Here is a 137,672-nt window from a genome sequence, read left to right on the forward strand (position 1 = left end):
TCCTTCCTCATCATCCCAAAGCAGAGGTTCCCCATCTCCAGCCACTGAGGAGCTCAAAGCCATGTAGCCTGGATAGGAGGTAACTGGGAAAAGCCTGAAGGACTGCAGGAGAGGAGAAGGACATGATACAGGGAGAGCATCCCAGAAAATCCTTTTTCCCAGAGCCCTCAGCAATGGAAACAGCTTGTCCTGGTCCCCACGTGCTCCCAGCACTCTTCCCAACATCTCAGCCCAACAGAGTGCCCTCCCCAACAGAGGTTCCTGGGCCCAACCATCACCCCCCTAAAGGCAGAGAGACCATGGAGGCACTGGGACATGTCAGGAGGGGCGTGTGACAGGGCCCCATCCCACTGAGCAGAGATGTGCAGCCACAGCAACTGTCTGAGCACAGTGGGACCAAAAATCACTCCAGAAACCTGCCAGGGGTGTCTGCAGCACCTGGAGAAGCCCCTTCCCAGACCCTCAGAGGTCACTTCCAGCTCCTGTGTGAGAGGGAAACACCAGGAAGAGGGGCTGCAGGGCTTGCCTTCAATGCAGCTGAATTTTCCCTGACATATTTAGACATATTTCTTGACATTCCCAGAGACGGCAGCCTGACAAATGCTAGTACTCCAAGGGTTAAGCGCTTTAAAATGTCTTGGGAGTTATTTGTAAAGCTATTACTTCTGAGTTTGTTAATAAATCAGGATTTAATACACCTGAGTTACATTATCTCCCTGTTCTAATGTATAAATCCTGTCACTAAACCTTCAGGCCCAAGTGCTGTGTGCTTTTAGTCTTAGCTTTAGCTACCTGGTTTCTAAAACACTGGATTGTTTCACAAGTCAAGAGATGGGTTTTTAAATCCTTCACATCTCACAGCAAGTATACAAATCTGTGTCTGGAGTTACAAATCCGATCAGAAGGCTTGTAAATCCCACAAAAGATTTATTTGAAAAAGTTTTCATTTACAAATTCTTGCTTTGCCTCTGGGACGTGTAAAGTGACTTATTTGCCAAGGAGGATTCGGCAGACCTGGGTTAGATTGAGAAATCCTTCCCCTCACTCGTCACACACACAGCACTGGATAAATCCCCATCCAGCCAGGCTGTATCTGTCTCCCAAATGAAGTTTGGGGTTAGCAGTGAGCTCCAGAAAAGTCAGTGGAGGGGAATGGATGCTCTGGAGGGGTGTCAGCCTCCTGCTTCAGGATTCCTGGGCTCTGGAGACTCCTCCTCTCCCCACTGACCACAGAGGGAGAGGGACACACAGCTCAGAGGAAAGGCTTCACAGTGAGAGAGCTTGGGTGTGATGCACCTGCCCTAGTTGTGAACCTGAGGGCCACCAACTCCCTCAGGAATTTGCCCAGAGGAGGTCAGGGAGGGGTAGGAGTGCTGAAGCCAGGTGGTGCCATCCTCGTTGTCCCAGACTTTTGCTGCCCTTCCACATGGAGATGGGTCCTGTGGGGTCCCAGCAGCCATGGGAACACCTGGCACTGCTCAACAGAAGGTGATACCCACCAGGGATGACCCTGGGTGCTTCAGTGTGGGGAGCTGTGGCAGCAGGAACCAGCCACAGCCAACACTGGATCCCATTCCAGGCCTTCCTCACAGCCAGCTGGGGCTGGGCAAAGCCAGGGCAAGGCTGGGCACAGTCACCCCACCACACACTCAGGGTTTCCCTCAGGAGCTCAAACTGCCAGCACAGTTTGTGTTTTCCCAGGAAGAGGCCATGCTGGTAAAGAAGGATGGGTATAGATGTGCAGGGAAAGCAGCTGAGCTGAGCATGGACCTGGTGATGCCTTATGAGCCCACCTCAAGTGCAGAGTGAGACCTTCAGCACATCTCACTTTGCATCTGAGCCAGGTCCCGTGGCTCTGTCATCTCCACAGGTGCTTCAATAACCAGCATGAAACAGGGTAGTTAAAGAAATCAGGAAGATCACTTTGGGTTACCTCAAATACTAGAGGGTTTTTTAATATTTTCTCTTTAATTTATTTTCTCTTTGCTGCCTCACTTTCTGGTTTCAGGCCCTTCCATTCATCTTAGAAAATTTGACTGAGACGTGGACCTCTGAGGACATGGAGGCAAATACAAAATGAGAGGGGAAAAAAAATCAGGAAGGTTTTATCAAAAGTAGATCACATAAGACTAATTTAATATCGTTTTAATAGGAAAATAGAGATGAGCAGAGGAGCTAATCTGTCTAAGTTTAAACAAAATATTGCATACAGAGCCTGGTGGGAAATTAGTCTTTCAAGAGAGACTCTCCCCAGAATGTCTGTGGAAGGAGTTACAGGAATTACAGAGGGGATGTGGGTCCAGTTGAAGGCAAGGCTGTGCAGAATGAAGTTATCAGCCAGGAGGGCAGACCCAAACAGAGCTGCTCAGCAACCAGCCTTGGGGTCTTCATGCAAAATCAGGTTTGTGCTTAGAAAATGAGGGATATTATGAAGTTAGTGCTGAAGGAGTCTGGATTTCCATACTGGAAATGCTGAAATGGATCTCAAAACAAAACAGGGTCTGGCCACAACATCTTCCATCTTGTTTACTTGTTCTGGAGTAAATCTATGAGTAGGTTGGGGCTCAGGAATGACATTTTTCCCAGGAAGAGACTGACCAGGGGGGTTTTCTCTGTAGGATGGGAAATGGTTTGGTCTCTGGACTGTGGGGCTGTGAGGGGAGAAGACACCAGATATGCCAAGAGCAGCCAGTGCCTGGGATTCCTCTGTCTCTCTCCCACAGTGTTTGGACTGATCTGGGAGGTGGCCAGGACTGGGTCTGGGGGGCTGGTGTTCAGCTTCACAGCAAGACTGTGTGGAGATCATAAAATCATAGAATCATAGAATCCCAGAATGGTTTGTGTTGGAAGGGACCTTGAAGACTATCCTGTCCCACCCCCTGCCATGGGCAGGGACACCTTCCACTAGCCCAGGTTGCTCCAAGCCCCATCCAACCTGGCCTTGGGCACTTCCAGGGATCCAGGGGCAGCCACAGCTTCTCTGGACAACCTGTGTCAGGGCCTCCCCACCCTCACAGGGAAGGATTTCTTACCAATGTCCAATCTAAGCCTAATCTCTGTCAGTTTGAAGCCCGTCCTGTCACTCCAAGCCCTTGTAAACAGTCTCTCTCCATCTTTCTTGCAGGCTCCTTTCAGGTACTGGAGGTGGTTGCAAGCAGATGGACTTGATGATCTTTGTGGGTCCCTTCCAACTCAGAATATTCTCTGATTACCCACTATCATCGTGAGTTCCACCACCCTCCAGACCCATGGGTTCTGAGCCATAGGGGACTGGATCCAGCCATCCCAGGGATCCTGGAGGTGCAGCTTCCCTGGAGTGCCAGATCCCCGTGCCCTGGGCTGGGAGTGTGTTTGGACAGAGCAGCAACAAACCAGCCCTGCATCCCATCCTTTAGTTCACAGCAACAAGGGTGGGCTAATATATGTCACTTTTTTAATTATTAGATCACTGACATCAAATAAAAGACATATTAAACCTTCCAGGAACGGATGCAGCTTTAAACTTTGGCTTTAAATTAAAATAAAAACCCCCCAGAGCTGGTTCAGCGCTGCTTCTCTGCGCGCCTGAAAATCAGAAACGGCTTTGCCATCTCATACTGCTTCTGTTTGTCCATTCTTCCTGTCTCTGTTTTCATGTTTTCATTTTTCTATGGCTATGTGGAACACATTTCTCAGTTAAGTACTTGCTTTTGAGAGTTGTTGCCATAACAACCGTTTCATTCCATGATATGCACACTATCTCTGAAATACAGAATTTCTCCTTAAAGGAGCATGTGCCACACACATCAAAGAGGAATATGGACTCATTATTTTTACATTATTTTGTGGGCAAATAGATGTTTTGCAATACTGTGTTGTTTTTTTTCTAACTGGATTTTCTTGTTCAGTGAAACTATGGGGGTTTTTTTTAAGCATTCCTATCTTATAGTATAATTTTTTTGCCTGAAACCCAGAATATTAAGAGACAAGAATCTTTATTGTAGTTTCTTTTCTCCAAAGGTCTGAGAGAACTATGCTGCAGTTAATACATTTAAAACCCATCTTATTAGACAGAAAAATTATGTAAATAAAATCCATTAAAAATGTATAGTTCTTGAAGTAGAACCTCAATTTTCCCATACAAATTGGTGGTGGAAGGAGGGAGAGGGCCAAGAACAGTCAGATTGCTTCACTTTTTCGTATCTTGCTTTTGGTGTTTTCTACAAGGGGCATAATGTGTGCAACCAAAGAGCAACTCCTTCCCTCCTTCCTTCCTAAAGTTTTCTGTGTCTGAAAGGTCAGAAAAACAGAGTTTGGAATGAGATGATCTTTAAGGTCCCTCCCAACCCAAACCATTCTGTGATTCTCTGTGCTGCTCAGACACGAGTCCTTGGTGTGTGGTTTGCTCACCGCAGAGGTGTGAAGCCATGAGCACCAGAGTGAATATTAATTTGTTCATTAATTTCTAGGATCCTTAGGAAAGTCAAGCTTTTGGCTACAAACTCAGGGAGAGCTGTAAGGGCTCTGCAGGGCCTGCATCCTCTGCCCTATGCTGGAGAGCTGCTGGTGGGTGGCTCAAGCTCCTTCAAGCAAGCTCAGCATGGCTGTGGTCCTGTGGCTGAGCACTGGAGCCATGCCCATGGTCACTGATGGCACTGGCACAGGTTGCCCAGAGAAGCTGTGGCTGCCCCTGGATCCCTGGAAGTGTCCAAGGCCAGGTTGGATGGGGCTTGGAGCAACCCGGGCTAGTGGAAGGTGTGGAAAGGTAGAATAAGACAAGCTTTAAGGTCCCTTCCAACTCAAACCATTCCATGGCTCTGTGATTCTCTGCTGGAAGAGGCTGATCCTCACAACCCAACACACCTATCACACTCATCCCCTCACCCAACACAGGTGGCAGACACCCCTTGGCCCCACAGTGCCACCCCGCTCCTCAGAGCTCTCTGCTCTCTGCTGCCAGCCCCTGCCAAGGAGCCGTCACAGCCCATCCCTGTCTCACCACAGCGACCCCGTGTCCTGCAGCATCAGTGTCACCAGGCAGTGACACCCCTGCACACCCATGGCACGGTCACACCCCAGGGCCACGTCACAGTCAGCGGCGTCACAGCCTCTCGCCGTGACAGGGCCATCAGCCTGCATTACCGTCAGGAGGGGCACAGCCTGGGCTCAGCTCATGCCACACGACCCAACAGCCTGGAGACAGCAATACTCCCCAAGATCCCAAAGCTATTTAGCTTGCTGCTGCACCAAAACCTCTCCCGAGCCACCAGCACAGCCCGTTCCCAGCCCTGCAGCAGCCAGGCAGGCACAGGAACAGGGAGCTGCAGTTCACACCAATGCGTATTTTAACTCACATTTACAGGCTGAAAATCCCAGGAGTGGAGGGATGTAGTAGCTAAAAATGACTCCAGGACAGGAGTTCCTCAGCAGCTCAGAGAAGTGCTCAAAATGTGCCTTGCTTTGCAAGCAGTGGGTGCTGGGGATGGAGGCCAGCCAGAAAACACCTTTATTTCTGACCTTGGTTGGTCCTGCTTCCAGCTTTGGCATGAAAGGATCCATGCACTTGTGCCCTCTGGGGAAGAAGCTGGTCCCATTACTTGTTCTTGGCCTCTCCCTGCAAAACCTGCTCTGGATAGAGATGTTGGATTTTATACAAATCACATGGTGAGAAAGAGACCACATGGGGAAACCAGACCTCGAGGCCAGCTCAGAAGGCACCTCGTTGGTCTGGGGAAGGATAAAAGTCAAGCTCCAGGGACAAGAAAACGCAGAATAGCTGTAGCAGGAGCACTCCCTATCCAAAAGATTTCATGTGGGGTGTGCATCCCACACATTACTTGGGACAGACCCAGCTTGCCAGTGGTGTGGTGAAACCTTGCAGGGGTTTTGTGCAGACCCAGCACAAAGAGGGAGAGAGGAAGGGGTCCTGCCTGTCCTCCAGGACTTGTTTAGTGAAAGGAGTCCCTGCCCATGGCACAGAGATTGGACCAAGGTGATGGTTAAGGTCCCTTCCAACCCAAACCACTCGGTTATTCTATGACCTCACTTGGTCCTCGGGATGCACAGAAGGTACTCATAGACAGAAATGGGTCCATCAGATAACCAGCAGCAGAAGTGTTGAGGGGCCAGTGGGTAGAGGCACCAACAGGAGGTAAAGAAAGTCCAAAGGGCCACATAAGTCTCCCTGGCATGCGAGTTCTACGAGAACCTTCTACATTTCTGTCTCACATGACCCACAGCATCTCTCTGACTATCTGAAACCTGCCAGGAGACCTCTGTAAGAGCCACTGGAGATCTCCTTTGCAATGTATACAGCATGAGAGTGAGGGGTTTACTCTCAGAAACCAAACTTCCTTTGCTCTGGAGGGGTGCAGGGATTTCAGCCCCAGATCCAACAGCACAGCAGGACAGGCTGCTGGTCCTGAGCGAGCCCTGGTGCTGCAGGCAGATCCCTCACTCTGCAATTAGGGCTTTGAGGCATCTTGTCCCTGACAGATCCCAGGATAACCATCCTCTGTGACTGCTGGTCACTCACCAGTGGAGACCTTGGTGTCCCTGAGCACACTGGATACTCAAAGGGAGCATCACCCCTTTGGAGGCACAGCCCCCTCCTCCCACAGCCTGAGACAGACCCCCCTCCTCCAGCAGCTCACCCAGAGCTGCTTTGAACCCTCTGCCAACATGAACATTTCATTGATTTATTAATGAAGGGTGCTCAAAAACACATGCTGGTGAGCTCCATGAAATAGCCTTTAGCTTCTGCTGATTACTCATGTTTTACATCAGGCTGATGTTTTCTAGATGCTTTTCAATCAATACAATAGCCTTTTTAGCACACATTACCGCTCGCCTTTGGCTAACCAACCATCACATTTCTTTTCAAGTGCCCATTTGCATCAAACTAACCCCAAGGATGCATCATCTCTCCTTTGACTGTCACCTGAGCTTACGCAAACATTCCCATTTAGGTTTCAGAATGCCTTGCACACTCCAGCTTCCTCGCTGAGTGCTTCAGACAAGATGTTGGATGTGTTGTGTCATTCGTGTCAGAGTTATTCTCTGCACAACTTTCCTTGCATGAATATTCAACTCACTCTTTTCCCCAGACTCAACGTTGGGCTGCACTACAATTTTAGGGTCAAGGCAGCTCAAAGAGGGAAACACAAGCAGTGAGCTGAAAGCAGGGGAAATATTTCGACTGAGCACGTGTGGAGCTGTGCACTGATGTGGTTTCATCACTCCTGGTAGCCACGGTGGCTGTTTCCAGGTCAGCTCAAATTTGGCCCCAAGAACTGCTTTCGTCTCCTTCGCTCGGCACAGGCACGATAACCTCTGCTCATGGATTGCATCCAAGGTTTTCATTGTGAAGCGACTGTTCCAGTATCTGAATGACCTTTAGAAAAATAGTAGCAACAGAGAAACGTTTGGTTTTTTTACTTTGGATCACTTTGAATATCCCGCAATCCTTAAGGTTTGCCATTACAGTAATATGTGGCAAATGGCTCCGCTCCTAAAGCAGCATAATTGTCCTTTTGATCATCACTCCGGTGACTCCAGCCAAACCCAACCATCCTTGCCACCAACTATGTTTTTAATGCTCCAGCTGCACTTTTATTGTTTGGGTCATCCTGGCCAAACCTGCAATTCCACGTTTTCCCTGGAAGGGCACACAGCATTTTGCCTGTTTTAAAGGACCATTCTTTGTTGGTAGTAAAATGCACACTGTTAAACAACACAGCTGTTGTCTTCATTTGTTCGGGAGTAAAGCGAAAGCAATCGCTAATGCAGTGAAGGGAGGGGGAAGGGACCTTCTTCTGCTGACGTTGCTTCCACACACACACACACACACACTACAGATCAGCTTTCCAAGTCCAGTGTTTCCTTTTTTAGATGCTGACTTGGGTGAATTCCTCTGGGCCTACCCCAGCCACAGCTTTGGAGCCTGTCGGCGTTTATTTAAACACCAACTGTGACGGAGCGATGACAGCCCAAGGACAGTGGCATTCCTCCCTCTCCCTCCTGCCTCACACACATCCTTTCCCACTGGTCACACAGGCCATGCAAGCCCACCCTGATTTCCCCACCAAGCAGCTTTGCTGCATCCCCTGTGGAACACATGGACCCTCCACATCCAGGTGCCTTTGAACCTTGCTGAGCAGAGCCATGGAAAAGACTGGGAAGGAGACGGAAGGATGCTTTGCCAGCAGGATCTCTGGCAGCCCCAATGAGATGTGGTGCTTTCAGGAAGTACCTGTGCCACCAGATCTGAAGAGGAGGAGCAGGTTCAGAATGTGCAGCCCTTGAAACCACTTAAGACACGCACCAGCAAGTACCAGAGCATGTGAGTGAGCTCAGCTTCCATGGGCACCAACTGGTGAGTGCTTTCTTCCCTAATTCATGGGAAACCCCAGCCCACTGGCTGTTGGACAGTGATCACTGCATTTGTCTCCCCTGCACAATGTTCCCTGGAATAGCAGGGGATGTGTGAGCCAGAGCCAGCCACGCTCCGGTGCTGCCCTGCTGTGGAGGTGTTTACCTCTTTTCCTGGAGTGCTTTGTTCTTCCTCATGTTCAACATTCACTCTGGACATGAAAATATGATTCACACCAAGCAACCCAGAAAATTCCTCCTGCCAGCCACCAGTTTTTCCCGGTATCAGCATTCCCATCATTGATATTCTCTGTAAAACTCAGAGCCACTCTATCTTTGAGGGCTGTATAAACACACACCACTACAGCTCCCAATGAGCCCTGGAGCTCCAGAAGCTAAGGGAGAGACTGGATATCTAAACATAGATGTGTTGTATCCCAGAACTGACATGGGGTAGCTGAAACTTCCTCATGGGACCTACAGGAAAACCACACCTTAACATTCTGAGGCACCTTAGATATGTGTCCTAAAGCATTTTATTCACACACCCCTGTTTTTTCTTTGGCTTCCAGTGAGAGTGTTGAAATGGGTGGTACAGGATCTGCTGCACATCTGCACCCCACATGTGGTGGATGCTGTATAAGAGGTATAGGAGTGTGGTCAAAAACTGGCCTAAGCTATGAGTGGTTTGAAAGAACATCATAGAAAACTTCAGCAACAGAAATATTCCTGTGAGTAACCTGCACTGACATGATGAGAGTGTATTAGGAGGCTGTTGGCTGACCCACAAGTGTCTCTGCTCTTTGCCATGAGCACAGGGAGATCTTTGCTTCTGGCACAGCTGTTCCCAAAGTCCAGTTTAACAGTGGGCTAATGAGAAACTTGGTGGCTTCATATACTGTAAAGGTTGAAACTGCAACAAGAAAGAGAAAGGGGAAGGTGGTGAGAAAGGCCACCATTAGTGTCACTGTGTGGGACTGGGCAGCGGACTTGACTGCTACATTTAGCAGGAGTTATCAGCTCATCTAACATTTCTCAGCCAAAAGTAACTTGCTGGAGGAAACAAAAGTGGATCTAGTTCATCCCCTTGCCTCCAGTCTGTTGCTCTTCCCTAAGAAGAGGGAAGAGACCTTCACCTTTGCACGGAATGGGGACAATAGAGACTTTTACCTCATGAAGACAGTGAAAAGCAAATCCAAGTCCATTGCTGCGAGGTGGGCTCTCAGCTTGGGCAAAACTCTCTCACTCTGCTGCACCAGTCCAGAGAAGAGCTGCTGGATTTGCTCTGGTCTCTACTTGGGCTCTGGTTTCATTTCCTTGGTCAGGGCTGTAGGATGGTCCTTGCTGTGACAGTAATAGCTGTGCATTAGCAGCTCCTTCCTGCTGCCCTCAGCTCTGTTCAGCCGGGGAGAAGGTCTGGGGGGGGGCTCAGGAGGAGAGAGGAGAGGGTCAGAGTTACTGTGTGTGCTGCAGAGCCAGCAATGCGAGACATCTCTTCTTTCTAGAGGCAACATGTCAAGCTAAATTGAAGATACTAAATGTAATTGCAGTTTGCTTTAGCAAAACGCACTCTCAGCCGTCTGCGAGAGACATTTGAGCACTGAGTGCTCCTGATCCAAATATTAGCACATTTGTGGGATTACAGCTTCATCCCACCCCCGAGGTGAGTTTGTGCATTGATTTCAATGGGCACTCCAGGGCTGGGAAGTGGATCAGCAACCTGGAGTTCCCAGGTGGGGTTAAGCCCTTTCTGGATGCACCGGGTGAACAGGATCGCCCCTCCAAGGGGAACAGGATGGTCAGCAAGGCCACTCCAAGCCAGAAGCACTTTCCATTAGCCTGTGCACCACAGAAACCAGTGGGAAGGACCTGGTCAGTAAACCAGGAGCTCCTGCAAATCCAACCAGAGGCTTTGTCTGAGGATGAAAAGTGAGAATGTAAGGTGGGCGGCAGGAAGGTAGAAGATTTCCCAGAGTGAGATCTATCAGATGCTGAAATAATTCCCCCAGGGAAATGGTGCTGAGTCCAACCCTTTAGAAATTTAAACTAAATAAAGCACAAGACAATAGAGAGTAAGGTATTTGCAGTGTCTTTTCCAGTGTGAGGAATAAAGGGCGCCTAGAGGAGGACACTCCTCCTGAAATGCCTTCTGCAGCAGTGAAGGAAACCTGTAGCTCTGATTTGCACTAAACTGCCAGAAGTCAGGAGGGAAGAGGAGAGGGACAGCTGATGGATGGCAGTGTTGGGATGCAACTCTGCCTCCCAAGGGCAAGGGCAGATGGGTGGGACACAGCAACTGGGGCCACTGCCAGTGCTGAGCTGCTGACCTGCAGGATGTGGACCCACAAGGGAGACTAATAAACACAGGAGAGATCCTGACAGGCCTGATGGCGTGAAGTGGGATGGGGAGAGAGAAAGCAAATGATTTTTAAATACAGGAGCACAAGGTGCTGAGGGAGCAAAGGTGGTGGTGGCATGAACAGAACCAGGGTCACGAGCATGTCCCAGCCATGGTGACCCACAGACTGGCATTGCAGGCACCAGGCACAGGCCCAAAGGAGCTGGAAACTGCCTGGATTCTGCCTAGACATGCCATCCTGGGAAAAGGAGGGTCCAGGCATGAGGCCCCTTGTCTCACCATCCAGTAAAACCCTCTCCTTGCACTGCTCTGGGGCTCTGTGCCTGGGAGGGACTGGCCATGGCTGGTGCTGCTTCTTCATGTTTTCCTCTTTTCTTCCCATTCTTCTTGGAGAGGGAGAGTGAAAAGCCATCAAGATGAGCACTGCTGAACTTTCAAACTCTTAGGGGGCTTAACACAACCTGTTTCACCTGCTGAACGTGTAGCCTGAATCTATGTTTCCAATTATTGTGACGAATTTACTTTGACATTGTTTTTTTTTTGTTGAAAATAAAGCTGAACTGAGGGCAGGATGTTGTCTTTAACTAGTTTGAGATGACTAATTATTAAACTCATTTTCTAAAGGTTACCATATACAGAAAAGCAATTATACAGAGATTAAAACAAGTTCGGAAACCTGATTCATTCTGAAACTATGGTAAACCCAAATCTTGTACTATTTCTGATTTTTAATGACCTCAGGAACATTTTATTTAACTTAGATGTCAAATGCAATTCTGAAATGAGAGATTAAATACATTTCATGCTTTTCTTTTTTTTTTTTTTCCTTTTTTTTTTTCCCCCCCTACATAGTACAGTGCACAAATTTCCAGTGCTAATTCTGTTAGTGGATTTTAGCAGTCTGGGAGGAGAGCTGTGTGTGGAGAGAGGATCCTGGTTAACCCCTGGGTGGCTGTGCTCCTTCGAGACACCCAGCTGGGTCCAGCCCCTGGGGCTGGGGAATCCACCAGACCCCCCTCAGCCACAAGAGGAGCTTTGGGATTTGAGGGGACAGAGCAAGGTGGGTCTAATAAAGCTGTTTATTCTCAGGGCTGCTCCCCACTTGTTCTGCCCTGACACAGCAACCCTGAATCCCCCTCTGGGAGGCTCTTTCTCTTGTGGATTTTCTGTAAAAAGCAGTAAGGGGTTAGAACTCCATGGGGCTCCTGTGTTTGTCCCAGGCTCCCAGGCTGGGATCCTGGTGGTCCACAGATCCCACACGGTGCCATGGGGCATTTTTCCCTGGCAGATCTCCAGAGGAGGAAGAAGTGGCACTTGCCTGTGATGGTGCAGCTCTGTGCTCCATCCCTGTGACACACTGGGGTGATCAGGAGCTCCTTGCTCCCAGAAGCATCACCATGGCAGGTCCTGCAAGGGGATGGACAGTGAGGGAGGAGGGACAAGCACACTTCATAAGCTCCTCGGGCTCCTGCCCTACTGCCAGGTACCAACAGCCCTTTCTGCATTGGAGAAGAGCAGGGTGGCAGGGCCAGCCCAGCAGAGTGTGCCAGTGACACCCTCACAGAGTGTACAGCAGAGAGAGAGATCTGCACATCTCCCTGGGACCCAGTGGATCTCCACCAAAGCTGTGCTGGTCAGCACATGGAGCCCTACAAAGCATCCCTGGGAGATGCAGCCCAGAGGGCAGCTCCAGAAAGTGATGGGAGATGCTGCATCCCAGCCATGGGGATGCCAGGATGGCTGTGCTGGGCACTGAGAGCTGCCCAGAGCAAAGGGCAAGGGCTTTTCTCCCTCCTCCCTTCTCCTCTCACTGCGCTGGAGCTGAGCCATGGGGAGTGAAGTCCCTCAGGAAATAGCAGCTCATTCAGCCTGACACTCCCCAGCTGAGGTGTCCCAGGTTAAACAAACCATCTGCTCCCATGAGGCCTCTGACCAGCAAACCTGCAGGCAGCAGTGACCCCTAGCCCAGCACAGGGTTTATCCCATCCCAGCCAAAACCAGACTTTAACTAATTCAGAGTTTCAGCCAGCTCAGAGGCAGCCATCCCTGGCAAGGGCTGTGAGTGCTCCAGGGTCTCTCTCCCAGGGACTCCAAGGAGACAGCCCTCATGGATGGCTCTTCTTCTGATGTTTGGCAGTTCCTCTGATCCCAGTCCCAAGGGGTGTTGGCAGTGGGCTGGATCAAATCCCTGGTTTTCTCTGCTAGTAGCTGCTCTGGGGCACAGGACAAGGGAAAATGCTCATTTTTAAGCAAGCAGGAGAATTCCCCTGTTCTCGAGAACAGAAGGAAAGTAGACATGAGGTATGATGTACACTTGTACCATTCTTGCTTTTTTAGTGCCTGAATCTCATCACTGGAATGACCCTCTTTCTCAACCTTTGGGGTAATTCCTGGGTCCTTAACCTGGGTTATGTCATGTTGAAGTAAATCTCAGCTCATCCAGGTTGTGAATGAGAGTGCAAATACATACCTAGAGGCAGAAAGAATAGATTTTGGAAGGATTCTGGGGGAAAAATATCACCTTGCTTTCATTTCTTGTCTTTATTTCTGCTCCATACGGAAAAAAAAAAAATTAAAAACTACTTAGCATTAAGTATTTGGTTTTGGGCTTCAAACAGAACATGGAGTTGTACTCTTGAACATCCCTGTTTCCCTCAGGCTCACCAAAGACAGAAGCTGTTACCCACAGGACCAACACTCTGGTCTCATTTTCCATCTCCCAAAGACAAAGGCAGCCAAGCAATAAGCAAGGTTTTAAAAAACATCAACTGCCAACGAAGAGTTCCCAAAATACAGCTGCATTATTGAGGAGCTCACACAGCAAAGCACTCCCCCATCACTGTCCTTCAGCCCCATTTATCCCACTGCCACCCTCCCTGGCTCTCCCCCATCTCTCCCTTCATCTCCCCATGGCTAAAGAGGCACCCACAGATGGATCTGGGGCTGGGAAATAATTCAGGCTAAAATGTAGCCATTTCAGAACAGAGTTTAAAAGCTGCCTGTTTCTTTTTGTCGTGCAGTAAACAAAGGTTCTGCTGTTATGGTGTTGAGACCATCCCACATGGAGAAAGGAGTCTCAATTTGCTGCAGCTGCTGCCCACGAGGAGGTGAAAACTTCAGTGAAATGGAGCCTTGCAGTGGCCTTCCATCTGTCCTCAGGAATTGATTTTACTTCTCAGGGCCATCCAGAACTCGCTGTTTGTAGCCCAGTCAGAGAAGGGGTGGTTTGCCCAGCTCTGAGCTGGAGCTTGGCTGCTGCACCAGCCGGGTGTCCGGGTGGCAGTGGCACAGAGAGGGGAAGCTGTGGGACCTGCTCTGCCACCACGGTGTCCCCGTGGTCCCCAAGGAGCGCTGAGGACAGGGCTGGCTCCCGGCGGGTGTGTCTGCCCGGCTGTGCAGGGCTGGGGAAGAGGATCTTGTCTGTGTTCCACCCTGGGCAAGGCAGCAGGTCCCGGGCAGGACCACGCTGGAGCCAGCACAATGCAGCAGGATTTTCCAGTTTCCAGTCCCGGCTCCAGGTGAAAGGGTTTACCCATCCCTCGGGGTGCATCTGCCTGCCTTGACCTGGCCACCGTCCCCTGTGCAACAGGACCTCATCCCACGCTCAACGCTGTCCTCCCAACAGGAGGTGATTAATTAGTGCCTTGACATCTTAATTCAAGGTGCACACTGGCCTCTAGTGGGCACAGAGGAATCCTGTGTGATGCTAACTGTGGCTGTCACAGGAATGGGTGACAGCACAAATTACATGGGTAACGTTTATATATATATTCATATATATGTCCGTTTGTTCATGTATTTATATATACACACATATCTATGTCTGTTTTTTTCATGTACTTATATATACACATATATATGACCTGTTATTCTATGTATGTCAGTGCTCCACATGATTTCTCTCTCATCCCTTGAACTCCATGAGTTTCCATGTTTCCCCTTTCTGGCAGAACCGAACCAGCTCCCTGCAAAGTTGAGCCGTGGAATTAAAAACCAGCAGAGCTCTGGGGCTTGGTGATGCTTTGGGGAATCCACAGCCCCTACATGTTCACTGATGGCTCCTACTGGGTTCAAATGGGCTGGAATCTGGAAAGAAGACTAACAAAACTTAGAAAAAAAAATTTGGCTTGGGATTTCAAAGTGAAAAATGTCTCTCCTCTGAAAATTTGGGACAGAGGAAAGTTGGGTTGGGCACAGAGAACATGTGGGGCCACTTGGCCCATCAGAGGTGTCTGACTGTGACAGAAGCAGTGCTGTGACCTGGCAGATCCCAAAAGCCAGGCTCACTGGGAAGAAACTTCTGAGGTACAGTCCTGGGGAGCCTGATTGCCCAGCAGCTGAGAGAGCCCCAGCTCATGGACTGGGAGGATAATTTGGGTAGGAAGGTCTGCTGAAGGTCTTCTAATCTAGCCTCCACAGACCTCCCTCTGCCCATGGATCCAGCACTGATATCAATTGTATTTGTTATGGAGATGATCCTTTAGGGGATTTCATCCCCAGGACCAGGACCCAGGGCCTCCTGGAGAGGCAGGACAAGGGCAGAGCCTCCCAGCACTGCCCTCTGCCCTGCTGAGCTCCTTCACCAGCTTCTTCCCTCCCTCTCAGCCCAAGGGGATCACCCAAGGGGACTGGATCCTTCATTCCTCTTCCTTTCCCGATGCTGGTGAGTAAAAAATGTGGCCACACTTTCAAATATGGTTTTTGCCACCCTTTCTCTCTCACTGGGCAGCTGCCACCTTCAGCACCCCTCTGAGCAGCCCCAGTTACTGCACTGGGAAGTCTCCAGCTGGGACAGGTCTCCTGGAAGAGCCCACCTGGAGCTGCTGGGCAGCTCTGCAGCATCAGGGCAGAAACACTGGTCCCATCATCCTGGAGAGAGTGAGGAAATGGTCACAGGCAGCCCCAAAACCCTACTGGTCCTCACATCTCCCTGCTCTCCCCCTCTTCCAGGCTGCTCCAGGCGTAAGGACATTTATGCCATGTGATCCACAGGCAGCTTTACATAGGGTGGCTCTCACAGAGAGAAAATAAGCCACTCATGAACTAAGGAATCACAATTTTAGGAGCTAATCAAACAGCCATTTGGTCTGCTAGACAGTGGGATAAAGGGTATTTACTGACTTCAGGATAACAGAAAGGAGAGCAGAGGAGAGGAGAGGAGAGGAGAGGACAGGACAGGACAGGACAGGACAAGAGAATGGAGTATTTTTTTTCCAACTATATATGAAATGTTTGTACAACTGGAGCTCCAGGAGCTTTGGCTTTAAGAAAAAAAATGGGTATTATGAAGACTTGCTGGACAATCCTGAAAATTCAAGAATTCAAAGCACTGAATGCAGAGAGAGATGGGAAAGATGGGGCTGCCTGCCTGGGAATCCACCCTCAAAACTGCAGTCACATCTCTGTGGTCCCAGGGCAAGCTGGGATACATAGGATGGGTTGGGGTTTTTTGCAGTTCACTGCAAAAAAAGCCCACAAGAGACAGCAGATAAATATCTTTGGGTGTCTATAATCTGGCAGCTAATAAATATTGATCAAAATGTTTGTAATCCTAACAGTGGAAATATGCTCCAGACATCAACAAAAGGTCTCCTTCCAACCACCCCACCAGGGTGCTGTGGAAGGAAGGCCATGGGATTTACTGGAAGGATTGGATTGTCGTGGACTCATGGAATAATTTAGGTTGGAAAAGGCCTCTAAGATCATCGAGTCCAACCACTAACCCAGCACTGCCAAGGCCACCAATAAACCATGTTCCCAAGTGCCACATCCACAGATCTTTCTGTCCCCTCCTGTCAGAGAGTTGTGGAGAGTGAGAAGGTCCCCCATGAGCCTCCTTTTCTCCAGGCTGAGCCCCCCCAGCTCCCTCAGCTGCTCCTCATAAGTTTGTTTAACAAAAAATGTTCGTATTTGAATAATTTGAATAGTTTGGTTCCGTCTGTGCGTTTTATCTGACAGCTCACACAGAGCTTTGGAGGTGCCACCAGGAGGCCATGAGATCACCCATTCCCACTTGGTCCCCACAGCCCCATTCCCAGCTGTCACTGGGCTTGTAGGAAATTCCCACCTTCAAGTCTTTGGGCAAGTTTACTTGAGATTAGTCATCAGCTGTAAAAGCTGTGGGGGAGACTCACAGGCAGATGGCAGAGAGACAAACAGGCAGCTGGAATGGCAAACCAGGCAGGAGTTGGGATGTGTGTCATCTGAAGGCTTTTCAGCAGGGGCTCAGTGCAGCTCAGACTGGGTGGGAGGAGATGGCCCATGGCCCTGGGCTTCCCTCCCGCCAGTGGAGAGGAGAGGACAGGAGGACAAGAACCAGACAAACAGATCCATCAGGAAATGTGTCTGGTTGCCCAGAGAAGCTGTGGATGACCCATCCCTGAGAACATTCAAGGCCAGGTTGGATGGGGCTCTGAGCAACCTGGTCTGGTGGAAGGTGCCCCTGCTCCTTGCAGAGGGGTTGGAGTAGATGAGGTCCCTTCCAACCCACACCATGATGTGGTTCTATGAATAAGAAAGGCTCTGAAAAACACAAAGGAATTGAAGCCTCACTTGGGAAACAGCTCCAGGATCTCCAGGGCACAGCAAACAGACATGGAGAACAGAGATTTTTCTCTGGTTCCTTTATCCTACAGTCTGAGAAGCCAAAGTAGAGGGACAGAGAGAGAGGGTCACCACGGAGGGACTGATCCCAGCATTAATTCCCTCTCCAACACAAGAAGTAGACCTGAGCTCCCTGTCAAGTCACACGTGTCGTCATAAATATTTCTACTTCGCAGCCAACACTAAAACAAACAGCAGCCCTTGATTCAGGCCCAGCAAGGACAGGTTGTTTTTTTTCCCACCCAAGTGAAATAGGGAAAAAAAAAAATCAAAAAAATGTTTTGACTCCCTCTGAAACATTTTGACTTCCACTGAAGAAACTCCCTTGGGTGCCTGGAAATTATTTACCATTGAAAATGGCTTTTGTGCCTTTGTAGTTCAAATTCTCCCAGGCAGGTGCCATTTCAAAACAGAAGTGGGAAGGTTTTGCTTTGGAGATTTTGGACTGATTTTTTTCCTTATTCTTTTCTTCTTCTTTTTTTTTTTTTTCGTCAACTACTAAGTGAAACATTTTGTTCAAAAAATGCCTAAACAAAATATTTTGACATTTTCAAAATGTTCTCCTGTTCCCTTTAGCCAAAACACGTTGCTATGTTCAAAGCAAATTCACAGATCCCTCCAGCCTTTCCAAAAGGCCCCGGGTTTGCTGAATTGCAACAGAGAGATTGTTAACGGAGAGATGCTCCTGCAGCCACGGGGGCTGAGCGAGGGGCAGGGAGGATGGGGGGAACTGAGGGGGGGCTTGAGGAGTCAGAGAGGGAAAAATAAGGGGGGCAGCAGCTTGTGGAGTGCCAGGAGGATGGTGAGGAGGAGATGGGAAGAAAATGGGAGAGCATGAGGGGCTCACAGGAGGGCTGGAGTAGAGTCAGAGAGCTGAGCAGCTTCATGGGTGAGGGTGGTGGGGCTTACAAGGTGGCATAGAGGTTATGGGCAGAGGAACCTGATTAAAATATGGCCAGACTTGATTTCTATGCCCACCGCCTGTGGTCCAGCTGCTGGGTGGAAAAGGAAGACCCATCCCTGCTGGCTCCCAGGCCGTGCAGACCCTTGGACGTGCACCCTGGGCTGTGAGCACCTTTCTCCTGACACCCCAAACCTGGTGGTGAGCTCTGCTCACAGCTTTCCCTTGTGGAGAAACGGGAGGAAAAACAAAATAACCACATCTGAGAGGCTCTGGTGGTGCTATTTACTGGCAGCCCTGCCCTGATGCTGCACAGAAACTGTGTCAGCAGCAGCAAAGCTGTGCTGGGAAGGGACCCGGCCGCCGGCCCTGCGGGAGCTGCTCCCATCTCTCCCATCCTGGAGCTGGGCCAGGGTGGGATGGGGCCCTGGAATGGGAGGTAGAAGGATGAACACCATGCATTGGCCAGCATGCAGAGCCCAGCTCCTGCTCTCTGGGGTGACCATGGCTCTGGGGGTGTCACTGGGGCTGGATGGGTGTTTTCTGCAGACGTCCTCTCCGCTCAGGGCCAGCAGAGCTCTTGTGAGCTCAGCTATCCCTGCAAGCCCAGCAAACCTGCTGCCTGGATTCAGGAGAGAGGCAGCTGCAGAGCATTCACCCTTCTGGGTCGCATCCAAAGCTGTTTCCATGGCAAAGGCAGGAGCGTGGTGCGCGCTATCGGCAGGATCAGCGATGGGCGATCTCGTTGTGCCCGTATTTCCTGTTGTTTTACCGGAGTTACACACGGATTCAAAGGTGAATCACGGGGTTCACGACCTTCTCACATACTCCACTACTGGGGATGCTGTGGGAGGCTGCTATAATTAGTGACTAATTTCTAGAGTTTGGTAGCACGAGCATCTCGTCACCCTGGCAAAGCAGGTGCCAGCCAGCCCCAAGCAGGTCCCACCAGCACGTTGGCTGCAGGAAAAGAGGCACCTTCCACATTCCCCACACGTGTCCCTGATTTTGCAAAGACACATGATGGGAGGGTGCTGCAGGACCCCTGAAGGATCCATGTTCAATCCCACAACAGCCATTCCAAGCTCTAACCCCATCATGTGGAGCGGTCCTGCCCCAACACACGTGATGACCTACACGTGGCCAGCATCCCTCCCAAAAAACAGCCCCCAGAGTCCTGTGATGGAGAGACTCCTGTGTCTGCAACAGCAGAAAAAAAGAGGATGTTGAGAGGAAGGCAAAAAAAATGGGAGTTTGGGGCAGATACTGATAGGTGGGGTTGGTTTGATGATTTCAGCATCACCAGTGGAAGACGATTTGGAAGCCCAGCATGGGGGCCTGACCTCATCCCAGGATGGCTAATGAAGGTGATCCAAACTGGTAGCAGCAAAGAAGAGATTTGGAGAATTCTGGTGAAATGTCTCAGGATAAGGACAATTACTATCCCTTGGAACACAGGGCAAGTTCCAAGTTGGCCAAGCTGAATGAGGGCCCTGCTCTTAACCTTCCTCTGGTACTGATCAGAAGTCAAGACACAACCAGTTGGGACATCCTCAGAAGCTTTAAAGGGACCTATATTTAAAAAAAAGAAAAAGCACACCAGGCCTCCATCCCTGCCCTCCACCTCCTCCCTGGATCTACCTGGCACCATCGGTGCCTTCCACAGAGCCCAACATGTTGTGGGGTCTTCTGGGGAGGACTCAGCAGCTGACTGTGCTTCTACACAACCAGTTTCCCCAGCAGAAGTTCTGGCCCAACAGTTTTTCCTCACATCAGCTGCACAGATGGTGGATTTCAAAGGGAAATTATTTAGATAAGAGATTATCAGGTATACTTCGATGTCAGCTGAGCTTATGGGCTTAATGCAGAATGATGAATCACCCATCCAAACACATATTATTTTCCCTGGAGGCATTGTCCTGAGAAATTTATTTCCCTCTGAAGGGCCTTGTAAATCATTTGGAACAAATAATCCACAGTATTGCCAACCCCACATGTTCTAAAATCTGGAGTCATGTGGCCAGAGTGGCCTAAAACTCATGAGATCTTCCCCTTCAGCAGTTTCAGGAGGTGGATCTTTTTAGTATTTCTGATCTTTTTTTTGCTCACTCACTCATTTTTCAAGCTTCCCTCTCCACTGCCCACTCCTGGCTGTGTGTTATATATTAACTTCTCCTGTTCTCATGGTGCTGGAGGACACAACTTGCCCAAAAGCATTTGCCATCCAAACCCAGGCATCTACTCACCCTTGCCACCAGTGCCCAGCAAGGAGTTGATTGTGGGATTTGGGATTTTGGGATTTTCCCTGATTGGGGAACTATGCTCAGATGTACATGCCCTGTGGCATCTCTCTGTCACTGGCTTTTTCCAATCAGCAGTGGATTTTTTGGGGGTTATCCAGGACAGGCTGTGTTGTCTCTTTGGCTTAAGTCATTTTTTGAGGCTCTGAGGGGTGATTCTGGCAATGACTTCCATTCTCCATTCTCCTCTCCAGGGAATGGATGCAGAGAGACTCACATTGCAAGCGTGGCTGAAGCCAGGACAGCAGACAGTTTCCTTCCAGGGGGTTTTGTCCATCCCCTACCTGGGGATATCCCAGCCCTGGCTCAGTGCTCCTTTCCCACTGCTCCCTCTCACCCCAGCATGATGTTCTCCTCTCTTTCTGCCTCCCACAGTTTCATTCGGAGTTGGACATTCATCGAGTTGGGCTTGATGATCTTTGTGGGTCCTTTCCAACTCAGGATACTCTGTGATTCCACGATTTCTGGGCAGCCCTTGGTGCTCTGCCCAGCAGCCCTTCGCAGCAGAAGCATCTTCACTCCCACCTGAGAGACAACCATGAACCTGATGGCCAGAGATCAGACTGACAGTGACCACAAGTGCCTTTGACCACCTCTGTGGCCAGCCTGTGTTTCTGGGGCATCAGCATCCATCTCTCCTTGAAATGAGGTTGGTGGAGACCCTCTCCAGGGGCTCTCTGTGGAGCAAGACAAGCTGAAGCAACAGCTGTGACAGGAAGGGTTGTGGGAAGTGTTTCACAGCAGCACCAGGGCTCCTCAACCAGCCTTAGGGCCTGAAGGCTCAGTTCTCTGAAGTACTGGAGATCACGGGTGCTGCAACAGCAGATTTTCACCTTTCAGTGGACATTAGTGGGGAATAATTTGTGCAGAGCAGAGCCTGCAGCACTTGCTGCCCCATATCTGATCATCTCCCCTGATAGATGCCCAGCCCTATCTGATCCAGCAGTTATTGAAAACTCAGCTGAGTGTGACCAGGGTCATTTTTCAGGGTTTTCGTGTTGCTCTTTAACCACGGTGAAAATTAAAAGAGCCAACTGTGGAACAGGAGAAAGCGCTGTACTTTCACTATGACACTTTCTGGTAATGAGATATTTATTAATGTTCATTTCTTCTGAAAGGAAACAAACCAAACCCAATCCCTTATCTCTCTCTCGGTGTTTAAGTTATGAGTAACACGGGAAGCTTTTGGGCCATGAGACAGCAAATACACCCTGCTCAGGAGCCTGTGGGTGTAGGAGATACAGTGATAAAGCCAAGACAGATCAAATCACTCCCATTTACCTAGAGCTTTCTGCAACTCTTGAAATGATGTAGGGATTGAAAGATGCTTTGTCTTTTTTATGAGAAAAGCAGCTGTGATTTAGCAGTTTAATCACTTTTGTCACAAAGAAATGCAAAACAAAGCCCACCACCAGGAGAGGTTTTTTTCAAAGATGTGTTTAACACCCGTCAGCAAGGAATGATTTTAAATTCCAGTGGTGGGCTGAGATAGACATGTAGGAAATAAAGTCATTGCTTATACAGTGGCCAGGCACTGCAAAACATCCCCAAAATGGGGATACACTTTGGATAGCAAAATAGCCATCCCTTCCCAGGCTCCAAAGCCTCCCTAAGCCTCCCCAAAGAAAGACCCAATGGCTCATAATGATTTTGTAATTCATCTTTTTCTCCTGTGTCTTAAAAATGACGGTCAAAGGATCCGAAAGCTCTCTGAAGCTGCTGTCCCACTAAAGGCTTAGCAATGGTGTTCACGGCCAGAACCTGCTGAGTGTGGGTGCTCAAACAGGCAGGTGGCTCACTTGAGGGTGATTTGGGATTAGCTACATAACACAGAGTTGCCTTAGCACCTTATAGAGTTTGGCCCCTAGGTTTTTTGCCCTATGGTGACTTCTGAATAACCTTGTTGAACCCGCAGGACTCCAGCCCTGGCTGCTGCAGGTCTCCTGCACTCACCCCTGGCACAGATGAGTTCTGGCAGCCTGAACTCCCTCCCACACTCTGGACCTGCAAACCCTCACTGCTCCACTCACAGGCCCTGGGGTGTGGTGGGATGAGTTTCTTAAGAAGAAAACACAATGAAGTAATTATTTCCTTTGTCATCATGATCACACGCACGTGAATTATTAGGAAGGACAGAAACTTCACAGACCTCTGCCAAAGAAGCTGCCCTTCTCACCAAACCATGCCAGCACTGCTCCCATCCCAACCACAGCTCCCTTAGCCAGGGATTTCCCAGCTTCCCAGCCCCAGCTCCTCAAAACAATCATGATATGGTTTGGGTTGGAAAGGACCTTCCAGATCATCTCATTCCAACCCCGTTGCCATGGGCAGGGACACCTTCCACTAGCCCAGGTTGCTCCAAGCCCCGTCCAACCTGACCTTGGACACTTCCAGGGATGGGAAGTGTTTTGGGATCTTTGTCTTAGACTCCTGCCTAGTCCCTCTTCTTTGCTGCAACTCAGTTCTCCTGCTCAGTACTTGGCAAAGGCTATGAAATACCCAGGAGAATTCAACCTCCCAGCCCTGGCTGCTGTAGGTGGGAGATGCAAAATAATCCCTGACCCCCACATGGAGTGTTTGCTAGATGAGATTTCTCCAAAGGTTTGTGGCACAGCCACTGGGGCACATGTGCATAGGAAAAGCAAAACATGCCCATAGCAAAATAGCCATCCCTTCCCAGGCTTCAAAGCCTCCCCAAACCTCCCCAAAGAAAGGGCCACCAGTTCATGATGATTTTGTAATGCATCTTTTTCTCCTATGCCTTAAAACTGATGGACAAAGGATCCACAGCTCACACGTTACTGTCAGCCTGGACAAGAGAGGTTATACAAGATTTGGAAGGTGGTTTTTCCCTCAGGAGCCTTTTTCAAAACCCATTTTTAATTTCATATTTTCTGGTTCTGATGTATGACTGCATTTCCCAGTGTCAGGCCATGGCAGGGAAGGAAAACATCTTGCTGTGCTGGTTGCTGGATATAACAAGGGGTGATGGCTTCAAAGTGCCAGAGGGCAGGGTTAGATGGGATATTAGGAAGAATTCTTCCCTGTGAGGGTGGGGAGGCCCTGGCACAGGTTGCCCAGAGAAGCTGTGGCTGCCCCTGGATCCCTGGAAGTGTCTAAGGCCAGGTTGGATGGGGCTTGGAGCAACCTGGGCTAGTGGAAGGTGTCCCTGCCCATGGCAGGGGGGTAGAATGAGAGGATCTTTAAGGTCCCTTCCAACCCAAACCATTCTGTGATTCTAAGACAAGGACTGGAAGGGCAAAAGTCCTTATGGGGTTTTGAGAAGCCACTGTCCCCAGTGAGCAGTAGGGGTTTTCCACCTGGACACCTGGTTGGGTTGGTTAACAGTCTCCAGATTACTCAGGCAGAGGGACTGCATGTCCCTTCCTATGGAGAAAGGCCTTTCCACAGGGCCTGCACCAGCCAGCCTTCACCAGGAGACATGTGGGTACAGTGTTCCCATGGCTGCACGTTATTCCTGCCCCTGAGGTGGGGAAAAATGCAGGCAGGAACCAGTAAAATGAGCATTCACCCTCTCTAGTTATTCAAATGGGAACAGTGAGTGGAGAGACTGGGAGACTGGCAGACTCTCACCACGGCGTGGGCTGGATGGGAGTGGGTGGTGTCCCAGTGGATGTGGGGAAGGACCACACGAGGAGCACCTGCTCCCAGGTGGGTCTGGAGGCAGGAGACACGAGAAGGCAAGAGCCAGCCTGGCTATACCAGCTGAGGGCTGGAAGGGACAAGCCTTTCTTCTCATGAGAAATGTCAGAAAGCCCCGTTTCCACCGCAGCCCCAGCGGGCCCGTGTTTGTGCTCAGCCGGCGCTGCAGAGCGGAGCGGCTGCTCCTCACCCGCCTCTCACCCGGAGCACAGGCTCCTCTGATCTCTATCGTTTCCAGCAGCAGGGTGATGACAGCAGTTGTGAGATGAGCTGGCCACTTCAGCTCCACAGCACCCGCAGCACCGCTGCTGGAAGCGCGGCTGGAGAGCCACGGGGCGGGGCGGGTGACACCAGCAGGGCCCAAAAAGTCACGACCTCAGCCCCGGCGAGGTGGTCAGTGCCATGGGACACAGCAAACCTACAAAGGTTGGGCTGCTGCAGCACTCAGCTGGTGCTCCACGTGCACCCCAGCAAGCCCCAGCCCAGGCAGCACAGGCAGCACAGGAACTCCTGCCAGTGGTGCTCAGGGGCCAACCCAGACACAGCCAAGCTGGGCCAAAACCTCCACACGAGCCAAGTGCCACGTGTGGCAGTGCCTGGGGGAGGCACTGGCATACCCTGAACTTCCACTGCTTCAGCCAAGCACCAGCAGCTCCCAGGAGTTGTTTTGTTTCCTAAACCCAGTGACAGGACCTGAGGGAATGGCTGGAGCTGTGTCAGGGAGGGTTGGGGGGGTCTCAGGGAAAGGTTCTTCCCCCAGAGGGTGGTTGGCCCTGACCAGGCTCCCCAGGGCAGTGGGCACAGCCCCAAGGCTGCCAGAGCTCCAGGAGGGTTTGGACAATGCTCTGAGGGACAGGGTGGGATTGTTGGAGTGTCTGTGCAGGGCAAGGAGTTGGACTGGATGGTCCTGGTGAGTCCCTTCCAATCAGGATATTCCATGATTCTATAATTCTATCTCAGCCCAAGCCTTGCAGTTCAGTTAAAGATCTCAGCTGTCAGCAAGAAAAATGTTATGTTTCTAACACCAAGGGTAGCAGGATGGAAATTTGAGATCTTAGACCCTTTAAGTCTCTGAAACAAGAAGACAAACAGGTGAAGCTCATAGGCTTTAAAACCTCATAATTTTGCACCCCATACCCTGATCACTATGTCCTGCTGAGCCCTCAAACATAACACAGGGATCATTGATAAAAGATCCCTCCCTGATCTGCAAAAGAAATATCTCAGAGTTTTTTTGTTGGAATTTTTTTTTTTCAGAGAGCAGGGGGAAGTTCCACAATTTCAGAAAGGTCATATTTTCCCCTTCCAGCTACGTAAACAGCTCTTTTACCTGTATACATGTACACAAATTCAGAAAGTATGTGTTGGTATAAGGTATTACCCACAAAGATTTGTTAGATTAATACCTAGATAAGCATAATCATCTGAATTTTAACTACTTTTCACCTGGTTCATTCCTGTTTTGAGTGAATGATACAAGAAGATATTCTCCAAAACGCTTTTAAACATCCAAGTTCAGCAAAGTCCTACCCCATTTCTATTGTTAACCTTCACAGAGTTTTGTTACACAACAAAAAAACAATAAGGGGGAAAAAATACAGGAAACAAGCCCCAACAACCAGGTCTCAAAATGAGCAAAATTCAACTCAGATTCGTTGGCAGGAATCCTATCAGACCTGGTCCCAAAATTGCAGTGCATTGTTGTGGCAGGGTGGTACCTTGTTGTCGTTATTTGCTTGTTGGTGCTCAGCCAACTTTTGAGAAACCACAGCTGAAAACTTGAAATGTAGAAGCCACAGCACTGAAATGCTTGACAGGGCAAAGCAGGTGTGACACAGGCAATGAAAAATGCCTCAATACCTGCATTTTGTCTGACCTGAAAGCAGAGCCAGCACTTGCCTTTGAGGCTCTCTAGAAGGCTCTAAATATTAACAGAGGAGAAATAAATATCATCTTCAAATAAAAGAGGAAGGAGCCCTCCAGGCCACTGACATTTGAGAAGGAGAACTGTCAGGAAAACTGTCCTCTCATGACACAGACACTATTGGACCACTCACAGTAATTTTTAGTAAAAAAGACACATGGATTTCTTCAAAAATAATTTCCCTGTTGGCAGTTTTGTCAGTGGCCAGACTTCTCTGCAGCACAGTGGTCACTCCTCTGCCCACAGCCAGCAGGAGAACTGGGAGAAGAGGAATCCAGAGCATCACAGAATCCCAGAATGGGTCAGGTTGGAAGGGACCACAGTGGGGTATCTGGTCCCTCCTCCCTGCTCCAGCAGGGTCACCCCAGAGCACATGGCACAGGATTGTGTCCAGAGGGTTCTGGAATATCTCCACACCCTCTCTGGTCTCTGTTCAGAGCTCAGTCACTGCCCAGCAAAGAGGTTCTTCCTCATGTCCAGCTGGAGCTTCCTGGGCATCAGTTCCTGCCCGTTCCTCCTGTGCCATTGCTGGGCCCCCCCAGCAGAGCCTGCTCCATCCTCTGCCCCCTCCTGCAGCCCCTGACACACCCTGGGGAGGGCCCCTCTCAGTGTCTGCTCTGGAGGCTGAACAGCCCCAGCTCCCTCAGCCTTCCCTGCTCCCAAAGATGCTCCATCCCTTGGGCATCTCCACAGCCTGTGCTGGACCCGCTCCAGGAGCTCCGTGTGTCTCCCGTGCTGAGGAGCCAGAGCTGGACACAACATCCCAGCTGTGCCTCCCAGGGCTGAGCAGAGGGGCCCAACCACCTCCCTAAAGGGCACAGCAAAATCAGTGGCCCTCCCAGGGGCTCCCATGGTCCCAGGAGCTTTCCCAGAGGCCCAGCACAGAGGGACACAGGGAGCACTGGGGTGGGGGTCTAAACCTGGTTTGGACAGAAAGGTGTTTTCCTGAGTGCTGCCACAGGGACTCCAGGGAAAAGCTCCATGCTCTTTCTTGATAGAAAGGGGCAGCAGAGCAGATGAGAAGCTGAGGAATGAAACAGGTGAGGCTTTGGAAACCCAAAGTGGGTTTCTGGGGACTGAGCTGGAAGCCCCATCACTGAAGAGGTTGAGAGCAGCAGCAAACAGAAAGTCATGGGCTCCCTTCCCACGCTGGATACGGATGGACATCTGTGATGCCATCCCAGTGGTGGAGTTGTGTCTCACAGCACTGACCAGAGGGGCAGGAGCTCTCTGGGGACACAGACCAGGGACTCAAGGGTGCAAAACTGCCTTCGAAAGAGTTCTGGTTGACCGCAGAAGGAGCAGGTGGTTAGCCACCAAATCCTGCTCTGAAAAGTCACTGCCAGTGAGATAATATGCTTGATTTTTATCAATAATCCCAAACTAACAACTGAAAACTGAAAGTTTTGTTTCTAAAGCAAAGTTTTCATTCTTTCAGTTCTCTGCAAACCACCGAATGTTTGCCAGGGAGGTTTCAACGCCAATGTCTTGGCCACGACCTCGTTCTGTGTCTGGAATCTCTGTCCAGGCTGCCCCAGAAGTGGTCACTTTGGGGTTGGTTGTCCCCATAGAAAGCTGTCCTTGTCCACAGTTTTGTCAGGAAGAAAAAGGGGACGTCAAAATGTCCCTGTGGTTCTGCTGGTTGCTGCACAGCTGAGGTCTTAGAGGAGTCCTTCAGGTGACAGCCCATGGATGTGGAAGAAGGACCCAGATGCCACAGAGTGGTGGGAAGGCAGATGTGTCACACCAAGCCTAGGAGAGCAGACAGCCACAGCCCTGCCTTACTGCAGAACTCTGAGCAAGTTTTGGGCACTGGGTTGCTTTCTTCCTTAAAAGACAAATCCTTGGATTTATGTGTCTCCAAGGATCTCAGCTTGTTTATAAGCACATTGCAACTCCTGAGCTTATGGGGCTGCACAGAAAAGCCAAGAGATGCAATGTGAGCAGGACCAGAAGCACTAAGGAAACTCACCCTGTCCATATCCCTCTCCCATCCCTGTCTGGGGCAGGGACAGTGGAGTGGACATGGCTTGGTGGGTGAATCTGTGGAGGGAGACCACAATGTGCTGGTTCATCAGCTTGGAGTCAAGGTGGGGGTCCCACTGCAAGACCCATAACCATCAGGCCATCACAGTCCCAGCAGGAGCCTCATAAGTGGGATGTGGAGAGGAGAGGAAGGAGGTTCCCCCCACCTCCTTCCACGCTGAGAGAGGGGGAAATGGCTCTGGGGGGATGAGTGTCAGGAAGGACAGGGTCAGGAGCCACCTCCTCACCTGCAGAGCGCAGCTTTTGAGGAAATCAGTTGGCTGCTGGAATCCTCCTCATCAAACATGGATGAGACACTGAAAATGCCATTATGCAGATCCCCAGGAAGGGAGGCCAGGACCTTATCAGGAGGGGGTTACTCAGTGTGGGAGTGCAGAACAGAGGACATAAGTTTTGAAGGCATCGAGTGCCAACAGCATGGATAAAAAAGCCAGGTGTTTATTCCAGAAACCCCAGCTGGGAATTCTCTCACAGCCAGGTGATGGATCCCTGAAGGACAGACAGCAAGGTCACAGAGCCTGAGCTGTGTTTGGATTTCATTGCCCAGATCATCACACCTCTTGCAGGGAGGAGTGAGGTGTGGCCAGCACATGGGGCTCACCCAAACCCTGCCAGGACAAGGCACCAGAGCTCTTTGGCTGGCTCTGGCTCCAGTGCAGAGCTCCTGTGAGCCAGCCCTGCTGAGCAGGCAACTGCATGGGAGATGTCACTGAAACCTGGGCTGGGGGTTCCCTCTGCTCTGCCTTCCCACTCCAAACCATCCCCTTCCCAAGCACCAACAGTCACTTGCATTGATGACTGTTTGCAGAGGTCAGTTGTGCTGTTTTCATGGTCATTTCTACGTCACTAAATTGGCAATTGTCAAATATCAAAGTAATTTTCACAGAGCACAATGTCTTTCAGAGTTTGCCAGATTATTGCCCCAAGCAGGCTGAAACAGCACCACCAGGGAGGGGCTTAATCTTTACCCCTGTCACAAAGGAAGTCTGGGGACAGAGGCAGCCATCAGAATTGTCACCCAGATGCCTTAATGTTGTCATATATATGACACACTTTGTGTAGCAGCAATAATCATACAACCCTAGAATGGTTTGGGTTGGAAGGGACATTAAAGACCATTTCATTCCAACCTCTGCCATGGGCAGGGACACCTTCCACCAGCCCAGGTTGCTCCAAGCCCTGTCCAACCTGGCCTTGGACACTTCCAGGGATGGGGCAGCCACAGCTTCTCTGGGCAACCTGTGCCAGTGCTTCCGGAAGTGATCTTAGGTTGAAAGCAAAAATAAAAAGGCAAAAAGGAGGTGAATGCTGGAGAAGTGACTCCTCCAGACGTGCTCTGGTGCATCTCTGTGTAGTTCACACCACACCCAAAAACAGTGTCAGCCTCTGCCACTCAGGCTCCTGTGCCTGGGCCCAGACTGTCCCAGAATGGTTGTTGGTGGTATTTCCCTTCCTCCACTGTCCCTCCTTAGGACAAAATTCCCTTTTCCCAAATACCAAAGAAATCTGCCCAGCAGCTCCAAACCCACTTCCCCCCAGACCCACACCCCTCTGGCAGCAGTTACCAGTCTGGAGTCACATAGTCCTTGCCTCTTGCTTTGGGAAACAACCTCACCTGTGTCCTGACCTTTACCCAACAGCAGGAGATCCTTGTTCACTGACAAGTTCCAGTGAATTTGTTTTACACAGTCATAAACTAGGGAATAAAATGTCTCTGCCACCTCTCTGTATTTCCAGAGAGCCACAGCAGGGTTTTCTCACTGCTTCTCATTCACCACGTGTATGTGGAAGGTGAGGGATTCTCCCAGACACAGAGGTATTTTGAACTTTGAAGTCCAAATCCTGGCTGAGCTGGAGCTACTAACCAAACTTCTCACCCCTTTCCCACCCTGTGTAAAGCTGAAGAACCCTTCTAGTCCCTTTTTTTTTCCTTTGCAAGCCCACCAAGAAAAATAAACGATGGAGAAGTCAGTCCCTGTGCAGACACCCCTGACTCTCTAGCAGACAGACTCACACCTCTCTCCTGATCCTTGGCCACGTGGATTTATGTCACAGGGAAATGCTGCCTGTCCCCTGTTTGCCTGTCTGTGTTCTACAGACACCACTCCTCTGAACACCTCCAAATCTGCCTGGTAAAAAAATATCAAAGCCACAATCCTCATGGGATATCCTTTATCCCAGCCTGGATAAAGAACAGTAAACCTCATTCACACAGGTGTGGCAGTTTTGGACTCGAACAATGTCATGTAACAGGGGTGCCAGAAATCCCCACAGTGAAAACCAAGGCACGGGGATGGTAACTAGGTTTTAGTTTTGTTTTCTCACTTGTCAAAGTCGCACAGTAAAGCAAACTTGCATAAAATATTCAAACTCTCCACAGAGCCACAATTCTTTGTGAACACAGTGCAAAGGTTTGTGCATGACCCTCGTTGGAAGAAACCTGTTTGGAACAGGAGCCTCTGGTTGTTGCCTACCTACAGCTGTTGTAACTATGTCAGTTAATTAATTTAGTCAGTGACAGAAAAATCACAAAGAGGTTTAAAGAGAATCAGCTGAAGCTGGGAAAGCTATGTGGTGAAGTGATGCCACACCAGCTCTCCCCTCCTCATCTTTTGCTATTGTTTCTGCTCCCTGAGTGCAGCCTCAGTGGGACCTGCTCTGTTCCTTCTCCCTGCTTGGCAGAGCAGGGCTGTGCAGTACTGGGACACCTCACCAGTCCCACCTGGGAGTCCAGCTCTTGCATTTATAAATTGCTGCGTGGCTTAAAAACACATCACTTCTAAAAAGGTCAGAAACCAGGCAGCTCATCACTTTTTCTATGCCTTCTACCCAGCAGTATTTTTCTCTTTTATTATGTTAGTCAGGTGCTAAACAAATAAAATCAATTCTGAACTTATAAAAAGCAATTGGAAATGTCTAGTCCTTTATAGTGAAATCTCAACTGAAGCAGCCCACAGCACTTGGAGAAAAATCAATCATCATTTCCATCCTGCTACGTGTGCTACTAAAATTAAGAATTGATGTTCAGCTGCAAAGGAAAATTTCAAGAGAACCACCTTAGCAACAGTTTTCAGTGGTCATAAACCTCCCGTTTAAACAAACATCTACATCCCACCATGAATTGTGAATATTAATGAGCAATCCTGATTTACATACAGTTTCCATCTTAATGGGCATCAAAGTTGCAAGCAGGGCAACAGCACCACTTACTGTAATAGCAGGTAGTAAAGATGTCCTGAGCCTTAAGATGCCATAAACCAAAGTGTTAAACGCCCCTGTAATTACAGCCTCTCCCACATCCAACCCAAACTTCCTATCATTTTGCCAGTGGCCTTTTCATGAAGACAGAGAGCCTGACAAGCTGGAGTGAGGCATCTGAAGAAGCACTTAACTCTGCTGTGGCCTAAATATTCTAGCAACTGTGTGCTCTGTCCATTTGGAAGCACCACTCCTCTGCATCTCCTTTGATTTATTGCAGCAAAGCCTGTGTAACTTGTATGACATTCTGTGCACACCACATTAATATTCTCTAGTATAAGCCACAGTGAAAACCACCCTTTCCCCCAGACGATTTCCATCCCACCAGCTCTATTCATTAACAGGCACACAGGTGATTTCCACACCACCATGTGGAAGCTGCTGTCTCTCCAACACCCAGGGGCTGTGCAGCATCTGTCTGACACCCTGACCACGGTGCTCTCCCCTCTGGCAACGGGAGCTGCTCCCACTCAGCTCTCCAGAGTTTTCTCAGCCCCTCTGTGGTGGGGTTTGTGGTGGCCACAGCAGTCACTTTGCTCCAGCACGGCTTGTAATCCACCTGTGTCAGGAGTTGCCTGGGAGGACACAGCGCCATGTGCCCTCCAAACCCATCCCAGGATGAATAAAGTGCTCTCAGAAAGGGTGAGGAGGGTGATGAGCACTGCACTAAAAGCAGTTTTTCCAAGTTTTTCCCAATTAGCTTAGTTTGACTCAGCCAACTCTCCCAGCCACTGCTCTCTTCCACAACAATCCCTGGATTCGGTCCCACTTACACCACCCTGTGCTCACTCCTTGTTTTGGTCTTTTAATCAGTGCAATTAGCCCCCCAGGAGTCCTTCTCCTCCCTGGCCTCGATGGCAGAGCAATCCCACCTTCCCAGCTCTCCCTCTGATGCCAGGAGGGACACAGCTCTGCCTTGTCCTGCCTTTCTTGCAACTCACACCCTGTATGTGTTTCAAAAAGGCTTCAGTCAATTTTAGAATTGAAAAACTGACTTGGATAGGGAAATTAGTGCTCCAGTAGAAGGCAAAAGGCAGTGCTCTAGAACACTGTTAAATTTAAGTCTGGAAAATGAACTTAAACAAAAAGCATTCCAGTAATGGACTGTGGCAGCTTTTAGTGAAATCAGCTCCAGCAGTTTGATTTTCCCAGGAACACAGTGAGATATACTCCAGCAGCCTTGAGCCATGGAATAAGCAAGCAGACAGTTTTATGATAAATGGTCCCAGAAACTCAAATTACAGCTGCAGCAAATGAACAGTATGTTTAAATTACTTGGTGGCTTTTCGTTTGGGCCACTGATATCCGGGTGTGCACTGACACCTAGTGGGATGGCCCCGGGCTGGGAGACAAGAGGAAACTGGGTTTATTTTGTTACAGAACATCAACAGCCAGCCCTCCCTGGTGCTAAACATCCTTTCCCATGGGGGGGTGGTTGGAATTAGATATCTTTGGGGTCTTTCCCGATCCAAACCATCCCATGAGTCTATAAATGCCACGAGAAGCCAAAGTGTTGGGTTATTTGTGCCCCTTCCTCTCCTGCAAGCAAAGTGGGTTAGTTTTGATTTCTCAATGCTGCACCTTTGCCAGGAAAAGGGCTGGTTTATCACTTTTCCTCTTGTTCCTGCTCTCCCTGCCCAGGTCACCCCCCTCCTCACCCATGAGCATGGATGGGGACAACAGGAAGGATTTACTGTGGATCAATGCAAGTCTAAGGTGCAGGTGTAGGGAGAGCTCTGCCAATCCTGATGCTAAAATTCAATCTGGTTGAACAGCAGGGTGCCAAGATCAGTGTGATCACACTGGAAATACAGGCTTGGGAATCTTTCCTGGTGTGAGCCACAGCGCTGATGGCAGAATCAGAGTGGTTTAGGTTGGGAGGGACCTTAGAGCCCATCTTATTCCACCCCCTGCCATGGGCAGGGACACCTTCCACCAGCCCAGGTTGCTCCAAGCCCCGTCCAACTCGGCCTCGAACACTTCCAAGGATGGGGCAGCCACAGGTCCTCTGGGCAACCGGTGCCAGTGCTTCCAGAAGTGATCTTAGGTTGAAAGCAAAAATAAAAAGGCAAAAAGGAGAACGGGGCAATCCCTTCCCGAGCAGCTGGGCCCTCCGCTGGCAACACCTCCTTACTGTGCGACCCTCACAGCACTCGTTATCTTTATTTCTGGGTGTGAGAGCATCACTCCACCGCTGCCCGCTCCCCCCGTGCCCCCCCACCCGCCCGGGGAGGCTCATCCCTACTGCAGGCGCGCTACTGCCTCCGGGGAGGCACCGCCGGAACCTCCCCGTTCTCTGCGGGCCATTCCGGCGATAATTCCCGCAGCCGGAGCCCTACAGCCCCAACAACACCACCCCGATCCCCCGGCTCCATCCCGGCTCCATCCCGGCTCCGTCCCGGCTCCGTCCCGGCTCCATCCCGCACCGCCCCGGAAGCAGCCGCACCGCCCCGAGCGCTTCCGCCTGCGCCTGCGCCGAGCGCTCGGCGCTCCCATTGGCTGGCGGGCGCGGCAGGGGCGGGGCCAAGAGAGCCGTAGCTCTCCAGTGTCCCCAGACACCCATTGGCTGTCGGCACAGGAGGGGCGGGGCCAGAACTGACGGAGCGTGTTCCCATTGGCTGGCGGGCAGGGCGGGGCCAGGGGCGGGGCGGGTGCGGGATGAGGGAGGGCTGCGGGTGAGATCCAGGTGAGATCCAGAGGGGGATCCAGAGGGGGATCCAGAGGAGGATCCACAGGAGGGGCTCCCCCGGCGATGCGGGGGCCCGGCGCGGCCGTGCTGCGCTGCCTCGGCTCCCTGCTGTGCCTCTGGGCGCTGCGGCTCCCGGCGGGCCCCGGCGCGGCCGCCCGCGGGCTGGACATCGCTTCGTACCGGTGAGTGGGGGGCGGGCGGGGCGGGGGCCGGGCCGGGCCGCGTTGGGCCGGGACTGAGCGCGATGTGCCTGTGCTGCAGGGAGAGGGTGCGGGCCATGTTCTACCACGCCTACGAGCACTACCTGGAGAGCGCCTTCCCCTACGACGAGCTGCGGCCGCTGACTTGCGACGGGCAGGACACCTGGGGCAGGTGAGAGGTGTCCCCGCGATGGGCATGGGGATGAGCGTCCTTCCCCTACCCCCCCGCCGCGTCTCACCTCGCTTCTCTCCTCCTCCACAGCTTCTCCCTCACGCTCATCGACGCCCTGGACACGCTGCTAGTGAGTACGAGCCGGCCCTGTATGGTTTTGTGGATGCAGAGCCAAGCATAAAAAAGAATAAGCAGAGAGGAGGTGGAGTTAGAGAAATAACCACAGTGCTCGTAACTGCGCTGGAGTCTCGTGTTTGGCTTTGTTCCTGACCACCTGCAGCACCCACACTGTGCCCTCAAGGCCATTGAGAGCTGCCTGCACACCTGTTTTTTTACGTGGCAGTGACAGAAAGTCAGCTATTCATTGACCCTGGAGCTTTGTGTTTCACTTGGCATCACCCCTGGGGAGCAGGTGGCCAAAGCTCCCCATCCTTCACAGCTCCTAACTCTGGAATAAAGGCCTAAAATGTGTCAAGAAAGCATTTTAAACACAATGAAACTGTCAATCCCCTCTTTAGTACTATCTGTATTTAATGATTTCACAAAATAGCAAAACAAAACTAGAATCAGCACTCAACTGCCACTTGTTTTCCCATGAACTCTAAGCTTTGTTCCCTGTTTTCTGCTCCCCTGCAGATCTTGGGGAACGTTTCTGAGTTCCAGAGAGTTGTCAATGTGCTGCAGGAAGGGCTGGACTTCGACATTGATGTCAATGCATCTGTCTTTGAAACCAACATTCGAGGTGAGGTGGGTTTTCCTGGGGGGTTTGTGGTGGATTTCCTTCCTGTTCAAGCCTCTGAGCTGCACACAAGGGTAATGTGAGGTGGTGGTCACAGGGAATTTTTGGTGCAGAGTGACAGGACATGTAAACAGGCAAAGAAATCCCAAAGAAATTCACTTCCTTTTTCTCTTTGCATGTCCCTCTCAGCTTCCTGCCCCAGCAGAAACAGAAGTAGACGTGGCAGTTTCAATATTCTGGTGTGAGGTTTTGAGCCTTGGAATAAACATCTTTTCCACTGAAACGGGACAGATTATACCCTGTCTTCCTTCACACACTGTTTTGGAATAGAGATTATTCATTTCTAGTTTTGGCCTTTTCTCCTTGAAAATCACAAAGGCCTTTGGAGTCTTGTACCTGACTGAATTCCTGACTGCTTCAGTGCCATCCAACTAAAAACACTGTCAGGGTACAAAACTGTTAGTTATGCTTTTGTTGTCTCTCCTGTCAGACATTGCTGAGCCAACTTTACAGCAGTGTAATTTCTCTGTGTTTGTGGTGGTTATTGTTACCATAGACAAACCTGTGAAATAACTAATATTAACTAATATAGTTATATTAGCTATATAAAACTAATAGCTAAATATAGCAACAGGAAGTTGTGTCTCTGGCCTGGGCAGTTTTCTCCAAGGAGTTTAAGAACTTTACACAAACATAGTATTCAACTTTGTGGAAGAAATGATTCAGAATTCCTCTCATAGAGGTTCGTGTTCATTACACTGTTGTATAATGTCATATACACCCTGATAGTCCTCAGGGCAGTGCAGCTGTAGTAGGGCAAGTGGGATCTGATGCTTCTAAAGAAATATATCATAGAATCTGAGAGTGTTTTGGGTTAGAAGGGACCTTAAAGACCATCTTGTTTCCAAGGGGCAGGGACACTTTCCACTACCCCAGGTTGTTCCAACCTGGCCTTGGACACTTCCAGGGATCCAGGGGCACCCACAGCTCTCTGGGCAGCCTGTGCCAGGGCCTCCCCACCCTCGTGGGGAAGAATTCCTTCCCAATATCCCATCTAACCCTGCCCTCTGTCACTTTGAAGCCATCAGTCACCCCTTGTGCTGTCACTCCACACACAAACTTGCAGGAACAATCCAACCGCTCTTCCGTGGCGTTCGAATGAGGCCGGGAAGGACGAGCCACCTCACTTCCCTTCCCTGTAAAACCGTGCCTCTGATAAAGAGGAATACAACTGGTGTTGGATTTCATTCCTTCCACATTGTTCAGTGGGTTCTCCTGTGCCCTTGCAGTGGTGGGGGGGCTCCTCTCTGCCCACCTGCTCTCCAGGAAGGCTGGCGTGGAGGTCGAGGCGGGCTGGCCATGCTCGGGGCCTCTCCTGAGGATGGCAGAGGAAGCAGCTCGTAAACTGCTGCCAGGTGAGCCCTTGTTTGCTTTATATCACTGTGCTGTGGGTTAGGAGGTGGCTGCTGGCTTTGGTGAACATGTACAACTTGATCTGTCAGCTCATAAACCAGCCCTGTGTTCCCTGAGCTCAAGGCAAGTTTAGTTTGCAGGGAAAATGCTGTTGTATACGTGCATATCAAGTGTTGTGTGGGCTTAACACATCAGTTTGTGGCTTGCTGAGGGGAAATGTACTTCATATAAATAATAAATAAAGGCTGTGAAACAGCAGCTTGTAAAGACAAGGAGATGCAGCCTTATCTCCTCTCTGTGGGCTGCAGCTGGGATGTGTTCCCTGATGGCATGGCACTGTCCACCCAGGGCTGCCACGGAGGGATCACAACCTCAGTGTTGGCACTTGGCTGGAAAAAAAGTAGGGATGCTGCTCTGGCAAGGTGGAAGAGATCCACAGTACCTTCCCAGGACTGTGTGTACCTTGGGACTGCCCCTCCCAGGGTCACACTGCTGCTCATTGTGTTTTTTAAAGTCTCTGCAATCACTCCAGTCCCCCTCCTTGCCTGTGTGCAGTGGGCTGTGAAGCACATGTTGGCTTGAGAGTCTGTTAAACGTGACCTTGAACACTCATGTGACCCAAAAATCCTGTGTTTCAGCTTTCCAGACCCCAACTGGGATGCCCTATGGCACAGTGAACCTCCTGCATGGAGTCAACCCTGGGGAGACCCCAGTTACCTGTACTGCTGGAATTGGCACGTTTATAGTGGAATTTGCCACTTTAAGCCACCTCACTGGTGACCCAGTGTTCGAGGATGTGGCCAGGAAGGCTTTGAAGGCCCTGTGGAAAAATCGCTCAGATATTGGGCTGGTGAGTGAGGAATGGACTTGGACTGTGCTGCTTTCTGTGTGGTTTTGTGGATACAATGCTGAGTGTGAAAAAGCATAAACAGAGAGGAGATAGCATTGGATAAATAACCACAGTGCCCATAACTGGGCTGAAGTCTCATGTTTGACATTGTTCCTGAACACCTGCAGCATCCACATCTCTGCTTTGCTAGTGCAGCCCAACATTATCCCATTGTTCTGTCCCCTAACAGATGTGGCTGGGAGACAAATCCCTCCTGCTGGGTAGTGCAGCTTTTGTGACAGCAGCTGTAGCAGATTAAATAAAAGATCTGTCTGATGCCTGGTGGGACAATGGTCTAGGGAAGAGAATAAGAGCATGGCAAGTGCACCAAGATATTCCCAGCCTATTTAGCTTTGATGTTTTAGGAATATCCAGAGCTGGAAGTGTTACCTTGGTATTCACTGTCTCCTGGTCTTTTCTATTGCTGCTTTTTTAGCCTGTGTGGAAAACTTGGTGCTGCAGATGTGAAGTGAAACAGATTTATTCATACCCTGTGTTTATTGAGACAGATTTATTCATAGCCTGGATGAAGAGTTTTGTTTGTCCTTTTGTTTGCTTTGGGATTTGTTTCTTTTTGGTTTATACCCCTAATCCTCATTCAAGAAAGAAGCTGAATAGCTATTTTTTTTTCATGTTTGTTAAGCAAGGCATGACTGTGTATTTTATTCATCAGCTGTGTTTGTTCATAGGCTGAAGAGTCCCAGGTCTGAAGGGTCTATTTAAATAGTAGCATGGCAGCTCTTGTGCCTTTGATATTCTTGGCCTCCATCTCTGTATTTGCACCTCTTTATCCTTCTTTACTCTTTTGTAAGATCAGAATTAGGACCAGACACACCCATGTTGAATGAAGAAAAAGCTAGTTGGACTGGGAACCAGCGGTCTGGAAAAAGGTCAAGGGTTTCTTGTGTGGGGGTGTTGTGGGGATTTGTTAATTCTAAATTAGTAGAAATGCTTTATTTTCACTTTAACTTCCTCCTTCCCCTCTTGCAGGTGGGGAACCACATTGATGTGATCACTGCCAAGTGGGTGGCCCAGGATGCTGGCATTGGGGCAGGAGTGGACTCCTACTTTGAGTACCTGGTGAAAGGAGCCATTCTCCTGCAGGACAAGGAGCTGATGTCCATGTTTCTGGGTGAGTGTTTGGTTTTCTGTGTGAAGGGGCCCAGCAGTGCTTGGCTGCACCTGTAAAAAGCAGCAGGCACTGTGGAAGGAGAGGATGAAGGATCTCACAGGGTACATTTAAGAATGTTCTTGAAGCCTTTGCTGTGATACTTTTGAGCAGTCTGTGATTACAGAATCACCAAAGTGATTCTCATTCTTAAAAAAAAAGATATTTTTTTTTGTTGGCTTACCTACCCATCTGCTTTTCTTTATAGAATATAACAAAGCTATCAAAAATTACACCAAGTTTGATGACTGGTACCTGTGGGTTCAGATGTACAAAGGAACAGTGTCCATGCCTGTGTTTCAATCCCTGGAGGCCTATTGGCCAGGCTTACAGGTAAGAGCTGTCAGAGCACATGGTGATTTTGTTTGTCTGTCATGGGTCAATCTTTAATATAAAAGTTAGAAATATAACCCTCATCTGTGCAGGTGTAAAAGTTTGGTTGGACCTCTGGTGAAATCTCTGCCTGTGGAAGAGCAGATGTTGATTTTATCTACAGTTTACAAAAAAAGTCTCCCATCCAGCATCATGGGAGGGCAGTTTTGTTGTAGCACACTCCACTGACAGTGGTCTCATAATCCAGATGTAAATTTAAGGAAAAAGAAATTCCCACCTCTTTTCCATCACCTCATAAATGCTTTCTTTGTGTGAATGCTTTCCCACTGAGTGCTTTGCTTTCTCATCAGTCCTTGTGTTTGGACTGAGACTTTGTTATCCCCACTCAGTGCTCTGATTGATTAAACGTTTGACTGAAGAAACACAATCTTCTTTAAAAAAAATCAGAGACTTTATATTATTTCAGGTGTGGGAATGTGATCCAGCAGAAAAGCAGCATTTAACTCTCCAGTCTTACCTATTCCTAAGGCATCATATCCAAGTATTATTTCCACCATTCAGACCTGCTGAAATACCCATTTCTGTCACTGCTTTGCCTGTAGGAGTGTTACTGCATCAGTTCATTTGCTGTTTGTTCTTCACTCACATGTTGCTTTGTTAATTGTTCTCTCCCAGAGCCTAATTGGGGATGTGGATAATGCCATGAGGACCTTCCTCAACTATTACACTGTCTGGAAGCAGTTTGGGGGGCTGCCTGAGTTCTACAACATTCCCCAGGGCTACACAGTGGACAAGAGAGAGGGATATCCACTCAGGCCTGGTAAGCAGAAGTGGAATTAAAAGGGCCATGGACTCCTGCTTTTGCTGTGGTGGTGAGATCAAATGTTAGCAATACCTGCCTTCCACAAATTCCTCCTCCAGTTTTGCTCTGACTCAGTTCCTCACCAGGAGTTTGCAGAGTCAAAACTGCACATTTTGTTTTCCACCATTCACAAAGACAGGGCTGCCTTTCAAGGAAGGAAGACAATGTTACCATAAAAAGGAGGCCCCTTAATGAATTGGCTTCACAGTGTAGGACTTGACATATTTAAGTGTTAGATTGTCTGACATGAGATGTTTCAGTCATGTTAAAGGGACTGTTTGTGTCCTTTAAATTTAGGAAGTGAAAGTGAGTTTGAATAGACCACTGTACTTGTGCTGGGTTCCTGAAATAAACTCATTCTGGTTGCACTAGTAAAGCTCAAGATCTAAGAGAGATTCTGTGTTGTCTGTGATACTGCAATGAAATGATCTTTTTTTTCTGATTTTTTACAACCCTGACTGAAAAAAAAAATCAAATCTGATTATTAGGTCCATAAAACTTTGTACATGAGAATAATTAATTTCCTTTTGGTCTGAGTGTTCAGGTGACATCCACACTGGACAAATCCACCAAAAATACTCATTAGCATTAACTTTCAAATGAATTGTAGCATCCAAAAAGATCTTAGTAAGCAAACACAGCACAGTGCATATGTTGCCTATTTAGAGTGTTTGCATGGTGCTTGTTTTCATGATGTTTTGGATACCCCTGTTTCAAGAGACTTACAGTATTGTTTAAAATTGTATTTTGGGCATTGAATTTCTTATTTGTAATTCTTTCTAGAAGCAATTTTTTTTCTTCCTTTGACAACTGAGTTTTAATCTTCTTCTCTTTTGCTCCCCCTCCCACTCACTGAATGTGGGAGGGAGGATTAGTCACTCTTACCTGAGCTGATCCAGGCTGGTGAGAGGGAATTTCTTAGCAGCACATCCTCAGGAAAAGCAAATCTGTGCTTGGAGCCAGAGGAAATTCAGTAACTAGATTATTTATCTGATCATTCTAAAGGATTTTTAAATTAGCTGAGGAGTATGCCATCATCCCTGTGTGTGTGGTTTGGTAATCTTTGGTATTTGCAAATGTCTGGGGTGTCTTTGCAGAGCTGATTGAGAGTGCCATGTATCTGTACCGTGCTACAAGAGATCCCACGCTCCTGGAACTGGGAAGAGATGCAGTGGAGTCAATAGAGAAAATCAGCAAGGTGGACTGTGGGTTTGCAACTGTGAGTGCTAAATCATCTGCTAAATCAGCTAAATGGCTGCTGAAAATCAGCTTTCAGAAGGTGTTCTCATTAATTGTGTTTTCCCATTGAGTTAAGTGGTCACTTTGGTGGAAACATGACTTCTTTTTCAAAAAAGCCCCTTTTATTTCTCTGGGAAGCTGATCTGGTCATGTTTCTGGTAGTAACTTCCCTCACAGTGTGAACACTGGGCCAAATTCTGTCGTGGGCTGTTGCACCAGAGCCCAAAACCCTGGAAGGCATCAGAAGCTTCTCCTGCACCCCAACCAGGTGTAGCACCTGAGCAGGAAGGTTCAGGGGTAGGAACCTGCCTGCCACGTTCATGTGGGATTCTGCTTTCCCACTATGCCTTGAAAATCTGATCAAACACACAAGAACTGCAGGGAGTGATTTCTCTAACATCATTTAATGGGGATTTCAAACATACCATCAACTACCACCACATACTTTTACAAAAAACCTTTAATATATAATGGGAATTAGGTCTTATGATTTGGAAAATAGGTAAAAACCTTATGATTTTTTTTTCTTTAGTAGGGGAAATGATGGGAAGCTCTTCTCCTTGCCTAGACTGAGTTGGCAGAGGGCAAGTTTAGATGTTAGAAAGAAATTCTTCCCTGTGAGGGTGGGGAGGCCCTGGCACAGGCTGCCCAGAGAAGCTGTGGCTGCCCCATCCCTGGAAGTGTCCAAGGCCAGGTTAGATGGGGCTTGGAGCAACCTGGGCTGGTGGAAGGTGTCCCTACCTGTGGCAGAGGGTGGAATAAGATGGTCTTTAATGTCCCTTACAACCCAAAGTATTCTGTGATAAGAAATAGGGTGAACTGATGTCATACTGGGCTGTTAACTGAAATGAATTGCAAGCTGGCTTTATTTCCCCCCACCCCGACTTCATAACTTAACTGAATTTGATATAAGTGTAACCCACTCTATTTCTTCCCTTGTAGATCAAAGACTTGAGGGATCACAGGCTGGACAATCGCATGGAATCCTTCTTTTTGGCTGAAACAATCAAATACCTGTACCTGCTGTTTGACCCAGGCAACTTCATCCACAACGATGGCTCAGACTTCGACGTGGTGGTTACACCCTATGGGGAGTGTGTCTTGAATGCTGGAGGCTACATCTTCAACACAGAGGCTCATCCCATCGATCCTGCTGCCCTGCACTGCTGCAGGAAGCGCAAGGAAGAGCAGTGGGAGGTCGAAGACTTGATGCGGGAATTCTACTCACTGAAGAAAACCAAGAAATTCACTTTAAAAAGACCCTCTGACCCCGGTGAAGGGGAGAGTGCAAAAGACCCCGAAGATGCAGAGAAAACTGGAGAGAAGAGAAGATCTAAGAAGAGCTCACACTCCCTCCTGAGTTGCCCCAGTCAATCTTTTAACTCCAAGCTTGCAGTACTGGGACAGGTCTTCCTAGATAACACCTGATCCCTTTTGCATCTTCAGTGTAAATTATTGAACTTGTTTCAGACTCTGGGAATATATTTTTATAGTTTCATAATGGAAAGTGTTGTACCTCACAATGTGAATTGTATTATGAAGTGAAACAGCTTCCCATTAAATTCTGCTACTGCTCCTTCATAAACCAGGGCTCAGATACCACCTGTTAATGCTGTCCAGGGGCTGATCTCAGAGCAATTTGTTGCCTGAATAGCAAAGAGGTTTTCAGAAAGAGAAAGAAAGGTCTGGAGGTTAAAGGTGCCTTGTTTAGTGCATTTTGGGAGATTAGTTTGAAGTTTTACAGGCTTAGACAGAGTCCCCAGCTTACTTTGTTCTCTAAAAATGAGCATGAGTGGCTCCCTGTCAAAAGGGGAGAGCAGGGATTACTGGCTGTAGCTTCCCTTCTGAGCCTGCAACTCCCTGTGTGCTCCATCTTACCTTCAGTCTCTTTGTAAACGTGTGATTCACCTGAAAGAGCACTGGCCAGTCTAGAAAAGCTGTTGATTTTGAGGTGGAGGCTCAGATTTGAAGCTCTGGCAGGTCTGTCGAGCCTGAAGGGTGGCATGGGGCAAGCAGAGCACTTGTAACTGGGAAAAGTGCTCTTTTTAGAATCAATTTGGTCAGTACCACCTGCCTAGAAAAAAAGCTGAGTGAGTGTCCAGGTAATGTCTGGACAGGAAACTGAGGTGGAGGATGGTTTGATTGACCCTGCAGTGGAGCTTGCTTTCTTTTTACAGAACCTGACATGCTTTTATGATGAAGTTTCCTCATTTCCTTCCTCTTTTCAACTTCCCTTTGGGCTTCACCTCACTGCACATCAGCCCTCCAGTCAGTGGGGCCCAGCTGAGCTGTACACGAGGCTGTTCTTGGTGTTCAGCTGACTTGGCAAATCCAAACCTTTCAGTGTGTTTATTAGTGTCTTTGCAGCAGGTGTATGCAACAGTCAGAAAGGGAGAAATCAGGAGTCTTACCAAAAGATTTTCTTTCTGAAGGAAAAACAAAAAGAGGGGGGCAGAAAAGCGATAGACTTTCTTCAAACCTGCTGGAGTGTGAGGAGTCTGGAGGAAGCACACAGTCTAGGGTCACTGGAGTGGGTCAGAGATACAGGATAAAGAAATCCCTATGGCCAGCAAGATACTTAAATACAACTGGGCCAATGCCCAGTCTGTGCCCATGTTGGGTTGCTTTGAGAAACCACTTTTTGTTTTGATCAGTACTAGTACTGTAAAATTACATAAAATCTGCGTTTTACCCTTCAGGGTGGAAATCTTGTTGCAGTTGTGAGTAAACTCGTTGTAAGAGACACTTAAAATGTTTGGACAGGCATTTTGGTAGGATTGTTAACCTGTAAAGGTTCTGCTTCTGTCCTTCTTTCCCATGGCAGGTGGGACAGCTGCTGTTCAGGAATTCTGCACGGATACAGCGATTGCAGGGGAGATACTGAGAGAGGAGCACCCTAAAACTGAGGCATTGTTGGGCAGAGATGGAGCTCTTGTTAGTGGCTCTGTGTTGTAACCCTGGGTTATCTCTTTCTTTTCCAGCTGTTCACGTCTCACACACTATTCATTGTCTAATCTGTTGAAAACAAAACACAGGCCTTCTCCTGTGGCTTGGCTAAGTGCTGGCTCCTGATTTTCTCTCGGAGTTGCCCCATCCATGAAGCAGAGGAAAAGGAAGGACTTAAGAGGCCAGGCTGCAGATCTCCAGCTCAGTAAATCTCTGCTAACCAGGGCATTTTGGTACCCTCACCCTTGAGACTCCAGTAGCAGGAGCCTTAAGAGATAACATTTTTCCTCAGCACAGAGCTGAGAGAACTCAGCTGCCCACAGCAACTGTGAGAGTAATCAGATGGATCTTGATTAGTGCTATGGGATGGGTGGGTCAGAATAACACAGGACAGCCTTAATTTTGGTTTGTTCCATCTCACCAAGACTTTCTTTTAACTGAAAGAACTGACAGGAGCTCTTAGGATCCTTAGTAAGCCTTTTTTAAATAGAAAACTGGCTTGGCCTTGTTTCTGGAGGGCAGAGCATGCTGGAGTCTCAGGGGCACGTGTACAAATTGTGCTGTTTCACAGGCAGCATGAGGAAGGGCAGATGTCTGGGAATCTCCAAAGAATGATGGGATGAAATTAACCTCGCGACGGAAAGCTCTAGACACCTCAATATGAGAATCCAGGAACTTCGTTTATTGTAGATTGATAGTAGCTTAATATAGACTCTATAATAGGTTCATGAATATTACAGAAATTAGGCTCCTTATTGGTACTCGGTTAGGTGGTGATATCATCTTAACTGCTTTCCACTGTTTACACAGGTGGCTCATTAAGTGCCTTTGTTTTGGTAATGCCTAGCTCCTGTTTCTCAGCTCAGTTTAGGATACCCAAGGACACTGCCGCTTTCTCAGGGCCCTGCTATCTCTAACTTTCTCATGGGCCTAGGGAAACTGCTTATACTTTAGCAGTAGTCTTATACTTTAGCAGCTCATCCATAGCCTTAGCCATGTTCATATGTCCTCGCATTTCTAACCAATCCTCTACATGAAATGGCTGCTGTCCCACTGGAGAACAGATTCAATTCCCTTTATGTACACCAGTGAGAACTTCATGGGCTCAAAATCACTATCACAAGCCGGGAACATAAAATAAAGCTAAAACTTGTGGTTCTCTGCTGCCTCCTCCCCGGGGAGGGAGAGGGAAGAGATGGCAGGTCTGTTTTGGCATTTTCCAGCTGGAAGGAGAGCTCCAGTTGAGCAGTGTGGCGAGTGCTTGGTCCTGTGAACGGAATTGTCAGGAATCCAAAATAGGACGCGTGTGGCAATTTTGGGCGGCTTCCAAATGAGGCAGGTCAGCACTCCAAAGGTTCCGCCTACGGAGTGGCACCTGTCAAAAGGCTGGAAGGGAGCTGGAGTTTGGCTGAGTGGTGAAAGATAGTGCAGAACCCAAATTTAGCATTTGCTGTTGATGATATCATTGTAGTTGTGCCGAGTTTTTTCTCCACTCCGAGCAGCCTGCAAAGCCCAAAACATAAAGGCCAGATTTTGTGAGGTGTTTCAGAAGTAGTTGGTTGGGTTTGGAGAGGCAGTGGATTGATGGAAGGTCAGACAAACAGCTTGTGAAAGACTATTTCAAAGGAGGAGGAGGAAGAAAGAGTCAGAGTTGCACGAGTTGCTGTCAAATGGCAAAAAACCCCCCAAAACATACCAAAAAGGCATTTTAGTAGGAATAAAAATCTTTTATTGGGGAAAAGGCATTTTAGTGGGGAAAAAAAGGCATTTTAGTGGGAATAAGGATAGTTTAGTGGGAATAAAGTTATCTTAGTGCAAATAAAGACATTTTAGTGGGAATAAAGGTATCTTTGTGGGAATACAGTTAATCTTCATGAGAATAAAGGCATTTTAGTGGGAATAAAAATATTTTAGTGTCAATAAAGGTACCTTAGTGCAAATAAAGGCATTTTAGTGGGAATAAAGATATTTTAGGGGGAACAAAGGTGTCTTAGTGTGAATAAAGATATTTCTGTGGGAATAAAGTTATCTTAGTGGGAAAAAGGTATTTTAGTGGGAATAAAGTTAGCGGGGGAAAAAAGGTATTTTAGTGGGAATAAAGTATCTTAAAGGAAATAAATGTGTTTCAGTGGGAATAAAGGCATTTTAGTGGGAATAAATGCATTTTCAGGGGAATAAAGCTATTTTAGCAGGAACAAAGGTATCTTAGCACGAATAAAGATATTTTAGTGGGAATAAAGTTATCTTGGGGGGAAAGCTATTTTAGTGGGAATAAAGTTATCTTAGTGGGAAAAAAGGTATTTTAGTGGGAATAAAGTTATCTTGGGGGGAGAAAGGTATCTTAGTAGAAATGAAGGCGTTTTAGTGGGAATAAAGGCATTTTAGCAGGAACAAAAGTATCTTAGTGCAAATAAAGATATTTTAGTGGTAATAAAGTTATTTTTTTGGGGGGGAAGGTATTTTAGCAGGAACAAAGGTATCTTAGTGCGAATAAAGATATTTTAGTGGGAATAAAGTTATTTTTGGGGGGGGGGAAGGTATCTTAGTGGGAATAAAGGCGTTTTAGCAGAAATAAAGGCGTTTTAGTGGGAATAGAGGTATTTTAATGGCAATAGAGTGTGGCGTGGAGGGAGCAGCTCCCGTGAGGAAATAAATGCATTTTAGTGGGAATAAATGCATTTTCGGGGGATTAAAGGTATTTTAGCAGGAACAAAGGTATCTTAGTGCGAATAAAGATATTTTAGCGGGAATAAAGTTATCTTGGGGGGGGAGGGAAGGTTTCTTAGCGGGAATAAAGGCGTTTTAGTGGGAATAGAGGTATTTTAATGGCAATGGAGTGTGGCGTGGAGGGAGCAGCTCCCGCGAGGAAATAAATGCATTTTAGTGGGAATAAATGCATTTTCGGGGGATTAAAGGTATTTTAGCAGGAACAAAGGTATCTTAGTGCAAATAAAGATATTTTAGTGGGAATAAAGTTATATGGGGGCGAGGTATCTTAGTGGGAATAAAGTTATATGGGGGGGAAAGGTATCTTAGTGGGAATAAAGTTATATGGGGGGGGAGGTATCTTAGCGGGAATAAAGGCGTTTTAGTGGGAATAGAGGTATTTTAATGGCAATGGAGCGTGGCGTGGAGGGAGCAGCTCCCGTGAGGAGCAGCACGAGTGACGGCGGCGCAGGTCCAGGCCCAGGCCGTGCCGTCCCCACAGGGCCCCGCCATGTCCCCTCACCCGCCCGGGACTCCATTTCCCGGCATCCCCCCCGCGGCCGCTCGTTTAACACACACACACCCCCCCGGGGGCCGAGGCGGCGCTTGTTGTTTGTCTCGGATCGGGTCCCAGCCGGGCCATGGCGGCCATCGCGAGGGGCGGCCCCGGCGCCCGCGGGGCCCGAGCCGCGACCACCAACATCGTGTCGCAGCTGCGGCGCGGGCAGCTCAGCGGCCGCGGGCTCACCCGCGGGGCGCAGGTAAGGGCGGCCCGGGGGGGTGTGTGAGGGGGTGCGGGGTGTGTGTGTGTGTGGGGGGGGTGCGGGGCTGGGGGTGCGGCAGCTCCCGGCCGAGCACGGCGCTCCCGGGGCTCTGCGGGGCCGCCGAGAGCCCGCCTGGCCTGGCGGGGCCCGCTCGGCCGTGCCGGGGCTCCCCAGAGCCCTCCCGGCCTCGCCGCCGCGCTGAGGGGCGTCCCCGCCGCAGGGATGTGTCCCTGTCCCTGCCTTCCCCCGCCGTCCCCCCATCCCCGCAGGACGGGCGTTTTCCGGGCTGTTAAAGAGCCGTTCCCGGCCCCCTCCGCTCCTCGGCCGGAACAATGCGGCGTGGAAATTAAGGTGTATTTCCTGCACAAAGGCGACCTCCTGGTGTTGGGGGTTCGAGAAAATCCTTTTTGGGCCCCGTGGTTTTTCCTGCTCCGGGTCTGGGTTCCGTATTTGTCGTCTTTCCCAGCTGATAATGCTGGGAAATGGGATCGGCTCCTCAGCCCAGGCCTGTGCCTGCCCCGTGCTGATGCTGGGTCTTATTTTTTCTTTTTTTTTCTTTTTTTTTTTTTTTGATAACCTGCTCACGGACTATTTATTTTACAATGGACTATTTATTTTCTTTTTTTTTTTTTATGGAGAATAATTGTGGTTTATTTTTGCAGATTAAATGCGAAATGGTGCAAAGGCTTGGAAGCTGAAATGTGGGATAAAGAACTTGCGTTTTGGGTGGTGATTTGTTGAGCTAAACTATTGTAGCCATAAATATATTGTATAGTTTACTAGCTTAAAAGAGTTCAAACGGAATAAAAATTGGGACGCCTTTAAATGTATTTACTAGTGCAGACAACAGTATTTTCTTTGGTTAACAAGGATTCTGAGGAATTACTGGGGGAAGGTTTGTTCATCGTGAATGTGCCTCGTTCTGCAGCAGAGATGGGTAAAAGAGCAGGAGATGATTTCTCACAGCTCTTTTGTCCTTATTGTGCTGCTTGCTCAGCTACGAGTTTGGTTAATCCTTGAGAAAAAGTAAATAATTTGCACAAATATAAACCTGTATTTACTCTTTTGAAGGGAGTTATTTCTGTGGGACTGTTTTAGGAGTGGATTTCGTACAGCACTTGGACAAATATTGTCTCCCTGACTTACCTGTCCACTTCTGTGCTCTTTATTTCATGTTCTGCAGTTTCAGTCAGATAAACCTGTACCAACCCTGTGCACTTGTGTATCTGTAGCATGATGCCTCCAATCTGGGCTTTGGTTTGCCTCAGAAATTCAGTGCTGCTGTTTTAATTTGGGGCTTTTATGAATTTGCTGAAGCAAATAACTAAGCTTTTGCAGTAATCAAGGAAACTTCTGCTATTTGCATCCTCCTCCTCCTCGAATTGCCCAAGTTTGGGGTGGGTTTTTGGTTGCTGGGGTTTTGTTTTGTTTTACTTGAAAAATTTTGGCATCCCTGTACTGCCCTGAAAGACTGGAGGCTTGGATACACAGAGCTCCCAGCACTTCATAAATGCTGTGGGAAGACACTTTTAAATCACTTTTTATAATGGCATGGGGTGACAGGACTAAGGGGATTGGATTCACACTGATGGAGAGCAGGTTTAGATTAGATATTAGGAAAAAAACTCTTCCCTGTGAGGGTGGGGAGGCCCTGGCACAGGTTGCCCAGAGAAGCTGTGGCTGCCCCATCCCTGGAAGTGTCCAAGGCCAGGTTGGATGGGATTGGAACAACCTGGGCTAGTGGAAGGTGTCCCTGCCCATGGCAGGGGGTGGAACGAGATGGTCTTTAATGTCCCTTCCAACCCAGACCATTTTATGATTCACTTAGACTAAGGGAGGGAGAATAACAACTCCCTGAATGATTTTGGACTTTATAAATTATGTGTCTCTGTACTTTTACCTTGAAGCAGTTTTTTGTTTGCAGATGATCTAAATATAAAACACTTTGATGTAGCTTTTAAAGAAGCACGAGGCAGTTTTGGGTGCTTTCTTTTTTTTTTTTTTTTAAGTCCTATTTTTTTGACAGAATGTTCCCAGTTTTCCTGCAGTTCACTCCTCAGTGGCAGTGTGGGAGCCCTTGCTTATGTTTCTCCACTCCTTTTTCTCCTGAAAAGCCTGAGAGCAGATCGAGTTTCCAAGCTGCTCTGTTGGGGTCTAGAGCAAGTCAGGGCAATGTCCTTGAAGCTCTTTCTTCCTATCCTCTGGAAGGAAGTTTTGGGTCATGTGCTGCCTGGACTGCACTGTTGCTGTCCTGTGAGGAAGGTAAACCCTTCTCAAGATATTAACTCAGGGAGATTGTAGAATACTCTTCCTTGCTGTGGTGCCTGCCATGGGCAGCAGTGGCATTTATCCTTAAACAAAGCTTTGTGTACTATTTTTAGGTGATCTCAAGATCCATTTTTGTATAGGAAAAGTAGGGGCTTATCTGTGAACTGGGAAGGATCACTGTTGACAGGCCTACATCTGAAAGTTCATCCCTCTGATCTTACAGGGACATAAAAACATTTTTGACAGCAGCAGCCCCCTGAATATGTGGCAGTTTTGAGGTCAACTGAGGCTCTGAAATCTGGATCCCTGGGTGTTCTTGCTGTGCTCACCTACCAGGAGCCACAACTCTCCTGCCAGTTGGTCTCTTACTTTACTATTAATAGTAAATTATTAAGAGAGGGGCAACAAAGTTGGGGAAAAGTATAGACAGTCATATGAGGGGGGGCTGAGGGAGCTGGAGGGGCTCAGCCTGGAGAAAAGGAGGCTCAGGAGGGACCTTCTGGCTCTGCAACTCCCTGACAGGAGGGGAGAGCTGGGGGGGTCAGGCTCTGCTCCCAGGGAACAAGGGACAGGACAAGGGGAAATAGTCTCAAGTTGTGCCAGAGGAGGTTCAGGTTGAACATCAGGAAGAATTTCTTCTGGAAAGGGTGGTCAGGCATTGGATGGAGCTGCCCAGGGAGGTGGTGGAGTCCCCACCCCTGGAGGTGTCCAAGGAAGGACTGGATGTGGCACTCAGTGCTCTGGGGTGGGGGACAAGGTGGGGGTCAGGCACAGGGGGGACTTGGAGATCTTTTCCCACCTAAATTGATTCTGTGATAATAAGGTTGATGGATAAATCAGATTTCAGGGTATATTGCCATTATCTGTTCCTGTATCCATTTTATCCATACTTCTGGCATCAGCTGCTGCCCAGGACACAGGTTGGTATCAGATTGCATAACCTTGGGCCAGGGTTTGCCCTGCACTGACCACACAGCCAGTGGAAGGGGCTTTGCAGGAGCTGGTGAACCAACTTTCCAGAAGTGACACACATTTTCTGCTAAGGAGGAACACTGGTTGTGAGGGGGCTGGTGTGTTGTCCCTCTCTGGACACAGCTGTGCTGTGTGTCACAGGCACAGGGAACAAGCTCTAATGGGGCTTGTGCTGCTGTTCCTTGAAGGCAAAATAACACTTTGGGTCAGCTGATCAAGCTGAAATCCCCTTAGCAAGAGGGCACACACTTCATCTGCTGCAAGCCAGCTGTGAAAAACATGGATACAGCAGGAAACCAGAAGATATTTAGGTGCAGCTATGGGAATCCCTGTAGGCAGAGCAGTGTAATAATGGACTAACCAGGGATTTGTTGGCAAACCAACATGCTGCTGGTGCAGTCCCAAGAGCTGATCGTCAGCACTGCTCTCACCCTCACAGGATTGCCAAGGCTTAGCTGAAACAATCAGAATGGAAAAAAAGAGCCTCTTTTTCCAGCTGTAATTCATGCTCTGCTATCCCTAGGAATAGACACTTCCCTTTGCAGGGCAATCTCTATCCACTCAGGAAAAAAAAATCTCCGTGGAAAGAAAACATTTTCTGCCTCAGACACCCAGATTTCCAGCTCCTGCCCTTGCAGGTTATCAACAGGCTGAAGTAGCTTCCTAACTCTGAGAAAAATATTTTGTTTTCTAATCAGTTTTTAGTTTCCTCCTTAAAACAGCACCACCAAAACAACATTCACGTGAATATAATCCACTTGAGTAGCTCTAATTGTGTGGGTCTTAGCAAGCTTAGGCCTCTTCAGGAGAGGACAGCGAGGGAGTGTTAGAAAGCCTAGAAATGCTTTTATTATGTAACAGGGCCCAGAGCTCTGTCATGCAGTAGAAATGCTCAAAAAGTGGTTGTGTTGGACTTGAATAGTCTTCATTTTTTTTGTGTGGCCGAAGATGAGTGGGAAGAGAAATGTTATAGCTGTGATATTCCGTGTCCCTCTGCTTTTCCTTAGATATCCCTGCAGGTTTTGTTTTCTTTCAAAATGAATTAAAGAAGAAACTTAGGCAATTCCAAGGAAAACTGCTCACTGAGAAGTTAATATAATTTCACTTATTAGTTGATCTGTTTCTCTCTGAGAGTAAAATCATCAAAGCAAACATTAGTTGCTCTGGTAGATCCTGTAGTGGTTTTGGAGAGCTGCTGGTGTCAGAGGTCCATGTTGGAGTTGTCCTGCTCTTGGAAATGTTGTGGGGATTTGGGATTCACAAGACCTGTTCCTTGTCTTGGTAGACCAGCTCTTCTTCCAGTCCTAGTGAGTAGAGCTGTAGTTTGGGAGTCTTTAGGAGGGTTAGGCCTGCCTGGAAGCTGTGTCAGGTTTTATCTTTATCCTAGGACAGTGTGTCCCTGGGTTCATACCTGGCTTTTGGGATGGCAGGAGAAGGGAAGGGGCTGGGGAGGATGGAGGAACAGTAGCTATAGGAAACTTGAGCTGCACTTGAAGTATCAGGGAGCTGGAGAGAGGCTGGACATAAGTGCTCTTAAATGGACTTCTCCTGGCTTAATATCAGCGATGGAGATCCTTTTTATGAGTAATGTCTGGGGGGCTCTGACATGTTTTTGATCAGAGCTCTGTGCAAAAGCCCCAACTGGTGACTGACCACGGTGTTCTGCCCCAGAGCTGCAGCCCACAGCTTCTCCCTTGGAATTCTTTCCAGAATCACTCCATAGGCCAGCAATTGTGTTCCTGCAGTAAGGGAAAACTTGGGAGGAGGTCATTTACCTTCGTAACAGCCTTTTGTGTGAAAAGTTGTGTGAGGAAGGAGACAGCTTAGCCAGGCTGCTGGATGGTTGTTAGCAACTGGAAAGGAAAATATAATAAAGAGCTGGGGCACTCCCCAAAATCCTGAATAATCATTCTCCTGGCAGCCTGTCAGAGATGACTTCCTAAGTTATTAATGTTCCAAGGAAAATTTAATATTTAATTGCACAAATATTAGTTTCCTGTTTTTAAAGGTACAGCCTGAAAAACTTGAAGGGAAGAATCTGGAAAAGCTTCAGTTTTATTAAAATACATAGAGACAATATGCATGCATCTGTTTGTCAAGATCCATAATCTTGTGCCTCTTTGCTTTTAAACTTTGAGGGCATTTAAATATGTGCTTTAGAAGTGGTCATGGAAAATACCAAGAGTGAAAATTCTGCTTTTTTTAAAAGCACTTCCAACCTTAATGTATGGTTGCAATGCAAAATGGAATTAAAAGAAACTCATAACTGATGTGTCATAGCTGTGAAGTCTGTCACAGCACGAATCCTTTTGAGCTGTAAAGATGCCTGGACACCTGAGTCACTGCTTTTTGCTTTTTAGAAAGATGACAGCAAAAGCCCCCCTGGAGCGAGCATTTAGCTAGACAGTGAAATGTTTGAAGGGTAAAATATGAAACAGAGAGAGAATTTTATCAGGGAACTGTTCTCCCTACTCTGGAGAGTGAAGGGGAGGAGGAGCTCCTGGTTTTTCTGCTGCTTTCAGGTGCTCTGGGAAGACAGAGATGTGTCACTGACCAGAGCTCGGCAAAGGGGGCGGGAAGGTTTGGAAAATCAGGGGTTTGCTTTGTAGGGAGATGAAAATGCAGGAACACAGATGGGAAGGAAAATCCTCACTGGAAGGGGAAGGGACTTGGAAGCAGTTGTGGCTACAAGAGGTCTCAGGGCAGTAACAAATGTTTGGGCAGGGGAAGGGGCACAGAGCAGGGAGGATGTGCTGCTGCTGCTGCTGCTGGAGGGGCTGTGCCTGGAGGAGGAGTGGAGGGGAGAAATGAGAGGGAAACTAAACTGATCAAGGGGTGGACTTAGGTAAAAACATAGAACTTCATGGAGATTTCGATATTACTCATCATTATTTACTGACCATCTTGCAAATGGATGCTGTCAGGGGAGTGTTAGGTGGGATCTCAGGAAAAGGTTCTTCCCCCAGAGGGTGGTTGGCACTGACCAGGCTCCCCAGGGCAGTGGGCACAGCCCCAAGGCTGCCAGAGCTCCAGGAGGGTTTGGACAACGCTCTGAGGGACAGGGTGGGATTGTTGGGGTGTCTGTGCAGGGCCAGGAGTTGGACTGGATGATCCTTGGGGGTCCCTTCCAGCTCAGGATATTCTGTGAATCTATTCTGTGATTCTGTGATCTTTAGAAGGATTTAAAAGACAGGAGGATTAGAAAGAAATATTAAGACTTGAGTGCAGTCTTTGTTCAGCCCTTTTTATACTTCCAAGAAAAATTATGCATAAAAGTTATTTTAAACTGTGTAGTAGGAATGTATAACTGTGGTAGTTATCAGTCTTTGGAGCAATCTCCTGGGAAATCCTGGGCCCAGTTCCTTAGGAGACTTTAAAAAGAAAACCCCTTGGTCTGCTCTACCTTGCAGTCATGGATGGGCTTGAGGACACATTTTTAACTCTGTACTTAAATCCTCTGGAAAGCCTTTGATTGCCCTTCTGGCAAATCCACGCTGCCATGACATAGCTGGAGTAGGGGGAGATGGATGATGCTCCTGGGGAGGTGGTGATACCTGGCTGGGGAGCAGGATCCAGGAAACCACAACTGTGGATGCCATTTCCAGCTGGGCTGCTGCAGCCTCCCCTTTGCTGGATAATACCCAACTTCTCAAGCTTTGTGTGCAAGATTTCAGGTATTTTAGCCAGAATTTTTCAGTGAGTGAACAAAATCTCTGAGAAATCAGTGTTGGGTTGCACTTACCCTGCTTGGATGAGACCAGAAATTTCTACAGAGGAAAGGAACCCATTTTACTGATGACTATTCAGTAAAATTTGCCCAGAAAGAGCCAAGAAGAAAACCACCTTTGTTTATAAATGAAAACCATTGACTGGCTGCTGGTACAGAAATGGAGAGATGCAGTTTTTAACCAAAATGGCTGTGAGGAAAGACAGCTCCATACAGTCGGGTTGAATTTGAATCCCTTCAGAGAATCCCAAATCTTTGCGTTGGCAAATCCCACCCGGCCACAATGGAAACATCCAGAGCCAGGGCAGCCTCATAAACACAGAACAGGGACCACAGGCCAGAGCTTGCCATGAAACCAAAGACATGTTAAATCAAGAGAAAGAAAAATTGCCTTTTTTTTTCTTTTTTTTCTTTTGAAAGCGGTTAAAAGATGATGAGAACAAGGAAACATTTGCTTCACTCCTTCAGAATTTCAGCTCTGAAAGTTTTTCCTGTGGCTGTCTCTGGGAGCCCAGGACAGGGAGTACAAAAATGGGAGTGGGGATGGATCCTGCCCCAAACCAAGAGTGTATGTGAGATTAACAAAGTGATGTTAAGCCCAGGACAAGATTTTAATGTCAGTTAAGGGCTTTTGGCCTTTCCAGAGAGCACTTGGATACTGAACTCTGCTGCTGGAACCTGAGCTGCAGCCCAAGCACGTCATCTCTGCCTGGGGTATCTTCCCATCAGCTGGAGCCAGAGTTGGACTCTTTCCCTGGCATTTTGCTGTGTGTTCTTTGCACTTTACCCAGTCATTAATCCAGTTCCTCCACCGCCCCTGGGGTTGTGTGCTCCTCCCACACCTGGGATGGGGTGGTGGAGAAGCTCCTTTGGCTCCCTGTGTGCCAGGAATCACAAGGAGAAATGGGAATCTGTGACTTCAGAGGAGCCGACCTGGAGTCCACACGATAAGAAGCCATTTTGACATTCTGGGTTTGCCCTTTGTTATTTCTCCTCCTCAGAAGGAAACTCTGTGTCATTCTCCAGCAGTGCTGGTTGATTACTCTGATCCAGAAGTCAGAAAGCAGGGAAAAGGTAAAAAAGTCTCCCCAGTTTTTGACCCTGTGTTCCAGATCTGCTCTTGCTGCTTCAGTCACCCCTTGTAGCAAGAAATCTTGATTCTTCATACCTGAACTGATACTTCAGGAGCCTTGAAGTTCTTAGTTACCTGCAAATTTAGGAATTTCATCAGGAAAAGACCCCTAAGTATCTGGGAAGCTTGGAAGGATGAGGACCCACTGCAGCTGCATTGCCAAGCTGAGTTTTCAAGGGCTTGCATCAGTTTTCTGGTCTTCCTGTTTAACAAGCAGAGAAAAGGGTTAAATTGTCAGCAGAAATTGGGGTATATTTGCATATAATTGTCTAATCAGGACTTGAGTGGCCCTTTGGAATTGCACACTGAGGTGTATCTGAGGAGGATGTCTTGGCTGAAACAATGAGTGAGATTTCCTGGCTGTTAATTATTAACAAGAAAGGAGGGAGGGAAGCTCAGTTAACCACAGGAAGGGTCAGAATGAGAGCAGCTTAGAGGTTTAGGCCTAGGAGTAAGAGCAAATCCACACATGTGCCAGGGCAGGGTTAGGTGGGATCTCAGGAAAAGGTTCTTCCCCCAGAGGGTGGTTGGCACTGAACAGGCTCCCCAGGGCAGTGGGCACAGCCCCAAGGCTGCCAGAGCTCCAGGAGGGTTTGGACAACGCTCTGAGGGACAGAGTAGGATTGTTGGGGTGTCTGTGCAGGGCCAGAGTTGGACTGGATGATCCTTGGGGGTCCCTTCAAAGTCAGGATAATCTATGTTCTAAATGTTGCCTTGAAATCCTGCTGGCTGTAATTATTGTCTGCTTTACCTTTCTGTACATGAATAATTCCCTGCTTGGGGGTTGGTGTAGGTACTTCTGAAATACCATAAAGGAAGGGAGTTAAATTTTGGTCAGCATTGGCTGGATGGTGAACTTTACCAAAGAGCTCCTCCTTTGCAGCTTCTGCTGGCGTTAACCTGCAAGTGTTCAGGCTTCAAAACATTTTTTGTGGATTCAAAGCAGAATATTTTAGTCTTGTGCTGCTACTTCATTTCTTTTTTCAGGTGTAAAATACAGTGGTGATTATTGAGAATTTTTTTTTTAATCTTTCGGTGAGAAGGACAAACCTGAAGAAAGTTTGGACAAGCGTAGTAGCAAATGCCAAGGTGTTCTTTTTTTTATGGCTGCAGCCTCTTTCTCAGCCAATGTTGCTGTTCTACTGATTTAGGTGGTAGTCTCCATTTATAACAGAGGGGAATTTCCCCTGTATGTTTGATATGTTCTTCTGGAGCTTGCTTGTCAATCTTCGTGGTTTGGGTCAGTGCTGTGACCAAGAATGGCTTCAGGGACTTGGCTGAGGTAATACTCATTTCAAGTAATGAAGCCTTTCCATCTTTTGTGTTCTACACCTTAGACTAGTTTAATTTGGGATAGTGGCAAGGGCACCCAGTTCCTCCCTCACTGACCTGTCAATTGGAGTGCTGCTAATGGAATTATTTAGAGACTAATGTGTTCCCATTTTAACATACATGATCAATAAAAAAATGCAGGATGAGATGAAGTGCTCTAAATGACAAAATCTGCTTGGAGCCCTGCCCTGCTTCAGATACTGTGAAATTCTGCAGCTCCCAGTCCTGGATAAACTGCTGCATGGAAAGAGGTGCTGGATTTTGGAGTGGTACTCTCTACAGCAAGCTGTTTTGCCATGATATTCCGTTGCTGACATGAGGGAGGTGATAAGGTTATATTTTCCTGCTTATGAAGCATTGGACACATGGGAATCATGTTGTTTCTTCCTTGCAGATCACAGAGGCCTTGTTAAAGGAGAGAGACAAGCAAGCAAAATGGAATGGGATTCCCTTGCTGTTGCAGAAGCTGTATGAGCACAGCCACCCAAACAGCGACTTCTCCCAGTGCCAAAGCATCCTAAAGGTACTGCCTGCACTGTCCTTCCTACAGCCAGGCAGGATTTTGTCTGCTGGGATCATAATTCTAACTAATTTTTGAAGCTGTTTGCATGATAATATGTCTGAAAATGGGCTGGGAATGCAGGTAATGATTAGTCAGTAGATCACACAGATCGTGGGAGATAATTGTGTTTATACTGATGAGCAGTTTTCTTCTGGAACCATCTCTTGATTTTTTTTCTTTTTTTTTTTTTTTGCTCCATGCAGGAAATTTCTCCCCTTCTTTCAATGGAAGCCATGGCATATGTTACAGAAGATAGAAAAGCTGCTCAAGAGTCCACTTTCCCAAATACATACACGTTTGACTTATTTGGAGGAGTCGATGTGAGTGCGTTTTTTCAATAATATCAAAACATTTCTGCATGATAATCACACCCCTGAGAAATCTCTTCAGTGAGGTCTCTGAGACCTTTGAAGCTCCTAAATGTGAGCTACAAAATGACTTCACTGATTTGATGTTAAGCATTGGAGTTGTGCCTGTTTCTGTTAATCAAAATACGGAGGGGGTGTGTTTTTCAAGGTGTCACATAAAAATGTGCTTTTTCTTGTATGATAAATAGCCAGAAAACCTGGATATTTCTTCACTCAGTCAGTCTTTTTAACTTAAAAAGGTGAGACCTTTAGTTCTCAGTGAAAACAGTTGCAAATGGTTCCTGATTGTGAGATGAAATGCTACAGCTGGAACCAGAGCAGTGAGAATTTCACTTACCACTGAGGCATGTGTGGCAGTTTTTTAAGCACACCAGGACACTCTTAGCCACCTTGTCTGTGTTTATTGCTTCATCTATGGAAAAGTGTTTTTTTAAAGAACTGTAAGTTTTCTCTTGACATTCTGGCAATTTATCCTTTTGTTTATTTGTTTTAATTCTACCTTACAGAAATACCCATTTGGTCAGTTTTATGGTGACCGACTCTGGGATCTTGGCTTTCATCAGAAACACATGATTTGTATTTTCTGATGAACTAATTGACACTCTCTTCCTTTTTTTTCCCTTTTTTTTATTGTCTAATTAAGCAGTTTTTGCTGCTTCTTTCTTGTTACACTTAGCATGCCTTTACTTAAGTAAAACTGGTATTTATGTTGGTTTGAAATGAGCAGTGGTTTAGTTGCCTGTGTGCTGTCGGTTGGGGACAAAAGTCTTCAGCTACCCAAGCAATTTAGAACACTTTTTCATCTGAAAATGTGCTAAATTTCCCTTGGTTTTAAAGGAAAATAGTGATACTTCCTGTAGGAATGATTTTAACACACAGAATCTGTGTGTGTTGGGGGTGAGTTGTTTTTTTTTGCTGGTTGGGGTTTGGTGGTTTTTTTTCCTCTTGGGCTGGAGATGGCAAAAATCAGATATGCTGTAACTACCTGGTACTGTGGCCAGAGATTTGGCTGATACAGGTGGGTTTAATGTGGTTAAAGGCAGTGATAGAATCCAGTGCTGTGTTGTTGTTTTTTGTTGTTTTTTTTTTTTTTCAAAAATCCTGCTCTAGGGCTTGAAAGGGAATCGGTCTGACCTGCTGGTACTGATTGTTTTGCAGGGAGAAACTCTGAAGGACCCTAAATTTGCAGTGTATTCTCTATGCTATAATGTGTTGATAGTATGTTCTTTGTAATATTTTTGGATTCTGACAGCTTTTACATCAAGGAAGAATAAAAACACATTGTCCTCCCTTCATATGAATCCATGTAAAATACGACCTGAGAGTGCAAACACATGAACTGATGAAGCCTCATGGATTTTATACCTGGATGCAACCCCATTCCAAGAAATAAGATCTCATAATTCCCTTTCTGTGCCTTCTGCCACACAGCATTAAAACACAAACATTAAAGCATAAAAAAACCATAAACCCCAAACCTTGAAGTGTGAATTCTCCTCCTTAAAACAGGAGCCATTAATATGAGCTCTGCATTACTGCTGCAGTCATTTTTCTCTACTCTATTGATGCTACAATTACTGTTACAAATATTACTGGAAGATGTATGTTCCTCTTTAAAGCTGCCTATTTATTTGTTTGTCAGTGCTTAAAATGTGGCCTCCAGGTGGCTTCCTCTGTGTCTGGGTGGGTAGTTCATTAAAAGAAGGGCAAAGTTAAGGTGGGACTAAAGAGAGCAAGTAGTAAATTGTAGGTTTATTGATCAGCTGGGTGGTGCCTACATTGCTGTTGACAATTATAAAACTAGAGGCATTTTGCAGTACTTGGGGGAGTTATCAGTTGCTTCTAGTGGTTAACTCTCATTTTTAAATAAACTGCTTATTTTTCAAAATGTTTTGAGATAAACCAGTGGTATAGACTGGAGCAACTAAAGATCAGTTCTACATTTAACAGAACCACAGTCCTAAGTCTTGGAAAACTGATTGTTACATTCCTTAAATAGAAATGAGACAACATCTGTAAATATATAATAAGTATAGATCAAGGTGATGTACACAAGCAGTGGCTTTTTGTCAGTGAGATTAAAATCTGGAGCAGCTAAATTCTGTTATGTCTAGACCTGAAATATGTTTGAAGGCCAGAAAGATTTAGGGAAAGCCTTTGCAAAATATGCATTTCTCTACAGATTAATGCTAAAGATTCCTTATTTTGGGAGATGTGTGACAGCCATTCCTGATTTTATCTGGAGGCATGTGAAAGCACATTCTTTGCAGGCTCAAATTCTTTAGAACTTGCCAGTGGGAGATTATTTTGTACAACCATTACTGTTTCTTCAGGGTAAATGCAACTATTTTCTGTCAGTGTGATTTTGACACCAGTGGAGTGTTGATTGTAGAGCCTCCATTATTCACCTCTGTGACTTCAGCAGGGACAAGTCTGGGTTTGACTTTGTCACTGGCATATTAATTGTTATTTGTATCTAAATGATCCTTCCTTTAATTCTTTATCTTATCGTTACAGCTTTTAGTAGAAATTCTCATGAGACCAACTCTTATTACACAGAAAAAGAAGCAGAAAAGTAAGTAAATTCATGTTTTATCTCTTCCCCTCCAATTTTCCCTGTGTTCTTATTCAGACAGAAATTGTTCTGTTTTTCTGTTATTCTCTTTCCATACCAGCAATTTCCTGTTGATTCATTTAGGAATGAATCATTGGTCTCTTTGTTCTCCGTGGTACTGATTCGTGCTGGGATTTGGGATAGTCACCTGTTGGGATAGTCACACGGCTCCAGAGGGTTCATACACTCAGCACAACATCCCTCACTCAAAGAACTAAATCTGCAATCAGTGGAAACTCTTATTGCTACTGTGGCTACAGCTACAGTGAGCAATTTTTAATAATAAGCCACAAAACATTGTTTATGTAATAGGAGCTACGGAGATTGTGAGATAAAAGGTGTGCTGTTCTCCTGACTCACTTCCACATTGCTGTGAGGAGAACTTTGCCAAGGGGGTACAGTGGCTTCAGCACAACTTTCCTGCTGGAGCAGCTTTGCTTTAGTGTTTTCTTTTGCCCTGTTTGTGACTCTGCTGGTTCCCTGAGCCCTTGTGAGGAGAGGGAATGTCCTGGTGCACTCTGTGCCCGTCAGCCAGGGAACTTCAAAGGTGACGTGGCTTGAACTTGAGCTACAGGCAGCTGCTGTAGGGCTGTACTGAAAACATATTTTAAATATTAAAATGTGCAGTGAATCAGATGGAAAGCTGTTCTTATGAAGTCCAGGTGCTGTGTGGAGAACACTACATGAACTGTCCTTATTTTTTTTTTCCCCATACTAAATAATTTCATATGTGAACAGGTCAGGTAAAGATTTAGAGAATCATAGAATGATTTGGATTGGAAGGGACCTTAAAGATCATCCAGTTCCACCCCCTGCCATGGGCAGGGACACCTTCCACTAGCCCAGGTTGCTCCAAGCCCCGTTCAACCTGGCCTTGGACACTTCCAGGGATGGGGCAGCCACAGCTTCTCTGGGCAACCTGTGCCAGGGCCTCCCCACCCTCACAGGAAAGGATTTCTCCCCAATATCCCATCTAACCCTGGCGGTTTGAGTCCTTCTTCCAGTTTCTATCCTCCAAGGCATTTGCACATGTGATCTGAGGTAGCAGCCTGCAATTCCCCTCCATTTTATGGCTTTCCATGGCACTCCTTGGCATTGGTGTCCCTTGGCAGCCTGTGGCTGGTGACTGACTGTTCTCTCCTTTGCAGTAAGTGATGACCTCATCAAGGACTGTCTCAGCATACTGTACAACACATGTCTGTGTGTAAGTACAACTGCTGCAAAAGTCTTCTGCTGGTCTCTTTTTACAGGTGCCACTTGATAAAACAATATACAGACTCTTAAGTGTACTTTAAACCTACTCTGAAGCTTTATATGAAAATTCCTTCAGTTAAATACAGGACTGCCCTGTATTTTGGTGTGTTACACAGTTCCTTAGTCAAGTTTAAATCCTCTGGTTTGGATCTTTCTGTCTCTGTGTTTCAGTAGGAAAGCCATGCCAGCCTTTGTTGAGTTCCATCTTAGAATTTGAAACTGGAAACAGATCCCTGTTAACTCCAGCTGCAGCTAGTCTTGTTCAGAACTGGTGCTGACCCAGTGTTTTAAGTTTGATCCTGCAACTCCTTCGTATTCTGGGTATCAGTTTAGTTCAGCTCTGTGGATGGCAGAGCAGCACTAAGGAAGGTGCTGGGTTAAAGGCCTGTGGAAATACCTTGTCATTAAAATTCTGAAGCTAAAAGCACAGGCCTCCAATTATGCATGCAGGGAACATCCTCAGGATTGTTTACTTCATCACACACTTCATTATGCCATAACCCAGGGAACGTTGTTTAACAAAAATTTAAAAAGAAGAGAGGTGGTTGGTGGCTTGGAGCTCTTCTGAAGGCATCAACCTGATCTCCAGAGTGTGAGTCTTACACAATCATGTCTCTCTGCTGAGGATCTGCACACATGGCAGGGGGAAGAGAAGGAATGCTTTCTTCTTGGCTTAGATGATTTATTTTTTTAACTACGGGTAATGCTACTTCTGCAAACTGTGAAAGAAGCAAGTTTGCAATTTTTAGAGTAGCTGCTGTTTTAATTCACTTTGGTATTACTGCTGTCTCTTGAATGAGAAGTGTGCAGGATCACAGAAATGGTGTGTGTGCAATATTAATGTGTAGATACTGAGGAACTGTCTAAGCCAGTGTAGTTCTGTGAGCACTGGTGATATGCCAGTCACACAGAGCAGGCAGCTTTATAGGCAGTGAGGATGCAGTTTTAAGTTCCAGGGAAGCCTGGCTGTGCTCTCAGCAGAGCTCAGAGCATGAAACTTGTCTGTAATGATTAGAGCATGAAAGCCAGTCTTAAATTCAGTGCTGAACTCAAGTTCAGGCCTCAGTGTGACTTTTGGGTTCATCACCAGGTTCATTTAGGCCAGTGCTGCATTTGGGTGACTCAAACTGAGAGCGGTGCTGAGGGTTGAGGAGTGGCTGCATTTGCATATCAGGGCATGGAGCTGGTGACAGTTTGTATGGGAAAGCAGAGACAAGCCTCTCTGGAGTGCTGCCAGGCAGGCAGTGTTTAGTTTGGATTCAGGCAAGTAAACAACTCTGAGGTGAAGCCTCTCCTCACGGAGCCTGTCGGTTTTGCAGGCTCCTGTTACCTTCAGACAAGGACTGGGGTTGGTTTAGGTGGCCATAAACCCAGCTTTTCCTGGTGCCAGGACCTGGGTCAGTAACACACCATCTGCAGGGCTGTGTCCTGCATGTGCTGTGAGATGTGGCTTCTCAGGGTGGGCTCTGAGGGGTCTGTGCTGCTTTGCAGACGGAAGGAGTCACGAGGCGACTGGCAGAAAGAAACGACTTTGTGCTGTTCCTGTTTACACTGATGACAAACAAAAAGACATTCCTACAAACTGCAACGCTCATTGAAGATATCCTGGGAGTTAAAAAGGTTAGTTACTGGTTTCTTTGATTTATTTGTATGGCTTTTCAGGCCAGTGGAGGAAAGAGCTGTTGCTTTGAAGAGTTGCTGAGGATAGTCCTCTTAAGCTGCCAGTCCCACTTGTAGTTTATTTGAAACCTGACTGTTCACAGTGATCATTAACTTCAGTCATCTCATAGAGAAGCCACACTATTGATGTGGAATCATCCTTGCAATGCTTTTCCATAGCTCAGAGGATGATGGGAGGTGAGCACCCACCATCTGAGTACCTCACTGTCATTAAAGTACAGCCAGTGTTTCAAATAAAGGAAATGAACCTCATATAAATTAATTTTTCATCCTTGCCTTCTGATTACACTTCACACATTATACTTGTCTTCATGACATCTGGAAGGGCCTCCTGTCCTTCTCTCTTACCTTGGGCTTTGTCACCTCTCAAACAAGTTGTAGGCTGGGGAAACAGGACACTTTTCTTCTGCACAGACTGGGGTTGTTTTTTTAATTGAGTTCTCTGATGTGATGCAAATAAAATATTAATGGTGTAATCCTGGGAAAACCCTGAATGAACAGTGTCCATGTACATTTTGTGGAGAGAGTCAGGAGTCTGTAACTTGATACTTTTTTACTTAGAGTAAGGTTGAGGTAGATGTACTTCCTGAAATAAGTAGGAAACAAGCTTAGTTTATCTGAACAAAAATGGTGTTTTTCTGACAACCATTTTCACCCTCTTTTTATTAAAAAGATCTTTTGATGAAAAAACTGAAAAGTAATCTGAAAGGTGATTCTTATCTGTGAGTTTCAAAGAAGATACAGAAGTGGAAAACAAAATTGAAACTTTTAATACCCAAACATAATTTATGTATTAAATTGGTTTGTGGGGTTTTTAGTTAAAAAAAGCCCCCAAATTTTATGCAAACATCTAGTCTTTAAAATATGGATGTCTGTACAGCAGGTGTAAATCCCAGCTGCTTTCAGGCTCTTCACTTGCTTCTCCTTTCCTAACATTGGAATAACCCCCAGAGCTCCCCAGGGAGGATCTGTGTTCACTTATTGAACGTCACATGTGACTCAGTTGGTGTTGCCTTCTCCAGGAAATGATCCAGCTGGATGATATTCCCAACCTGGCCAGCCTTGTGTCCAGCTTTGACCAGCAGCAGCTGGCAAACTTCTGCAGGATCCTGGCTGTCACCATTTCTGAGCTCGACACGGGCAGTGATGACAAGCACACACTTCTTGCCAAAAATGCCCAGCAGAAAAAAAACCTGGGTCCTTCTCGAGCTGAGATTAATCAAGGTAATTGTTACACTGTGAACAAATCACAGTGATCTCCATAGTAATCTCAATTTTCCCCTTTTCAATGTCACTTATGTTTCTGGAGGATACTGAAAGTGTTGTGTCTTGCAGAGCATTTTTCTTTATTTTCTTTATCCCTCAGGAAACAGTCTTTCCTGTTAATGAACTTTACTTTGTAGCTTTTGGGTTGATGTGGTGTTGCTAATTAGGTGGGTTAATTTCTGTCATTTCAGCACTCTCTGATGAACTGAGTGGCTTAAAATAATTGGATTTGCTTTCTATGCCTCAGTCATGTCCATGGCAACTCTTGGTAATTCTGTGTCCTCCTTAAAAGACCGATTTCTGAACTTAAACTGTGTGCAGGTGGTTGCTGTTGGAGCAGTTCCTCTCTGATTTTATCTGATGCTGTGTTGAGCAGGATGTCTGTCTTTGTCAACAAGGAAATTGTGTTTAATGTTAGTTATGTTGCCCACTGTTACCAAAGCAGCCTTGGAAATCTGTGGGTCTCATCTCAGCTTTAACTTAGGGCACAGTGTAGGTTTCTTTATTTTGCTGAGTGCTTCTCAAGTGCAAAAGCCTTGCCTAGAAGGATGAGTAGGAATTGGAAAAGTTAAATTGAAGTACCCTCAAATGTAGAATCTGCTGTTTTCAGCTCTTACTGTGCTGAAAAGCATTTGAGCTTCTGAAGCAGATGTGAGAACTGCATCCACTGAGAGGTGAGTAGCATAATACAGCAGCTGAGAAACTTTAAAGGGAAGGGTGTATTTTCTACCCTGGCATAGCCAGAATTCTCTTGTGAAGAGCAGTGGACAAGTGTGGGTAGGTGTGGGTACTAAGTTTAATTTAAATCAGTTGAACTTAATAAGCTTGGATCCTCCAGAGCTGAACTTAGCCAAGCAAATGTTTAACTAATCATTTTTTGTGTGCACAATTAGAGACTGATTCTGAGATTATAAAATATATATTCTACTTTAAAAATTTTATCAGGGAACTTATCCTTTCAAAGATCAAACTCTTTCTTATAATGTTAATGGCCAAATTCTTTGTCTTTTTCCACTTGCATCTGCAAGTGTGTAGTGAAGTGGAGCCTTAGCTATGTATCTTTAATAAACAGGTCCTGTAATTAAGTTATTCTGTGAAAACTTGAGGGCAAAATGCAGCTCTCCAAGCATTTTGCAAAGCAGTGACTTCTGTTCTTGCACTGCTCCTTCTAAAGGTGCAGTTTCACCATTAAAAGCCTCAAACCTGGGGCTGCTCTGGTGTATTCCCCATCTGTTTTGCTCCTTGGTGATCTAATTCAGGAAACCATTACTTAGAAAGCTGAGGGCTTTCCTCCCAGCTATTCCAGTGAGCCAGTTCAGTTTGCTACGAGACAAACACCACGGGAGGGAAAATGAAGGAGGAGCATCACACAGAGGAAAGGGGGTGTGGAGCTGCCCATTCCAAGGGCTGCTGCCTTATTTCTGCCAGCTTAATTTTCAGCCAGATCAGTTCCTCGATATTGAGTCACTGTGGACTGGAAAACAGCACTGAATTATTCCTGGGATATGAAACTCTCTTCCAGTCCTTAATAGGAGGCTGCACTGACTTCTTCCATCTTTGGATCTTTTTGACCAGATCTTCTTAACCATACTCTTCTGTATCCCTGATGCAGATGTTTTGGTACCTTGTGGCGTGGAGAATTTGATGACTGCTGTGTTGATCTTTAAATAGGAATAAAGTTATTTTTCTTTTTTTTTTTTTTTTCAGCTACACTTCTGAATATTCCAGGCTTCATAGAGCGACTGTGCAAACTGGCAACACGGAAAGTGTCTGAAACCACAGGTACTTCCAGCTTCCTGCAGGAGCTGGAGGAGTGGTACACCTGGCTGGACAATGCACTGGTTCTGGATGCACTGATGAGAGTGGCAAATGAAGAGGCAGAGCAGAGCAGTACAGGTACCTGGCTTGCATTCCTTCAGCTGGTGTACATCTTAACCTTCTTCAGGGTTTGCCACGTGTTGCTTCTCCTTTCAAACAGAAATATCAGCAGTTAGGTCTTATTCCCAGTTTGTTCTCATGTAGCAGTGATTTTTTTTTTTCCTGATTAAAGTTAGCAGAATAGGTAGGAAATGTCCTTCAGCAGTCTGTGCCCTTTGCATGCCTAGATAACCCTGTAATGCTGTACATCCTCAGCACTAATCTCCCTGCAGAGGCAAAACAACCCTTCTGAGGTGAGTGACTTCACCAGCATTTTCCTCTAAAACTTTGGCTGATGGCTTTGGTTTCAAATGCTTCATACCAAGTAAGTGGCCCCTTCTTTAAAAAGGCAATCTAGTTTCAGCAAAATGGAGTAAGTAATTGAAGAAAAATAATTATTCCAGTTAATACAACTGAAGGAAAATGCTTTGAAGCACATGTGTGGTTTGTTTCTTCACCCTTTGGTATTACAAAAATGCAGGGTATGTCTTGTAAAACTCAAAGTACTTAGTACTCCTGTTTCTGCCCTTAGCAGGGTAATTCTGCATAGGGTTATGAAAATTATTTAACTGTGGCCTAAGAATACTGATCCTGAGGTCTGAAGTGAAAGTATATCAATAGTAAATGCTTCTGATCTCTCATCCCTGCTTTCATTACCTTTTCTGCCATGTCCTGGTGCAGTAGTCTATTAATTCATTTAGATGAGCCTACTTACTTTAGGTCATTGAGCTTATGATGGACAAACAATTTTTAAAAACTTATCTCTAAATTTCCAGCTATATTTTTTTTTCTCTTCTGTGATTTAAATTGCTTTTTTGCTGTACATCACTGGTTTTAGCTGAGAGGAAGATTCAAGCAGAGGGGCTGGTCCTACACCTGCAGTGTTGGGTGTAAAAGTAATAACTGTAACAAATCCTTGCTGTTGAAGCTGCCTCAGGCTCACATTTTTGCCATCTTGTTCAGAGTCTTCAGATGAAAGTGGGTTGGCCAACAGCTCAACACGGACACAGCTCCCACAGTCCATGAAGATCATGCACGAGATCATGTACAAGCTGGAGGTGTTGTACGTTCTCTGTGTGCTGCTCATGGGGAGGCAGAGGAATCAGGTGAGCCCTGGGACATGGTCACACAGGCAGCTGATGTCCCTTTGAACCTCAGTGCTCATTAATTAGGTGGTGGGCACAGAAACAGGGAGGGCAGAGCTGAAGGCACAAAGCTGGGCAGAGCCCATCGTGGCAGCCATGCCTGGACACACAAGAAGTGTTCCACTGGGAAACAGGGCTGGGCACAAGGGTGGGGGTCCAGTCCCCCCAGAGCTGCTGCTCTGGTGCAGGATGGATGCAGGAGGATGTCTCCTGCATGGGGATCCTGTCCCTCTGTGTGAGGAAGTGTGTGGGTGTACCTGGATGCTACAGGAGCCAGACCTTCTTACCCCTCCTGGTGACCTGTTTGGATGGAGCCCCTTTGTACCTTCCCCTTCCTTGGCTGCTTTCACTTTTGGAAACTCTCTGGCGTGGTGTGAGTGGGTGATTTTTGCAGCAGATTCCCATGTCTTGGCTGAGTGTGAGCAAATTTTAAACTCTGAGCTGAGAGAATGCACTTCAGTGCTGTCTGCACTGATCACTGCCTGGTAACCCCACTCATCTGTTCCTTTTGCCTTTCTTCCTTTTGAAATGAAAAAAAAAAAAATTATTCCCAGGCTCACACAGGCTTATGGAGAACCAGTCCCTGCAGCCTGGCTGTGGTTTGATTTAAATGGGTCAAAAGCATGTTGTGCAGGGAAAAGAAAAGCAGTCCTTGGTGCAGTTTTGACAGGTTTCCAGCTTTGTCAGTCTACTCAGCTCAGCAGAGCAGCTCAGGACAGCAGGGACATTCACATGCCCTGGAGACTGGGAGGCCAAATTGGTGTGAATGGAAGGGACTGGGAGGGCCAGATTGGTGAGAGTTGTTGAGGGGCTATTGTATTGGGCAGGAGTGGCTGTGTTGGGGGGCAGTTGCTCAAGCACATTTATCTTGAGTATTTTGGCCTTTGCTGGTGACCTCCCACTGCATCAAAGTCACAAACACTCACCAGTCTCTTAAATCTCTTGATCTGAATTTAAAATAGAAGTGCAGTTGTAGTGCAGTCCCAAACATAACTAACCTGTTCACTCTGAACCTACAGAAGTGGTTGTGGACTCCCCATCCCTGGGAGTGTCCAAGGCCAGCTTGGATGGGACTTAGAGCAGCCTGGTCTAGTGGGAGGTGTCCCTGCCCATGGCAGGGGGTGGAACTGGATGATCTTTAAGGTCCCTTCCAACCCAAACCATTCAAGTGGATACTTGGCATTAAAATTAAATAAATTCTCTATAAGAGGGGACTAGCAATTGTTGCAGAAACCACAATCACTACCATAAGCAACTGTTGTCATTCCTTTTAGAAATGCTGTTTCTGTTGGGCATAAAATAAAATTTAAACAAAGCCCAGATGTAACTGGAACTACCAGAACATGGATCCGTTAGGAGGACTATTTTTTTCCATTGTATCAAGCCAGATAATTCATTGCTGCCTGATTTCACCACAGGAATGCAGTTTTATAGATACTGCAAAAACAGCTTGCAGCTTGCACTCATTCTGCTGCCACTGCTTCGGGGAGCTGGATTCCTTCCCTCCCTGGGTCAGCTCCAGTGTGTTCCTGTCAGATATGACAAGGCAGAAAATATGCTGCTGAAACAGCCAGCTTTGAAGCTGAATTTATTTTTTAATTTCCTGAGAAAACAACTCTTTGTCCTTCATCTGCTCTCTCTGCCCCCGTGCAGATGGGAAAACTAAGGATAAAGCTGGCATGCAGTTCACCTCCTCCCCAGGACTGATACAGGGGGACTGGAATTGAACTCTTGAAAGATTTGAGTTACTTCATTCCCAGATACTTCTTGTGAAATCCTTTGCCTTTGAAACACATAATATATCCTTCATTCCTTCATCTGCATAAAACTTGTGTGGCAGATGTGAATCCAGTTTCCCTTCCTGAGCCAGGCAGATGAAAACTGGAGCTGAGCTGTTCTCCATGGAAAGCTCCAGAGTGAGGGACAGCAGTGCCTGCAGTACCACACTCACTGGCAAGCATTGCAGCTGCTTGGTGGTGTCCCTTCTCTACGAGGGAATAAAAGCACAGGATCTGTGATTCCAGTCTGAGCAGCCAAAGGACTTACTGGTTTTAGGTTGGATTCATTTTGCATGGAATTTCTAAAGGGCATCACAAACCTGCTTCAGTCCACCACGACAAGCAACAAAATGGTCTGGTGTTTGCTTGAGGCATTGTGCAGCTTCCCAGACTCAACCAGTTTACTCTAAATCCTTGGTGTGAACTTGATTGCTGGCTAATTTGCATAAATTGATAACTGTGGTAGCAGTGACTTGGCTCTGCCTGCTGCCACCTCGGGGGTGAGCTCACCCTTGGGGATAAGTGGTGTTTCTCTCAGACCTGTGCCTTTGCTTCCTTCTCACTGTGGTCACACCCTAAATTACTCTCCTTTTATATTTTTCTGGGCTGTCCTGCAGACAGTGTTGGGGTGAAAAGCCATCAGGTGATTTGCTTGCTCCTGTTGTAAGGAGCCACACTGCACACAGCAGAACCTCACGTTTTAGGGGTGAGAAAGCACTAGGCCAGTTCATGTGAAGGTGGGCAGCAGTAGGAAAAAATCCAAGGAGTTTGAAGGGTAAATATAGAGCAGGGATTGCCTTGGCATCCCCAGGTAGTTGTAATGAGTTTGAGGTCTGGGAGAGAGTGTGATACAAAGGCAGTGACTGTCATGCAGCTCCTGTAAGGTGAGAGCTTTAGAGCTGAGCAAACTAAAAGTGAACAAGACACATTTGAAATTGGGGATGAGTCATTTAGAAGGGAGCAGACTCAGGAGTTAAAACTAGGAACATGGAGAGCTTTTCCTGTGGTGAGGGCTGAGGCTCTTGCAGGCAGCTCACCCACTTGGCTTCCTCCTGTTGTGCCTGTGCCACACTGGCTGTGGAGGGACAGGGAGAATACAGGGAGCTCTTTGTTTGGAGAGATTCCTCAGAGCTGGTCTTGTTGGAGGCTTGTGACGAGATCAAAGTGTCCAATAGCATTTTAAAATACTGGAGCACTAGAGGACTCCAAGCTTTGCAATCTCTCAGGTAGGATGGGTGAGATAGGAAGGAGTTGGATGTGATACTTGGGGTGTCCAGCAGCAGGAATGTGATTTCCACAAAGATGGGGCAGCTGGTGGCTACAGCCAGGAGGAATGCAAAAAGGCCATCAGCTATGATGCAAGTAAGACTGAGAAAATGAAAACCTGTAAAACAGCATCAGGTTTAACTATTTTGTGTTCATTCAGGTGTTTGAGTAAATAGCACAAATTTGAGTGACCTGCTGGAAATGCTGCTGGTTATAATGCTGCATCCTGGGGACGACCTGGGCTACTGTTAAGTGATTTTGTTTATTGATTTTAAGGAATATGTCCATTACTGCATTGGGCACTTAATTTTTGCAGCATGTTGGGCTTCCCAGTCGTGTGGTTTCCATTTGCAACCACATCTCCAGGAATACTGCTTATCCTAGGCCTACAGTTGATGAGAGTCCCACTTTATATTTCCCTTATCCCTCATCTCCCAAATTGCTTGCATGTGCTGTGTCCCAGCTTGGCAGGCAGACTGATAAATAAACCCAAGTATTTTAGGATCTTCTTCTCTCCTGATCATTCTCTAAAGAATTCAGCTTCTCCTTAACCTGAAGGAGCAGTGCAGTGTGGTTGTGTTACTGCTGGATCCAGCTTTGCTCAGAGCTCCTGCCCAGGTCAGTTGAACAACACCCATATTGATAGTTTGTGTTGCCTTCAGAGGCCTTCCTGAGCTTCAGCTGTGTGAGTGGAAATAGAAAAGAGAAGGACACTCCGTGGGTGACTTGCAGCAGCACATTGACAGCTCAGCTGTGTAATACATCATTGTTAGGTACAGATGCATTTTCAGTGTGCTGTGAGTGATCTCCCCCTGCCCAAAGCTGCTTCCAGAGGAACACTAGTTAACAAGCACTGGCAAACAGCTCCCAAAATGTCTGTTTTCTCTCCCCGTCCACCAAATGGAAGCTACTGTAACAATACACCATGGTGAGTGTGAGTGTTAACTCACACACTTGCTGTTTGATACAATTCTCCTTCTGTTGGCAGAGAATGACAGAGTTGTGCCCATCTGTTTCCAGACCATGTTATATCCGTGTTTGAGGATGCAGCAAATGACTTTGTACCTCTCTTTTTTTTCCCAGGTTCATAAAATGATTGCAGAGTTCAGGCTCATTCCTGGCCTCAATAACTTGTTTGACAAACTGATCTGGAGAAAGCATTCAGCATCAGCCCTGGTTCTGCATGGACACAACCAAAATTGTGATTGCAGCCCGGTGAGTAACTCCTAAAATTCTGTGTTGGGTTGTTATCCTGTCATACAGTCCTCAGGAGTTGTGCTGAGGAACTGGGTGCTTGTCTAATCCACAGCTTGAGATGTGGCAGCATTCGGTTTCTTGGCAATTATTGTTTTCACTGAAGTCTTTGGCTTGTGCCATCAATTTAACAGGGACAGTTTAGCCTCTCCTCTCTCCTAGTTTGGGAACTGGGAAAGGGGGTAAGTTGGTGGACTCTGGAAGCCAGAGGCAGAAGATAACCAAAACTGAAGGAAATGATAACTAGGAAGGGCACAGAATACAAATTGGGTCACAGTCAGGTTTAGGGAGTTTTTTATTGGATTCTTTTACTTATTTTTTTCCTTCCAAACCTAGATATTCTGAATTGATCAATACAGTGATGAGCTTTTCTGCCTTTGCAGTGAGAAGAAATTAGTAATTTTATAGGCTTGGAGCAGTCTCCACTTCTGTTCTATTTTGGGAAGCCTGCAAAGTGCAGCCTTCCCCTTTATGCAAGTCACTTGCTCTGCCGACCTGAGGGCTTTGATTTGGAAAGGTTTTTTTATTCAGCTTGGTAACTAATGATATCCAGAAACCCTAAAGCAATTTTTTCTTTTTTACTTTTCTTGTCTCTTTTTAGGACATTACTTTAAAGATACAGTTCTTGAGGCTTCTTCAGAGCTTCAGTGATCACCATGAGTGAGTATGAGAAGTTGTGGTGTTTGCCTGGTTGCAATTCCAGGTGTCCTGAGCACAGGGCAGGCTCCACGTGAAGGGAATGTTGTCCTGTCCTTAATTCAGATTTCAGGTGCTTTTCACTCCTGCTGTGAGCAGCCTAAGGCTCTGCTCTCCAGTGGGCATGTCTTAATATGCCTGTTGATACTTGAAACCAGCCCATTTTGCTTCATGTTGAAATGTGCTGGAACGTGTCTGGGATGAGTTAACACTTTCTGGCTGAGGAAATAAGGAGGCAGCTTTCATGGTGTTGTTTATCTGCCTTCTCCCCAAGAGCTGGTAGTGAGCCAGTGGGAATAGGGAGGAAGCTTCTGTCTGCCTTCCAAAGGCATCCTTAAGAAACTTGAGGCTGCTGGAGTTTGAGGGTTTTGCTTGGGGTTTTTTTAATGCTGTGCTGCTGGTACAGATGTAATTCTTGCTCTATTCTGACTTGTGGAATTGCATCTTTCCTTCCATCAGTGTCCTGTTGCTCTGATTCAGTCCTGTGAGATGGTGTCCACTGCTTACAAACCTCTGTGTTTGAGGCATGTTGTACTTGAGGTGCTGGTCATATCCACAGCCAGGATGACATTTTTGTGCAGGTTTCATCTAATGCTATTGGATATATTGGAAGTATCAGCCTTTTTGATTGTGGAGTTTTAGCTTTGAGAATGGGAAGCTGCTGGACAGGCATAAAGGGAAGGCTGACCTATTGTAAATCCTCCAGGCAAGACATTGTTTGCCCAGGAATCACTCCAGGTTTTCCAATAAAATCTCTTCAGATGATGTTCCTACTTAAGTGGCTGCTACAAAGATCTCAGGCTTGTTCAAACAGGAAACAGCTCCCAGCTGTAACCTCAGAGCAGGTGGAATGTGTGGAATCTGGTTAAGGGTTTTAAACAAATAATGACACCAACTTTCTATGAAATCACAGATTAGCTGAGGACAAGATGAGAGCAAGTACTTGTGCACTAATATTAATTTCAGTAAAATTGTGTCTAAACCAGACTTGCAGAACTGTTTGTTGCAGGGAGAGAAGGGCTGTGTTCTCCTTGCAGAAACCTCTTAATCCACATCAAAGGAAGCTTTACTTGAGAACCTCAGTGGGCACTAATCTGGTTGATGGTGTTTGAAACAAGGAGACACTCAGTCCCCTTGGGTCTAATAATTTTTCTTCCATGTAGTTGCTGGTTTGATGAGTAATTTCTTTTTGCTCACTCATCCTGTGCTCCCTGAGGTTTCCTGAAAATAAATCTGTGCAGTGTGATTCTGAGCACTTTGAAGTAGGAAGATGCTGGCATTGGGCAGGGAGTGTGGCAAAGGGAGCCCCTGGACTAATTTCTACTCTTGTCAGCCTTGTTCTGCATTTAATTTACTTTACAGATGAAATAATCCATTATTGCTATGCAAAATTCAGTATTTGATAAAGAATTTCCTTCAAATTCCTGAGGTTTATATCCATTACTGTTCTGATCTCTACATTTCATGATGTTTTTAAATATTGCCAGAGTGAAGTTTGCTGAGAGCAGTAAAGTACAAGGATGATTGAGTACTTTTTTGCAGCTTCTGCTTTCTGAGACTGATTACTGATAAAGAGCAGTATGATAAAGCAGAGAAAAACTGTGGGAAGGTGTGAAAAATTTGCTATTTAAGTCTTCTGAAATTCGGCAGAATGTTGCTGAGATTTTAAAAAAAACAAGAAGAAAATAATTACAAACCATAAGATTTTGAACAAAGTCAGCAGAGAACCATCATCTTAAAGCTGGTCAGTGCTAAAGCTGGAATTTGGTGAATTTTGGAGCAGGTTCACCAAACAGCAGCTGTCTGGCCTGGGGGAGGGAGCAGGGTGGGAATGCTGTGAAGAGCAGCCAGGTGAGAGAGGATTACCCAGCCCTGTGGCTTTACTTCTCATGGAATTGCATGTTTGCCTCTGGAATTCATCCTGGTTTTCTCCCCCCGCTGTCTTGCTTTAGGAACAAGTATCTCCTCCTAAACAGCCAGGAACTGAATGAGCTGAGTGCAATCTCCCACAAAGCCAACATCCCTGAAGTTGATGCAGTTGTCAACACTGACAGGTGAGAGGGAATAGAGGGTTTTGGGCAGCAATTCAGGAGGTTTTTAAGCATCTCTGTTGGAGGTTTGATGTCTTCTGTTCTGTTTGAGGTCCATCTGTCCACCACACATTTAATTTCAGTGATGCATTTCAGCAGGAAGTGTCCAGGTTTGTGTGGTACTGATGGCTATTAGCAAATCTAAAGTGTGCTCATGCTCAGAGTAAAGTGTTTTAAAAACAAAAGCAGCCTTAAGGAAAGCCCAAATTGGGGGAGGTTCATGGCCCAGATTTTATTATGTTATTCTAGTTCTGACTGTTTGTCTGACCTTGTACAGCAGGCATTGCAGACAGACCTGGAAAGTAAACCCTGATCCCTCTAATCCATTAATTGCTCCTGCTAATAAATCTGAGGTTTGAGATTCAGGAGCAGTCTGTGCACACATAATGTCCATTTCCAGGCTGTTTGAACAGATCCAGGTGTCTGCTCAGAGTATTTTAAGAGCAGCTAATAAACAGAATAAGCTAAATTAGATTAACACGTTAAACCACTTACAGAATCTCTGGTGTTACATTGGAGTATCTGTTAGATTGACTGTTTTGATTCAATAAGCTCTTTAACACACAATTCTGGTGCACAGACCTCACCAGGTGGAACACAGTTTGCAGAATTGAGTTGTCAGAATATTCCCAGAGTTTCAGCAGGGACTTGGGCTGCACAGAGCAGATTTACCTCGCTCCAAAAGGGAATCCTCTAAGAGGATTTCCAGATTATAATTATTATCATTATACTGTGTCTAATTGGGAAGAACTTGAGGGTTTTTACAGCTTCAGCATTTAGTTTCCATGTTGCTTCTCTTGAAATGTGAGGTCAAGGCATTGCTTCTGCACAAGGTGGAAACTCCACTGAAGATGTTTAATACAATTAGTGTTGCAGTTGTACAGCCTCTAGACTTTTACTACACCATACAGAACAAGGTTGTCTCATGTAGCATCCAGGTTTCCATATTCTGCTCTGCCTCCTAAGTGGAATTTAAAGCTTCCTTGTTGAGCAAAGTGTGTGTTTTTCATTCCTAAGATCAAATGTGGGGGTTTTTTTCCTAATATTTTCATTTCTGCAAGCTGTGAATTGGTATTTCTGAAATATTAATGATTTGAGAGAAAATGAATAATTTTTCTTTAGGATTATTTGGAAGTCATGTTGCAGGTGTTGCAGACATTTACCAAAGGCAGTGAGGGGAACCCTTCTGCTGGTAGAACTGGCACAATAGTTGTACCATATACTTAATACTGAGATTTTGATCACCAAAAGCTCTGGAGCAGAGACTGGATTCAGTATTTTGTAAGGTACAGCATTTGCCAGCCCTCCCACTCATGCTGTCATTCCTTCACCTGCTCCAGGAGCCTTGTCTGTGATGGGAAGAGAGGTTTGTTGACCAGACTGCTTCAGGTCATGAAGAAGGAACCAGCTGAGTCCTCCTTCAGGTGGGTTCACTCTGCACTCTGCACTCTGATGTGCTGTTTGAGATCCCTGGGATGTAGCTTTGGTTTCATACAGTTTATTTCAGCTGGGAATGCTTGAGAATCATAATCTGGGGAAAGGCCTGGCTTTGCTGTGCTGTGGTGGCAGTGCAGGTGAGGGAGAACAACAGAGCTTGCCCTGCACTCCTACCAGCATGGCCAGGGACAGGTCTGACTCCATTGTCATGGGACAGATCAGGAAACTGGGTTGAAATTACAGATGTAATAAAGTACTGCCCTTGCTCCAAAATCAACACCTCATTTCTTCTATTTCTCAGGTTTTGGCAGGCAAGGGCAGTTGAAAGTTTCCTTCGAGGCACCACCTCCTATGCAGACCAGATGTTCCTGCTCAAGAGAGGACTCCTGGAGGTAAGGAACTCTATGTCAAGCATCCTCCATAGCAATCAAGAGGGATTTATCTGCAGTGAATTCAAAAGTGGGTAAAAATGTTAAACATTCTCTGGGAATACTTTTGGAAAGCATCTGTGAATTGTACTTGTGGAGGCCAGTTGTATAACCTGCATCAGTGGGAAGTTATTTTAACAGGAGGCTCATCTGAATTGTTGTCTTTAGTTCAGTCATCCAAGAACTGAACCTGCAGATGAATGCTCTAAATAGTGGTTAAACCAGATCTGTGTTGTGCTGCTGGCTTGGCCTGAGCTGTGGCAATAACATGTTTTCCTCCCCTGCCAGCATATTCTGTACTGCATTGTTGACAGCGAGTGCAAATCACGGGATGTGCTCCAGAGTTACTTTGACCTTCTGGGAGAACTGATGAAATTCAATATTGATGCGTTCAAGAGGTTCAACAAGTACATCAACACAGATGAGAAGGTAAATATTTGCAAAAGCTGTCCCCCGAGGGTCAAATTACAAACTTTTATAGCCAGAGGTAGCACTAAAACTCAGATTCATTTGGTTTTGGTGTGATTGGTGAGCTTGGGGCACAATAAACATTAAAGGGTGAGCTGCCAAAGTCTCTGCACAGGCAGGTGAGTTGCTGCAGACACTCAGTTCTCAGCAGTGCTCCTGCTGTCCTGAGTCAGCAAGTGCTGAGCTGTTCAGAAAACACTGCCCTGTTACATGATCAGGCAGGTCTAAGGTCAGGGCTCAAGGATGGCAGAGCATTTCCTGGGAAGCCTCTGAGTTTTGAGTTAAGCTGATAGTTCTGGACATTGGGACAGCTCCAAAAAGTCTTTTACTGGAGCTTGCAGTTCTTATGGACGTGGATTCAAACATTAATATTTGATGCTGCAAAAAGATGTCATATCTTTGATGTTATTTGAACTCACAGCCATTTTCAGAAGTCGTCGTGGCTGATGTAATTACCTATAAAACTGAGTTGCACGTGTAAATCAAGGATGGTCAGCTCTGTGCAAAGTGGTTTCATGCTCTTGTGCACTTTGTACATATAACATCAGTTGTTGGCTAGGTTCTGAATGGCCTCATACTCTTGCTTCTGTTACTGTGATTTTTCCCTCATTGCTCTTAGGTCTGGCAGACCTTGGAGAGTGGAAGTATAAATGTATTTTAAAAGAAAGTGGTATTTAATTTTGGTTTTTTCTCTAGTAAATGAACTCCTACATTCTAGAGAATGTTTTTAGACTTCATATGTGCTTCCTATTTATTGATCTATAACTGAATTTAGTTCTCATTCTGTGTGACTCCCTCATTGTATTTATTCCTCCCTAGGACTGCCTGTATAAAGTAAGTGTAGGAAAACATGGAGCTGGAGGAATTAGAGGCCAGCAGCCAATGCTGTCCAGTCTCCCTCTTTCAAAACAAAGAGTGTATGAAATCTTGCTCTCGTTGGAGTGGGACTTCACAAAATATTTTAGGAATGCCAGGACTCTGGCATTTTTTTTGTTCCACAGTGATTTAAAGGCACTTGCTGTAGGGATCCTTTGGTCAGCCCTCGGTGCCAGTGTTGGGCTGGATGAGGCAGATGTATTTTGTTAGAGATGACAAAAAGGTCACGGCCCTGAGTATTTATATATTTAATTATTTTAATTTGACACTAAAAAGGGTTTCTCTTCAGTTCCAGATATTTTTAAACCAGATCAACAGTTCCTTGGTTGACTCAAACATGCTGGTTCGCTGCATCACCCTGTCCCTGGACCGGTTTGAGAACCAGTCTGATGCTAAAGGTGAACAGTGAGGAGTGGGGTGGGCTCTGTTTGGTGGGAATACCTTAAATCTGGGCTTTTGAAAATTTGGGGTGCAGGCAGAGGGAAATGCCACCCTGAAAGTTTGTTTCTGCAGTCTGAGCACCAGTTCCTGCTGCCCTGGTGCTTGGACCAGCGTGTCTGACCCTGCAGCACCTGCTGACTGTGTCTCTCTCACTGCAGTGGCAGAGGTCCTGTCCGAGTGCCGCCTCCTGTCCTACATGTCCCAGATGTCCATGAGAATGTCCTTCCTTTTCCGTCTCATCAATATTATCCATGTACAGACACTCACACAGGTAAAGAGCTGACAGTAACTTCAGTTACCTTGCTGGTACTGGAGTGATGAGCAGAGCTGGGAGCAGGGAGGAACCTCTTGTGGAAATCCATGGCCCTTCCTCCTTGCTGTGTGCAGGAGCACCTCCTGTGCCTGCTTTCCACAAGCATATTTTGTAAGGACATGTTTACAACCAGCATCTTGATATTTTTTTGTTTGCTGTGTCATTTTTACCCTCAGGAAAACGTCAGTTGTTTGAACACAAGTTTAGTTATCCTAATGCTGGCCCGAAGGAAAGAAAAGCTCCCCTTTTACCTGCGCACCTTGCAACAGATGGAATACACAGAAAAGTACCCTGGATTCATCCTGAACAACTTCCACAGCCTCCTGCGATTCTGGCAGCAGCATTACCTCAACAAGGATAAAGACAGCACCTGCTTAGAAAATGTATGTGACCCTCTGACCATGGCAGGGATTGACCACAGCAATACCTGCCTGCCAGTCACCACGGGAATGGGAAGTGGGAGGTTGTGAAGGGAAAGAAGGGGGGAAGTTCTGCCCGCAGTGTAACTCCTGCAGTGTTTTTAACACCATCTCACACAGTCAGGATGCCACAAGGCAGCTACTGGGTTTCCCTGCAAACAAAACCTGAGGTCTTGGCTCTGGCACACAGACTTGCCAGTGCTGAGTGGGGTGAGAGGCAGGGCTGGCAGGACAAAATGCAGCTCCCAGACTAGTCAGCACCTTAACCAGGCTGTTCCCTCTTCCTGGAGTGGCAAACAGTGCAGGAAATTATCTGGTGCAGCTGCTGGAAGACAAGGAGCTGCCCTGTGGAGAGCAGCCTGCAGGCTTCTGCCCCAGAGCTGGTCTGTGTTGGGCACTGGGGTAGAAATGACCTGTGATGAGAAGGCAACTCCCTTGTATAGGGAAGGTGAAGTGAGGTTGTACAGGTTTCTTCATTGACTTTTTAGTGATTGGGTGGCAGCTTTAACAGATTTTTAATGAGTTCAAGGAAAAACTCCCTTCAGTTCAGAAAGCTCCTATGGATGAGGTACCTGAGGTGGAGCAGCATTAGGGCTTTGGAAGTAGAGAAAATAAGGAGTTCCCAGACAGGAGGAGTGTGATGGAGGAGGAGGATGGGTGGGAATAACTAGTCCAGTGTGTAAAGGCTGTGGATAACACATCATATGTGTTGGGCTGCCAGAGTGGCCTTTTGGCTTTCAGGGAATGATGCAGGAGGGATGTGAGCAGGGAGGGGGTGTTGCCTTTGTGTGTTCCCAGGGGTGGGAGGTACTGCCAGTACCTGCAGCACTGCAGGGACACAGAGTGTGCTCACACTGGACAGCAGAGGGACAGTTTGGGGTGGTGTGGGTGGCCCAGGGAGAGGTGCTGGCAGTCCCTGTGTGGAGGCATACATGTCTGTATCTTGTACCTCTGTATATACTGGATAGTGGGAGGCTGGTTGTGGAGGGAGTGTTGGTTCATTCAGCCCTTCTGCTGCAGGCCCCAGGGAGGGAGGGCTGGGTGGTGAATCCAAAGCGTTGGTTACACGGTCGGGCTGGGGAGAGCTCGGGATGAGCAGGAAGCAGTTTCCAGTTCTCTCTGCTGAGTGCCTTTGGGATGAGTCTCATGCTGCATATTGGTGCTGTGGGCCACCCCAACCACCCTTTCCTCTCTCCCCACAGAGCTCCTGTATTAGTTTTACCTACTGGAAAGAGACTGTATCTATACTGCTCAGTCCGGACCGGACGTCCCCCTGTGCCATAGTGAGCTACATCGACGAGGCGTACATGGACATTGACAGAGACTTTGTGGAGGAGTAACCCTGGGCTCCAGCTCCCGATGGACAGCGCTTGGAGGGTCCCTTGCAGCCCGTGGATTTTCAGGGATACGCTGTGTAGTGTGTGTGTGTGTGTGAGTGTGAGGAGCACTGTCAAACCCCGGCCCCTCCCGGTCCCCAGCTCTGATCTCTGACCGATGAGACTTTGGGCAGCTCTCTGGGCAACACATTCAGGGATGTATCTTCCAGTTGTTCTGGGATAAAAATAACCACCTGCAAATACCAGCCTCTGTTATTTTTTTTCCTCTCTCTCTCTCTCTCTCCCGGCCCAGCAGGGTTGGTCAGAGATGGTTTTGCTGACAGTGAGGATACTCTGTATGTGCCAGTTGAGTTGTGGCTCTCTCATGGCAAGTCAAAAGCACAGCAACTGCCCTCCAAATGTGAGGTCCAAGGAGCCAGTCTGACCAGGACCCCAACACCAGCCACGTGCAGAGCCCCCACGGGGACCCCCTTCAGGTGTAACCCTTCTGCTGGGGTTTGGAATCAGGGGTTTAGGGTTGGGTAGAGCATGAGTGTATGAGTGTGTGTGTGTGCTTTTAATTCCTGAGAGCTCCAGTCACCTCTTCACCATCTCCTTTTGGATCATTTGGTACTAAATCTGTGCATTAGGAGAGAACCTCTGCTCCTGCTGTCTTTCCTGCAGATCCTTTCCACCTGGAGGTGTTTTACAAAGCTGCAGAGAACAGAGACATTTGAGCAGTGGTGGAATTGCAACAGGGGTTGGCTTTTTCACGGAGCACTAGCATTAAAATGTACTAATTTTTTAAACTTGCGGCTTGTCCCTTCTCTTGGGTAACTAATCTGGTTTTAAAATCCTTTTCAGGACCATTGCTCTTGATGTTAACCTGCTATGCCTGGAAGTCTTATGTCAGTCTCTTGCTTTCAGTCCTTAATATCAACACACACATTAATCTTGAAGTGCAATATTTACTGGAGATGTCCGTATTTCCTGCATCTGTTTTAATCAGAATGTGTTAAATGCTGGGAATAAACACTCCTGTTCCTGAAAGTAACTTTGTAGGAGATGTTGGGAAGGGGGGAATTGGGTTTTGGCAGTTCTCATTGCCAAACCTGCACGTGCCCTGCCTGCTCACCAACACTGTGTTATCCAAGACAGTCAGATTCCCAGGAATGAGATACAGCCACTACATTTAAGTCAAAAAAGTGTCTTGCAGTTCCAGCTAAAAGAAACCAGTTTTGAAACATGCATCTGGATTTTTTTTTTTTTTTTTTTACATTTTCTAATTTATTTTATGAGATGACTTGACTTCAGCTCTGTCCAGGCTCCAGAGGGCTGAGGGTGTCCCAGAGCCGGCAGCATTTTGTGTCTTGTCATTTCCAGCAGAATGAGTCCCACTGAGGCTCCCAGTGCTGGGGGTGGAGGAGTGAACAAGGCTCCAGTCCCGAGGGCAGGACCTGTCTCTTTCTCATTTGTACTTTTTTGTTCTTGGGTATTTGTGTTTTTGGTGTATCTTTGCTTCTTCTTAACTGTAATAGATGTACACTTCAAATAAATGCTTCAAATTAAAAGGCTTTTAAGTTAAGGGATGCCTTTTCCATACTGTAGTTGATTGGTGCATCCACTGGCTGCTGCTCTGACCCTGCCCAGTCTCACCCCCCTCTCTGTGTTTTAAGGTCCGTTTGGGGCTGAGCAGCCCCTGGGAGGCTGAGCTGAGCCCACCCCACCCCACCTGCTCCCAGGCCTGGGAGCACAGGCATGTTTGGGTCCTCACCTGTTTGAGGTGTCTTGGCTTTTGCTTTGGGGCTGAGGCAGGAGGGGCAGAGAAAGGCAGAAACCCATGGCAGCTCCTCCAAGGACGGAGCTGGGCTCCAGGGAGAGGCTCTGCCCCAGTGCAGAGGGTCACAGACACATCCTAACTGGGGCTACATTCCTGGGGGCTCGTCTGTCTGTGCCAGATGCTTCAAGAATCTCATTTTGAGAGGGACCAGACCCCCTCTGTCCTTCATCCTTGTGTGTTATTTATGGAGAGCAGGGGCAGGTGGTGCTGGGAGAGCCCACTGGCCCCACAGAGGTGGCAGCAGGTTGGGAGCTGGGACAGGGAGGAAGTAGGACCCCTGTCATTTAACAAATACCTCGGGAAGTCTGCACTGTCCCCATGGTTTGCTGAGTTTCGTGCTGCCCTGATTAATGCCAATTTACTAACTGCAAATAAACATATTAAATGGAAACTATTAAAGAAATCTATTTTAAAGAAATGAGCGGAGGTGTCTTTCTTTGCGGTGACTTTGCCAAAGCTGTAACAACCCTCCCTGTGCCCTGCAGGGCTGTGTTGGGGGGTTTTATGTTCTCAGGAGTAGTGGGTGAGGTCTGTTCTGCCCCCCTGTCCTGCCTCACCCCTCAGCTCTGGCCCCCTGCAGATGAGAGACGTGTTTTGGTGGGGAGGGAGGAGGAAAGGGCTCTTTTCCCAAAACCCATCCCAAGCTAGGGCTGTAGAGCTGGAAGGACAAGGCCTGGACCTCTCCTCTGCCCCTACCTGGCTGTGAAAAGATGTTCCCAAAGATCCCAGCTGGCCCCACATCCTGTCATCAGTGGCCAAGGTTACCCTGGGACAGACACAACAGAGCAAGTCCTGGCAGAGCTACATTTATTCACACGGTGCAAAGCTGGCAGTGGCTGTTGCAGCCACTTGCCTCCAACCTACAGCAGCAGCTGGGACAGGGCAGGGTGGGCACCCAGGCTCCTAATGCTGGAAAAAAATCCAAAAGGGCTTTGGTGAGAGCTGGGACCTGGAGGACGGAGCGCTGTGCCAGCCTTCAGGTCCCGGCAGCAGTGGGAGGTGAGGGCAGCAGTGCCAGGGCAGGATGTGGCCGTGGGCTGTGTGGTCACTGCCCTGGCTCCAGGGCTGGCAGGAGCCCCTGCCCTCCTCCCCACTCCCCCAGTCCGGGTGTGCTCACCTTGGAGAGGACGACGTCCCTGGTGCGGGCGCGCAGCTTGTTCACCTGCGTCTCGGCGATGTCGGCGCGTTCCTCGGCGTCGTCCAGCTCGTGCTGCACCTTGCGGTACTTCACCAGGTTGGAGTTGGCCTGCTGCTCCTGGATGGGGTGAGGGGAAGGGTGGGTGTCTGGGGCACAGCTCCCCACATCGCCCTCGAGGCCCCTTGCAGCCATGCCAGGGTCCCAGGGAGGGACAGCCCCGTCCCCCATCCCCGGAGAGCAGTCTGGGCACTTACGGCCTCCTCGAACTGGCGCTTGTAGCTCTTGACCTTGCTCTGCAGCTTGTCAATCAGGTCCTGCATCCGAGCCAGGTTCTTCCGATCTTCCTCAGCCTGCAATGCCCCAGCTCTGTCAGCAGGACCCCAGCAGCCCCCCCACTGGGGATCCACCTGCCCCCCACCTTTCTCGGAGAGTCCCAGTGGTGCCAGGGCCCTACACACACAAAGGCCAACCCAGCCCCCTGTCACAGCATCTGCCCCCTGGTTCCCTCCCTGTGTCCCATCACCCAGCTCAGGAGCTGCTGGGAAATGGGCAGAAGGGCACAGAGCAGGATGTGCATGTTGTGGCAGAGACAAACCTGTCCCACCCGTGTCAGTCCCTGCACAGAGCCCAGAACGAGCCCAGGCTGGGCTGGGCTCAGTGGGTGGGTTATTGTAAAACACAAAAGGCTGGCAGAGGGAGTTGTCTGCCCTGCTGTGCTGGGGCTGTGCCTGGTGCTCCTGTACCTGGTAGCTCATCTCCTTGATCCTCCTCTCGTACTTGCGGATGCCCTTCTGGGCTTCAGCCATCTTCTTCTGCTCCGTGTCCAGCTCTCCCTCCAGCTCCCGCACCTGCAGGTGGGCACAGCCCGGCTCAGCACCCTGCTCATGGGCACCAGCGCCAGCCCAGATGAGGCCAAGTCACCTTCCCAGCTCAGAGAAGCCACAGCAGAGGCTAAACCACCCTGAGCACAGGCTGGGAGCCGGGCCCAGGCTCGCAGGTCCTTGGGGACTGTCCCCTGGTCCCCCCAAAGCACCACCTTGCCCCCCAGGGCTGGGGTGGGACAGGGGCCAGGGCAGCACCAGGAACTGGCTTCTGGGGGACAAAACCAGGGATCTGCCCCTGCCTTCTCACCCTGGCCTCCAGCTTCTGGATCTGCTTCTTGCCCCCCTTGAGAGCAATCTGCTCTGCCTCATCCAGGCGCATCTGCAGGTCCTTGATGGTCTGCTCCATGTTCTTCTTCATCCGCTCCAGGTGTGCACTTGTGTCTTGCTCCTTCTTCAGCTCCTCTGCCATCATGGCAGCCTGCCAGGCCAAAGGCAAGGGGGCATCACCACAAGGCCAGGCAGCCCTGCCAGACACAGGGGCAAGTTCTGAGACCCTCCCTTCTCCTCCCAGAACCACCCAGCACAGTGCCCACCATGCTCTTACATCTGTGATGGCCTTCTTGGCCTTCTCCTCGGCGTTGCGACACTCCTGCACCGCGTCCTCCACCTCACCGCTCAGCTGGGAGACGTCTGCCTCCAGCTTCTTCTTCTGGTTGATCAGGCCTGTGTTCTGCACACAGAGCAGGTTCAGTGTGACCAGGGCTGGCCCTTCACCGTGGCCAGTGGAGAGGCTCCTGGCTCTCCTGCCAGCAGAGATGTGGGACGTGGCAGTGCCCCACCTGGGAGTGGAGCAGGGTGACCCTCTCGCTGGCCTCCAGCAGCTCCTGCTCCGCCAGCTTCCTGCTCCTCTCTGCCTGCTCCAGCACAGCGCGCAGCTCCTCCACCTCTGCCAGCAGCAGGTTGTTGCGGCGCTCCAGGGCCCCCACCTGCTCCTTCAGGTCGTCGTTCTGGCGCTGGGTGTCATCCAGCTCGATCTGCAGGTCCTGTGGGGCAGTGCGGGGTCAGTGGGGCCAGGAGGGGGCCGGGCAGGGACAGCACCCAACCTGTCCCACCGCGACCACCCAACCTTGATCTGGGCCTGGAGCTGGCGGCCCAGCTTCTGGAACTCGGCAGCCTGGCGGTTGGCGTGGTTCAGCTGGATCTCCATCTCGTTCAGGTCTCCCTCCATCTTCTTCCTCAGCCGGACGGCCTCGTTCTTGGCCCGGGCCTCTGCGTCCAGCGAGGCCTGCATGGACTCCATGGCCCGCTGGTGGTTGCGCCTGCGGGGGAGATGGGGAATCAGCCACAGCCCCCTGGGGACACCCAGCCTGGGGCAGCCCTGCCAGGGCCACGGTGTCAGCTCTGCCCCCACAGCCACTGCCCAGCCTTGTCCCCTCACCCCACACACCTCAGGTTCTCAAACTCCTCGTCCTTCTCTGCCAGCTTCCTGTCCATGTCAGCCTTGATCTGGTTCAGCTCCAGCTGGATGCGCAGAGTCTTGCTCTCCTCATGCTCCAGGGCTCCCTAGAAACACCTCAGCCATGGGAAAGTGGTTCCTGAAGGGGGGTCACCCACTCCAGCCTGGCAGCCTGGCCTTGCCCCCTAGCCCAGCATTATGGGGAACAAGGCAGGTGGAACCACCCCTGTGCCTGCAGTGGTTGCAGGACTCCCATGAATAACCTCCCAGGGGTTAGAGCCTGGCTCAGGACTGTCACCCTCCAGCAGCACCTGACCAGAGCTGCAGGGTGGGCCAGTGGCTCCTGGGGGCAGCAGGAACACGTGGAAAACAAGGACCCACCTCAGCCTCTTCCAGAGCTGCCTGGATATCACTCTTCTCACTCTCCAGGGCTTTCTTCACCTTCTCCAGCTCATGGATGGTTTTGCCACCCAGACTAATCTGGTCAGTCAGATCAGCAATTTCCTCTGGCAGGGACAGAAAGCATTCGGTCAGGAAGGAGTTTATGGGACCAGTCCTGTGAAGGTGACATCCCCATCCCACTGCCCCAGGCTCAGCTGATGTCTCCCCAGCCCCTTGGAGGGCAGCTGAGGTTGTGCTTGGGGACATTTCTGAAGTCTGGGTGAAGGAGAGGGAATGGGAGAGGCATTAAGTACCTGGGGAGACCTGTTTGTCCAAGAGCAACACCCCCAAGGCAGTGTCATGCCACAGCCGTGGCACTTGGCAGCAAATCATGCACCATGTGGGAAGAGGAGCCAAGTGGCTCTGCCTGACCTCCCCGAGGGCCCCAGCAAGGGGGCAGGACATGTTTTGGCATCCTGGCAGGGCTGCTGTATCCCTCCAAGGGATGGGCTGAGCAGCAAGGTCTGCTCTCTGCCAAGAAGGGACCCAATATCCCCCTGAGGACAGGGAGCAGGAGCCTGGGCAGAGCCCAAGGGGAGAGCCTGAGCCCACTCCTACCCTGCAGGTTCTTGTTCTCCCTCTTGAGGGTCTCCAGGTGGTCCAGGGACTCCTCGTAGGCGTTCTTGAGCTTGAAGAGCTCCGTGCTCAGGCTGCGCGACTCCTTCTGCGACGCCTCCAGCTCCACCTGGGTCTCCTCGTACTTCTGCTTCCACTCGGCCAGGATCCTGTCGAAGTTGCGCTGCTTCTTGTCCAGGGCGGCGCAGGCGGAGTTGGCGCGTTCCAGGTCCACCGAGAGGTCCTCGATCTCCGTCTGCAGCCGGTGCTTGGTCTTCTCCAGCGAGGAGCACTTGGCGTGGGCGGCCTCCACGGCCTCCTCCGCCTCCTGCAGCCGGGTGGCCAGCTTCTTCCTGCCCACGGCAGCCAGGGTGAGCGCTCCCTGCCCGAGTGCCACCCCACCCCACTGCTCTGAGCAGCCTCAAATCCCTGTGGAAGGGTCGCCCTGGTGTCTAGGGCAGCCCCGCTGGTGAATGGAAACTTGCCACCCAACTCGTGCCATGGGACTTACTTGGCTTCCTCCAGCTCCTCAGTCCTCTGGATGGCATCAGTCTCGTACTTGGTTCTCCACTGGGCCACCTCGGCGTTGGCCTTGGACAGGTTCCTCTGGAGCTCGCTCTTGGCCTCCACCTCCTCCTCGTACTGCTCCCGCAGCAGGTCACAATCGTGCCGGGAGGCTTGCAGGGCATGGGCCAGGGCATTCTTGCTCTGAGGGAGGGAGAGCAGCCCTTGTCAGAGCAGCAGCTGGCCCCAAGCTCCAGGACATTGGCCGTGGCACTGGGAGTAGCAGGAGGGAACTTCTTCCCAGGTTCTTCCCAGGTTCAGAGCTGCCCTGTGTGCAGGGTGTGTCCCACCTCCCCAGTCCAAGAGCCTGAGCCACTGCCACAGTGTGACACACGCCCCATTCCCTGTGATCCTTGTCACTCCCAGATCAGCCATGCCCTAGAAGCCTCACCTTGGTCTCTTCCTCCAGCTGCCTCTTGAGCTCCTCGATGCTCTGTGTGAATGAGATCTTGCCACGGCTCAGCTGGTTGATGAAGGACTCCTTCTCCTCCAGCAGCCGACTAAGCTCCCCTGGGTTCAAACAGAGCAAAACCAGCTACTTTGGGGCTGAAGGGCTGCAATCTGCACTCCCCTGCACTCCCCAGGGTCTCTGCCTTCAGCAGGCCTAGCGGTATCCAACATGGGCAAGCTGGGCCAGGGGCAGAGGTGCAAGCAGCTAAAGGCAAAGGAACCCCTCCTTCTGATGCCCAGCTAGGGTTTTTAGGGGAAGGAGGACAGCCTGCCTGGCTGTACCCTGGCACTCCCACCCAGAGCAGCCCCGAGGCAGCCGCGTGCCCCCCGCTCTGCCCCACACACCGTTCTCAGTCTGCAGCCTGCCCCGCTGCGCGCTCACGTCCGTCAGCTGCCGCTGCAGCTCGTCCACTTTGGACTTGGCCTCGTTCAGCTGGTCCTCGTAGGTGCGGCACAGCTTCTCAGCGTTGGCCTGCGGGCACCAAGCACAGCCCCTGTGAGCCCAGCTCAGGCCTGGCAGCACCGCTCTCCCAGCCTGGGACTCGCTGCCCTGCTCAGCAGATCCCACGGGCACACGAGGCAGGGAGCAGGAGCCTGCCAGGGATCTCGTGTCTCTGCTAAGCTGACAGTGGCTCTCTGAACTCTCTCTCCCAGGAAATGCCTTCCCAGAGCCTCTGGACTCTGCTTAGGACAAGCAAAACACTGCCATAGTGACAAGGGGGGGAAAATAGGGACTCAGCCATGGCAAACTGTGTACAGTTCTGGGCCCCTCAGTTCAGGAAGGATACTGAGGGGCTGGAGTGTGTCCAAAGAAGGGAAATGAGGCTGGGGAAGGGACTGGAGCACAAGTGCTGTGAGGAGAGGCTGAGGGAGCTGGGGTTCTTGAGCCTGGAGAAGAGGAGGCTCAGGGGAGACCTCCTCACTCCCTACAGCTCCCTGACAGGAGGGTGTAGCCAGGTGGGGGTCAGTCTCTTCTCCCAGGTAACCAGCAGTAAGACAAGAGAGCATGGTCTGCAGTTGTGCCAGGGGAGGTTTAGGTTGGACATTAGGAAGAAATTATTTACAGAGAGAGCAATCAGATATTGGAATGGGCTGCCCAGGGAGGGGGTGGATCCACTGTCCCTGGAGGTGTTTAAGAAGAGACTGGATGTGGCATCAGTGCCATGGTTTAGTAGTCAAGGTGGTAATGGGTCAAAGGTTGGACTTGATGATCTCACAGGTCTTTTCCAACCTGGTTGATTCTGTGATTTAGTGCAAGAGCTCCCTGGGACACCCCACGGACACGCCACCGCCAGTTGCCCTGATGTTCACAGGTGAGACAAACCAGCCCCGTGCAGGACCAGCACCCACCTTGTTCTTGGTGATGTACTCAATGTTGGAGGACAGGTCGTCCACCTCCATCTTCATCTCGCTCTTCTCCTTCTCCAGCTTCTGCTTGACGCGCTGCAGGTTGTCGATCTGCTCGCTCAGCTCGGCCACGCTGTCCGCGTGCTTCTTGCGCAGCGCGGCCGCCGTGGCCTCGTGCTGCAGCGTGGCCTCCTCCAGGTCCCGCCTCAGCTTCAGGAATTCCGCCTCCCGCTTCTTGTTCAGCTCCAGCTGCGTGGCCGTGGTCCCGCCGGCCTCCTCCAGCCTCTCGCTGAGCTCCTCCAGCTCCCGGGACACCTCCGCCCGCTGCTTCTCCACCTTGGCTCTGGCTGCGCGCTCGGCCTCCAGCTCCTCCTCCAGCTCCTCCACACGGGCCTGCAGGGACAGAGCGAGCCAGATGCTCCAAGCTCTGGGTGGAGCTCTGGCATCTTTGCTCTGCACAATGGAGCAAGTTGTCTCCAGAGATGATGGGGAGCAACAAGACACAAGTCTGGAGCAAATGCTCGGGTTGTTTTGGGAGGCAGGCATTCCTGGTGCTCCTTGGAAGTGTTTTGTGCATGTCCTGCTCTCCTCTGTGCCCTGCCATCAGGATCCAGGCTGGTATCAGCTTCTTGTGATGGGAACTTCCATGAATGTGGGGACCTGTCTCCAATAGGAAGAAGCCCAGCACACCAGACTTGGATTTTCAGAGTTTGGGCGCTGATCAAAGGTTTTATTTTGGACACAGAGCTACATTCTAGAAGCTGTCCCTCAGGCTGGTGCTAGAGCTCACCTCAATAGTTCATTCTTTAATTTTCAGCCCACCACACTTTGGCAGAGGGCTTTGCTTCTGCTAACCAGCTTTGTCCATCTCCTTTTCCAAGGAGATGCCTCTGTGCTCAGAGAGGGACTGGCCCATGCAGATTCCCCAGCACATTACATCTGAGGGCAATTTTGGACTCCTGGGCTGTGAGAACAGCTCTTTCCACCATACCTGGACCTCCTTGATCTTCTTCTGCAGCTGGGCCTCAGTCACCTGCCCATCTTCAATCCTTGAATTCAGCTGACTGAGTTCAAAGTCTTTCCTGCACAGAAAGAAGACAAACACTGTCCTGACATGTCCTTCTGGCTTCTGAAGTTCCCTGTAACACCCAGGCTTAGAGGACAAACAAACCCACACAGGAAAGGGACTGCAGGGGTAAGAAGCAGCTCATGGAAGGCTCTCAGGGAGGGCTGGAGTGGCCAAACTTGCAGACAGCTGGCTCTGAGGGTTTCCTTCTGAGGTCCCAAGGCATTCTTCAGCTCCCCAGCATAAATAGGACATGAGTGATGAAGTCTGTACTTGTAGCTGAGGTCCCAGCTCTGTTTGGGTCCTGCCAGGCAGGTCCCTCCTTTCCAACCCAATGCACCCCAAGGTCTATAGTGCCCTGATCTATGAGTCTGTGTAGCTCACAAGCTCCTCAGCAACCCTGCAAAGTGCCCAGGATAACTCAGCCCTCATTTTGTCTGGACTGGTCACACCAGCAGTGCCCAGAAGCCACATCCCTGCAGCCCCTGCAGAGGCCACACAGAGGCTCCATTTAGAGGAGCAGAGCAAACCCAGAGCCCAGGCACATGTCACACACTCACTTCTTGAGCCTCTCCTCCAGCTGCTGTTTGTCATTCTCCAGATCCATTATAGAATCTTGTGTCAGCTTCAGGTCTCCCTCAAGCTTCCTCTTAGCTCTTTCCAGGTCCATGCGGATCTTCTTTTCTTGTTCAAGAGAGCTTTCCAGCTGGAGAATGAAGGGAGATGGGATAGGGAAGGAAAGGACCCTCTGCAGCCCCACCCTTCCTGTGCCCATTGTTGTGGGAAGTTCACCCATCCCTGAGAGATGGAGGTGCTTCCCAACTGGTCTCCAGTCCCATTCCCTCAGCCCAGGACTGCTCTCTCTGAAGTGCTCTAGGCCACCTCTTGGTTCAAGAAAAGTTTGCTAATGGGGTTATTCCTCAACTGGCCATATTAAATGGGAATCTGCTAATGACCCCACTCTCCAGATCCCACTGAGGGACAGCCTTTGGGCTCTCCTGGAGGTGTGACTCAAACCTCTCTTGCTTCACTGCCACTGGTCTACACTCACATCATCCACTTGCTGCTCCAGTTTGACCTTGGCTTTGGTCAGCGTGTTGACCTTGTCTTCCTCAGCCTGCAGGTCATCCAGGGCCTGCTGATGGGCCTCCTGCAGGGCTTTCTTCTCCTTTGTCAGCTTGGCAATGATCTCATCCAGAGAAGCCATCTCCTCAATCAGGTTTTTAACCTAAACAAGGGCAGTCAAAAATTGAGTCCATCTTCTCAGAGAGGGGGGTGGAGAGCTGCTTCAGTAGCCTGACCCTTGAAAGGCAGAAGGTCCATGGCCAACAGCAGCTCAGCACCCCAACAGCAGCCAGCCCTTCTCCCTTGGCCATGCTGGTCCCACCAGGGGGTTTGTCAGTGCCCCAAATCACTTGCCCACAGCACAGAACCATTTGCCCACACCCCCCTGGGCAAGGAGACAGGACACTGGGGTTGATTTCCCTCTCCCACATCCCTTTTCACTCTGCCCTACCCCAGCTCCCCCACACCTGATGTGCCTCTGGTGCCCCCACAAGCACTGAGGCTCCAGGGAGGTCTCTTACCTTGTTCTCTGTGGCATGTTTCTCCTTCTCCACCTTGGCCAGAGTGATCTCCAGGTCATCGATGTCCTTCTTCAGCTCTGCACACTCATCCTCCAGCTTGCGTTTCTTGGCGGTGAGCTCTGAGTTCATCTCCTCCTCGTCCTCCACACGCTCCATCAGCTCCTTCACCTTGGCCTCCAGCTGGATCTTGGACTTGATCAGCAGGTCACAGCGTTCCTCGGCGTCTGCCAGGTTGTCTTGCTCCTGGGAGAGGAACAGGAGAGCCAGAGCTCATCCACTGTCCCAGAGCACACCAGCAGGCTCTGAGTCCTGGTGTTCTGGCCCAGAGCACACCAGCAGGCTCTGAGTCCTGGTGTTCTGGCCCAGAGCTGAAGTTCTCCATGTGGAATGGGCAGAGCAAGCCCAAGGTGCTCAGGTGTACAAAAAATACAGCCACTGCCCATTTTCAAGGTTCAAGGGACAACCACTAACATTGAACCAGGGCCAAAAAGCAACTAAATCTTTCCAGAGGAAGGAAGCACTGGACTGGCACTTCTTGGCACAGAAATGGCACAGATGAGCCACAGTTTGGTGAGCAAACATTGCCATCCCTCCCTTTCCAGAGCCAGGGGACATCCCTGAGATGGGAGTTTGCTTCCAGTCTGCACACTCTTACATTTCATTCTCAACAGATTGTGGCCACGAGGCAGCCTCAGAACTGCAAGAGGCTGGAGGAGGGATCTACCACACTCTGCTCCTTCCTCTACTCATGGACCCTGCACTGTCTTTGCACTTCCAGAGAGAGGGTGAGGCACTCACTGCCTGAAGCTGGAGAGTCAGGTCATTCTTCTCCTGGATCATGGAGACCTGCTTCTCTTCCAGCTCCTTCCTCTTAGCCTCAGACTTCTCCAGAGCCTCCTTCAGCTTCTGGAACTCCTCCTTCAGGTTGGACATTTCCTTCTCAGTCTGAGCAGACTTGAGTAAAGGCTTGATTTTGAAGAACAGCTTCATCCAGGACCAGTTCTTGACAGCGTTGAAGGCCCGGATGTTCCACTGGATGGTATAGAGGGCTTCCCTGGGGGAATACAAGTACAGCATCATCAGGGGTGTAGATTTCTCATGTCCCATCCTGGCCTCTGCAGGCCTGGACACGGCTCCATTCTCCACCAGCTGGATAAATGGCAGAATGGTGGATGAATCATTGTCTGCACACTGGACTGGCCCTGGTGGGATGGGTGGTGTGGCCTGGCTTTCAGGTCTCTTCACTCTGCCTCCCTCTGAATCTCCCAGTGGAAACCAGAGGCTCCCCCACTGCAGATCCTCCCTACTAGAGCCATGCCAGACCTCTCCCAGGTCTGCCTCCATCTCTCAGGACAGGACCTTCACCAACCACTGCCAGACACAGGGAAGCCCTACAGGGCAAACACGTGCAGAAGGAACAAGGAGACACACAAAGCTCTGCCTCTTCCCCCCTCCAACTCTACCTCCTGCTGATGATCTTCTGGTACTCCAGGCGCATGAGGAATCCGCGGATCCTGGCCTGCAGCATGGTCAGGATCTTGGCCAGACGTTCATCTCGCATCTCCTCCAGCAAGCCCAGCAAACCAGCCTTGAAAAACACCTGTGGGGAGGAGAGTGGGAATGGAGTCCCCAGCAGAGAGGGCTCAGGGGGAACACAACCTGGGCTGTGTGCAGACACATGGAGCAGGGATTGAGTGCCTGCATGGGCACAGCCACCTGATCTCCTGTCTTGAGCATGTGGGCAATGGGAACAGAGAGAGATGGGAGGGGCAATGTCTCCCTCCCAAGGACCAGCTGCCAGGTCTCACCTTGGTGTGACCAAACTTGTACTGTGCATGGTCCAGTTCCAGGGAGCTCAGCAGCTTCTCCGTGGCTTTCCTGCTGTCCACAAACTTGTCTTCTGGAATGGCTGTTGGATTCAGGATACGGTAACTGCAGGGACAGAGCAGAGGGAGGACATGCAGGGGAACTGCAGCACAGCTCCATCATCATCCCTGAATCCCGGTCGTGCCAGTTCCCACCAAAGTCATGTTGCTGCAGCACAGGCTGGAGCAACATATGAACCAGCTGCTCCAGTCCTGGCTCTTCTGCAGAGCAGGCACCAGGAGACTGTGCACGGAGGAGTCACTGGCCTTACCACGCCTGGTCAGGCCCAGGCCAAGCAGTGTGGATGGGGCCAGCTGGAGAATGGCAAGGATCCATCCCCAGGGCAGAGAGAAACCTGAGCCAGGATCAGAGGACCTAAGCCTTGCCACCATCCCCCTGCACCAGCCCTGCACTCAGCATCTCAGACATTCATGAGATCTCATCCCGTTTGGCACCAACCTACCCAGGTCTGGCACCCCAGAGCCAGCAGCAGAGCTGTCCCAAACTGTACACGCACTGGGGGTATGGGGGGGTTCAGACCAGCCCTGCACAAGCTGGGGAGCGGATCAGAGCCAGGACATGTCTTGTCTCCCCCCATAACATGTGTGGGTTGCTGGGTGAGGAAGAAGAGGGAGTTACCGCTGCTTGAAGTCTGCGTAGAGGATCCTGTTGGGGAATCCCTTCCGGCAGATGCGGATGCCCTCGAGGACACCGTTACAGCGCAGCTGGTGCAGCACCAGGAAGGAATCCATGGCTCCTGTGGGTGAGAACACAGCTGGAGCAGGTGCTCAACCCAAGAAGACAGAGCCAAACAGAGCTGCAGCCTGGGTCTGAACTCTGGAAACATCCCGTGGTTTTGACATGGGTGTTGACCCATCCTGCAGGTCCGTGCTGAGCACCAGGGCTGCACCCTGGGCCTCAGATGGCGGGAGTCACTCTGACAGACTCATCTGTGCCTGCTGTTATATACAAGTGCAAAGCAGCCCAACCACCAAGGCACAGCCAAAAGTCTGGCAAAGCTCCTTCTCCCCAGCAGAGGAGATTGACTTGGGTCACAGAGAATCAACACTGAGATGGGATCAGGGCTCAGTGGCAGCCTGAAAAGGGTTGGGGAGAAGGTGGGTGCAAGAATCTCTGCCAGCTCCCACATGTGGGTGTCCCCAGGGGCACTGCCAGGCTGCTGCCTCAGCCCACCCATACCTGGGGTCTTTGTCTCGTTGGGGATGATGCAGCGCACGAAGTGGGGCTGGGTGGAGCGCAGGTTGGTCATCAGCTTGTTCAGATTCTCCTGCAGGGCAGACGTGGGGTGAGGTGACAGCTCTGCACCCCTACAACACTTCTCTCCAGCCCCTTCCCCTCCCAGGCAGGAAGACAGCAGACCCTGAGAGCCCCTTTTGTCATGAGAAAAGGGGAATTCCCTCCTGCTATCCCGTCAGTGGGACATCCTGAGCCTGGGGCAGGACCACTGCCTCCTGCCAGGATGGGAGCCATGGCAGAGGGGACTGGGCTGGCAGACAAGCCAAGTGGCACCTGCAGGTTTTGCTGTGCCAGAGAGGAGCCAGATGTTTCCCAAGTATTTGTAGGTAAAGTTTTGCTGTGGGGGAGAACCAGGAAGACAGGATTGAACATATTCCTGGTACAGATCTCTCCTGGTGCTCATCAGCCCTGTGCTCAGCACTCTGCAGTTCTGGTGCTGGGGTCCACAATGGCTGCAATCCTTGGCTTATCAGGAGTTCCCTGCACCTCCACAGTGCTTCACCCCCTACAGCTGTGACAGAGGGCCCTGCCAATCCAGACTGCACCTCCTTTCTCTCCCAGGTAGAGCTCAAGGCATGACATAGCCTTGACTTTGCTTGTGGGAAAAGCATCTGCACCCTTAATCTTTCCTTCCCTTGCTCATACAGGCTCAGCCTGTTCAGGACCAGCTCAGGGAAGGGAACACCTTCCCACAGCTCCACATCACCATGGGGCAACTTGTCACCACAGACACCTTTCCCCAAGGTCTGTGACTTGTCCAGGAGAAAAAAAGTCACACTTCTCCCTGAACAGGGGCTCTGCCTCTTCAAGCACCCTGTCACAGAATCACAGAATATATCTAGTTGGGAGGGACCCACAAGGATCATCCAAGTCCAACTCTTGGTCCTGCACGGGACACCCAACAATCCCATGATGTCCCTGAGAGTGTTGTTCAAACACTCCTTGAGCTCTGTCAGCCTTGGTGCTGTGACCACTGCCCTGTCACTATGAGGCTGTCATGGCAGGACATGGGCCCACAAACCCCTCTGGGCTGTTTTCCAGTTGGTTAAGCTCTGGCTTGGACTAATAACTCCTATGGTGAGCATGGAACAGGGATGTGTGTTACCCTGAGCTGTAAAACAGCCCAGGCCACCTCCCAGGACAGAGACCTGCCAGATCCTCCTCCATTTTCTTCTGCCCAAAGGTTGTCCTTCCCGCTGGTAAGAGTGAGGAGAGAAGTAGCACAGACTTAAAGTGATGTTCATGTAATACATTATCTAAACATCACTACAAGTCTTAACTGCCGCTCTCTCAAAGGCGAAGGAGCCGCCGAGCAGCGCAAGCGTCACGTGGGCAGAAGCAGCACAAGGCCCAGCTCCAAGGGAGCCACCACCTCATGTCCTGCCCTGGGAGCACGGGGACAGGGCTGGGACTCTGCCAGGCACAGGCCCTTTGCTCAGAGATGAGAGGGTGTTGGGACTTTTTGCCTAGAGGTGGTCCTTGAGGAGCTCTGAGGGTCCTTGAGGAGCTCTGGGGGTCCTTCAGGCCACAGGAGCTCATGTGCAAGATGCCAAGAGTCTTGGCAGGGAAGTGGGAGTGCCATGGGACCCTCTGAGCACGTTTCCCTCAATGCCTTGGATGAGGGGCTGGCTCTTACCTTGTGCAGCTGCGACACTGTCTGGAAAGAAGCTGCCTTTTTACGTTTCTCCTTGGTCCCTGGCTTGTGAGGCTCCTCTGTTGGGTTGAAATATTGATTACATCAGCAAAACATCTCCTCAGCTTGGAGGACTCAGGAGCACCCCCCAAACACCCTTGAAATGCCCACAGCCCCCACTCTCTGTAAAGCAGAGGTAGTTGTGCCCTGCTGCAGAACAAAGCCAAAGACACCAAAAACATCTCCCACAGAGCCCAATTCTGGGTGTTGCTCCTCAGCTCCTGCTAACAAGAGACCCCTTCACACACCCCAAAGTCACAGGGCCTCCAGGACAGCCCTACAGCCCCACACCAGCTCAGCCTGGTCCTGACCACACACCTAAAGCCCTTAGGCCAGCACCCACCTATCCAGGCCAGGGAGGTTTTTAGGGATCAATGTGGGTCTTCCCTTTGCCCAGGCTGCACCAACAGCTGGGCATGGGGGTGGGAAGGTTTTGCTGCAAAGGGAGGGGGAGACCAAGGTCAAAAAAGGGTTGGGGGTGCTCCTCACCTGAAGCAGAGCCCACGTAGTTCTCATAGAGACAAGCCAGGAGCTTGTTTTGGGATTTCTGGAAGATGGACACCACTGTCTCATTCAGGGGATCCTTGTTCTTGTCCAGCCACCCAATGATGTTGTAGGGCACCTGTCACAGGAGAGGCAGAGGTGAGGACAGCCCTGTCCCTGCCAGGGGAAGGTGGGAATGCTGTGGAAGAGCTGCCAGGGACGTACCACACCCGCATAGTGCACCACCTCAAAGTGGGCCTCGTATTTCCGCTTCTTATCCGGACGGGGCTTCTGGAAGTTGGGAGACTTCCCAATGTGGTTGTCGTAGAGCTTAGATTTGAAGGTCATGTCAGAAGCTTTTGGGAACATGCACTCCTCTTCGAGGATGGACAGGATTCCCATTGGCTGCAGGGAGAAGGGGGTATGAACAGGACTGAGCTCAGAGTTGCCAAGTCCCATCCCAGAACAGGGGTGTGCCACTGAGCAAGGTGAGGCAAAGCTGGAGTTGGGAGACCTGAACAAGGGTTCAGGTGCAAGACACCAAGCTATCACTGGCATATTCCAGGCTGCATCTGACCTCCAGCCAGTCTGAGTGGGACTGGCCAGGCCTGCAAGACATGGGAGCTTGTCCAGTTCCTTTAGATTGTTGGGAAGGGGAGATCCTCCCCACTATCCTGACAGATTTTCTCCTTTCCCTGTCAAAAAAGGTGAGTTTCCTTCATGCATGGAGATCTTTTCTACAAGATGCTCTGAATCAAGTAAGAGGCACTGAGAGGCAGCAAGTGGGGAGGAAAAAAAGGGCAGTTCTCTGGAGGAAAAGGCTGCACCAGGTTTTGTGGCTCACCAGTGCACAGGAACATAATTTCCATGGGTTCATAAAGTCAGAATTTCTGACAAAAAGGTCTCTGTTGGCTGGAGACTCTGAGCTGTAAGTGTAGGGAAAATAAAGTTGGGCACTTGCCACTGAGTGGGGAGGGAGTAATTTAATCTTGGTAGCAGAGCACCTCTCACTGCTCCAGCCTTTGCAAACAAACCATCTACCAGCAGTACCATTCCTGTGCCCTGAGTCATGTTTTACCTTCTCAATCAGGTCGATGCAGGCCTGCAGGTCCAGGCCAAAGTCAATGAAGACCCATTCGATGCCTTCCTTCTTGTATTCTTCCTGCTCCAGGACAAACATGTGGTGGTTGAAGAACTGTTGCAGTTTCTCATTGGTGAAGTTGATGCACAGCTGCTCAAAGCTGTTGAACTGCAAGAACAAACCAGATCTGAGTCAGAAGGAGCTCCAGCAGTGAAGGGGTTCAACCCTTCTGCTCTGTCTGGGTGTGGAGGGTGATCTCTGCCAGGCCCAGCTGCATTGCTGTGAGAGCAGGTAGCCAGGAATCCCTGGAGATGTGCCCACAGCAGTGTTAAACCAGCCCTTGTGAGCTGCCTGTTTGCTGCACAGCTCTTCCCCATCAAGGCCAGCAGTTCCCTGGAGGAGACAGAGCCGCCCCCACAGCTTCCCCCCAAACCCTTTGCAGGGCCCTGCAGAACTCACATCAAAGATCTCGAAGCCTGCAATGTCCAGTACTCCGATGAAGAACTGCCTGGCCAGCTTGGTGTCCAGGGTCTTGTTGATCCTTGTCACCAGCCACTTGAACATGCGGTCGTAGGTGGCTTTGGCCAGAGCTCCCACAGCATAGAGCACCTGCAGGGCAAGGCACAGGGCAGGCCATGAGCTGCTCCCTGCTTTTGTAGGAGCCAGAGGGGGATGGAGAGAGCTCCTCTCGGCCCACAAGGGATGGACAGGCTGATCCAGGGAGTTTGTGGTTACACTATATGCTCCAAAATTAGATTTCACTTTGCTCACAGGTGTGTTCTCGTGTCCCCGGTCTAGTCTTGCTTCCAAGGTCTTAGGATACAAATACAGTCTAAAGTGATATTTTCAGAAGCCTTGTGCCCTGTCAAGAGCCTGCAGCTCACTTTGGATAAGATCCTAAGATCCTCTGTATTTAAGGAGTGGCTTGCACTATTCAGGCCAGGTTTGGGTTCTGAACTGGGATGTGGCCAGAATCTGGCAAGATACATTTTTGGTACATTTGAATCTCCCACAAGATCAGTTTGGATGAGTGTTTAGATGAGTTTTCTACTTTTCAGGGCTGGACTCTCCACAGGAGTGTGACTGTCTCTGAAGTAGATCCATAGAACCTGGACCTCCTCTGGCTGTGATCCAACCCACACCTCAAAGACAGTGCACTGAACCTCCAGCCATGGTTCATGTGCAAAGCTATCTGCCAGCTCTGCCACCAACTTCCCTAGCTGCTAAAAGCCACTAACTGTGGATACATCTTCTCCTGCTTCTCTGGAGTCTCCTCCTAAACCCAAGGGAGTGAATCAAAGCCCCATTCCCCTGTGCAGAGCACATCAGGCCTGGCTGCAAGAGGAGTCACTGACCAGCACGAGCAGGGAGCCCCTGTCCTGTCCCACTCACCTGCTCCACATTCTGACCTTTGGTCACGTACTCATTGCCCACTTTGACACGAGGATGGAGCAGCCCCTTGATGAGGTCAGCTGAGCTGATTCCCATCAGGTAGGCAGCCTTGTCAGCACCTGGAAAGCAGGACAAAGGCATGAGGAGCCAGCAAGGAAGCTCTGGGAAGGGAAAAAAGGAAGCAAAAAAAAATGACCAGCTCTTATGATGATCAATGCTAACTATACTAGTTTTCCCATCTGCTCCAGAGTCTGCTCCAGTGTTTCATGTGATTTCCCATCTTGGATATTGTGTGATGCTTTTAAAATCTGGACCTCCTTCCTGAGAAGTTAGTGTTTGGATACAATGGCTATAGCATCTTATCAGGTGCTTATCAGATTTTATCTGGGAATTCCTATGCATTTTCCAGTGGAAGCTTGGATTTCCATGCAGAGAATTTGAAGTGACCAGAAGAGAGGTGATTTTCTTGTTTATCATTCAAAGACTCCTAGTAGCAGATTGTAGCTAGAAAATCACCTCTGTAGGGAAATTGCTGCCAGATCAAAATCATTAATTACCAGGCAGTAGCTGAAGCCTGTGTTGACATTCCTCAGGCAAGGAGAACTCTTTCCTCTTGAATGTTAGCATGACAAAGTCCGATCCAGGTAGTCATTTCTGCTGGATCCCTGCTTAAACCTTCTAGAGAAGTGCCGGGGCTCCCCCTTCCCATCCTTCCACACACTGGAAAGTCACCCTCTCCCTCCAGGTTTGCTCTGCAGCCAGACTATTCCTAGATCTATGATTTGCATTGGATTTTCCTGAGCCATAAACCAGGAAAAGTGACAGACAGTGACTGTACCCTGCTCTAACTGCTCTCTGGGAGGCTGTGACCTGAGCAGGTCCTTGCAGTGCTGATCCTGGCCTGGCTCATCCTCTGGATGCCCTGCTCTGGAATGTTGTCTAATGAAGTGCAAGAGACGAAAAGCAGGGGAAGACTGAACGAGATGAAGCCCAGCTGGGGTGTGACACCCTGTGGTGCTGCTGAGGCGAGTCTGATGCAGATGAGACCACCTAGTGCTTGCAGAAAGACTGCCCTAAATACTCCTGCCCCTTTGTGCACCTATAGCAGGGCCTGGTGTGGGTGCTTTGGATCACAGTCTCTGACCTTCACAGGCCAGGTTAGGGGGAGTTATCCCGGCCTGCCCTTGGGGGAACTTTGCCCAGACGAGGTTGGACAGGTCTGGAGCACAGAGCCCAACTCACTTTCAGTGCCATCAGCCTCTGCCTGCTCTTCTCGCTGCTTCTGCTTGAACTTCATGTTGCCAAAGTGCATGATAGCCCCCACTATTTTATAGGAGCCATATTTCTCATCATTGCTGAAGCCCAGGATGTCCATGGCGTGCTGAGGGGAGACAAAGCAGCACAGAGAGAACAAAACCACTCTGAGGTGAGGGTTGGTCCATCCTCCCACCATCTCCTAAGGTGTTCTCCCTGTCCTGGGGCTCTGAGCAGGGTGGGCACCTAACCAAGGAAACCTGTCCATGGGACTTTGAAAGTGAGCCCAGCTCCCACAAGACCTGTTTGAAACCAAAAGGATTAGCTTAGCATCCACAAGAAGGAGGTGTTCCAAGCTGAAGTCTCATTCTCTACAACTCCCTGACAGGAGGGGGGAGCCAGGTGGGGGTCAGGCTCTGCTTCCAGGGAACAAGGGACAGGACAAGAGGAAATGGCCTCAGGCTGTGTCAGGGGAGGTTTAGGTTGATCATCAGGAAGAATTTCTTCACTGGAAGGGTGGTCAGGCATTGGCAGGGGCTGCCCAGGGAGGTGGTGGAGTCCCCACCCCTGGAGGTGTCCAAGGAATGACTGGATGTGGCACTCAGTGCTCTGGGTAGGGGGACAAGGTGGGGATGGGGCACAGCTTGGACTCAGTGACCTTGGAGGTCTTTTCCAATCTCAGTGATTCAATGATTCTATGATTCTACAACCTTCCTTCTCATGGGCACTATGGGAAGTGCTACAAGCCCTTCCTAATGCAGGGAATTACTCTCCCTTCCCTGTCTGGATGAGGCGGTTGATGGAGATCAGAGTCACTCTGCTCTCCCTTGTAGGCTCACAGCAAGTGTAGAGCAATTGCCAATAAACCAGAGGGAACTCCCAGCTAATTTAGAAGGGGGGACACACGAGAAGGCAGGACAGGACCCCAGAGCTGCCCAGAAGGAGGCTGTGCCCTCCCTGGCTCGGGCTGTACACGTACGTCTGTCGCCATGAGCTCCTCCCCGTCATCCAGGTTGTCCACAGTTGTGACACCCTGGGAGCAGAAGTGGTAGTCATAGGGGTTGAGGGAGAGCAGCAGCATATCTGTTGGGGGAAGACATGCAGAGGGTGAGGTCAATCTGAGAGAGAGCTGGGCAGAAAGGCAGCCTTGGCCTTGGGTGCAGAGGGAAGGCTTCACCAGCCTCAACTAGAGGGTACCAGCTGGTGGAAGAACAGCCTCTTCCAGCCCAGGCAGGTCCACACATGGGTCCACCTCTCCTCTGATCGCCTCCAGCTTGCTATCTTGGGATATGGCTTGGCTGCAGACTGATTTAGAAGTGGCCACCATGCCCTTGTGACACCAGATAAGATTACTGCTCTGTGCCACTCTCCAGAGCTGCCTAATAAGGTGCTGCTCAGCACCAAGCTCAGGAGCCCACAGCTAAAAGCTGACCACCCCAGGGGGCTGTGCCAGCCTTCCATCTACACAGGGAAAGGTTTCCTGAGCACTCTGTGGGATGTGGCCCCTGGAGGGCAGAGCTGCTTGGAGGACACATCCAGGATGGGTTTTCACCAGGGCCCTCAGTGAGCTGTTGCAGCTGTTTCTTCGCTCACTTGAAACAGGTCATCTCACCAGGGAGGCTGAAGGAGCTCAGAGTAGGCTGCAGGACACTTCCCCCACCCCAAAATGAGTAAATCTCCAGCCTGCACATGCTGGTTGAGGTCAGTGCTGTACCCACCACATGACAAGGCCTTTGTGCAAGGCAGCTTTTCCAAGTGCACTCCCACCCTGCAGATGGACCCTGAGTGACCTCTGCTCCTAGACAGTGGCAGAAAGGGCTTTAGTCTGGCTTCTCAGCTGGTGGGGATAAAGGAAACTGGATTGGATGACCTCTTGAAATCCCTTCCACCCTGAATTATCCACCAATCCCATGATCCTGCACAGCTACAAAGCATTGGAGGGCAGTACCTGCATGGTGAGCTGGATTTGTTCATTCCTGTGAACCTCAAAGCTGACAGCAGAGCTGTCTGTGGCTATTTTCAGGCCATCATGCTGTAAGAGCTGTGCTGCATCTTTGGCTGCCTTACCTTGCAGCTCTGGTTTCTTCCCAGAGAGGATCTGGTAGTAGATGTGGTAGCTTCGCTCTTTGGGCTGCTGGAAAATCACTCTGGATTTTTCCAGAAGATCTACAATGAAATAGGGCAGAGGGGTTAGAGGAGGGCTGCTTTTTTTCCCAGAGCTGTCCCAGCATCAGCACAAAGAGTGGGATGGATTCCCTCCCCCCTGCAGCTGGCACATGGCTACTCACAGATGTCAATGTCTGCCGAGGCCAACTTCCCGGAGGGACCAAAGTGGATCCGGATGAACTTGCCCTGAAAACACGTGCAGGAGGTAAGTTCTGGGCTTGGCTACACAGATGTGACTCTGAACAGCCCCTAGAAACTGAATTAACATCCCACTTCTTGGGCTTCTGCTGACCAGGCAAGTTTCTGGGCTCTGTGAGCCGTAGAGGGGTGAAGTTCCCTGGTTTGTAACGTGCAGAGGCTCAGACAGCATTGCCCAGGGCTTTAAATACCAGGCTGGCAGAAATTTCACTGAGAGCAGATAAATCCCTGTGCTTAGGCCTGTTCTTAACCCTAAGCACTCCTGTGGGGTGGTGTGATACCGAGCCTGCCCACAGCCCCCTGCTCTGTGCTGTGCTGAGGGTCTCCCCCAGCAGTGCCTCCTTCCCCTGCAAGGCACAGGAGCTCTGCAGCCCAGAGCAGAGCCAGGTTGGGCTTAGCAAGAACAGTGGTGCTTCCTGGAAGGGGCACACTTGTCTGTCCCAGCCCCAGCATTCCAGGCTGTGCTTAGTGTCCCTCAACTCTGATCCTGGAAGGGACATCTCTCCAGGATATACCACTGACTCACAGACTGTGGCACCAGGGCCATTCGTGCTGGCCACTATTTGCTGCACTGATGTAACCAGGAAAACTTGGCCCTGGCAGTCCAATCCCACCAGGAGGCAGGTCCAGCTCCCTGCTCAGTGCCTTGGGCTCACACTGTACAAACCCACAACACCACTAGCCACACATCCAGCCTGCAGAGACATTCCCAGCTCCCTGTCCTGCTGAGGCACTCACAAAACGCGAGGAGTTGTCATTCCTTATGGTTTTGGCGTTGCCAAAAGCTTCCATAGCTGGGTTAGCCTCGATGATTTGATCCTCGAGGGTGCCCTGTAAAAAAGAAACAAAAAACAAAAGATGTGTCAGTTCCACCGAGCCAGAGGGGATCTGTAATCAAAACACAGAGCAGAGGGAGTGGCTCCTTGCTACCCTCATTAGGTGTTTTTGAGAATCTGCTGCTCCCGAGGCACCTCCTTGTTTCAGGAGGCAATGGGGCTGTTCTGGGGGTCACATCCACGATAGGTCTACACCAGGGCCCTGAGTGAGCTGTTGCAGCTGTTTCCATGCTCACCTGAAACAGGTCATCTCATCAGGGAGGCTGAAGGAGCTCAGAGTAGGCTACAGGACACCCCCTACCCCAAAGTGAGTAAATCTCCAGCCTGCACATGCTGAGTTTAGGGGTCAGCAGAGCTGGGCTTTGCAGCAGTGCTCTCTGTGGGCTTCTCCTTGCCTGAAATGGTCCCCCTGGAGACCCAGGCTTCTGTGCCCTCTGCACACAGCAGCCCTCAGCCCCTTTCTTTGGAGCTGCAATATGCAAACCAAGAGCAAGCACACGATGTCACCAAAACAGTCTGAGTCATTTCAGGCTCTCTGACTCTGCCAGGCAATTCCTCTTCCACCAAACCAAAGTTTTGGACAATTCACATCACAGCACATTGCAAAAGAAGAGATCTATAAAACAGGCTGGATCAACAACTTTTTATATTGACAACTTGCACAGCAGGGTCCTGGTGTGGTGGGAACACACCACAGGTCGCAGCTGGCATGACCTGCTGGACACACTGGAGCTCTCCTGAGCAAACCCAGAGATTAATCTTCCCCTAACCTTGTTTTTCCATTCATGTTTCACGTGCCCAGTTCAAAGAGGCAGCAAATGCCTAATGCAGGTAAAGCAGGACAAGAATTTGAGGAGAGAAGCAAGAGACTGGTGCCAATCCACAGGAAGGACAGTGGGGGTTGACAACAGCAAGAGCTTGGTGGCACAGGGACCTGCCGGATTTTTCATGAGAGCTTTTGCCCATTCTCTGACAAATTACAGTTCACAGAGCTTTCCTTAGGAGAGGAGCACCAGCTCTGGGCTCTGTCCACCCTCTCTTTCCAATGCTGGACCCAGCACTGCTCCACCTCTGCAGCTCCAGGGATGGGAGGGGCAAAAGGGAGAGGGAGCAGCTCTGAATCACCATTATCAACAAACTGCATCTTGTTACCTGGATATCCTGGGGTCTGATACCTTTAAATTCAGCCTGACCTAAAACTGCCTGGACTGTGAGATTCAATGGGGGCAGCCCCAGGAGCCACAGATTCAGCCCCCCATTCAGATGTCTCACCCTAAGTTTGCCCCAGTTCTCTGAGACCCATGTGGTAATGAACATCCCCCAACAAAGGGTGTGTATCAGCTAAAGGCTCAGAGAAAACAAGGCCTGAGGATGTTTGACGGAGCTGCTGGAAGGGCTGAGCCCTTGGGGTGCTGGGAGCACCAGGGACTGAACCTTTGCTGCATTTCCTTGGAGGTGAGCAAGCACCTCAACAGTGTACCCCAGGGAAGGACATCAGCTCAGTGTGGTGGGCTGAGCCAGTTCAGGGCTTTGCAGAGGGTGGCATGTCCAGGCATCACCAGGGCACTGCTCTGCAGCCAGAGCAAAGAGGTCTTCCCCTGCCTCTCAGCACCACCAACCTCAGCTGGACTTCAAGGCTGGGAGACACACTAATGTCTGCAGGGAGTGGAGGCTTCACCTCATCTTTAGAGGAGCCCATGTCATTCTCCCCCAGACAAACACTGTGCTGGTTAGAAATGACTGTTCCAAGAGTAATGGTGCCTTGGAGGAGAGGCTGGAGTCAGGAAGACAGAAAGTCACTGAGAGATGAAACATCAAAGCTTCCAGCAATGGGAAGGTGAGTGATACAGAGCCAAGTGGAGAACTAAACACTGCCCTGCTGCTGGGGCAGCCCTTGGACCCAGACCTAAGGCAGAGACCCCACACATCACCCCATCACAGATCTGTTGTGCAGCAGAACTCTGTCCTCAGCATTAAAGAGTCCACAACACTTACCCCAGTTTTAGTGGCAAGAGCTGCCTAGAGAAAGGAAAGAAAATTGTCTTTAGAAATCCAAGAAAGCCAGGCAAGAGCCACAAGAAGCATGGTCAGAAAAGCAGGGCATGACCATTTAGTGCCAAAAGAAGTCCAAGAAAAAAAAAAAAAAAACAAAAAACAGAAGGATTAAACTTTGTAAGAAATGCCAAAAAGTTGTTAAATAGATTAGCTCGAGAAAATAAAGAAATGCGTCAAAAAGCAAGAATAGTTAAATCCAAACCCAAAGAAGAGGAAATAAAACAATGCTGAAGTATTGCTTGTTTGATACCTAAAGCAGCCAGTTTGCTTCCAAGAGGGAAAAGCAGGCTGGAGCCTCAATGTATCCAGAAGAAATAAGCAATTGCAAGGGCAGCTCAAAAATAACCAGCACCAAAGAAATGCAAGAATCAAAACAAGAGCAAGAAAAGCACAAGGTAGAAAAGGGTCAAAATGAACAAGAGGAGGAAAAAAAAGGAGAAAAGGCTGAAAAGCAAGGCTTAAAAGAGGCAAGGTGGGAAATGGAAGGTTTATTCCATCCTTTTAATGCTCCTTAAGAAGATTGGTGGGGTGTTGAAGGAGGAAGAGAAAAGAATGTCTAAAGTGCCTCTTCCAGACTGCACAGATAGAGCAGCCACATAAAAAAAAAAAATCCATTTCCCCTTGAGCAGAATAATTTCAAGCCTTGCTTGTTCAAAAGTCAGGGAAAAGCCAAGCCCTGGGTGGGTCAGACCAAAACACACTTCCAACTGCAAAAAGTCAGGGGAAGAAACAGTAAAAAGAAGAAAGGAGAAGGGAAAGGGAAAAAAATAAAGAAAAAAAATTAAAAAAAGGAAGAAAACAGCAAGAACTTGTTTCAAAAGAGGGTCTTACTAATTTCTTGCCCGGTGTGTCGCCCAAGGCTGCGACAATGGCAAAGTACTGAATGACCCGCTTGGTGTTTACAGTCTTACCAGCACCAGATTCTCCGCTTAGAGCAACAGAAATACACAGATCAAGGGCATGAGGCAAAGAACAGGCACAACTCACACAGACACCCTGCCACCTGCACCCACGCACCCAGGAGGGACAAGCCAAGGGTCGGAGGGACAGGGAGGCTGGAGCTGTGGATCCCTCCAGCCTGGGAGTGTGCTTGTCTTTCAGGATTGCCTTTGGAGAGGAACTCAGCTCCATCCTCCCCGTGTCCTCTTGGCCGTGCCCGGCTGCTCGGAGGTGCCGCGGGGGCTCAGCTGCCCTCCTCAGACATGGCAGGAGGTGCCGGCGCCCACCAAGGCTGCACAGCCCTGGCCCCGGGGCTTCAGCTGTCTGGGATCAGCCAGGAACCGGCCTCGCTGGTGGTTTCAGCACGCCCTGCTTTGCTGGGGTGTCTTGGAGATGGCAGGGCCATCGTGCCGGGTGGCTCCTGCCCGGGCGAGCGCGGGCGCCGCCGTGCCCGGCGTGGGGTGTGGGTGGCCAGCAGGCCCTGCTGAGCTCATCCCTATAGTTAGCTGCTCTCCCATTGTAATCCCAGATCACAAAGAGCCGGGGGGAGCGGGCAGCGGAGCCGCCACCGGACACGCGCCAAGCATCTCTCCACAGCCCCTGCCTTTCCTAATTAGGCCATGGCCGAGGCTAAAAATGTCCGTGGCTCCTGGCAGCGGTGAAGGGTCCTTTAGAGTCCTTTATATAGCCCTTATCTATATGTCACTTGAAATCAACCTGGCCTACACCCTCCCACGTCACCCTCCTCCCCCTCTGCCGCCCCTCTGGCCGCCATCTCCCTGCGGCCTTGGCCTCCATCTCTCCTTTCCCGTGGCTCCCGGGAGGATGTTGGCAGCCCCACGGCAGCTCCCGCAGCTGTCGGGGTGCGGGGGAGCCTTCCCGCCAGGCTTTGTCACCTGGCACGGCGGCAGCCTGGGCGGGAAGGGTGACAGCTGCCAGGGTGGGTGGGGGGGACACGGCCTGGGGGGGGCCCTACCGGGCACAGGGTGCCCATGCAGGGCTCCCCTGGCAGCGCAGCACAGCACAGGGGGTCTCACTGCTCACTTACGTGATGAGCATGGACTGGTTCTCGCGGTCTGGAAGAGAGGAGCTGGCATTAGGGCAGTGCTGCCCGCCTCACCCCTGCCCTGGGGGGCACAGCCCCCCCCGGGATGGGGGTCCCCAGGGCAGGGCTTACTGCGCAGCATGTCGTTGTAGGCGTTGTCAGCGATGGAGTAGATGTGCGGGGGGGCCTCCGTGCGCCGCTTGCCCTTGTAGGCGGCCACCACGGGCGCCGTGTAGACGGGCAGCCACTTGTAGGGGTTGATGGTGACACAGAAGAGCCCCGAGTAGGTCTGCAGGGGGGAGAATGGGCGGGTGAGGGATGAGGGTGTCCCAGCACCCTTTCACCTCCCCAGCCCACGGGGTGACCCCCCGGGTGCTGTGGCCTTACGTAGATCATCCAGTGGGAGTAGCGGCGCTTCAGGTTGTGGAGCACGGAGGCCTCGTTGAGGTGTGTCAGCATGGCCATGTCCTCAATCATGTCGAACTTGGGGGGGTTCATGGGCTGCACCTCGTCCTCCTTCACCACCCGCGTCTGCCAGAGGAGGGGGCACACATCAGACGGACCCCAGACCCCCCCAAATACCCCCTACCCCAAAGCCTGAGGGGTTGGACATCCTGATAGTCCCATGTTGGGGACAGCCCTGCCCCATATCTGCTGTCACCCTCATTTTGGGGTGACAGGGCTAGGGGAGTCCCACCAGCACCCAGACACAAAGCCCAGCTGGGATAAGCAAGCCCCAGACTTGCTCCCTGCTCCAGGAGATGGGCTGTGGCGGAGCCTGACAGAAGGAGTCCAAGCCAAGGAGTACCAGTATGTCCCCCCAAAATGTGCTTGACACCCCCATCCCATGCTCTTCTTCACAGCCTAAAAGCCTGTGGCAGCACAATCTCTGTGCAAACAGCTGAAGCCCGTACCCCTTCACTTAAAACTGGATTTATTTAATCCCATGAAGCCAAGCACGGGGAAACTATCGCGTTACGTATCTGGCCTGGATGGGACAAGCTGGATTTAGCAATTGGTCTTGTTAATAAAGATGAAATGAAACCTTTCAGAGGTTTTTTTTATGGGTGAAGATAAAGTGTGTGGTGTTAAAAGGTGTTAGGTGTTAGAAGCAGGAGGGTAGACAGAAGGATAAGGGTGGGTTTATGCCTCTCTTGAATCTGTTTCTGCTGGAAATGCTGATCCAGTTTCTGATATAGTTTCTGATTTTGTAAATCCATGACAAATTGTTAAAAAAGACTTTCAAGAGGGAACAGCTACAAAGATTTGGAAATTGTTGAAGGCATTCTCAACAGCAGAATAAATTTTTAAAATTTATACCCCCTCCCCAGTAAATTGGGACAAATCTCTTTACTTGTTTTCCCAGTCTCAGACAAAAAGATTTCCAAAGCCTTAACACTTTTCAAGGATGATTATATATATTTCTTTTAAATTTGGCAGACATGAGCACTTCTCAGTGCCATTCTGTCGAGCAGAGAGATAGAAATAATAAAATCTACTATTTGCTGCCTGGTCAGATCCTTGTTCTTTTTCTCAGTTTCACACCAGGATGAGTCTCTGCTCTGCAATGAAGTTGCAGGGCCATGAGACTCCCACAGCCAAGAAAGGAATATTAATTAAGCTGATTTGCAGCTAATTGTGCTGGATATTATCTTGACAAATACCAGCTGGTCCTTGCTAGCTTTGCCTCCCTCCCACTGCTGGAAAGCTGAAGCCTCACCACCAGACAGCCTGTCCAACCCCTGTGCCCAGCGCCTGTTCTCCTGCTGCAAATCCAGGCTAAAACGAGCAGGAATCGGCCAGTCGGCCCCTTACCTCTTGTTTCTGCCTTCGGGATGAGCCGGGCAGCGGTTCAGCATCACACAGGGCTGTGATGGAGCCGGCGCTGCCTCTGGGCAGCCGGTCCTTCTCCACCCAGAGGCTGCGCGGGGCAGCCCGACTGTCCCCTCGCTCTGCCTGTCACGATAACCCGCGTTCGACAGCAAACATTCGATGGGGGGATGCTGAACCGCGGCCACTCTTGGCAACTAAGTGGCCTACGTGTCCTGACAGGGCTGTGTGTGTCCCCCCGGGGCATGACCGATCAGCGAGCGGGGCAGGGTTATCAGCCAGAGCTCCTCATTTCGGACGTGATCTTGTCACACGTATCCCCCCTCCGCACACACTTGCTGTCCCTTGGAAAAGGAAAGGTATTTTGCTTACTTCCTTATCTTTGGTTTCCACAGTGACTTTGCCACCAGAGCTTTCTTTGATTTCCACTTCTATATAGGCTTCTTTCTCATCTGGGATCCAAGCTCGCTTCTTTCCTGGAGGAGGGGAAGGAAAGGAAAGGGAAGGGAAGGGAAAAGGAAAGGAAAAAGGAAAGAAAAGGAGACATAATACAGGTTGAAATGTAGGAAACCATTTGAAATGGTCAACTGAAAGCCACATAAATGCAGTTTGATAACATGGAAGGACAGTGATTATTCCTTCCTATGTTTTTGGTCATAGGAGCTAGGATTATTTCACCTTCTTCATATTTTTAAGCTGTTTACTCAGCTGGGGTTGAATTCTAGCCTGAAACCTTCTGCTTCATGTGTGCCTGCACTCAAACCATCATAAAAAAGGACAGTGTGAGCAAGCAACACACTCCTTGTTTGCCCAGTTGAGAGGAGCAAAGTTGGGCCCTGGAGCCCAAGCACAGCAAACCAAGGAAAAGCAGGGTGGCTGGGACAGAGAGGACACTTCCCAAATGAAATAGAGCTGGAGAAGGCTTTGACACCAGTCCCTCAGCCCTGCTGCCCCTCAGTGTCAGGGGAGATGAAGGGCCACCTCCACCCACACCTCAGCAAACAAAGGGAAAGTAAAAAACCCGCTTTTCCCACTTTTGAGGGAATTATCCTTCCCACGTGCTGGGGGAAGCCTGGAGTCCCTGCTTGAAGGGCAGCACTGGAAAAGGGACAGAGATGGACTCCCAGGAGAGCTCCAAGGGGCTGCCTCAGGGCACTCACATAGGCTGTGCTGAGCTGCTTTGGGCTCTTACCATCGAAGGGGATTGTCTGGAGCTTCAGCTGCTCCGTGTAGCTTTTCCGGAGGTACGGAGCAGCCTCCCCAAACTCACTCATGTCCAGCATAGACATCTTGTCCGGCTGGAGAAACACTTGGCAGCACTGAAGGAAGAGTGAAAGACACCTGGATACTGAAAGGAGGGAAGGGACAAAGAGTCAGTGCATGGGCAAGCACACACTCGTGGGTTGAGAACCAAGAGCAACATGCTTTTAATTTTAGAGAGTGAGAGAAGACAGCGACAACAATACTAGCTAATAAAAATTATAACAACCAGGCAATTCCAGAACACTTTCCCTTCTGCTGCTCTCAACCCTGCACTGGAAGTCCCAGCTGCGTGAGCTGGCATTGCTTTGGTGTCAAAATCCACATTTGCACTTTAGGTGAGATTGTCAACGACACCCATTTTCTTGATAAACTCAGCTAAAATCCATCCCAGCTCCTGTTGGAGCCCTGGTGTCCTGCACAAACCCTCTGCAATGACCCAGGTCTGTTCTTCAGAGTGACATTGCAGGAGGATAAAAGCAAGGCTGGATGTATTATCCCTGGGAAGACCCTTCTGGAAGGCCACTGTGGCAGCTGCTTGGAAAAAGCACTTGTATGATTGTGCTTTCTAATATCCATCTAATGTGGTATCACCCAGCAGAGCTCTGGAACGCCACAGCCACCACGAATGGAGCCACAGCGTGGCAAAACACACAGTCCTCAGCAAAAATGCTCTTGGTCCTGGTCTGTCCCACCCTCCCCTGTCCTCTGGGAACATCCACCCTGCAGAGGTGAAGCGGGTTAGTAGCGGGGACACACGTGCACACAGACATGCTCTGTATTACTAACCTTGGTGCTAGGACTGAGTGGTTGTGTGAGTGCTGCAAAGCCCCTTTTTATTGTGTCTCTCAAGGTCAGAGTGGGAAAAGATATGTCAGAAATTCCCATGTGTCATGTCCACACAGCTCCATTGGTGCTGCTGTCCCACTGCCCGGACAGACACAAAAGGCAAACTTCACTTTTATCTCTCTGCAAATGCAGCCTGGTTATTTTTATTCCTGTATTGTCAGGCGAGTACAAAGGCAGGGTGAGACACTCCAGCCTGGGAAGGCAGAGCAGCACTCCCAGCCTGCCTGCACTGCTGGTTCTGGTGGGGAGCTGAGGAATGAGAGCTCAGCTGGTTCCTCCTGCACCTGAGCTCTCGGTCCCCCTGCTCCTTCCCTGCTCCCTGCCAGGAGAGCTGCTGCTTGGTGGGATCTGTGTGGTCCCTGCTTTCCCAGCTGGAGCATCCCAAACTCTCACTGAGCTCTGGTTAAGCCTCTCCTGGACAGTCTGCTCAGAAAGGGAAGGACTCTGGGGCTTGGAACGCCAGGTTGTGCTCCCAGAGCTCCTCACCTTGGCATGGGAGCTTGGTTTGTGACTAGGCCAGGTTCATAATCTCTCATCAGACAGGCTTCTGGGCTTCCTGCACACCATTTTACCAGGCAGCACCCAAAGGCTCTGTGAAGAACACAGTGATTGCAGCCTGGAGCACATCTCCATCCTGGCAGAACCACCATGGGCTGCTCAAGATGGGCACAGGGCACAGTGGGGGCCAGCCAGACCCACAGCCCTGCCACAGGGATTTCTGTGCCAGACTCAAGGAAAAGCCACTTATCTGCTGGCATCCAAAGTGCAGTGAGGTTTCTACCCCAGAGAACTAGGGCCTGGGTTTGATATTCCCCACTCAGTACCCCACATATCCCAAAGTAATTTGGCTTTGTATTCTCCTGAGAGAAGGGGAAACTGAGGCAGGGAGTGGTTAAGGATTATCTGTGCAGTGCTGTGCCCAGGCTGGATGTGGTGTGGCCTCTGCCACGGCCAGAATAGCAGCACCGGAGGCTGCTTTGGGCATGTGGCTTCAGCCTGGGCACACAGCCCAGGTTGCAGAGATTTTTGCAGCCCCAGCACCTGCCCTGAATCCCAGCCAGGCACTGGAGGGGCTTTCTGCTGAAGGCCCAGGCGTGGTCAGTCCTTCCAGCACACACACATGGTTTGCTGCTATGCTGTCTGGGTGCCCAGTGCCATCTCCTCTGCACCCCCCTGACAGACGGGGCCCTGCCCTCCCTCCCTGCTTTGGAGTGAACTCTGGGGGATTCATGGGATGGAGGAGGACTCCAGACATGTCCCCTGTAGCTTGAGCCCCAGCAGGGAGGATGCTGGGCTGAGGGACAGGTTGATGTTGCCTTCACTGGCTGCACAGTGCAATGTCAGAGCCTTGCACAGTGCCAGACTTCCCCATGAATTCAAATACTCCCATGGAGTAGAGTCTGTAGCACAAACAAGGACTTTGAGCACATCAGGATGAAAAGGGATGCAGGTTCCCATTTCCCATGTAGGCTCTCCTCACCAGGCTGGTGTTCAGAAGCACAGATCAGGATCTGGCAGCAGCTGGTGCAGCGCTGGACTCCACTGATGCAAATCCCCTGGGGAGACCATGGGGACACCATTCCTGAGGTCCCTTTTGACCATGGCATGAGAGGTGCTCAATCTTGCCAAGATGGCAGAGTTCCAACATCTTAAAAAGCCACGGGCTCTGGTGGACCACAGGTCCCTCTGAGGTTACCCTGGTGGTCTTCTGCCTCTCTGTCCTGGGCTCGGAGTCAGGTTTCCACCCACTCCCTGGAAGGACCCGAGGCCTTTGGTGGGTCTGGTGCCAAGTACCTTTGCCACAAGAGCCCCAGCAGTGGGACGAGCTCTTGGCCCAGACCCACCAGCTGGTCCATCCTCACACATTCTTCTCAGGGCATGTGCCCGCCCCGCTCTCTGCTCACCCCCTCCCTTGCCTTGTCTTTAAAGCGATTTTATTTTCGGAGATCCCTCCTGCAGTTCCTTCTGTTCGCCCTGGTTTCTCTCCCTCTTTGAAGAGGTTCCAGCAGGGTCCATCAAAGGCTGAGCAGATCTGTAGAAGGGGGAATGTGGAGCGGTCGCTCCAGCAGCTGCTGAAGGGCACTTCCGATGGGTTTGGGGGTTTTTGGTGTTTGTGATGTGGTTTTCAGGGTGGTGGGAAGCTCATCCTTGTGTTGCTGGCAAGGCCTGAGCTGGCAGGGCATTCCCAGTGGGGCAATGGCCACAGAGGGCTCCTATGGGCCTCCCACAAAATGCCATAGGCACAGTGAGAAGCCCATGGTTTGGCCTGAGGAGAAGGGACTTTGCTTTAGGTGTGTCTTGCCCAAAGCAGTCTTTCTGAATGTCCCACCAGCCCTGCACGACCATCTTCAGCAGTGGGACCATCTCCCTGACCACTGAGACTCCTGTTTTTCCCTCCATAGCTCTGTGCTTGTGTTGGTGTCCCACAATATGATGGAAAAGGATGGAGCTCCTCAGCTGAGCCCCAAGGGCTGGACAAGCCTCTCCCCGTGGGACAGGACACCACCAGCACCAAACTGCAGAGCTTCCCCTCCAGTGAGTGTTTTGTGGTCAGATGAGCTACTACCCAGCCCTGGAGAGCCAGGAGGGTGCCAGGGGCTCAGCCACCCTCTCCAGAGAAATCCCCCAGCTGCTCCCCGACCCCCAGGAGGAATGTTTCCCATTAGCAGGCTCTGATAAGTGGCAGGAAGGAGAATTACTCTACGTGTCGGGCAGTTTGCTAGAGGTTTCCACACTTAACATATCACTGCTATCAGCTCCCTGAAATGCACTGGAGGGGGGTGCAAAGGAGGCTGATTAGATAAAGACAATCTGCAGAGGGGCTATTTCGGGCATATTTCCATCCAGTGGGAATGTCTGCTTGCAGCAGGACAGGAGGTGACAGGCCAGCACTGCCAGCCTGGCCATGTCCCTTTGGCTCAGCCTGGCCATGCAAGGTCCCCTTCAAAGCAAACCCCCAAGCCCCCCCCCAGCCCTGTCCCACCGGGGTGACAGGGACAGCAGCCACCACCCCAGCACAGCTTTCCATGCCCCTTCCATGTGAGCAGGAGATGTTGCTGCAGGGACCCCAAAGGGAAGGTGCTCCTGTGGGATTCAGGATGGGGTTAGCACTGGATGCCCTCATCTCACATCTCCCTGGGCACTTCCCAGCATGTCCCACTCTGGGGACAGTGCTGGACCCCTGTCCAGAGCTGGCTGTCCTTTGGCTGGGAGTGAAGTGCTGCCTCTAAAACCCTTCATGAACACACACAAAGCTGCTGCTGCCACGAGCACCTTGGTGCTGTGGCTCACATCTTGCTTGGGGAGCACAAGAACACTGGTGGATGACCCTCCATGTAGGAAGCCTCTAAAATCAGTATCAGGAATGAGAAAGTATCTGGAAGAGACATGGCACGAGAAATTAGTGTCCAGAGTTAGCAAGCAAGGTCATATGCAGGTTGGAGACAGTGAGGTCACCTGGAGACTGGGAAAATCAGAGAGGTTTTAATTGTTTCCTTTGAATTTACCAGCTGTGAGCTTCAAGGAGTTTTCTTCTGGGTATTGCAATCATAAAGCATCTGTTTGGGAATGAAGGTTGTACTGAACACTGCAAAAATTGCAGGAATGTGTAAGCCTTTGCTGAAGATGCTTGAGGTTTTGGCAATGCATTTCAAAACCATGAGAGAAAACAGAATTTTGCCCTGTTCATTTGTATACTTAATAGCACCTTAATTACAGCTGGCTTGCCAGGACAGACCCTGGAACATTGCAGCTGTTAGAAATGACCAGGAGCTACCTTGGAGGCTGCAAGGGAGGTGCAGAGCCTGACCAGAACCAGAGCTGGGCTGTGGTTCTGACACTCTGTGGGCAGGATCTGCCCTGCAGTGCCCCAGCTGCTCTGCTTTCACATCAGTTTTCATCTGCTGTGAGATTTGGGAGCAGGAGGTTGGGTGGGTGTTGTCCTGCACATGTACACCAAGCCCACACAATCAGCTACCCAGAGAGCATCAGTCCCTGGGATGATCCCATCACAGCCCCCTGCTCTCTCCAGCCCTCATGCACCTCCTTTGCTCCATGGGAAACTAGATTAAGGTGGTATTGAAGTCATAACCCAATGGAAGTGGCTGCACTAGGCTTGGCTTTAGCTGTTTCCTTGTCTCTGCTCTCCTGGCCCACTGACCCAGCATTCTGCTCACCATGGGCTCAGACACTGCTGGGCTTGTCCTCCCACTGCTCTGGGTCATCAAGAGATCGAGCTCAGCCCATCTCATGGCAGGGGACAACTCTTCAAGGTGGAGAGGCAACAGACATGGGAGTTCTCCATGGGATGCAGTAGGCTTGGACCTTTCTCAAGACTGGCTGTCAGCAGGAGGGAGCAACATTCCTGCATGTTCTCACATCAGGACATGAGACCTCATCTCCCAGCAGACAAGATGGGCTTTCCTGTCTCAAAACTGCAGTGAATGCCTGACTCCAGGTAACCAGTCTCTTGTCTGGATATGCCCTGGTGGGATGACGTCTTGGAGAGAGCAGCTGTCCCCTGTCCCTAAACAAGGCTCTGTCCCATGGTGTTTGGGCTCAAGGGTTTCCTGAGCATCCCAGCACAGCAGCTGAGCTGGACACACACACACAGCCCATGCTCCCACCTGCTTGTTGGCTGGTAGGTAAAATAAACCTATAAAAGTCTGTAACTTCCTAACAAGGGGCAGTGGAGGAGCAGCACCAACCTCTGCTCTCTGTGACCACTGACAGGATTCAAGGGAATGGCTGGAGTGGTGTCAGGGGAAGTTTAAGCCAGATCTCAGGAAAAGGTTCTTCCCCCAGAGGGTGGTTGGCACTGAACAGGCTCCCCAGGGCAGTGGGCATGGCCCCAAGGCTGCCAGAGCTCAAGAAACATTTGGACAACGCTCTCAGGGACAGGGTGGGATTGCTGGTGTGTCTGTGCAGGGCCAGGAGTTTGATGATCCTTGTGTGTCCCTTCCAACTTGGGATATTCTGTGATTCTGTGATTCTAAAAGCTCCCCCAGGAAGCAGGTCCTGGTGCTGGTGGGCTCTGGCCCTGGAGGAGCAGCTGCTGTGTTCCTGCACATCCAGCACAGAGGCTGTGCCTGCAGGGATCTGCTCCCTGCCAGCAGAAGGGGATCAGCATCTGTGGCTGATGCTGTGGAGGTTTGGGCACAGCTCGGGGACACAAAGGTGCAGCCCAGCTCAGGTTCAGTGCAGCAGCTCCCGTTTTCTACCAGCAGGTCCTGCTGCCCCTCTCACATCCAGGCTCAGTGCTATTTATACCTCACTCCACGGCCACTTCACGGGGCAGAAAGGTCTGGTGGAAAAGCTAAGGAAGTGAAATTACTTTGGGGAAGAAATGACACTACCCGTTTATAAATAACCCCGGCTTTCATTGATCTTTTAGATGCTCTCTTGGCAGAGAGTCCAATGTCATCGCTCCAGCAATGCAGACAATACTCGGGCATTGTTTTATTCTCAGTTACAGGGAAAAGGACAGCACCAGCTGCCGTGCTATCTTTAGCCCATGAGAGCACCCTTCAATTGTTCTGCACTTCAAACAATAGGCACACGTTAGGGGGGGTGGGTTGCTGGCCTTACCAGAGCATTTTACATCGAAATACAGCTTTAGAGACAATAGATTTCTTTCACGCCCTGGCTGAAGCTGGTGTTTAAACTACAGGAAAGCCAGGGTTCCAGAGCCCTGTCTTGTTTTTCTTGTGGATGATGGGCCAGCAAGAGGTTTGGCTTCCCCAAGGAGCCCTGTGAACACTCTTCCATGCAAATAGCCCTATTGTTCTCTCTGTGTTTGGCTGGTGCTGCACATCACATCATCCCCTCCTCTTGTGGTCAAGTGAATGGCTTTGGTCCTGCCCTATTGCAAACACCAGTTTCTTCATTAATGCCCAAATACCCTGAGCTACAACAGAGCTGGCCAAAACCTCAGACTGGGCTACGTTGGTTTCTTTGCAGATGAAGAAGCAAAGGAGAACTGGAGATTTGGGGGTTTTAGCCCCACTTTAGGGTGCCAGGGCAGAGAGCACGAGTGATGAGTGGCTCTTTGGAGGTGAGGAGGGGCAGCCAGTGCCCAGCTCTGCACCCACCCACCAGCTGCAGGATATCAGATAACTGCAAAGCTCAGCAGTGCTGTGGGCAAACCGAGCCGCTGCCTGTCGGTGGCTCTGCAGTGCCCTCGGTGCCGGCAGGGCCGGGGCACCTGGGCTGTGCCGTGGGCACGCCGGGGGTGGATGGGGCTGCGTGGGGGCCGTACCTGCTGCTCAGCTCCCACTCACGTGTCGTCTCTGACGAGTGAGGAGAGCAGGGTCATGTCAGAACTATTTATTCCCCCACCCCGCTGTGGCTGATGTTGTATTGGGTTTCAATTGTCTGAGCGCTGGGCAGCCTTTGAAAGGGGATGCGACAGCCCAAAGCCACAAAGCCCATCTTTGAAGGCTCTTTAGCAGCCAGGGGAGAGGTTTACAAATATGAGGCGCTTTTCTTTAAACTTTGCGGGGCTCTATTTTTAGCAAATAAAGATAATGGCCCAGTTGCTGTTGTTCATCTTTTGTTGCATGTAACATGCCAAATACTTACCATGTCTGCCATATTTTTTTGTGATTTAACCTCCTCTGAGCTGCATTGCAGCACTCTTACCCTGTACCAGAGATTATGGGCTATGTGCATGTACAAATCCTCCCCAGGCTACTGGATTACTTTGAAGAAACCTCATTCTCCAGACTGAATTTGTAAAATATAGAAAAGGCAAGTCACAGCCTTTTCTCAGTCTGAGCAGGGCACATTCATTCTAGGAACTCCCAAGGACAGGGCAGTTCTTTTTTCCAGCTTTTTGCAATGAACCTGGACCATTTTTGCAATGTTTTGCTTAGAAACTGAAGCTTTTCATGCCTTTTCTCAGACTGTGAGAGCAAACAGCAAAGAGGGGGGACACAGGACCCTGTTAGGATTGAGGATTGTGAAGGGAAATGCTTCTGCTTGAGTAAACTCTGTTCTTCTGCACCATTCTTAAAACTCTAAGACTTTGTTGCTCATTTCCATCCCTTGACCAGCACGTGGGCAAACAGCCCTTGCCCCATGGTGGAGTCTGAGCTGGCTCCTGGCAGAGGGCATTTTTCCAGTAACATAAGACTGGATCACCAGTCCACTTCCAAATTCACAGCCTGGATATGGGTTAAGGTGTGAATCCACAGTTACTGTCCAAAGCGGTGGCAGAGAGGAAAAAGAAGAGTAGGACTCCTGAGTCCAGAAAAGAAATAACATGGGTATGTTACAGAATCACAGGATGGTTTGGGTTGGAAGCTCATCCAGTTCCACCCCCTGCCATGGGCAGAGTCACCTTCCACTATCCCAGGTTGTTCCAAGCCCCATCCAACCTGGAACACTTCCAGGAATGGGGCAGCCACAGCTTCTCTGGGGAAGTGCCAGGGCCTCACTACTGTCACAAGGAAGAATTCCTTCCCAATATCCCATCTAATCCTGTCCTCTGCCAGTGGGAAGCCATTCCCCCTTGTCCCGTCACTCCAGGCCCTTGTCCCAAGTTCCTCTCCAGCTCTCTTGGAGCCCCTTTAGGCACCAGAAGGGGCTCTAAGGTCTCCCTGGAGCCTTCTTTTCTTCAGGTGAACACCCCCAGCTCTCCCAGCCTGGCTCCAGAGCAGAGGAGTTTTGCCTCACTTCAACAGGTCCATGAGAGCTGTAACTTCAGAGCTTCATTTTGGTGATAGATCCCTAAGAGCAGAGCTAAGAGCCTCGCAATGACCTGGACAACTCCTGGCACTGGTAACAGGATAAAGAGCCAGTCATGTCTCAGTCTGTCCAAGCCACCACTGATGAACTCTCTGAGGAGGGTGACCAAGTGTGACAACAGGCATTGCCCAACTTGCTGGAGAAACTTCTCCACCATGAACAGGCACATTCCAGGGGCAGGGCTGCCTCTGCAGCCTCCTCTGTGTGTGTCCCACTGCAAGGTGCCCTCCTGGGGCTTTCCCTTGCTGCCCCAGGGTGTTGGTGTGAGTGAGGGCATGAGCAGCCCACGTGTGAGCACAGCATGGATGGGTGAGCCTGGCACCCTCCTCAGGTCTGGGGTGATATGTACCTATATATGTATGTACATATACAGAGCCTTCATCCATCCACAGCCTCTCTGCAGGTCAGGTGGGTCAAGGACCTTCCTGTACAGACAGGTTTGGGCAAAGGGCTCCTTTTGGGGCTTGGCATTGGAGCTGTGGGGCTTGGCACTGGTGCAGTGTCAGACTTGGTGCTGCTTTTACTGTTAGATAAAAGTAGCTCCCAGGGCAGACAAGAAATCAAAGCAAAGGATAAAGTCACTTGCCCAAAGCCATCAGCAAGTCAGTGACCAAGTGAGGAAAGGATTCCCTCTTCCTCCTAGACAGTGCAGTGACACATCTTACAGCTCTGGGACAGGTCACCCAGGAGATGGGGAGGTCTCCACTCTGGGAGGTTCTCAAGGGTTGCCTAAATAAAGCCATGGCCACTCTGATCTTGTGCTACTGTAAGCAGAAGGTTTGGTTAGAGACGAGCCCCTTCCCTGTTGTGAAGAAATGTCTGAGCTAATCCCTACTGGTAGAGCAGTAACTATCCACAGGCAGCACACTGAAGTCAATGAAAAAAAATCCCAGTTTCTCAGTTTGCAGGATCTGAACACCCTATGTGGATTTACACGTCACACCCCAAGCTGCATTAGTGAAAAATGAAGTCAAAACAGATGCAGATCTGGGGCTGGTGTCCAGCTGTTCTTCTCTTGACTGCACAGAAACATCACACCCCCTCTCCTCACCAGCCAGCCATGTTTTCAAACCTTCCTAACACAGGTCCCAAACCAACTCCAACCCCAATGCTTTTGTTGGATCCTCACAGTTGTATCATAAATGAGCCATGGAAGTGCTCAAGTAATTCTATTACTCCAGCAGGAACACAAATGATGGCCTGGTGACAGAAAACAAATCTTTTCTCCAGTTACACTGTTGTGCCGGTGTGACCAACAAAGTGTTTTTCATCTTATTACACTTCTTCAAAGGCACCCCAGACACTGTCCTGGACCTGGGAGTGCCTCCTGATCCCGGCACATGGCCATGGACATCCCTGGGGACACTTGGAAACACTGAACAGCCTCTCTGGGAACAACAGAGGACATTGGGGATGAGGGTTGCCCAACATCAGTCGAAGGGACTGGCCTTGGGAATTGCCAAAGCCTGGGAGCTCTACGGTTCCCAAAGGCAAGTGCAGGAAGGTTCCCAGGGGCAGTGCAGGAAGCCTGGATCACAGAGATGATGATCACAAAAGCTGGTGATCCTGGATGCATGTGGAGTGTCTGTGGGTTTAATGGTGCCCCTTGTATCCCTTGCAGTGCTGTGGTGATTTTTCTGGTGGAGGAAATCCAGAGGAACATTTTCAATCAGCAGTGTGTAGAAAATGAGCTGTGGAACTCATGGTTGAATTTTCCTGGGATGGAAAAGGAAGGAGGTGGTTCAGTTTTGGGAAAGGGAAGCAGAACAAGATGCTGCCAGATCTTGGTGCTTCCCTCAGGGCAGCTTTGTGGGGTGTCTCCAGGCTCAGCGTGGTGGTGGGAATGTAGGAGCAGGCCAGGGAAAGACAGAGGTGTGCAGAAGCCCTTTACTTTTTACACTGTCACCTCCTCAAGGATAAAGTTAATACACTCAGTGCTCTCTGGGACTGCACGAGGGGCCTGTCTTGGTATGGAACCGGGCAGCCTTTCCCTTGGCCTTGTCCCTGTGCTCTGTTACACGGCTCTTTGTGGCCTCCTGCCTGGCCTCTGCACCCACCTTCACCTGCTCCACACCCTCCCAAAGCCTCTCACCAGCTCTTGGCTGGCAATACCAGCAGCCGTCAAAGCCTCTGCTCTGCGGGGCTGATTCACCGCTGACTTTGTCCCTGTGCAGCTCTCAGAGCTGCATCTCTGCGAGCTTTGCTGGGGTCCAAGTCTCTTAGACCAGATGCCAAGGAGCAGGACTTCACCTACTAGACTGCTTTGGGTGAGGCAGAGCGTATTCCATAAAACCTTATTAACAAATATTCGGACCTGCCGTGAAATTATCTCGGCAAAGGAACAAGGCGGGGTGGAGCAAAGGCCGGGGAGAAGGAGGGGTTTTGGTGCCGGAGCGGCCGGAGGCGCAGGGCCCGGGCTGTGGGATCAGCAGGCCCGCAGTGCCGCGGTGTGGGCGAAAGGCTGTGGACCCTGAGCAGGGAAAAGTGCAGGAAAGCCCCTTTTCTGTATCCCTTGGCTTTGAAGCCAACAGGGAGTGAATGTGTTGATTGATCTGTTGCTAATCCCCCAGCCCTGCCCCTCCCAGCATCGCATCCCCCGGCACTCTCTGCAGCACCCACGGCTCCCACACCCTGCACCCCCTCCAGGACCCTGCACCCATGGGGCCCATGGCACCCCAGAAACAGCACCCTCACACCAAAGGCCCCCGGGTTCTCCCCAACACAGCCTGTGCTGCCCACTCCACGTGTCCCCTGAGTGGGGGACATGGGCCCATGCCCGCTGCCAGCAGCAGGAATCCGGGCAGGGCAAGGATCCCTCGCGGGGCTTTGGGCTCTTCAATGGCCCAAGGCAATGCCATGGGGATGGGAAACAAAGCCCAGCCCATTCCCAAGGCTGCCATGGCCTTCGGGACATCCCTTGGCATTTGGCCTCCCTGGGCCTGATCCCGGCTCTCGCCCCACCAGTCCCTTTGGCTGCAGCAGGAAGGGCAGCAGGAGCTTTCCTGCCTGCTTTGGGGCAGCTCTGCAGGGGCTGCTCATGTCAGACCCCCCTGTGTGCTGGGGACAGCTTTGCTCTTGGGGACACCGCTCTGCCCCAGTCCAGCAACACCAGCAGTGCCCAGGGCCGCCACCTTCCCAAGGGGGACCCCTCTGGGCACAGGGACCCCCAGCCCGGGGGGCCCGTGCCAGCCCCCCCAGACAATGGAGTTACACAAGGACAATAAAACAACAACACAGTAAACATTGATATGGAATGTATTTACAGTATAAAATCTTTATAAAAACAACAATTTTCTTAATAAAAACAGCAATCTTCTTTAAAAAAACAACTATCTTCTAAATAAAACAACTATCAACTTAAAACAAAAATCTTCTTATAAAAAAACCCTGTTTTTTAATAAAATACTATCTTCTTAATAAAAAATATCTTCTCAACACAAAAATTATCATCTTGATAAAAAAACTAACTTCCTTAAAGAAAAAAAAATCTTCTGTATAAAAACAACTATTTTCTTATAACATCACAAATATAAAATGTATGCACGGAACAATAGAAAACAATGTGTAAAACATATGTACAAGTGGGCCCATGTAATGACAATAATCTTTGACATGTATTTGCAGAAGGACAATGAAAAAACAACATATAAGACACGTGTACAGAATATATTGATATTTTCAGAATTCTGTTATAAAACCATCATTTTTCTTTATAGAAACGACAGTCTTCTTGATGACAACAATTTTAATATAATAACCATCTCTTTAATAAAAACAACAATCTTCTTAATGAACAACTCTCTTCTTAATAAAAATATCTTCTTAATAAAAACAACTATCCTATAAAAAAACAACTATCTTCTTAGTAAAAAACTATCTTCTTAAAAAGAAACCTTATCTTCTTTAAAAAACTATCATCTTAAAAAAAATCTATCTTCTTACTTAAAAATCTATCTTCTTAAACTATCTTCTTCCTAAAAACAACAAACTTCTTAAAAAGTAAATAATGGAAAACATATTTACAGAAAAAAGGGAAAAACTATGTACAGCATGGCTGATGCCATGACCGGCAGGTCCGTCAGTCCTGGAAGAAAAGCAAGGGCACGGTCAGTGCAGTCGGGCCCTGCTGGGTGTTCCCTGTGCCCCCAGCCTGGCACACCCAGCAGGTGACCCCGGGGCAGGGCATGGCCAGTACGTGCCTGTCGTGCTGCTGGGGGACTGTCCTCATCCCAGCACCATGTCCTCCTCCTCATCTTGCTGGTCGACATCCATGTCCTCGATCTCCTCCACCTCATCGACTTCCATCTGTTCTTCAATCTCTTGGATGTCCACCTCCATCATCTCCTCGGTATCCACCACAACGTCCACGTCCATCTGTTCCTCGGAATCTCCAGCAGTCTGTGTAAGGGAGCACAAGCTCAGAGAGGGGTCCCTGTCCCACACCAGCCCCACCGAGCTCCAGCCTTCCTTGGAAGTCAGGGGTTTCCCACCTGCATGGATTGGCACTGTACCTTGACTGGGAGGAGGTTGCCCATCCTGCTGGGATGGATGCTGAGCTCCAGAGAGCAGGGAGAGTCCAGGACTGATGGGTCTTTCGGGGATCACCTGACGAGGGTGCGCTGGGAGCTGCTCAGGGCTCACTGGCAGCAGGGGAATGGCTGCGTTGTGCTCGTCGCCGGGCCCTGGCAGTTCCACATGGAACACGGGCACAGCTCTGGCAGCTCTGATGTCACAGGAGTTGTGGGGCTGCTCAGCAGTGGGGATGGGGATCATGGAATGATGGAATCCTTGAATGGTTTGACTTCGGAGGGACCCTAAAAATCATCTTATTCCAACCTGACCAGGTTGCTCAGGGTCCTGTCCAAGTGGTCCTTGAATGTTTCCAGGGATGAGGCATCCACAGCCTCTCTGTACAGCCCCTGCCAAGGCCTCACCACCCTCACAGGAAACAACAGTTTCCTAACATCAACTCTAACCCTCTTGTCTGTCAGTTTGAGCCCATTCTCCCTTGTCCTGTCACTACAGTTGCTGACCAAGAGTCACCCTCCAGCTTCCTTGGAGGCCCCTTCCCACACGGGAAGGTTTCTGCCAGGTCTCCACACAACCTTCTCTTGTCCAGGCTGAACAGCCCCAACTTTGCCAGCCTGTCTGCAGAGGGGAGGTGCTCGAGTGCCCTGAGCCCCTTGGTGGCCTGGTCTGGCCTTGCTGCAGCAGTTGCCTGGCCTTGTTGTGTCGGGGACCCCAGAGCTGGAGGCCGCACTGCAGCTGGGGTCTGCTGAGAGCGCAGCAGAGCGGCAGAACCCCCCCTGCCCTGCTGCCCCCAGGGCTGGGGATGAGCCCAGGACACGGGACCGGGGGGTCTGGGCTGAGAGGGTACATTCTAAGGGCCCATGGAACAACAACAGTCTTTGAAATGTATTTAAAGAAGCACAACAAAACTACAACATATAAGACATGTGTACAGAATTTATTGATATTTTCCTAATTTTGTTATAAACCCATCATTCTTCTTTACAGAAACGACAGTCTTCTTGATGACAACCGTCTTAATATCAACAACCATCTTCTTAATAAAAACAATTATCTTCTTAATAAAAATATCTTCTTAATAAAAACAACTATCTTCTAAATAAAAATATCTACTTAAAAAAAAAACTATCTTCTTAAAAAGAAACCTTATCTTCTTAAAAACCTATCATCTTCATAAAAAACTATCTTCTTAAATAAAAATCTATCTTATTTAAAAGAAAACTTATCTTCTTAAAAAAGCTATTGTCTTATGAAAAAACTATCTTCTTATTAAAAATCTATCTTCTTAATCTATTTTCTCTATCCAAACTACAGTCTTCTTAAAAAGTGAATAATATAAAACGTATTTACAGAAAAAAATGAAAAACATATGTACAGGTGGCCGATTGCATGGCCGGCAGGTCCGTCAGTCCTGGAAGAAAAGCAAGGGCACGGTCAGTGCAGTCGGACCCTGCTGGGTGTTCCCTGTGCCCCCAGCCTGGCACACCCAGCAGGTGACCCCGGGGCAGGGCATGGCCAGTACGTGCCTGTCGTGCTGCTGGGGGACTGTCCTCATCCCAGCACCATGTCCTCCTCCTCATCTTGCTGGTCAACCTCCATCTCCTCCATCTCCTCCACCACATCAACTTCCATCTCTTCATCAAACTCTTGGGTGTCCACCTCCATCATCTCCTCTGCATCCACCACAACGTCCACATCCATCTCTTCCACGGTATCTCTGGCAGTCTGTGTAAGGGAGCACAACCTCAGAGAGGGGTCCCTGTCCCACACCAGCCCCACTGAGCTCCAGCCTTCCCTGGAAGTCAGGGGTTTCCCACCTATATGGATTGGCACTGTACCTTGACTGGGAGGAGGTTGCCCATCCTGCTGGGATGGATGCTGAACTCCAGAGAGAAGGGAGAGTCCAGGACTGACTGGTATCTCAGGGATCACCTGTCGAGGGTGCGCTGGGAGCTGCTCACAGATCGCTGTCAGCAGGGGAATGGCTGCGTTGTGCTCGTCGCCGAGCCCTGGCAGTTCCACATGGAACACGGGCACAGCTCTGGCAGCTCTGATGTCACAGGAGTTGTGGGACCACTCGGCAGTGGGGATGGGGATCATGGAATGATGGAATCCTTGAGTGGTTTGACTTGTGAGGGACCTTAAAATCATCTTATTCCAACCTGACCAGGTTGCTCAGGGTCCTGTCCAAGTGGGCCTTGAATGTTTCCAGGGATGGGGCAGCCACAGCCTCTCTGCACAGCCCCTGCCAGGGCCTCACCAGCCTTACAGGAAACAATATTTTCCTAACATCAGCTCTAACCCTCTTGTCTGTCAGTTTGAACCCATTCTCCCTTGTCCTGTCACTACAGTTGCTGACCAAGAGTCACCCTCCGGCTTCCTTGGAGGCCCCTTCCCACACGGGAAGGTTTCTGCCAGGTCTCCACACAACCTTCTCTTGTCCAGGCTGAAGAGCCCCAACTTTGCCAGCCTGTCTGCAGAGGGGAGGTGCTGGAGTGCCCTGAGCCCCTTGGTGGCCTGGTGTGGCCTTGCTGCAGCAGTTCCTGGCCTTGTTGTTTTGGGGACCCCAGAGCTGGAGGCCGCACTGCAGCTGGGGTCTGCTGAGAGCGCAGCAGAGCGGCAGAACCCCCCCTGCCCTGCTGCCCCCAGGGCTGGGGATGAGCCCAGCACACGGGGGGGTCTGGGCTGAGAGGGCACATTCTAAGGGCCCATGGAACAACAATAATCTTTGACATGTATTTACAGAAGGACAATAAACTAACAACATATAATACACGTCTACAGAATTTATTGACTTCTTCCAAATTTTTTTTAAAAATCCAGTATTCTTCTTTACAGAAGCAAGAGTCTTCCTGATGACAACAGTCTTAATATTAACAACTATCTTATTAATAAAAAAAAAAAATCTTCTTAATAAAAATATCTTCTTAATAAAAACAACTATCTTCTAAATAAAAAAAAATCTTCTTAATAAAAAACTATTTTCTTAAAAAGAAACCTTATCTTCTTAAAAAAACTATCATCTTAATAAAAAACTATCTTCTTAAATAAAACCTTATCTTCTTTAAAAGAAACTTATCTTCTTAGAAAAACTATTATCAAAAAACTATCTTCTTATTAAAAATCTAACTTCTTAAACTATCTTCTCTATCCAAACTACAATCTTCCTAAAAAGTGAACAATGTAAAACATATTTACAGAAAAACATGAATAACATATGTACAGGTGGCCGATTGCATGGCCGGCAGGTCCGTCAGTCCTGGAAGAAAAGCAAGGGCACGGTCAGTGCAGTCGGGCCCTGTTGGGTGTTCCCTGTGCCCCCAGCCTGGCACACCCAGCAGGTGACCCCGGGGCAGGCCATGGCCAGTACGTGCCTGTCGTGCTGCTGGGGGACTGTCCTCATCCCAGCACCATGTCCTCCTCCTCATCTTGCTGGTCAACCTCCATCTCCTCCATCTCCTCCGTCTCATCGACTTCCATCTCTTCATCAAACTCTTGGATGTCCACCTCCATCATCTCCACCACAACATCCACGTCCATCTCTTCCTCGGTATCTCTGGCAGTCTGTGTAAGGGAGCACAAGCTCAGAGAGGGGTCCCTGTCCCACACCAGCCCCACTGAGCTCCAGCCTTCCTTGGAAGTCAGGGGTTTCCCACCTCCATGAGTTGGCACTGTACCTTCACTGGGAGGAGGTTGCCCATCCTGCTGGGATGGCTGCAGCGCTCCAGAGAGTAGATAGAGTCCAGGACTGACAAGTCTTGTAGAGATCACCTGTCGAGCGTTCCCTGGGAGCTGCTCACAGATCACTGTCAGCAGGGGAATGGCTGCGTTGTGCTCGTCGCCGGGCCCTGGCAGTTCCACATGGAACACGGGCACAGCTCTGGCAGCTCTGATGTCACAGGAGTTGTGGGGCCACTCGGCAGTGGGGATGGGGATCATGGAATGATGGAATCCTTGAATGGTTTGACTTCGGAGGGACCCTAAAAATCATCTTTTTTCAACCTGACCAGGTTGCTCAGGGCCCCGTCCAAGTGGTCCTTGAATGTTGCCAGGGATGGGGCATCCACAGCCTCTCTGCACAGCCCCTGCCAGGGCCTCACCACCCTCACAAGGAAACAATATTTTCCTAACATCAAATCTAACCCTCCCCTCTGTCACTGTGAACCCCTTGTCCTGTCACTACAGTTGCTGACCAAGAGTCACCCTCCGGCTTCCTTGGAGGCCCCTTCCCACAGGGGAAGGTTTCTGCCAGGTCTCCACACAACCTTCTCTTGTCCAGGCTGAAGAGCCCCAACTTTGCCAGCCTGTCTGCAGAAGGGAGGTGCTCGAGTGCCCTGAGCCCCTTGGTGGCCTGGTCTGGCCTTGCTGCAGCAGTTGCCTGGCCTTGTTTTGTCGGGGACCCCAGAGCTGGAGGCCGCACTGCAGCTGGGGTCTGCTGAGAGCGCAGCAGAGCGGCAGAACCCCCCCTGCCCTGCTGCCCCCAGGGCTGGGGATGAGCCCAGGACACGGGGGGGTCTGGGCTGAGAGGGCACATTCTAAGGGCCCATGGAACAACAATAATCTTTGACATGTATTTGCAGAAGCACAACAAAACTACAACATATAAAACACGGATCCTGAATTTATTGATGTTTTCAGAATCTTCTTAATAAATCTAGCATTCGTCTTTATAGAAAAAAGTGTCTTCTTGATGACAAGTCTTAATATCAACAACCATCTTCTTAATAAAAATATCTTCTTAATAAAAACAACTATCCTATAAAAAAACTATCTTCTTAATAAAAAACTATCTTAAAACGAAACCTTATCTTCTTAAAAAAACTACCTTCTTAATAAAAAACTATCGTCTTATTTAAAAATCTATCTTCTTAATCTATCTTCTCTATAAAAAACCAATCTTCTTAAAAAATCAACAATAGAAAACGTATTTACAGAAAAACATGAAAAACTATGTACAGCATGGCCGATTGCATGGCCGGCAGGTCCGTCAGTCCTGGAAGAAAAGCAAGGGCACGGTCAGTGCAGTCGGGCCCTGCTGGGTGTTCCCTGTGCCCCCAGCCTGGCACACCCAGCAGGTGACCCCGGGGCAGGGCATGGCCAGTACGTGCCTGTCGTGCTGCTGGGGGACTGTCCTCATCCCAGCACCATGTCCTCCTCCTCATCTTGCTGGTCGACATCCATCTCTTCGATCTCCTCCACCACATCGACCTCCATCTCTTCTACAAACTCTTGGATGTCCACCTCCATCATCTCCACCACAACATCCACGTCCATCTTTTCCTCAGTATCTCCAGCAATCTGCGTAAGGGAGCACAACCTCAGAGAGGGGTCCCTGTCCCACACCAGCCCCACCGAGCTCCAGCCTTCCTTGGAAGTCAGGGGTTTCCTACCTCCATGGATTGGCACTGTACCTTCACTGGGAGGAGGTTGCCCATCCTGCTGGGATGGCTGCAGCGCTCCAGAGAGCAGGGAGAGTCCAGGACTGACTGGTATCTCAGGGATCACCTGACAAGGATGCACTGGGAGCTGCTCACAGATCGCTGTCAGCAGGGGAATGGCTGCGTTGTGCTCGTCGCCGGGCCCTGGCAGTTCCACATGGAACACGGGCACAGCTCTGGCAGCTCTGATGTCACAGGAGTTGTGGGACCACTCGGCAGTGGGGATGGGGATCATGGAATGATGGAATCCTTGAATGCTTTGACTTGGGAGGGACCTTAAAATCATCTTATTCCAACCTGACCAGGTTGCTCAGGGTCCCGTCCAAGTGGGCCTTGAATGTTTCCAGGGATGGGGCATCCACAGTCTCTCTGCACAGCCCCTGCCAGGGCCTCACCACACTCACAGGAAGCAATTTTGTCTGAACATGAAATGTAATCTAACCCTCCCCTCTGTCAGTTTGAACCCATTCTCCCTTGTCCTGTCACTACAGTTGCTGACCAAGAGTCACCCTCCGGCTTCCTTGGAGGCCCCTTCCCACAGGGGAAGGTTTCTGCCAGGTCTCCACACAACCTTCTCTTCTCCAGGCTGAAGAGCCCCAACTTTGCCAGCCTGTCTGCAGAGGGGAGGTGCTCGAGTGCCCTGAGCCCCTTTGGTGGCCTGGTGTGGCCTTGCTGCAGCAGTTCCTGGCCTTGTTGTGTCGGGGACCCCAGAGCTGGAGGCCGCACTGCAGCTGGGGTCTGCTGAGAGCGCAGCAGAGCGGCAGAACCCCCCCTGCCCTGCTGCCCCCAGGGCTGGGGATGAGCCCAGGACACGGGGGGGTCTGGGCTGAGAGGGCGCATTCTAAGGGCCCGTGGAACAACAATAATCTTTGACATGTATTTACAGAAGGACAATAAAATGACAACATATAAGACACGTCTGCAGAATTTATTGACTTCTTCCAAATTTTTTTTAAAAATCCAGTATTCTTCTTTAGAGATGCAAGAGTCTGCTAGATGACAACGGTCTTAATATTAACAACCATCTTCTTAATAAAAAAAAAAATCTTCTTAATAAAAACAACTATCTTCTAAATAAAAAAAAATCTCCTTAATAAAAAACTATTTTCTTAAAAAGAAACCTTATCTTCTTAAAAAACCTATCATCTTCATAAAAAACTATCTTCTTAAATAAAACCTTATCTTCTTTAAAAGAAAACTTATCTTCTTAGAAAAACTATTATCAAAAACTATCTTCTTATTAGAAATCTATCATCTTAAACAATCTTCTCTATCCAAACTACAGTCTTCTTAAAAAGTGAACAATGTAAAACATATTTACAGAAAAACATGAAAAACTATGTACAGCATGGCCGATGCCATGGCCGGCAGGTCCGTCAGTCCTGGAAGAAAAGCAAGGGCATGGTCAGTGCAGTCGGGCCCTGCTGGGTGTTCCCTGTGCCCCCAGCCTGGCACACCCAGCAGGTGACCCCGGGGCAGGGCATGGCCAGTACGTGCCTGTCGTGCTGCTGGGGGACTGTCCTCATCCCAGCACCATGTCCTCCTCCTCATCTTGCTGGTCAACCTCCATCTCCTCCATCTCCTCCACCACATCAACTTCCATCTCTTCATCAAACTCTTGGACGTCCACCTCCATCCTCTCCTCGGTATCCCCCACAACATCCACGTCCATCTCTTCCATGGTATCTCCAGCAGTCTGTGTAAGGGAGCACAAGCTCAGAGAGGGGTCCCTGTCCTACACCAGCCCCACTGAGCTCCAGCCTTCCTTGGAAGTCAGGGGTTTCCCACCTCCATGAGTTGGCACTGTACCTTGACTGGGAGGAGGTTGCCCATCCTGCTGGGATGGCTGCAGAGCTCCAGACAGTAGATAGAGTCCACGACTGACAAGTCTTGTAGAGATCACCTGTCGAGCGTTCCCTGGGAGCTGCTCAGGGCTCGCTGTCAGCAGGGGAATGGCTGCGTTGTGCTCGTCGCCGGGCCCTGGCAGTTCCACATGGAACACGGGCACAGCTCTGGCAGCTCTGATGTCACAGGAGTTGTGGAGTCACTCGGCAGTGGGGATGAGGACCATGGAATGATGGAATCCTTGAATGGTTTGACTAGAAAGGGACCTTAAAATCATCTTATTCCAACCTGACCAGGTTGCTCAGGGCCCCGTCCAAGTGGTCCTTGAATGTTGCCAGGGATGGGGCAGCCACAGCCTCTCTGCACAGCCCCTGCCAGGGCCTCACCACCCTCACAAAAACTAACAGTTTCCTAACATCAAATCTAACCCTCTTGTCTGTCAGTTTGAAGCCCTTCTCTTGTCACTACAGTTGCTGACCAAGAGTCACCCTCCGGCTTCCATGGAGGCCCCTTCCCACAGGGGAAGGTTTCTGCCAGGTCTCCACACAACCTTCTCTTGTCCAGGCTGAAGAGCCCCAACTTTGCCAGCCTGTCTGCAGAGGGGAGGTGCTCGAGTGCCCTGAGCCCCTTGGTGGCCTGGTCTGGCCTTGCTGCAGCAGTTGCCTGGCCTTGTTGTGTCGGGGACCCCAGAGCTGGAGGCCGCACTGCAGCTGGGGTCTGCTGAGAGCGCAGCAGAGCGGCAGAACCCCCCCTGCCCTGCTGCCCCCAGGGCTGGGGATGAGCCCAGGGCACGGGGGGGTCTGGGCTGAGAGGGCATAATCGAAGGGCCCATGGAACAACAATAATCTTTCAAATGTATTTAAAGAAGCACAACAAAACTACAACATATAAAACACGGATCCTGAATTTATTGATGTTTTCAGAATTTTCTTAAAAAATCCAGCATTCTTCTTTATAGAAACGACAGTCTTCTTGATGACAACAGTCTTAATATCAACAACCATCTTCTTAATAGAAATATCTTCTTAATAAAAACAACTATCCTATAAAAAACTATCTTCTTAATAAAACACTATCTTAAAAAGAAAACTTATCTTCTAAAAAAAAAACCTTATAAAAAAACTATCTTCTTATTTAAAAATCTATCTTCTTAAACTATGTTCTCTATATAAACAACAATCTTCTTAAGAAATCAAAAATATAAAACATATTTACAGAAAAACATGAAAAACATATGTACAGGTGGCCGATTGCATGGCCGGCATGTCCGTCAGTCCTGGAAGAAAAGCAAGGGCACGGTCAGTGCAGTCGGGCCCTGCTGGGTGTTCCCTGTGCCCCCAGCCTGGCACACCCAGCAGGTGACCCCGGGGCAGGGCATGGCCAGTACGTGCCTGTTCTGCTGCTGGGGGACTGTCCTCATCCCAGCACCATGTCCTCCACCTTGTCCTCTTCATCCACTTCCATGTCTTCTACTTCATCTTCCTTCATATCCACCTCCATCTCATCATCATCTTCCACATCCACCTCCATACTCTCCTCAATATCCATCTCCATGTCAACTTCCATCTTTTCCTCGGTATCTCCGGCAGTCTGTGTAAGGGAGCACAACCTCAGAGAGGGGTCTCTGTCCCACACCAGCCCCACCGAGCTCCAGCCCACCCAGGCAGCTTGGGGGTGCCCACCTCCATGGAATGGCACCGTACCTTGACTGGGACAAGACTGCACATCCTGCTGGGATGGATGCTCAGCTCCAGAGAGCAGGGAGAGTCCAGGAATGATGGGTCTTTCGGGGATCACCTGGCGAGGGTGCGCTGGGAGCTGCTCAGGGCTCGCTGTCAGCAGGGGAATGGCTGCGTTGTGCTCGTCGCCGGGCCCTGGCAGTTCCACATGGAACACAGGCACAGCTCTGGCAGCTGTGATGTCACAGGAGTTGTGGGACCACTCAGCAGTGGGGATGGGGATCATGGGATGATGGAATCCTTGAATGGTTTGACTTGGGAGGGACCCTAAAATCATCTTATTCCAACCTGACCAGGTTGCTCAGGACCCCGTCCAAGTGGTCCTTGAATGTTGCCAGGGATGGGGCAGCCACAGCCTCTCTGCACAGCCCCTGCCAGGGCCTCACCACCCTCACAGGAATCATTATTTTCCTAACATCAAGTCTGACCCTCCCCTCTGTCAGTTTGAACCCATTCTCCCTTGTCCTGTCACTACAGTTGCTGACCAAGAGTCACCCTCCGGCTTCCTTGGAGGCCCCTTCCCACAGGGGAAGGTTTCTGCCAGGTCTCCACACAACCTTCTCTTGTCCAGGCTGAAGAGCCCCAACTTTGCCAGCCTGTCTGCAGAGGGGAGGTGCTCGAGTGCCCTGAGCCCCTTGGTGGCCTGGTCTGGCCTTGCTGCAGCAGTTGCCTGGCCTTGTTGTGTCGGGGACCCCAGAGCTGGAGGCCGCACTGCAGCTGGGGTCTGCTGAGAGCGCAGCAGAGCGGCAGAACCCCCCCTGCCCTGCTGCCCCCAGGGCTGGGGATGAGCCCAGGACACGGGGGGGGGGGTGTCTGGGCTGAGAGGGCACAATCTAGGGGCCCATGGAACAACAATAATCTTTGACATGTATTTGCAGAAGCACAACAAAACTACAACATATAAGACACGGATCCTGAATTTATTGATGTTTTCAGAATTTTCTTAATAAATCCAGCAATCTTCTTTATAGTAACAAGTGTCTTCTTGATGACAACAGTCTTAATATCAACAACCATCTTCTTAATAAAAATATCTTCTTAATAAAAACAACTATCCTATAAAAAAACTATCTTCTTAATAAAACACTATCTTAAAAAGAAAACTTATCTTCTAAAAAAAACTATCTTCTTAAAAATCTATCTTCTTATTTAAAAATCTATCTTCTAAAACTATCTTCTCTATATAAACAACAATCTTCTTAAAAAATCAAAAATATAAAACATATTTACAGAAAAACATGAAAAACATATGCACAGGTGGCTGATTGCATGGCTGGCAGGTCCGTCAGTCCTGCAAGAAAAGCAAGGGCACGGTCAGTGCAGTCGGGCCCTGCTGGGTGTTCCCTGTGCCCCCAGCCTGGCACACCCAGCACGTGACCCCGGGGCAGGGCATGGCCAGTACGTGCCTGTCGTGCTGCTGGGGGACTGTCCTCATCCCAGCACCATGTCCTCCTCCTCATCTTGCTGGTCAACCTCCATGTCCTCGATCTCCTCCACCACATCAACATCCATCTCTTCTTCCAACTCTTGGATGTCCACCTCCATCATCTCCACCACAACATCCACATCCATCTGTTCCTCGGTATCTCCAGCAGTCTGTGTAAGGGAGCACAACCTCAGAGAGGGGTCCCTGTCCCACACCAGCCCCACTGAGCTCCAGCCTTCCTGGGAAGTCAGGGGTTTCCCACCTGCATGGCTTGGCACCATACCTTGACTGGGAGGAGGTTGCCCATCCTGCTGGGATGGCTGCAGAGCTCCAGACAGCAGAGAGTGTCCAGGACTGACAAGTCTTTTAGGGATCACTTGACGAGCGTTCCCTGGGAGCTGCTCACAGTTCGCTGTCAGCAGGGGAATGGCTGCGTTGTGCTCGTCGCCGGGCCCTGGCAGTTCCACATGGAACACAGGCACAGCTCTGGCAGCTCTGATGTCACAGGAGTTGTAGGGAAGCTCAGCAGTGGGGATGGGGATCATGGAATGATGGAATCCTTGAGTGGTTTGACTTCGGAGGGACCCTAAAAATCATGTTTTTTCAACCTGACCAGGTTGCTCAGGGTCCTGTCCAAGTGGGCCTTGAATGTTTCCAGGGATGGGGCAGCCACAGCCTCTCTGCACAGCCCCTGCCAGGGCCTCACCACCCTCACAGGAATCATTATTTTCCTAACATCAAGTCTGACCCTCCCCTCTGTCAGTTTGAACCCATTCTCCCTTCTCTTGTCACTACAGTTGCTGACCAAGAGTCACCCTCCGGCTTCCATGGAGGCCCCTTCCCACAGGGGAAGGTTTCTGCCAGGTCTCCACACAACCTTCTCTTGTCCAGGCTGAAGAGCCCCAACTTTGCAGAGGGGAGGTGCTGGAGTGCCCTGAGCCCCTTGGTGGCCTGGTGTGGCCTTGCTGCAGCAGTTGCCTGGCCTTGTTGTGTCGGGGACCCCAGAGCTGGAGGCCGCACTGCAGCTGGGGTCTGCTGAGAGCGCAGCAGAGCGGCAGAACCCCCCCTGCCCTGCTGCCCCCAGGGCTGGGGATGAGCCCAGGACACGGGACCGGGGGGTCTGGGCTGAGAGGGTACATTCTAAGGGCCCATGGAACAACAACAGTCTTTGAAATGTATTTAAAGAAGCACAACAAAACTACAACATATAAGACATGTGTACAGAATTTATTGATATTTTCCTAATTTTGTTATAAACCCATCATTCTTCTTTACAGAAACGACAGTCTTCTTGATGACAACCGTCTTAATATCAACAACCATCTTCTTAATAAAAACAATTATCTTCTTAATAAAAATATCTTCTTAATAAAAACAACTATCTTCTAAATAAAAATATCTACTTAAAAAAAAAACTATCTTCTTAAAAAGAAACCTTATCTTCTTAAAAACCTATCATCTTCATAAAAAACTATCTTCTTAAATAAAAATCTATCTTATTTAAAAGAAAACTTATCTTCTTAAAAAAGCTATTGTCTTATGAAAAAACTATCTTCTTATTAAAAATCTATCTTCTTAATCTATTTTCTCTATCCAAACTACAGTCTTCTTAAAAAGTGAATAATATAAAACGTATTTACAGAAAAAAATGAAAAACATATGTACAGGTGGCCGATTGCATGGCCGGCAGGTCCGTCAGTCCTGGAAGAAAAGCAAGGGCACGGTCAGTGCAGTCGGGCCCTGCTGGGTGTTCCCTGTGCCCCCAGCCTGGCACACCCAGCAGGTGACCCCGGGGCAGGGCATGGCCAGTACGTGCCTGTCGTGCTGCTGGGGGACTGTCCTCATCCCAGCACCATGTCCTCCTCCTCATCTTGCTGGTCGACATCCATCTCCTCCATCTCCTCCACCACATCAACTTCCATCTCTTCATCAAACTCTTGGGTGTCCACCTCCATCATCTCCTCTGCATCCACCACAACATCCACATCCATCTGTTCCTCGGTATCTCCAGCAGTCTGTGTAAGGGAGCACAACCTCAGAGAGGGGTCCCTGTCCCACACCAGCCCCACCGAGCTCCAGCCTTCCTTGGAAGTCAGGGGTTTCCCACCTCCATGTATTAGCACTGTACCTTGACTGGGAGGAGGTTGCCCATCCTGCTGGGATGGCTGCTGAACTCCAGAGAGAAGGGAGAGTCCAGGACTGACTGGTATCTCAGGGATCACCTGACGAGGGTGCGCTGGGAGCTGCTCACAGATCGCTGTCAGCAGGGGAATGGCTGCGTTGTGCTCGTCGCCGGGCCCTGGCAGTTCCACATGGAACACGGGCACAGCTCTGGCAGCTGTGATGTCACAGGAGTTGTGGGACCACTCGGCAGTGGGGATGGGGATCATGGAATGATGGAATCCTTGAGTGGTTTGACTTGGGAGGGACCTTAAAATCATCTTATTCCAACCTGACCAGGTTGCTCAGGGTCCTGTCCAAGTGGTCCTTGAATGTTGCCAGGGATGGGGCATCCACAGCCTCTCTGCACAGCCCCTGCCAGGGCCTCACCACCCTCACAGGAAACAACAGTTTCCTAACATCAACTCTAACCCTCTTGTCTGTCAGTTTGAACCCATTCCCCCTTGTCCTGTCACTACAGTTGCTGACCAAGAGTCACCCTCCGGCTTCCTTGGAGGCCCCTTCCCACACGGGAAGGTTTCTGCCAGGTCTCCAGACAACCTTCTCTTGTCCAGGCTGAAGAGCCCCAACTTTGCCAGCCTGTCTGCAGAGGGGAGGTGCTCGAGTGCCCTGAGCCCCTTGGTGGCCTGGTCTGGCCTTGCTGCAGCAGTTGCCTGGCCTTGTTGTGTCGGGGACCCCAGAGCTGGAGGCCGCACTGCAGCTGGGGTCTGCTGAGAGCGCAGCAGAGCGGCAGAACCCCCCCTGCCCTGCTGCC

The 137,672-nt window shown here is 49.7% G+C and overlaps 3 protein-coding genes across 7 annotated transcripts; 2 read left to right on the plus strand and 1 right to left on the minus strand.

Annotated features, from left to right (window-relative positions):
* Window positions 1-34,100: 34,100 nt before the first annotated feature.
* On the plus strand, window positions 34,101-42,692 carry EDEM2 (ER degradation enhancing alpha-mannosidase like protein 2). Of its 2 annotated transcripts, XM_051802784.1 has the most exons (11): window positions 34,101-34,274; window positions 34,354-34,464; window positions 34,555-34,594; window positions 35,101-35,206; window positions 36,493-36,618; window positions 37,255-37,466; window positions 38,496-38,637; window positions 38,882-39,006; window positions 39,682-39,826; window positions 40,966-41,087; window positions 42,050-42,692. In XM_051802784.1, exons 1-11 carry the CDS (start codon window positions 34,156-34,158, stop codon window positions 42,533-42,535), a joined length of 1,734 nt encoding a protein of 577 aa, XP_051658744.1. In that variant the 5' UTR covers window positions 34,101-34,155; the 3' UTR covers window positions 42,536-42,692. The 2 variants fall into 2 exon arrangements, with proteins under 2 accessions (XP_051658744.1, XP_051658745.1); XM_051802785.1 differs by lacking the exon at window positions 36,493-36,618.
* Window positions 42,693-47,350: 4,658 nt separating this feature from the next.
* TRPC4AP (transient receptor potential cation channel subfamily C member 4 associated protein) lies at window positions 47,351-82,127 on the plus strand. The gene is made up of 19 exons (XM_051802763.1): window positions 47,351-47,520; window positions 57,349-57,477; window positions 57,720-57,836; window positions 60,402-60,459; window positions 61,647-61,702; window positions 63,244-63,372; window positions 64,455-64,656; window positions 66,406-66,594; window positions 67,579-67,721; window positions 71,888-72,019; window positions 72,660-72,718; window positions 74,707-74,808; window positions 76,185-76,268; window positions 76,583-76,673; window positions 76,998-77,138; window positions 78,343-78,451; window positions 78,653-78,765; window positions 78,984-79,190; window positions 80,429-82,127. The coding sequence occupies exons 1-19, from the start codon at window positions 47,401-47,403 to the stop codon at window positions 80,564-80,566; spliced, it is 2,319 nt and encodes a 772-aa protein (XP_051658723.1). The 5' UTR covers window positions 47,351-47,400; the 3' UTR covers window positions 80,567-82,127.
* A 1,045-nt stretch (window positions 82,128-83,172) lies between these two features.
* MYH7B (myosin heavy chain 7B) lies at window positions 83,173-111,457 on the minus strand. Of its 4 annotated transcripts, XM_051802714.1 has the most exons (42): window positions 111,097-111,457; window positions 110,277-110,380; window positions 108,462-108,605; window positions 108,207-108,363; window positions 108,078-108,105; window positions 106,922-107,018; window positions 106,031-106,054; window positions 103,938-104,030; window positions 103,124-103,187; window positions 102,903-103,001; window positions 101,815-101,918; window positions 100,824-100,962; window positions 99,582-99,700; window positions 98,649-98,798; window positions 98,187-98,357; window positions 97,334-97,513; window positions 97,115-97,247; window positions 96,569-96,645; window positions 94,876-94,963; window positions 94,315-94,432; window positions 93,618-93,741; window positions 93,273-93,409; window positions 92,608-92,863; window positions 91,810-92,052; window positions 91,275-91,451; window positions 90,784-90,929; window positions 90,149-90,239; window positions 89,161-89,550; window positions 88,156-88,282; window positions 87,752-87,870; window positions 87,308-87,504; window positions 86,800-87,149; window positions 86,182-86,306; window positions 85,792-85,907; window positions 85,471-85,663; window positions 85,184-85,387; window positions 84,949-85,074; window positions 84,652-84,822; window positions 84,264-84,368; window positions 83,775-83,870; window positions 83,500-83,637; window positions 83,173-83,291 (listed from the first exon to the last, which is right to left on the minus strand). In XM_051802714.1, the coding sequence occupies exons 1-42, from the start codon at window positions 111,191-111,193 to the stop codon at window positions 83,286-83,288; spliced, it is 5,823 nt and encodes a 1,940-aa protein (XP_051658674.1). In that variant the 5' UTR covers window positions 111,194-111,457; the 3' UTR covers window positions 83,173-83,285. The 4 variants fall into 4 exon arrangements, with proteins under 4 accessions (XP_051658674.1, XP_051658671.1, XP_051658672.1 ...); XM_051802711.1 differs by lacking the exons at window positions 106,031-106,054; window positions 106,922-107,018; window positions 108,462-108,605; window positions 110,277-110,380; window positions 111,097-111,457 and having other exon boundaries at window positions 108,207-108,245; XM_051802712.1 differs by lacking the exons at window positions 106,031-106,054; window positions 106,922-107,018; window positions 108,207-108,363; ... (1 more) ...; window positions 110,277-110,380; window positions 111,097-111,457 and having other exon boundaries at window positions 108,078-108,193.
* Window positions 111,458-137,672: the final 26,215 nt, after the last annotated feature.

The sequence above is a fragment of the Manacus candei genome, unplaced genomic scaffold, assembly GCF_025592945.1.
Source record: "Manacus candei isolate 608988 ecotype Guabito, Panama unplaced genomic scaffold, ASM2559294v1 h1tg000057l, whole genome shotgun sequence".
Classification (NCBI taxonomy): Eukaryota; Metazoa; Chordata; class Aves; order Passeriformes; family Pipridae; genus Manacus; species Manacus candei.

Bases quoted from the DNA above. Each gene is read 5' to 3' on its own strand.
- MYH7B (XM_051802714.1), bottom strand. From the start codon at position 111,193: ATGTCTATGCTGGACATGAGTGAGTTTGGGGAGGCTGCTCCGTACCTC. The intron at 108,106-108,206 runs GTAAGCCCTGCC...CCTCTCTTCCAG, and splicing joins CTACAACGACATGCTGCGCA to ACCGCGAGAACCAGTCCATG. The intron at 83,871-84,263 runs GTACAGGAGCAC...GGGGCATTGCAG, and splicing joins TCAAGGAGATGAGCTACCAG to GCTGAGGAAGATCGGAAGAA.
- EDEM2 (XM_051802784.1), top strand. From the start codon at position 34,156: ATGCGGGGGCCCGGCGCGGCCGTGCTGCGCTGCCTCGGCTCCCTGCTG. The intron at 34,275-34,353 runs GTGAGTGGGGGG...CCTGTGCTGCAG, and splicing joins CTGGACATCGCTTCGTACCG to GGAGAGGGTGCGGGCCATGT. The intron at 34,465-34,554 runs GTGAGAGGTGTC...CCTCCTCCACAG, and splicing joins GGGCAGGACACCTGGGGCAG to CTTCTCCCTCACGCTCATCG.
- TRPC4AP (XM_051802763.1), top strand. From the start codon at position 47,401: ATGGCGGCCATCGCGAGGGGCGGCCCCGGCGCCCGCGGGGCCCGAGCC. The intron at 61,703-63,243 runs GTAAGTACAACT...GCTGCTTTGCAG, and splicing joins TGTACAACACATGTCTGTGT to ACGGAAGGAGTCACGAGGCG. The intron at 64,657-66,405 runs GTAATTGTTACA...TTTTTTTTTCAG, and splicing joins TCGAGCTGAGATTAATCAAG to CTACACTTCTGAATATTCCA.